Raw genomic sequence first — 143,475 nt, 5'->3', positions numbered from 1 at the left:
AGTGGTTGGCATTTCCAAACCTTGTGGGGCAAGTCCCTTGCTGAGGTCCCCACAGTCTTTCAGGTGCCACTGTCTGGTGGAGCTTGAGGGAAGTCCCTCTGTTGCATTTCTAGTAAATGCCAATCCAGGACGTGCTAATGACAGCAGAGAGGATGTGCTCCATCTGCCTGACAAATGACGCTTACAGGAGATCTGGAAACAGGATGGGGATGTTTTATCGACCAGCTGATAAAAGAAAATGCCAGAGAAATTCCCATGTGGGAACGCACAGCAGAGTTTCACCCCATGCCTCAGCATTGAATTACAGTGCTCATTTAGCAACCCTTGGCTGCCTGTCCCAGTGCTGCCCACAGTGTCCTGCCAGTACAGCTGCCTGTTTGTAGAGCGATGAGCTGGGAACGGATCAAGCTGAAAATAAACTTTTTTATTTACTTTTTAACTCCCCCAAGTCAAGATCAACTCCATGGTGCCTTTGCCAAGATGGCCTTGTGCTGGTAGAACTGAGACAAACCAGCACCTGCTGGCTTTGCACTGGAGCTGATGAGCCCCCTGTCCTGTGGCTGGAGGGAACATCTTCAGTGTCCCTTTTCTCTTCTCCCTGTGTCCCACTGTGGTCCAGACCATGCCAGGCTGGTTTTGCTGTTGGTTTTCACGTGCAATGCCAAATTTAAATTATTTGTGAAGTAGCAAAACAACCTTTGTGCTGGCTGCTAGAGTACTCCGTACACATCTGTGCCTGTAGGGTTTTTCTTCTAGGATAGTTGATATATTAATAGGAATGCCCTCATTTTGCCTTTTCTCTGTACCAAAGGAGTTTACAATGCAGGAATTAATTGAGCCTTAAGTCAGCACTGGGAGACTTCTGCAAAGTCTCCATAGATATTCGTCAATGTTTTGTCTTCTGTTTGCAGAAGCCTGGCTCTTTAGGAAGTAGCATGAAAAAGAGATGGAGAAAAACCCTCTCAAAATACACCCATGGCCAACAGAATAGGGAATGTCTGTCTGCCTCCTCCCCAGGCTGAAACCCTCTTATGTGCCCCTGGGAGCAGAGGGACAGGGACCACTCTGGATGGATCTCAAAGCCTATATTAAACCCAAACAGCTTGTTACTGGTCTTGCTTTTTCATTCACCTCCTTTCCCTTTTTCCCTGCTGAGAGGCAGAGCATGTGCGTGTACATCCCCAGAAACATTTACTATCATCAGTCGGCTTCATCATAAATGATGAATTTGGTCTTGCAGCTTTTTTTACCCAGGGAAGCTCATTTGCTTTCAGCTTGATTAGAGCCTGCTCCAGCGCAGCAAGGGTGGCTGGGAAATGCCACCCACGCCGGGGTGTCAAAATGCCTCAGAAACCATCCGGGAGCCAGGGAGCCAAGCAGAGCCGGGAAACCAAGCGGAGCCAGAGCAGCTTGCGTGTCTCCAGGCCATTAAAGCTCACCCCTGGGGCTGGGGAGGATGTGCAGAGCACGGATGAAACACTGCATCCTGCCTGTCCCATCCCTGCTGGATCCGGCCGTAGGAGCTGAGGAAGTTTTCCTGCTTAGCCAGGGTGGGGAGGCTTCACATCTCAGCCTTTATTTAATTTTCAGGTGATAAAAGCGTCGCTTCCTTGCCTGGCGCGTTCAGAGCAGCCAGCACCTTCAAACACTCCCTTTTCTCCGGGGAATTTGCATTTCCCTAAAGGCAGCACCAGATTTATGCAAAGATCTAGATGAAAGAAAGTCAAAGGCAAAGCATGCTCATGAGTAAGCTTTCCTGGGCATTTCCTGAACAGTCAGATGCTTTCCTTCCACCCTTTTGGCATTTTGGGGAGAAGTGATGCTTGACTACAGGTTCCTCCAGCCCCAAAACCACTTGGTGATGACCACTTCACCTCCACATTGTCCCAAGAGCGGTATCAATCTGGAAAGGTGCTTTGAGGTTGTGACATCCCGCTGTTGAATTTGCTTTTCCTGGGTGCACCATTCCATGGGAGGGGACATCCCCTCTTGTTGTGGTGTTTCCACTCTAGACAGAATGGATTTCTTCCTCATCCTGCCATTCCCCTGAGGATCCATCTCCTTCGGTGATCTCCAAAATCACCTGGGTGCGGTCCATCAAAGCCAGCTGGCTGTGCTGCATGACCTTCTCCTTGCTTTCCCTCACAGGATGGGAAGAGCACCAAGTATCATCATCCCTCAGTGGCTCTGACACAAGCTTCTTGCTCATGCAAATCATTACAATTTCCCTTCCTGAGATACCAGGGAGTTTACTGGCTTTTACAAAGCCACTGCTGGAAATCCTTCCTGTGAATGACAGGAACAGGATTGGATGACTGTTCATCTTCTGTATCGAAAGACAGTTCATTTAAGTTCAAGAAGCGCCAGGATCTGTATAGTTTGCCATCTTTTTTTAGCTGGTTTTGCCTCCAACAGTGGCTGGGAGCAGCCTTGGCATGCTAGAGCATCTCTGTGTGACAAGTGAGGATGTGATTTAAAATGTGTTCATCTGGGGCTGCAGCAGCTGCTCTCTGCTTCTAGTGTGCAGTCCAGAAAGGAACAGTCTTGATGGTAAATGGGGAGCTCATTTTTGCAGTCCAAGACCATGTCCCAAGCTGCAGCATTGTAGAGCTCCAGCCCAAAGGATTTTTCACCCCATTTACCTAATTCTCAGAGCATCCTGTTCGAGCAAGGCTTTTTTAATTCCTTGGTTAAACTTGAATCCAGTTTGAACCCCACTTGATGAAGAAGCAAGTGGGAAGCTGGGTGGGAGCTGATGTGGAGGACCCAGGGGAAGGATCATGGTGACACCCAACCACCCTGGCCATCAGGCACTCAGAGAATCATGCAATGGCTTGGGATGGAAAGGACCTTTAAAGATTATCTAGTTTCAACCGTGCTGCCATGGGCAGGGACACACCTTCCATTGCAACCAGGTTCCTCAAGGCCTCATCCAGCCTGGCCTTGAACACTTCCAGGGATGGAGCAGCCACAGCTTCTGGGGACAACTTACTTCAGTGTGTCACCACTACCATCATAACAAATTTCCTCCTAATGCTCAAGATGAACCGGCCTTCTTTCAGTTTAAAGCTGTTGCTTTTTGTACTATCACTACAGGCCTGTGTAAAAGTCTTTTTCCATCTCCTTTTTTCAACCTCCCTTTAATACATTGAAAACCTGCAACAAGGTCTCCCTGGCCACCAATTCCTGAGCTGTAGAAAGAGCCACGGCCACATCCTCACCTTTTCATGTCTATCTGAGCCCAGCTGCAAGGTGCATTTCCAAGGGGCTTTGAGTTCTGTTAGTTGGAAAAGTTCTGAATTTGGGAAAAGTTCTGTAGTTGGGAAAAGGCCTCAAGTTGCACCAGGGGAGGTTCAGGCTGGATATCAGGAAGTTTCTTCACTGAAGGAGTTACTCAGCACTAGAATGGGCTACTCAGGGAAGTGGTGCAAACCATCCCTAAAGTGTTCAAAAATGGGTAGACACGGTTCTCGGGAATATGGTTTGGTGGGCAGGATGGTACTTGATAGAAGGATGGGCTTGATGAGCTTGGAGAGCCTTTCCAACCTGAATGATTCTACAGTTCTGTGATTCTGGTTTGCAGACCCTGAGCAATCTGAGCTTTGCACTGGCTTAATCTCCTTCCTCCAAAGTGATGCTTGATCCTCCCTCCTTCCAGTTTAGTCCCCCATCTCCCATGTGGACAAGGTGCAAATTAAGCTGAAGACATGAGGCAGTGCTTTACACACAAGGCAAGCTTTGCAGAGCAAGTGGAGACATTTATGTCCCTGCAGCAAGAACAGCTGTGACTTTCAGCATTTCATGCCCTTTGATCTTTTATTTGAAAGAAAACCACCTTTGTTGGCTCTGCGAGCTCCCACGGGTGGGGGACAACTCTTGGCACAGCTCTGGGGTTTTGCGCAAGGGCGGCAGAACCAAAGGGTTTTGTCCCTGTTGCTGAGGATGGCTGGGTCCAGGAGGGTAGGAGAGGGTGCAGGGGAGCAAGAGAGGGTGCAGGATCAGGCCATGCTGTAGCCATGCATCCAAAACTTGCAGCTTGGAAGTACCCACCTTTGTCCCTAGAGCTTTGTGGACACGTTGCTTTTGCAGAGCACTTGTCCTGTGGCACCCATGGAGCTCTGCTGTGGCTTTTTGCTGGAGCTGAGGAGTTTACCAGAAGAGGGTTTTAGGGGAAATCATCTCTGCAGGACCTGGGCTTAATGGGAGAAGCCAGGAGCATGACATGCTGGGGTGTCTTGATAATATTGCCAGACCTTGCCACATCCCACCTAGGAGCAGCCTATTTTCCCATCTCCCTTCACTTGCTCCATGGCTTTTAATTATCCTGGCTAACACTCAGTCATGTTTCTCCCAGGATCTCTGTATTGTTTATAGTCCTGAGGGACACCTCTCACCTACATGCAGCATCTCTGTCCCATGCTGCTGGAAAAGGGACATCCCTGGAGGGGCTATTTCAAGGAGCACCTTCTGCTGTTAAAGTGACAATAGCCATAGCTGAGGAGGATAAGAAGGATACAACCCAGGGGTTGTCTGCTGTCCCCATGGGCTTGGTGGCTGCCTTCAGAAGTGCTTTGGTGTCCACCACAAAAAGGAGAGGGCTGGTAGTGCTGCCACCTCTCATCAGCCTGTCATGATATGTGTGACCCTGTCTCCATGGAGTGAAATGTGTAAACTAAATAATGCAGAGCAAGAACGAGATGGTTTGGGAGGACAATCCGAGGCAGCACAGGGTCTGGATGGTGGAGGAAGCTCAGAGACCCATAAACACCATCTAAACCTGGTGCCATTGACTTGGAAGAGATGCCTTTCTCCAGAGCTTGGCTTCTCAGGGCAATCCTGACCATAGCTTGATGCCACCAGAGATCTTTCCATGGGACACATCACAGGCAGAGCATGTTCTGTCCTGTATTGCATCCCCAGCATGTCACAGAGCACTATTTCAACATCATCTGCAGGTCAAAATCCACCCTTTGGGTAGATTTGAGTCCCCTGGAGCCCCCTTCATCATCAGCAAACTTCCATCAAAGCTGCCGCAGCCTGTCTGGGTTGGGGGTTGTGCAAGAGGCACCAGTGACGCAGACAGAGCTCTCTGGTGGCCTTGGGTCAGGGCTGCTGGTGGCTTGACAAGGTAAGACCAGGTAATGTAGGGACAACTTCCCATCAGGATCCCACCACCGAGGAGGGACATGGCAAATAGCAAAGGTCTGGTGGCACAGGCTCAAACTGACCTTAAAGGGGAGGTCATGGCAGCTCCTCCCTGCCCTTCCTAGGAGTGTGCTGCTGTTTCTCATGTTTCCCCCCAAAAAACTGCACCATTCTGCACCCCCACCCCCAAACGTTGCCACCTGCCACAAGTATTAAATTAGCTCAAAATACTTTGAGAAACCACAAGAAAAAAGCTCAGCTGCACCAGAGTTTCAGGGTGGGAGAGACACATGGCAGTGGCACTTGTTGGGGAGGACTACTGGGTCAGTTTGCCCCCAGTGTGTGTTTTGGGGTGAGGATGCTACATTTGGATTCTTTTCTTTACAAAGATAGTGTTGGACAAGGCTTGAAGCCTGGAAATGCCCAATCACACACAGAATTGCTTTTTTTCCCTGATACTTCTGGCCAAAAGAAATCCCTGGAGGATGGGGGGAGCTGGCTCCCAGTATTTGGGGTGCCTGACTTCCCTGTGCATCGGGCGCCAGAGCGTGGGGACCATCCATCCCCAAACAACCAAGCCTTTCACCCCTCCCCAAAAAAACACTCTAGGGCACACCCTTTGCAGATTTGGGAGGCAGCCAGCCCCAAGCCTGTTATTACTTTTCCCTTTGGAGTTGGCCTCTCTTCCTCCCCCCTTTCTTTTTTTTTCCTCCTTCCCCTTCAAATCCAAGCCAGGAAAAGCCTCTGACGTTGGCACCACAGCTGCAAGCTCCTTGTGGCTGCTGGGGGAAGGCAGTGGAGGGGATATCCCAGACCATAAAACCAGGATCTTGCTGTGAGCAGGGCCACCAGTGGCTGCCTGTGAGTTGTCCACTGCTGGGGACAGGGAGGGAGGGATGGATGGGGGACTGTGTTCAGCTGGGGGGGGTTCCTTTTCCCCACAGTGTGGAAGTTCTTGTGCTTTTCTGTGTTTTTTATTATCCTCTGATGGCTGAATCTCTTCTGATACCAGAAGGAATTAGATTAAAAAGCTGTACATGGAGACTTCAAATTCGAGTTGCCTGGGGAGGGAATTCGTGTGAAGGGAAAAGCAGAAATTCCAGCTAAAGAGCTGTTGAAGGGGTGCTTAAAGCATCATGTTTCCTTCAGGGCATTGTCCCATGAGCTCTGGAGAGGAGAGGCAGCCCTGACACTGCTGGCATCAAAGGAATCCCAATGTGGGCACAGGGTCCATGTCCAGGGGTTGTGAGTCTGGGTGAGAGGGAAAAACAACTCCAAAAAGAACCTTTATAGACACTTTCCACACTGCCTCAGCCTCTCTTCAAAGATAAAAGGTGCACATACAAGATAAGAAAGGGTTGATCATGTTACCAGTGCCTCTGGTGCATTCCCCAGCTTGCTCAGTACTGGGAGGATTGTGCTCTTTTTTTTTACCTGGCTGGCTGGCTTGCTGCCTCAGCTTCCCCATTCCTCTCTCTTTTCTGGTGTCCTGAGTCCCTCCTGCTTGCAAATGTCCACGCCAACATCATGCCGGTGTCTTTCCCTCCTCTCTAAATGCTACTAAACTCCTTAAGTCCAGCTGGATCTGTAAAATCAAGGGCTGCACAGCTCTCTTTGGTGAAATTTTGTGTTAGGTGGTATTTACTGCACACCAAAAAGGAGGTGGGGAAAGATGCATGACCTGGTTTATCTTGCAGGTGTGTTTTCATGGGCTGCCAAGAGCCCCCCGTCGCTCTCCCTCTGCACCTGTGCATTTTTATTCCTCCTTGTCACGTTTTGCTCAGAAAACATCACATGCAGTGAGAGAAACAACCTAAAAAATAACCCCACAATGCTTCCCTGGCAGATGGTGCCGGGCACTGCTTCACTCCTGGCAGCAGGTACCCCACAGCCACCACGGTACCCAGCATGGCTTTTCCAGGACATCCCATCTGCTTTGTCCAGCTCTGCACCTGGAGCAGGATGTGCCAGTGGCTGTTACACCTCTCCCCACAGATTCCGGCTCCTGCCGGGTGTTTTGTTTCCGTCGCTCTCCTCCTGGACCTTTCCTGTTTCCTTCCGTGCGGATGCAACTGGAGGAAATCTCAGCACATTGGCTGTGTCCCAGCTGCAGCCACAGGCTGAGGACACAGGAGCAGGACTGTGGCTCTCTGTGTCGTTGGACCTGTCCTCCCTGGCAGTGATGGCGATGGTGGCAGTGGTGATGCTGCTAGTGCTGGTGGAAGTGGTGGTGCTTCTCATGCTGGTGAAACCTGGTGGTGGCAGTGCTAGTGTTGCTCATAGTAGTGGCAGTGGTGACATTGTTGGCAATGGCTGGAATGGTGGCAGTGGTGGTGGTGCTGCTGATGTCTGTTGGAGTGGTGACGTGGTGTTGGTGGCAGTGGTGCTGCTTATGCTGGTGGTAGTGGTAATGATGCCAGTGGCGCTCCTCCTTTTGATAGCAGTGGTGACACTGGTGGCAGTGGTGATGCTCATGGCAGTGGTCATTGTGCTGGTTGTGGGTGGCAATGCTGTCAATGGTGGTGCTGCTGATTCTGGTTACAGTGATGATGGTGGCAGTGGTGACACTGGTGGTGTTGCTCATGCTGGTGGCAGCGGTGACAGTGGTGGTACCACTGGTACAGATCTTATGTGTGCAGCTGAGCCTTACAGACCTGCTCCCTGTGGTCACTCATGTCAGTGCCAATGGATGCATGCAGAAACTTCTGCATGGGGATAACTGGAAATACTCAGAAATTTGGAGTCAGTTTTTGGAAGTGCGTGTTGGGAGCAGGGAGAGCAGGACTTCATCAGCCTTAAGGGGAAAGAGCTGGTCAGTGTCTTGCTACGTGAGCTGAAAGCAGGAGAGAGGTCAAGAAAGCATGACACAGCTGGGTGTTTTGTTGGGTTTCTCTGAAGGTGAACTTTGAACAGGAGATGTGCTCACTCCAAGATTGCTATATTTATATACGGGTGACATACACATTGTTTGGGTAAGTAAGAGCCTTTGTTCCGAGTCCCACTGCTAAAGCCCATGTGGAGCGACACTTTGGCTCTGCAGAGCTTCCTTTTCCTTCTCTTGGGGATGTGCTGTGTTTAGGAAAACTTGACTCCACCATCTGTGTCCCACTAGCCGGGTACCAGCAGCACAGCTGGCGGGTCAAGCATCAGCTCACCGCTCCAACCAAGCTCTTGCATTCACTGGGTGAAGAAGATCTGACCTTTATTTTTTATCAAGTTGCTGTGAGGAAAATCAGCCTCATCCCTGTGTTGGAGGCTCAGTCTGTGGACATCTGGGAATAGGCCAAGACATTTGTAATGGTCTTGCCACACTGCAGAGGAATATTTTGGAGAGCCCTGTGATCTCCTCAGCTTTGGAGGTGTAAGACAAGGAGACGATGAGCTCAGTGGTCCCCATCCCCTAGAGCAGCATCGTTCACTCTCTCTTGCCACACTGGTGTGTGTTCATGTGGGATCCTCAGTGGGCTCTTGGCTGCAAAATTCTTGTGTAGGAAGCAGAAATTTTCACAGTCAGGGTGAAAAGAAAATCACAGAATCATTAAAGTTGGAAAAGATCTCTGAGGTCAGTTGTTAACCTAGCACCGCCATGTCTGCCACTAAACCATGTGCCATGTTCATGTTTCTTCTGAACACTTCCAGGGATACTGATTCTGCCACTTCCCTGGGCAGCTTGCTCCAATGTCTGAGCACCCTTTTAGTGAAGAAATGTTTCCTTATACCCAATCTAAACCTCCCCTGGCACAACTTAAGGCTGTTTCATCTTGTCTTGTTGCTTTGTTGCGTGGAAGAAGAGACCAGCCCCCACGTGGCTACAGCCTCCTTTCATTGGGCTTCTCCAAGATGGGTTTGAGCCTGACAGGCCAGTGCTGCATTTCTGAGCATCCTCATCCAGGGTTTGTTCACTGTGTCCTCACATGCTTCCTCTAGATCCCCCGGAGTGCTCAAATCAGAAGGATTTATATTCCACTTGGCAGGTTATTAATACTAGCTGAAATTCCCTTTTCCACATTGTTCTGCCATGCTTAATATGGAGATCAGCCTTGCAGCCTGAAACTCCGGGGATGATTTGTGATTGAATATCCATTAGGGATTTACGGGCTTCGGGGCTGAATTGCTGGGACGTGCGATTGCCAAAATACTTGAAACGCTTCCACTGGAGAGGAGACCTTGTGGGAAAGGAGCACTCGCTGTTCCCGTAGGCAGCCGGTTCCCACTGAGCCTCCGTTACTGGCAGCGAGCACACCCAAGCCAATAAAAAATTGTCCGGGATCCGGAGCGCCGATGGAGCATGAACTCAGATGATGACAGGGGGCAGTGCAGGCATTGGTGCTGGCAGCAGCTGCCAGTCCCATGGGGTTGCTCAGTGGGTGGGATTTAATCCAGGACATGGGTAAACATGGGCACAGCTCGTTTTAATGTCCCTGGCAGCCGGTTAGAACAAGGTATGAGGTTGTTTGGAGGGAGAAAAGTCGTTTTGTAATGCTTTCCCTTGTGCACTTCTGGTGCTGGTGCATCAAATCAGATTGATCATCAGGATCAGATCAAATCATTAGGACAGATGGCATTAAACACACTGGAAGCCTGCAGAGCAAAGGCATAAGAAGTAAAAGCAAAAGATCCTCAAGTCCTTTGCTTCAGAGAAACTGGGCTTTCAAGGTGATGTTTTGGGGCAATTTCTGTTTCACATCAGCTGTTCCCTTTATGCAAGCAACTGTGGCTGCCCATCTCTCACACCTCCCATCCCTTTGGAGGGTTTTAAGCACTCTTTTCCTTGGAATGAAAAAGATTAACTTTGCTGAGGGGACTGCCAGCAGGCTTTCTTTGGGAAACATTCACTCACTGGCTTGCTGGCTCTTTTTGTGGTTGTGCTGGCCAGCAGATGGGCAGCTGGACATGTAGGAGCCACTTGGCCAAAACCAGCCCAAAACTACCCTCCAGAAATACCAGATTGGTTTTTACCAGGCTGTGGTGAGATTGTCTTGGGGAGAAGCAGATCCCACAAACAAAGTAATGGGTGGGATCATCACTGAAAAAGCATGGTGTACACTGTGAGGAGAGCAGGTTTCTCAACCCATCTTGCAGGATCATTGCAAGCTTTGAGCAAAAATCCCAGCTGCTGTTGTCGGGGGGGGAGGGTCATCTATCCTGGGGGGGTTCAGCATCATCTGTGGGCTGAGCTGCTCTGAATCACACCTAAAATGCTGCAGGGACACAGCTCCCACCTCACTCCCATGCCTCAGCCAAGCTCCCAGCCTCCATCAACTGCTAAAATCTGATTTCTCAATGGAGACTGGAAAATCTTTCCCCCTGAGTGTCCCACTCATCCCCTGTAGCTCAGGCAGGGACTGAACTTTGCAGAACATCCTCACAGGGCTGTGGGATAGCATTATCCCCTTTTTTATGGGCAAAAAAAATGAGTCAGGTGTGATGCTTGTTTGGAAGAGTCCATGATTTTAGCAGCCAAACTGGGCACATTTAGCAGAGCATCTCTGCTTCCCTTCACCTCATCTGGCTTTTTTCCTGTTGCTATTTAACTTTTTAATTCTTGGGTACCACTGGCGAAGCATGAGCTGTTAAACATGTTGTAAATGATGCTCAGGCCTGGATGAACCCATTGTCAGTGCCCAGGTGCTGTGATGAGCTGCTCAAGGCTCAGCTTATCTCCCTGCTCCCACTTTGTCTCATTGCATAAGGGTGAAGCAATCCAGAGGGGAAAGTTTCTGGCTGCTGTGAGGAGAGGCAAGGGGGTGCCTGCTGGCCTGGCTCGGGTTACTTATGTGCTTATGGTCTATTTTGAGGCCCTGGCCACCCAGCACTAAGCAGCCGCTGACCTGGGGAAAGGACCAGCTTCAAAACAAGAGTCCAGTGGGGAACAACCTGGGGAGGCTCCAGCTGGGTTTTCCTCGGCTCTGAGTGGGGCTGGCAGAGCCCTTGCCTCCCTGCTGGGCCAAATATCTCACGGATTTGGGTGTTTCCACAGTGGGAACTGATTTTCTTTTTTAATTCTTCCCACTGCCATCCTTGAAAGCAAAGATGCCACGGGTTGAGGGGCCGGGCTCCGTTACTGGGAGCGATGCGCTGGCTGTGTGGGAATGTGGATGAGCAGGCTGGGAGACACATCCATCACTAACCCTGGCAAAACCACACACACACACACAACCCCCTCCTCGGCCCCCCCTCCCCAAGATAGCTCATTTGCAGGCGGCTTAATTCTCCTAAGAGCATTAGAGGTGCATTTGGTGGACATGAGCCCAGCACCAGGAGCATGTGGCCGATTAGCAGCAGCGGCAGCTGGTTTCAGACACAGCGTGCATTTGGGGTGGAGATACTCAGCCTGCTTTTTGGGGACACAAAGGTGAGGTCTGGGGGGTCTGGATGGGTGTCAGGGGGTCAGCTGGTGTGGATTGGGTGCTTAAATCCACCAGCAGGTGCAGATGTTGGGTGGCATATTGAAGCAAGGCCTTCCCTGCCATGTGCTTTTCAGTTCTGCGGGTGAAATGTGAGTTACCCTCTCTGGCTTTTTAGTGCCATTTCAGCTCTCCAGATGATATTTCAGCTTTAGCTTTAAATACCACCTCACTTTCTAATCTGTGGTCTCCTGTGAAGATGACAATGGTCAGGGATGCTCTGGTCAGGGATGCTCATACGGGATGTAGAAATGATGGTGCCTTCAGGGGCACCCACACCAGGCAGGGGCTTCCATGGGGAGGAGGACACTCTCACCACTGTGTTTCCCTTTCTCTCCTCTGCAGCCTCGCTCTCCGCTGGGATTTATGGAGGTGCTGAGGAGCAGCTGTGAGCCCCGCAGCCCCCGGCAGCCCGCCCTGTGAAGCAGCCCCCGGCCGCCTCTCCTCGTCTCGCCCAGCACCCCGACCCTCCGACTCAACCATTCAAGGCTCCCGTGCATGGATCGCCCCAGCGAGGCACCGCTGCCGGACGCCGCCGACGCCGCCCCGTAGGCTCCCGGCCCCCCGTGCCGCCCCCAAGTACTCCACATACCCCGATGGGGTAACGTGACGGGGGTCACCCTCCCGCCACCACCACCCCCCATATGCAGAGGCCTTTCTAGAGCGCCCGGGAGCGCGCGGCACCGGAGGCAGCAGCCGCTCACCGTCGCGCACACGCAGAGAACGCCAACACTACAGCAAAGGGATTTTTTTTTTTTTTTTAATTATTATTATCATTAATATTTTTATTTTTTTTTCCCCATCTGGCTTTTTTTGTGCCTGGGGGAGCTTGTGGTGTGTCAAGGAAGCCGGCGCGCTCCCAGGAGTTGGGATTATTTGCACAACGTCTGTATATTGAGTTCTCGATCCTGTTTTATTTTTATTTTTGAAGCGCAGAAGGGTTGTTGGGTTTTTGTTTGTTTTGGGGTTTTTTTGCCCCTCCACACCACACTTTTCTTGGGTTTTTCCCCCACCACTGTCAGCACCACCTCACCTTCCCACTGTCCCCACCATGGCCCGGATGAACCGCCCTGCACCCGTGGAGGTCTGCTACAAAAACATGAGGTTCCTCATCACCCACAACCCCACCAATGCCACACTCAGCACCTTCTTGGAGGTAAGGAGGGGAGACTGGAAAGTGGGGACCTGGGTCCAGTTGTATCTTTTGAGGCTAAAAGCTGATGTCAATGAAAGGACAGCACATCCCCTTTGGTGCCACAGCCCCAGGTGCCATCCTGGGGCAGTGGGTCTAATCATTGTCAGCTTTTTGGGATGGGATGTTTTTCAGGACCCCAAATGTCATGTTTGCACACATTAGAGATGGAGCAGAGTTTCCCCATTCCCATTTCATCTCCTGCCAGATCCAGTAGCACATCATGTCACAGGGCTTTGGAGCGATGCACATGGGTGCACGCAACCTGCCCTGTTCCTCCCAGCACCTTGATAGTCGCTTTTCATCCCAAATGTGCCAGCGTATTTCCAGTGCCTAGAGTGTGCTGGGTAGTGCTGGAGATCTTGGTGTTGAAGAGCCAGCACTGGTAGCAGCTGTGTGAGTGCCACTGCCTCAGGGTGACAGGCTGTGATTTGGGGACAGCCACCCCATACTCTGCATGCTGTCCACCAGGCAATGGGACCACACCAGTGGGAAGAGAGAAAAGTTTCCCTTTCCTCCAGTCTTTTAAACTTTTAGCTGGGCTGCTGAGCATGTGGGGCTCACCACGGTCTGGTGAGCGCACATGGGGAACAAAGGAGGTGGATCATTGGTAGGGATGATCTCATGGTGCCTGGAGAGGCCGGCGCACCGGGCACGTAATCCGGGGGCAATCCTCTCACCGGGCAATGAGCCATGCTGGAAACATCCCAAGTCCCACGCCTGAGCCTGCAGCATGTTAGAGTGATGATGGGATACAGCAGCGAGGTGGAGAAGGAGCCCCTGAGCCATCTGTGAGATGCTGAGCTCCGTTTGTGGGGCATGCTACGACTCCCCCCACAGCTGCCTCCATGCATTTCTGCATCAGGAGTGTGACCTCACCAGGCACAAATAATTTCTCCTTCAGAGGACTTGCACCCATGTCAGGGATGTTTCTTTGCCTGGGGTGTAAAATCCCTGCTGATGTGGCTGTGAGGGCTTAAAAATAAATGGCTCCATTGGTACTTATGAGTGAGGAGTCATGAAGATGCTGGTTAAAAATCCTACGAGGCCACGTGGCTTTGGTGTCCTGGGATTTCATGTTTCCTTGTGCCTGCCAGGCTGGGTGGACCACAGGTCAGAGGTTCAGAGAAGGGGCACAGCACTGTTTTAGGGTCCATACTGCTCTACATGGTCATAACAGGGCTTGGGTGTGTTGGGTTAACTGGGGTGCATCTGGCAGGATCTGTTCAGACCCCTCCTTCTCCTTCCCTCCCCAGGACCTGAAGAAATACGGTGCCACCACGGTCGTGCGAGTGTGTGAAGTGACCTATGACAAGACCCCCCTGGAGAAAGACGGCATCACTGTCATGGTAGGTGGGCAGCAGGATGGGGACTGGGGGGGCTGCCCCAACACCACCCTTAAATATCTCATCCCTTGGGGCTGTTCAACACCCCAGTAGCCCAATACAGCGTCACACTGAGGCAGCAGCAGAGTTGGAAGCCCAGCTGAGCTGAGCTGAGGCTGGTGCTTTAAAAAGAGAAGTGCTGCCCACGCAGCCGAAACTGTGACTCACCCGGCTGAGTCGGCAGCTGCCTTCCCTGCCTGTTGCTCAGGCTCTGAAACGTCCAGGGATGAGAGCGCCTGATCCCACGTGGAAGATGCGCGTGGTTCTCATTACCCGCGGCGTTATCTTATCCTGGGGGGTGCTGTGAGGGTTTTTTGCTCTTCCAGCAGCCGGCTGGTGCAGCTGGGAGGGATGAAAGGGAGCAGGCAGCAAGCTGGGAAAGGCAGAGCAGGCAGCTGCCTGGGCTGTATCTTGGCTGATAAGTAATTGGAGATGATGTCAGGCATGATAGCCCTGCCAGGGAGTTCAGCTCCAGCTGGGAAGTGAGGCTCTGCTCATTATTTAGGGAAGGGTTTGGAAGTGCCTGGTGTCTCCTGGGGTGGTCTCTGTGTGTAGGACCTCTTCATATAGCTCTGTCTGTACAACGTGTATCCTAGAGAGAGAGGAGGCTCTATCTTAGATCCTCAGGGATATAGGTGGATAATCCCATGGCTCTCTAGATACAGATCCTCCAGATGCAGATGTCTCTAGATATAGATGCAATCTGTGTCTCTACAGGATATATCTTGGAAAGATTGCTGTATCCTACATATATAGAATCCATATGTTGGAGATCATATCTGCTCACTTAGACACCAAAGTCTGCATTTTACCCCATTTCTAACTGGAGCCTCCAGTCTGGGTTTCTATATCTAGGATATATGTACCTCTTTACATCTCTTATATCTCTCTTATGTGGAGAGATACATATCTAGGATATGTTTTATATGGAGAGTTAGAGAAACTATACAAGACACTGAATAGAAATTAAATAGCTTCTATATCAAAGTTTCTATAACCACATAGAAAATATATAAAGTAAATCAAGAGATATCTATAACCCGGTTTTCTATAGATGTATCTCTGCAGATACAGAAATATCTCTATAATTATATAAAATCTCTGTATATTTTATATATATATATATATATCTCATGGTATATATTTTTATTTGGTATACACAGTTTGGTATTTTTTTTATCTGTATCCTGATATATATATATTTGACATATAAACATATATTGGTGCACAAGTCTGATGAGGAGCAGCTGAGGGTGTTTAGCTTGGAGAAAAGGAGGCTTGGGGAAGATGTTATCCTCTCTACAACTCCCTGAAAGGAGGTTATAGCCAGGTGGGGGTTGGTCACTTCTCACAGGTTACAAGCAACAGGACAGGAGGGAATGACCTCCAGTTGCTCCAGGGGAGGTTTAGATTGGTTATTAGGAAAAACTTCTTCACTGAAAGGGTTGTCAAGCATTGAAACAGCCTTCTCAGAGAAGTGGTGGAGCCACCATCCTTGGAGGGGTTTAAAAGACCTGTAGATGTGGCACTTGGAGACCACATCTACATGGTTTACTGGTGGCCTGGGCAGTGCAGGGTTAACAGTAGGATTTGATGATTTTAGAGGGCTTTTCCAACCTAAACAATTCTATGCTTCTATATATAGGTCTCTATATGGAGAAGAGAAGGTTCTGGGGGGACCTTAAAGCCTCTAAAGGGGCTGCAGGAGAGCTGGACTATTTACACAGGCATGTAGTGATAGAACAAGGGGGAATGTCTTTAAACTGACAGAGGGCAGATTTAGATAAGACATAAGGAAGAAGGTTTTTATCGTGAGAGGGGTGAGGCACAGGTTGCCCAGAGAAGCTGTTGGCTGCCCCATCTCTGGAAGGGTTCATTGCCAGGTTGCAAAAACCTGGGACAGTGGAAGGTGACCCTGCCATGGCATGGGGCTGGGTTAGATGATATTTGAAGGTGCCTTCCATCTCAGCCATTCCATCACAAGATGATGCTGTGGTGTGCTGTATCATCCCTGGTGTGAGCCCCTGACCTGCACTCATGGTTGCAGGGAGGCCATGGCCTTGCAGGAGGAGATGGCCTTGCAGGACAGGCACAGGCCAGGCAGGTGGCTGGCTCAAGCACTACAAAGATCCTGAAGCCCAGTATGCTCCTTTACTATCAAATCCCAGCAGAAGTCACACCACCTGTCCAAACGCTGCAGTGAAGCAGCTTATTTTGCCATCTCACACCAAGGATGACTCCAGCACAGCAGCTTAATGACTCACACCTCAAAATCTAGGATTAGGGCCTGCTACCCCCCACCCTTTGGGGCTCACCAAGCCACATCCTCTCCAAGTGATGCTGCCCTTCCTGACTCTCTCTTCCACTGCTGCATAGCCAGTGGCCAGGCTCCTCCTGACAAATCTGTTTTGGGAAAGAAATTACCATTTTACAACACCCCTCATAACTGAGCCCATGGCTGAGAGGTATCAAATGCAGAACCCATTTGACCAGCTTCCTCATCATGTTCCAATTTTGAAGCCCTGCAACTTGAAAATAAAGCTCAGAAAATGGTAATTTTTTTTTCTTTGTCCTTTCCTGAAGGATGGTATTTAAATGGCCCCATTTGGAGTGATCTCCCTCCCTTTGACTCTCTCTAGGGCTGTGCTAGTAGGTTGCAGGAAGCTGAATTTCAGCACTGCATCAAGCAAGCTCTGAGATTTCAACCATCCTCAAGCCACCTTCGTTCAAATCCCCCACAATGTGCTATGAAGTGCTGGAATTAGGAGCTGTCAGGGGGGGAGGATGGGAACTGCCTCACCCCAAAGCTCAGTGAGGTCATCTGGATGGGGAATGGAGCATGGGGTGGCCATCCTGGTCTGCAGAGGCAGGAGGTCATGGGGACCATGTTGCAGATCCTACAAGTGCTCCTAAAGGCTGAACCTGCCATAGAAGGTGGAAAGACTCCAGACCTGGATTTGTGTGGCTTCAAACCATGAGCCAAAGCAGTCAGGTCCAGATGATGCCACAAAACAGCCTACACAGAGCTATGCCAGTTCTGGCACTCTTCTTCCTCCCTGCAGCTGAGACCCCAAACACCATCACCCTGAGTGAAAAACAAGCCCTTAAAGGTTTCCCCCAAAGACTTGACAGAGTTTCTCTCTTCCCTACCTTGCAGGATTGGCCATTTGATGATGGAGCGCCTCCTCCCAGCAAGATTGTGGAAGATTGGCTCAACTTGTTGAAGACCAAGTTCTGCGAGGACCCTGGTTGCTGCGTGGCCGTGCACTGCGTGGCTGGCCTGGGGCGGTGAGTCTGAGCCCAGCACCCCAGCTGCCACCCCTCATGAATGCAGGAGAGGGAAAACCATGCCAGCTCTCCTCCTTCCCTTCCCCATTCCCCCTTTGAGCAGGTTTTTATCCCAACCTCTTCACAAGGACAGGAGAGGGACAACCATGGCAGTGCTCCTCCTTCCTTTTCCCAGTCCCTCTTTGAGCAGGGTTTTGTGAAACCCTAGTGAGAATAAGTGTTCATGGGGGGGATCTGCTGCCTGGCCTTCTGCTTGACCTTTAAATGATGGATATCAGCCTCTGGGCTGTGTGACTGGGGAGTGACAGCCACTGCTTTTGCCTTTCAGCGCTCCTGTCCTTGTTGCACTGGCGTTGATCGAGAGTGGGATGAAGTATGAAGATGCCATCCAGTTCATCCGACAGTAAGTGAAGCAGTGTTGTGATGTTAGGGCAGAAAGTCCATCTCTGAGGGAATGGAGAGATCTGGCATGTCCTCCCAGGGTTTAGTTTTTTTGGTGACACCTGGGTTGCTTTTCTTTTATTTGGGGACGGGTGAACAAGATGTTGGCATGGAGTATCCTGTGCCTTTGCAGGAGGCTGGGGCAGCTGCTGGCAGCATCCCTGAGGGACTTTAAGCAGTCACCTCAGCTCTGTCCCACGTTTCCTCTCCAGCTCTCCTTGTCCTGGGACTTGCTCCTGGGTGAGTGAGGAATGCTGCTGGGGTCAGTGCCTGTCTCCGTCCTTGGAGGGTGCACCTGGCTTCAGCCTCCAAAATCCCCTCCTGCTTCAGGCAGGGGAGCTCAGCATCCTAACAGGGGTGGTTTGGGGTTGGGGGGATCTTGTGCCACACCTCTGACTCTTCTGGCATTTCTCTGTCCCTACAGGAAGCGCAGAGGAGCCATCAACAGCAAGCAGCTGACGTACTTGGAAAAATACCGACCAAAGCAGAGACTCCGATTTAAGGACCCTCATAACCACAAGAACAAATGCTGCATCATGTAACCTCAATGACCTCTTGCCAAAATCCGTGCACAGACCCCCAGGCACTCGCACACATCCCACCCCCTCACCTCTTCACCCAGCCCTGCGCTCCCCACGCGCCGCCCCTCTGCCAGGGCTGGGCTGGGGACATGGAACATCTCCATTGTGTTCCAGCACTCACAGCACACTCGTCTTGCTGGATCCCCAAAAAAGGCTGCTGTCTCCAGCTGCAGCCCTGAGGAGGGAAGGCAGCACTGCCCTTTGACTCTCGGTGTTAGCAGGCAATGAGCTCATGTGACGGTTCTTCATCACCATCCTCCTCCCTCCTTTCCCCTCCCGTTGCACTGAGAGGGGTGGACAAAGGGTGCTTGGTTTGGGGTGATGCAGGCAGGGCTGCGCCAGCTGAGAAGGGATGGGGTGCATAAGGGCCAGAGCACCCCCAGAAAAACTTTTCCCCACCTCTTCCCCATAAATAAGGGCTGCAGCAGCAGGGATGGAGGTGGGGATGGCACAGTGGCCTCGGGGGGGAAAGTGATGATAGCAGGGAGAGGTGATGGGCTCTTAGCTCAGTGACCCTTGTGACCCAGGGGAAGGGCTGAGCTAAGACCTCCAGCACCATTCCCTTTCTCCTGGCCCCTCTGTCACCTCACCACCTCCCTGTTGCCTCAATGCCAGCCAGGATGCTGCAGATGGGGCTCGCTAGGAACTTGCTCCAGTGAAGGCAGAACTGCTGGGAACCTCGGGGATGCCAGCAGGGCTTTGAGGCACTCAGCTCTGCTGGGATGCTGGATCAGTACTGAGTCCCCCAAAGTGTGGGGTACTCTTATTTATAGCTTCCAAATTCAGTGCCCAGGGTGGTGGGTTCTCTGCTGTCGTGTCCCCATCCCTGAGCTGTGGCACAAATCCCAATTCTGGCTGCAGTGCCCTGGGGACACAGTGTGCCTTTCATGGCACATCCATGTCCACCATCACCACTGCATTTGCTGGCAGAGGGGCTCGGCTGCAGCTTTCCTAGGGGATTTTGGGTGTTCCTGGCAAGAGCACATCACCTAATTTTGCACCTGCCTTTTCCATATCTGTACCAAGGCACCTGGCACCCCTGGCACACACCCAGGTGGGGTGGGCTCAGAGCTGCCCCTGAGCTGGGACATTAAACATCTCTCAACTTTCTGCCTTTGAATGCTTGCAGCAGTTGGAGCAGTGGGCACATAGGGGGTGTGGGGATGTTTTTTTTCTTTTAATGAGGATAAAAAGAAATTTGCTAATTAAAGGAAAAAAAAAAAAACAACTTTAAAAATACCCTGTTTGTCTTCTGCACATCCTCTGGCATTTCTTTCTCCAATCACTGCCCAGTAGAGCCCAAGAGGTGACCCATGGTCCCCCAGACTTGATCCCCAGCACCGTCACAGCTGGCTGCCATCCACTATCACCAGGACATACATGTGGCCCAGGGCATGCTCCAGGTGGCCTTTGGGCTCGCTGCTGCTCACCCCTCAGCTGCAGAGCATCACAGTTGTTGGGACAAGGAGGGCTGGTCGTCCACCTCGTTGGGTTTTAGGCTGACCTGCTTGAGATGCCCTCAGTGCCCTGTGTTGGATCTCTCCAAAAGGTTTGTGTGCCTTCCAGAATGTAGATATCCAGAGACATTTGCTTCAGGGTGTTCATCCTTTGGGACAGGTGGTGAGGAAGGCTGGTTAGACACCTTCAGTACCTGCAGAGGCTGGAGACTGCTTTGTACCACCACATGGGTGGGCAGCAGAGGTGTTTGGAGCTGTTTCCAGCACCACTTCACCTGTTCTGATGGGGCCAGCCCCACTGCAATGCAGGGAAGGCCATCCTTTGGGATAAGCTGTGGTGCTGAGTGAGGGGGACCTTCTGCACATGGCCCTGGAGTTGTCAAACCACACACCTTGGACCTGTCCAACACTGTGGGACAGCTCTCAGTCCCTTAAAGTCCCTTGGAGTCCCCTGCTCTATCCCAGGCTGTTGGTCCCCATGGCTCATGGAGAAGGCAGCAATGGCCAAAGGGTCTGGGTTGATTTGGAATAGTGAATTGGGCTGATAAAAAGGCCTTACCCTCTATTACAGCACCCTGCTGGGTGGGTCACCATCCCCTTCCTGCTTGGGTCTGTCCTCCTGCTGCTAAAATAGGTGCTGCTTCTTCCCCAGGGACATAGGAGGTGGTTTGGCGTTGTGGTGGTGACAGCCCCAATCTCTGCTAGCCAGGAATCCTCCTGATCCCATGCCCTTCCTTGTGGGACCTGTTGATTTATGGGCTTGGAGATGTTTCTCTCCTGGCAAGATGAGTTTTCCTCACCTGTGCTCGTGGCAGCATCACCTGGAACATGGACCAGGGCAAGAGGTCCTGGGATTCAGCCACGATGCCTTTGAGTTGGAGTCAGGCTGGGGACAGAGGGATTTGAATTCAGCCTCTTTTGGCCACTCTTGAGTGAAACTTCACTCAGGCCTCAACTTGGGCTGGCTTGGAGGGAACATGAGGGGGACAGGCTTTGCTTTATGTAGCATCAACCCAATCACCTTAAAATGAGGGAGCTTCTGGTATAAAAGCAGTCCTTGACCTGGCCGTGTGGCCAAATCCTGAGGGTATCTGGCTAGCAGAGTGGCATCCTGATCCTCCTCAGTTTATGAGTCACTGCAAAAAATATCAAAAACAACCACCAAACCAAATCATGCTGATTTAATTGTACTAGGTATTTTTTTCCTTTTCTCATGGATATCTCCCCTTTAACCCTAAAATGTGCTGCTTCCGTGGAAAGGACACCTTGGCAGCCCAGGAGCTGCTGTTTTGCATGGAGGGCTGAATTCAAAAGTTTCTCTGGGTTGGACGGGCAAATATTTGGGTTTTTTTTATATGGACTTGGACTCCTTCCTCTGAAATACCAGCTCCTCAATGTTTCAGCCTAGAGAGGGTTACAGAAGCAACAGGTTGGGGAAATTGAGAGGACATCCAAGGGGAACTTGGGTTAGAAAACTCAAGAGCTCAAAAGTCTTGAGACAGTTAAGCAGGAGGGATGGTTGAAGCTCAGTAGACAACACCACAGCAAGGCTTAAGCAGCCAAGGACTCATGGTTTGGGCTGGTCTTGGGTTCTCTCCTTGTACACTAATCCTCATTTCACCTCAAATGCCAAGATGCTGAAAGGAGAGCCTTAAAAATCTGATGTATTGGCCAATGCTGTCACTGCTCTGATGGTTTCCATTGAGTCTTGGCAGATATCAGGGAACAGACACCCCCATGGCTTTGACTACAAACCAGTCACCTCATCCTGCCCTTTTCACCAGAAGAAAAGGCTCAAACTGACTTTTAAAATTTCTCACCCCTATCCACCTGCTCACCCTCCATGGAAAGCCACCACAATTTGCAGGGACAAGGGTCCAAACTGGTGTAAGAACTTTGGAGACCCAAGGGATGGCAAAGCAGAAATGCCGTCAAACCAAGAGCCTGTAGCCTTTACCCAGGAGTCAGTCATGGGTGAGCCTCATGTGAGGGAATAAATCTGAGCAAGAACTTGTAGCTGTGTCCTCCCACCACTGGCACACAGCACACATATGCCCTCAAATATCCCTTCTGTTGTTTGTTTTCCAGTCAGATGCAGCACGTGGAGGGGGTGGGATGGTGGGAAGGCAGGAAATGTGGCTATCACAAATGTCCAGCTCTTCATTTCAGAAATTTCTGGTGACACACATTTAAAGACTTTGCATTTGTAAACTCATGAGTCTTGCAGTAAGGCTGACACTGGTGCTTGGACTGGGAGCTTCAGAGGTTTATGAGGAACAGATTTCCCGAGAAAGCAGAGTCTGGCTCTACCCACAATAGAACGAGTCGTTTCCTTTTTTATTTTTTTCATTGGGTTTGTTTGGTTTTTATTAGTCCCAGTGGGAAAGCACACAGGGAGATTCGTGACTTCCATGCAGTTTCCAAGGTCTTGTGTCTTATTTGCTGCCAGCACGCTGGGTAGGTGCAGCTTGGCGGGTGGGTTTGGATGGGATTCTGTCTGGTGGGAGACAAATGTGGCTGGTTTCTTGGCACAGAGGGGGGGTCCTGGGCCAGGCTCTTGCAGACATTCCCGGGGAGGGGGCGTTCCACCGCTTCCCTTCAGACGATGATCTCCCAATGAACTCTCCACTTCCCTGCTGTTCCTTTCTGTGCAACAAAGAACTGCATATTTTCCTTTTTAACCCCCTGGGCGACCATAGTAGTGTGTAGATTAAGCCCAGATGACTTTTTTTTTGTTTTGTTGGGTTTTTTTGGTTTTGGTTTTTTGTTTTGTTTTGGTTGGTTGGTTTTTTTTTTGGTCTGAGCCATAGCTAAATTATTGTACCCAAATGCTTTTTGTATCAGATGGCATCACTTTGAATATGCAGATGAGGTATAGGATCTTGACACTTTATAACCTTTTTAAAAAGAAACTTGTCTGTTTACTTAAAGTCTTGTGTAAAAAGGAAAAAAAAAAAATGTATGCCTTCGGTAATCACTTTTTTTTTGTTGTTTTTTTGAGTTTTATGAAATTACAGTGGTTACACTCCAGCAGCGAAATAAAAAGCATTCACTGTTTTGTACATCCCTGTGTGCCTGCTAATGGGAATTATCAGGATGTGGGAGGCAAAGGCAGAGCTGAACTCTGGCCAAGGGGGGAAGTGTATGGGGGAGTTTGTTCCGGCTGGAGAAAAGAGAGCTTCAGGAAGACCTTAGAGCACCTTCCAGTGCTACAAGAGAACTGGAGAGAGAATCTGCAAGGGCTTGGAGTGACAGGAAAACAGGGAATGGCTTCAAACTGGCAGAGGGGAGCTTTAGATTAGGTACAAAGAAGAAATTCTTGCCTGTGAGAGTGGTGAGGTCCTGGCACAGAGAAGCTGTGGCTGCCACATCCCTGGAAGTGTTTAAGGCCAGGTTGGATGGGGCTTGGAACAACAGCCTGATCTAGGAGAAGGTTTCCCTGGCCATGGTGGGGCACTTGGAACTCTGTGATCTTGAAGGCCCCTTCCAACCCAAACCATTCTGTGATTTTATATCCAGTACAGTATGGCCTAACCTTGATTGGACACCCTGGAATACACCCAGAGGAGACACTACACACACTCCCCCTGATCTTCTCATGAAATCAGTTGTGTTTTAAACTTTGCTCCCATAACCAAGGAAGGCAAAGACCAGAGTCTGCATGGAGGCTGAGGAGTTGGATCTTGCATAAACAGGCTGGTAAGCAAGGAAAGCTGACACAAAATTTGCGAGCTCACAAGTAATTACATGGGGTTGCATGGAAGAGTGGGGAGGAAACTCCCCTTGTGCTGCTCTAGGCTCAGGAAGGCTTTTAAGCCAGGTGCCAGGTGGGAAGAAGATAGAGGTGAAGCAGTGTGGCGTGGCCAGAGCTGTCCTTGGATTCCCCCAGCACTTCCCAAATGCTTGGCACAGCAGATCCTTATCTCCTGCAGGCTTTGAACCACAGCTGCAAGGGGCACTGCCTCCTCCTTGTGCAAGAAGCAACTGGGCCTTCAATCAGCCTAATTGCTGCCTCTCCTCTCAAGCAGGAGGGCCAGGGGGACTGCTGAACACGGCTTGTGTGCTGGAGAAACACCCACCCACACTCCTGCCTGTACATGCTGTCTCCTACCTGCTGCATTCCTCCTTGCTCTCCGTCACCCAAAAACGTGCACCCCTTTGCAGGCCAGATCCCAACTCTCCATGCTAGGCTGCTGCCACTCCATGCACAAATCCCTGCCTTCCCTAAGAGGAGTACTATGAAAGTTCATTAAATAGGGGGGTTCTGGAAAAAGCAAAGCTGGCCACTTGCAGGGATCAGCCCAGAAAAGCTGTGGATGCCCCATCCCTGGAAGTGTTCAAGGCCAGGTTGGATGGGGTTTGGAGCAACCTGGTCTGGTGGAAGATGTCCCTGCCCATGGTGGAGGCAGGGGTAGAACTGGATGATCTGTAAGTTCCTTTCCAACTCAAACCATTCTATGCTTCTATTCTATGATTCTCTGATCTCTTCCAATGGGTGCCATGGTCTACAGTGCCTTAAATTGTTCTCAGCAGAGGATGTTGGTACCTGCAAGGCCCATCACAGCCCCCCTGCAGTGTGTTCAGTACTGCCAACAACAAAATCAATGAGATCTGCCCCCACCTCAAGGCAGACATCCACAGTTTGGGTTATCCCTGACCCCCTTTCCAGTCATCAGATCAAGGGACACCACAGATTCAGGAGGGACTGATCTCAGATGGTTATGGATACTCCTTTCAGAGCTCCACCACCACAGAGGAACCCCCAGAATTCTCAGCTCACGCAGATACATCCATACTGGAGACCTCAAAGCCTTAGGAGATGACCCATGGTTCACAGCTTTCCCTGTCCATGCTCCTAACCCACCTCAGCAAGCCAGGACTCCACAGAGCAAGGAGACAAAGACTGCAGGATCTCCAGTAAAGTCTAAACCAGCCACAGTCCAGCCTCTTAAGACTGGATTAAAAAATGTTTTCCAAGGGGTGCCTTGGTACATTCTGAACCATGATGAAACCTTCCTTTGATTATTTTGGACTGCTGCTGGCTGCCATGGCAAACACTGGCTCTTCCTGGGGACAGCACAGCTCTCATCACTGATCCCACCTACCTGCTGGGGATCAGCCCTTTTGCAACACCTCCACCTGAGGACATCCTGCTGCCTGAAAGGGTCTCCCCACTTCCCCCTGTGCCCAGGGAGTCTTGAACCATCAGCTGTGCAGGGCAAAGGTCTCACCTTCCCCCAGGACCTGGCAGACCCACTGGCTCTGGGCACATGGTGCTGGAAGGTGGGAAGCACTGCCCTGCTTGTGCTGCAGTACCTGGAAACTCCCATGCTCATAGAGATGAAAATGTAGGGCAGCTCTTGGGTTGGAAAGAAAATTAAAATGTTTGCAACAAATATAGCTGAAAAGTCAAGTGGGGAATTAGGCACTGCTTGGCAAAGGTACAGGAATGCAGATCACCAGGGGTGGGTTTTGCCCTGGGAGCTTTCCCTGGGAAACAGAACAAGGAGGGGAAGGAGAAACTCTTTGCCCAGGCTCACACAACAACCCCCACGGTTCAGAAAGGGAATCCTGCAAATCCCTGCTCCATGCCATGACCACAGCAAGGAGCCGTGCTGCCCTGTCTGAGCCGCTCGCTGGACAGAACCTCGAGGCAGAATTTGTTTTAACCATCGGAGAGAAGGAACATTTGAGTGGCAGGAGGAGAAGAGGCTTGCAGGGAGCTTGGAAAGGGCTGAGTCACTCGCTGTCGGCGTCAGCAACCGAGAAAAGCGTGACTGCCAAGCAGCCACCTGGAGCTTTGTCAGCTCATCGTTACAAAAAAAAAAAAAAAAAAACAAAAACTCAACTGATAGCCTCTCCCGCATCCCACCGGAGAGCTGAATGTGCCGCACGCAGCCGGGGAGCTCCGTGCAGAAGCAGTGGCTGTGAAAAATGCCCTTCCCTGGCTGCAGGTGCTGGTTGCTGTTGCAACATCTCCCTTGGGGCTCGCAGAGCAGAGGCAGCGCTGCTCTCCCACAGCAGCCGGGCAGCCTCCAGGGACGTGCCACGGCCAAGCCGGGCTCGGTCCAAGGACCGGGGGCGGAGGTGATTAGAGAGACCTGGCGGGTCGGCGCTGGCAGAAGGACGCAAGAGCTGCCTCCGCCTCGCAGAGATAACTGCGGCTGACTTCAGCCAGGGGCTGACTCACCTAAGCCAGGGCATCTTGTCTGGATATCAGGTGGAGACAGGGAGAAGCAATGCATTTAAATGAGCTTTGATCTCTAAAACAAACAACGCCGCCTTGTTTTGCAGCGCTCAGGCAGCCGTGGGTGACAGGCAAGGACGGCCAGGCTGGTTTTGGGGGGCCCAGTCCAAGGCACTCGGTTTTCATGGCTGGGTGCTCAGCACTCAAAACAAGGGCTGTGATAAAGGGCTTATCATGAAAACTCACCTGGAGCTGCCAAATACTATCTCGTGTCTCTGTCTGCGTTGCAAATCTGCTAGGCTGAGTGAGACAACACAGCTGGGTAATGCAGAGGCACGACTGTGACTACCCCAGCTGCAGAAGAGACACATCTGGGAAGAGAAGTCTAGTCCTTCTGTTTGCAGTTCCTCAATTTGTTCCATCCAGTCTCCACTTTGGGAATATCTCAGGGTAAAGCTGTGAGGAGCTGGGCTGACCCCCATAACTGCCCTGCTTTGAGCAGGACACCTCCTTCCAGCCTGAATCATCATATAGTCCTATGAAGATCCTGGAGAAGAAAGGACATCTTATAGCTCACAGAGTGCAAAACTGGGTTAGTGAAGGAGATTCCAGACAGACACTCCCCTTGGGGCATGTACTTCTCCTGACACTGCACCTGTCTCCTCCAGCTCCGTCTGTTATGGCTAAAATGTCCATGGCTGCAGAGGGAATTATGTCCAGGCTTCCTGCTCACCCCACAGACAGCTCAGTATCCTCTCTAAAGTGTGATTGTACTGAGTGTCACAGAATCCTGGGATCACAGAATGGTCTGACTTGGAAAGGGTCTCAAAGATAATCTGATTCCAGCTCCCTGCACATGACACATTCCACTATCCCAAGTTGCTCCAAGCCCAGTCCAACCTGGCCCTGAACACTTCCAGGGACGGGGCATCCACAGATTGTCAAAGGATTTTAACATCCACAACTCATCAGATGTGGATTTCAGGCTCATCTAAAGCAGTTAAATCACTTCCCTACACGCACCCTCAACTCAACCTGTCTTATGTTTTCTCTTGAGAGTGTTCCTATCATGAGATGCAGATTTACCACACTCAAAGCCCTGCAAAGGGATGTCTCTGTCTCCATCAGCTGTTGCCATGTGATCCATCATGTCCTGAAGAGGCTGAGCTGGGGCCCCTCACATTTTGATCCCTCAACCCACCATTGGAGTCCTTTCCAGATGGATGGACTGAAGTCTGCAGGGAAATGCAGGTGCCAAAGCATATCCAGAAAAGGGCAGTGGGGCTGGGGAGGGTCTGGAGAGCAACTCTGATGAGGAGTGGCTGAGGGAGCTGAGGCCTGGAGGAAAGGAGGAGGCTGGACACAGGTGGAGTTGGTCCCTTCTCCCAGGTTACAAATAACAGGACAAGAGGATTTGGCCTCCAGTTGTACCTGGGGAGGTTTTGATTGGACGTTAGGAAAAATTTCTTTTCAGAAGTTTCTTTTCAGAAAGGGTGATCAAGCACTGGAACAGGTCAGCCAGGGAAGCTGAGGAGTCACCATCCCTGGAGTGGGGATTTGAGGTATTTAAAAGGATTGTAGATGTGGCACTTAGGGACACAGTTTAGTGGAGAACATGGTGGTTCGAGGTTAATGGTTGGACCTGATGCACTTAGAGGTCTTTTCCAACCTTAATGATTCTATGATTCTTAGCTTCATACTATGAAGGCCTGACCAGTCCCTGTGGGTGTTTGTCCTTTTCCACCCCATTCTTCTCCCATCACAGCTTCATCAGGAGCAATTTCACATTTCTAGCTCACTGGGGAAAAGGCTACACAGCTTTGGGCCAAGGATTTTCCACTGAAGAAACAGATCCAGGCCCTGGTGATTGCCCACTGATCACCACTTTTTGAGATCTGTCAGACAGCCAACTCTTAGCTCATTCAACACGTGCTCTACTGATGTGTGGAGCTTTTTACCCCCACTGGAACACTACACTGTACAAATCTAATATTTTACAAGCATGTTGCATACACAGTTATGTTTATGGGCCAACCTTATGATCTAAAGTAATGACAAGACTCCTGTTCCAGAAAACCACGTTGACTGGCATTTTTTTTATATTTCTGTTCTTTATGCTTTCGTGAATCAGATTCTAGATCAGACTGTTTTTATTAACAATCAGCCTGTTGTTATTACTAGCCTGACATCACCCCTAGACATGTCTGGCCCACAAAGGCAGTTTTGCTGCTCAGCAGGCTCCTGGGGCTTAGTACCATGTTAGCATTGCTACCAGAGACCAGGAGAAGATGTTGGCCCATGCATCAAGGACTTTGCATCTTTCAAGGATCTGAGCTCCAGGCTTGCTTGGGTTGAGCCTGAGGCAGCTGTTCTACATCCAAAAACCGGTTTCCTTTGTCCTGAAGTTTGTATGAAACTCAGATAGAAGACAGATATTATGGCAGCCTCTAAGCTTATGAGGGTTCATTGTGTCTCTTTTCACAGTGGCCAGGGAGAGGAGATGGCTGTGGGGAGCCTGGCAGGATACACCAGGTGAGACCTGAACTCACCTCCCTGAGCTGGAGGAGGGGCACAGCCACAGTGACCCTGCAAACCCCTTTGTATACGATAGCAGAGTGCTCTGGTCTTTGACCCTTGGGCTGTGGATCAGGCTGGGTGTGATTACAGAATCACAGAATTATTAAGGTTGGAAAAAACCTCTAAGATCATTAACCCAGCACCATTTTGTTCACCACTAAACCATGTCCCCATGTGTCTTTTGAACACTTCCAGGGACAGTGATTCAGCGGAAGGTGCACAGCTTTAGGATGCACAGCTTTAGGAGACTGTCCCTGCCCCAAAAAGATTAGGAAGCAGCAGCACCATTTCAAATACGTCAAATCCTACCCAAAATCAAAGGTGAAGCAGCTGATCTGCTGAGACCACTGCAGCACACTGTCAAACCCTTTGTGACCATTTCCATACAGACCCTCCTGTTGCCTCATCTCAGGCTCTGCCTGGGGCTGTTTGCCCTCATTTTATTCCACATATGCAGCTTCCTCCCCAGCATGTGCTTCAATTCCTAATCTTCTGGGTCCCCTGGAAACCTCTAAAAAACTTCACTGTGAAAAAGAAGATACTTCAGATATTGAACCAAACCAAATCCTGCTGCAGAGTTTCATCTCCTTGCCCTGAGCTCACACCCAGCCCAGCCTCCTCCTCTCGCAGCCTGTGCTCCAGCAAAATCATTTGCACACTAAAAGCCCCGCCAGACAAAGACCCAGCCGCCCACCCGGGCTCTCAGCCTGCCACCAGCGTAGAGAATCCCCGTCCTTAAGGACACAGCCTTGAATAAGAGCCAGGGAAATAAAACAAAATAAAATAAAAACCAACAACAAAACAAGCTTCTCTGCAGCCTGACCTTTTATTGTCTGAACGGGGCTGCCAAACCAAACCCGTGCTGCGGGTCCTTGCCGCTCCTCGCATCCTGTCCGAGATTCCTCCCCTCCCTCCTGAGGCTCAGTCGCAGCCCTGGCTCTGTCACCGGGGCTTCCCAGGAGTGAGGAAGACAATGTGGGGATTCTCGGGGTGGTGTGGGCGGCTTCCTCTTCCTCCAGCCAAGAAGGGCCTGGGGGTTGGCTCAGTGGAGGGTGGGATCCGCAGCTCCTGGCAGATGGAACATTGAGCGAAGGTGGAAAAGCATCCGCAGTGGGGTTGGCAACATTAGAAGGACCAGAGGGGACACGTCAGATTTAAATAATCTTCTCCCCTGAAGGGCCCATACAAGACACTTGAGGAGGAAAATAGATAGATAGATAGATAGATAGATAGATAGATAGATAGATAGATAGATAGACAGATAGATAGATAGATAGATAAATAAAAGGAGGAAAGAAAGAAAGAAAGAAAGAAAATATAATCCCCTGAATGCCTGGTGCCAGCTGCCAGAAGGAAAGCTTGGCTCAGGGCTGTGCTTGCCCCAGCAGAGCCTGTCTCGCTTTTGCTGCCCTTCACATTTCCCCACCACCCCCGGCTCAGCCCGAGAACTCCTGAGGACACGAGCTGAGCTGGAGCATCCGAGAGCCCTTTGCCAGATCGTGGCAAACCCTGCCCTCCCTGCCTGCGAGCGCCGAGCCGGGGCTCGTCCACATCACACAGCGCTGGCTGCCTCTCATTAGCCATGGGTGATAAATCCAGGGGGGAGATGACAACCCAGAGCGATGAATCCAAGCGTCCTACCCTTTCAGTTCTCCTCCTCCCATTGCACATGGCCAGGCTTGCCTGGTCCCATCATCTACTGATGGCTGTAAGCCATCGGCCCTGGATGGGGAATGAGCCCTAACGAATGGAGCATTTCCTCTGCATCCTCCTGTTGGGAAGCAGAGGTTGTCCCGGCCTCCCTGTCCTGCTGAAGGTGAAAGGAGATGCCATGAGGTCTCCTCTGTTAAACCATGGAGAGGTTCAGACACACTGTCCAGAACAGACTTGCAGTGACAACTGGCCTGGAACACCAATTTGGTTTGAGAGACAGCTTGGGTGAAAAACCACCTGGTCTTGTGGTTTACTCCAGTGTCACTGTCCCCTCCTGAAAAATAGCTGCAAATGGGATTTATGGAAGTCAGTGTTCTGTGGACAGCAAAGAGAGGCGGTGCCCAGCATCCAGCCCTCCACAAGCCTTGATCCAGCCTGGCACAGGAGACCAGGAGGGGCTTTAAAAGCCAGTGTGGCATGGATGAGAATAGCTGCATGGAGGCTGGGTAGAGGCAGGTGGTAGAGTAGCTTCCATGGATCATTGAATCATAAAATGGTTTGGGTTGGAAGGGACCTTAAAAAGTAATCTAGTCCAGACTCCACTAAACCACATTGATCAGAGCCCAATCCAACCTGGTCTTGAATGTTTCCAAGAATGAGGCATCCACCAATTCTCTGGGCAGCTGGGTGCTGGTGTTTTACCACCCTCACTGTAAAAAAAAAACAACTCCTTACTAAAATTGAATCTAAATTGACCATCTTTCAATTTAAAGCCATTGCCCCTTGAACCATCACTACAGACCCTGCTAAAAAGTCTGTTCTCATCTTTCCTATATGCCCTTTTTAGGCACTGGAAAGGTCTTCCTGGAGCCTTCTCATCTCCAGGCTGGACAGCCCCAGCTGTCCTAGGCTGCCTCCAGAGCAGAGCTGCTAGAGGAGCCCTCTGATCTTTTTCATGGCCCTTCTCTAGACCCATTTCTACAGGTTCATGTCTGTCTTGTACCTGGATTGATAACAGGCATTGCCCCCACCCAGGTGCAGCACCTGGCTTTGTTGAACCTCATGAGATTCCCATGGCCCACTTTCCAAGCTTGTCCAGGTCCCTCTGGATGGCCCCAGGACCCTCAGGCACATCCTTCAGGGTGGAGAGGCACAACTCAGGCCATTTTTGCACCAGTGATTCTCTGTCCTGCATCCTGCCAAGCACAGGGAGGGGCCCCTCAGTGCCACAGTCCCAAGGGCAGGGGTAGTTTTTCCCCTGCAAATCTGGAGGGAATAAAATCTCCTCGAGGGCTCTTCTACTCAGCGTCATTTGGGTTTAAACTGGCTGGATTACTCACATAAATCTCCCTTCTTTAGGAAAACAAGGAAAAAAAAAAACTGGGCTGTGGTGTCAAAGCACTTTGCTGTGCCAAGAGCATCCCTGCTGGGTTTGCAAAGCTTTCCCTGGGGCCTTGGAACCCCTCTCTGTCACTGGCACTTTGGGGAGACCATAAACCATCACTGGTCTGTCTTGTTTTTGGGAACCACCAGCCCCAGGGGTGTTGGAGAACAATGTTCTCTCTACACAAACTGCTCTGAGCCCAGCCCAGCCCTGCTGCTGTCCAGGGTGGACAAGCTGTGGATTCATCCCCTTCTGAGGAAAAAAAAGAGCTCATGACCATTTCTCAGCTCTGACCCCTGAAAAGAAAGGGGGCACTTCACTGTGGAGTTTCTGCAAGCCCTGTACCGTTGTACTTTGGTTTATGTTGCATTTTCCATCGCACCAGACTTGTCTGTAATAAAAAGTGAGAGAGGATGTAGGAAGGTGGAAGTCTCAGGTTTGGAGTTAAGTCAGGGTGGGACACATGCTGGATTGGGAAGGAGGAGCTGTAGGATGTGCCTTGACACTCAGTTACATTTGGGAACACCTAGTTCCTTCTGGAGGCATCTCAAGACCCTGCCACCAGTCTGGGGAGGAAAACACCACTGTGGGTTGGACAAGAGGCATCAGATGAGGGCATGGATGTAGGGACAGAGAAGGCTGGAGGCTTGAGGTGCGGCCTCAAACAGCCACTGATCTGCTGGTAAATCAATCCTCTTTTGGAGCAGCCTGACTCCTTTTTGGAGCACAGTTTCACCTGGCTGTGGTGGGCAGTGGGACAGTGGGGCTGGCTGGGACAAGTGGCTGGGCTGGGAGAGCTGCAGGCCCAGCTGCTCTCAGCCCAGCACTGGCCCAGGCACATGTGGGGTATCACTGACCTCTCCAGGAGCCCTGCAGCACCATCACCCTGGGCTTCCCCACATGGGACAGCCAGGAAAGGGTCCTAAGGAAAACTCCATGGTCTTAGAAGAGGAGGCAGAAGAAAAGTAATTCATGACAAGTCAAACTCACTTCTTCTTTCCTCCCCACTAACCTTCCTGGAGAAAACATCAAGGACAAATAAAAGGCTAAATAGAATAAAACAGATTAAATAGAACAAAAGAGAACACCTGGGAACAGGTCTTTGTAACTCCAGCTGGCGTGGACTGTTCCTGAGCCAAGCCTAAAACACTTGAACAAGGCCAACTTGGCTATCTCCCAGGCAGGCCATGTGAATAAGTGCATCAGCCATGCTGGCAGCTCTCTTTCATGAGTTTATAAAGAAATATTATATAATTAACTGCAGGCTAATTAAACACATCAAACAATCATCGTTGATAACCTTCACCACCCTGTGCTGGTAGGAAATGTGAGAGCTGTAAAACAGGTCTGGCCCTCAGAGAGGGAGTAACAACTCACGTGGCTTGTGGATGTCAGGGATGGGCCATGGCTGGTCACCTGGGCACTGGAATGTCACAAGGCTCCTCCACATCTCCTGCCTTCCTGGCTCAGGTGGATGCCCCCAGTGTGGTTAACCAAACCTCCAGGCACCACAGCTCTGGGACACAAGAGAAGGAAGACACATAAAGTGAAACCAAGAGCCCTCCACAGGCTCCCATCTGGATAGCCAAGGCCTTTTCCAGTCCCTGACACTCCAGAGCTCTCAGCTTGCTGCTGTAGCACCCACAGCAAGTTTGCAATGAATTTTCTTTAGTGTTTCTCCCCTGCTGCTCCAGGCTCTGCTAAAATTGCAGCCACTCACAGCAAACTGGTGCTGGAAAACCTACTGGTGTCAGAAAAACAGCCCCAGGATGTCATTGTTCCAGACAGTGCCATGCACAAGGGTAGAAAGCCTCTGTAGGCATAGGTCTGCTGCTCCCTGGGCTCTGCTCTGCAGAAGGGTCTTTTGCAGCCTGGATGAGAGCAGATTCCCTAGGGCTGGTGGGCAGACCCTGTGCACAGCAAGGGATGTTTCTGTCACAATTATTACAGAAGATTATTCATTAAATAACTTCACTGCTTGCAGCAGCTGGACCCAACCCTTCTTCAATGGACTCTGTCAGGGCCAGCCCAAGAAATTACTCCTGGAGCCTGGTTTTCAGAAGCCTAACAATCTCCAGAGCAGTGGTCCTAGGAAGGTTCACCAGGGAAAGTGCTCTTCCAGAAGTTTTCCAAGAGGAGAACCACAGCATCTTGAGAACACTTTGCTTTTACTGAAGCCACATGCCTCACCTTGGACATTCAGTGTTCCCAGTTAAAGTGTTCCTCAGGAGTGCAGAGGCTGGGGAGTTAGGAGCTGTCTCCTGGTGGGCATTTCTCAGTGGTATTGTACAGAAAACAGCTTCCCCAGCCTGGGATCAGACACAGGATAGGCTGGGTGCAACTCAAATTCAGCAAAATATCTAAGCACCCTTTCAGCTGACAGGTGGGGCTGGATGTTCATGGTGCCTACATCAAACTGGGTAAGGGGACCTGAAACCCCTGAGATCCCTTGTGAGTGTTGGCTTAGGTGTTTTTCTCCTTTAGGTCGTTTGTAGTCATAACTATTGTGCCATATTTGGGGAACTGACACTGAAAAAATGGTCCCATCACATGGTGAGGCAAATAGATGTGAGAAAAGGCCTTTGATGTTTTGGGCTTTATCTTAATGACACAGTTTAAATGCTTTGGGGAGATATATTTCTGCTTTTTTTCCAGTGCAAATGGAATGGGCAATAATACCTTGTGCTTATAGGTAGCCATGTGATGTTCTTGCTTATTGGGCTAATAATTCCTGGGAAAAGATTAATAAAGGGCAGATATTTGAAGAGCTAAGTACTTTATATTTTTTCTGTTTTTGTTAAATGAGAGAAAGAGTCGAGTGCCTTGACTGCTACACCAGCCACTCGTTGGATCCATAAGATTTGTGTTCCCTGTGTTCTTGGGCTAAGTTAACAAATATTTACAGGCTGGGGCTGTGGTTCAGCAGAGCACTCTCAGCTGTGTGCCCAAATCTCCTTGGCCTCAGTGGCGCTTAAATGCAACCTTGTGCAATGTGCTAGATGTGAGGACCTTGGATTTTCTGGATAACAAAGACAACATTTGTCATTGCCAAACCAAGGGTCACCGAGTCACTTTGCTGAACAAAGCCCTTCATCCCCTTTGTTCTCTCTGAAATGGTGAAATAGTAGCTGACTAGGTGATTTTCACAAGTTTCTACATTTTTTCTGTGTGTTTGTGTGTGAATGTTGTTGATTTCTAAATTATCTGTTTGAAAATCTTTTAACTTGGATCCTAACTTCACACTTACTTGATTTGCTTTTTTGTGCTGCTGCTGTAATGTAATCAGGAGATTTTCTCATATCCACCAGGAGAAGAAAGATTACTGAGAATGTCTGATGTCCCTTTTTTGTGCGAAAATGAGGAAAGACTCACTCAGCAGAAGGATCTCTTTTCCAGAGGGCTCATTCATCCCTGAGCCAGGCTCATGGAGCACCTCAGATCAAACCCCGGCACATTCAGCGTGTGCATTTCTCTTTTCCTTGCTCTTGCACTCCCTCTGCTGATCCCAGAGATCTGTTAGAAGAAAAATGCTGGTGTGAGAGACGAGCAAAGTACAGGGGCAAAACAGCTGTATAGCAAAAAATGAACCAACTCATCCCAGATGGAGAATACCTGAAGTTCAGAGGGCAGAAGAGAAAAAAAATCAGTGATAAATGAAGAAGTAGCAAATATAGTTTCTCCTATCGGCTGATTTCTTCCTTTTGGTGACCGGTGACATGACCCAAGGGAAGGGCTGGAGCTGTGTCAGGGGAGGTTTAGGTTGGATATTAGGAGAAGGAACAGGTGGGATTTACCCTCCTACCAAAGTCACCTGTCTGCCTCTCACCCACCCTCCTCTGTAGATTCCTCTTGATCCTTTGGGGTCAACTTGAGCTCTACTTGCATGTTGAGTGCCTACCCCTCAGAGAAACTAAACCCAGGATTAGAAAACTTGCTCAGAAAAGCTGTGGATGTCCCATCCCTGAAAGTGTTCAAGGCTGGGCTGGATGGGGCTTGGAGCAGCCTGGGATGGTGGAAGGTGTCTCTGCCCATGGAAGGGAACTAGATGGTCTTTAAGGTCCCTTCCAACCCAAACCTTTCTGTGTTTCTATGATCTTTATAATTCCACTTTGAAAGCTTGAAGAAACCACAGCCCACAGGGGCTCAGTTAACCTTTCCCCAGGCCTTGCCTTTCATAAGCCAAAGAGATAAAAACTAATGGGACTGCTGGAAAGCAGGGAAGAAGCACAGAATTGCTCTCTGCTGTATGTGTCCTTTGGAAGGTCCCAAAAGGAAAAGGTCCTTGACAAGGAGTTTATTTTCATTAAAAATTACAGGCCCAGCTCAACCAGTCAAATAAACAAAGCAAGTCTGTAAAACAGCAAGTGCAAAAGGTCCTGGGTTATTTATAAAGGGCTCCTAAGTATATTAGGCCTAACACCAAGATAAATCAACCCTGCTAGGATTCCAGAGGCATATCACATGTGGCCCTAGCTGTTGTCAGCTTTGTGCTGGAATATGTTTAGTGGCCTGTTTCACTACAAACCTTCATGGCTTTTTCCCTAGTGACTCCCCCTTGAAAATGAATACACTGGGACCAGACACAGGTTTCTGTCTTCAGAAATTCAGAAACGTATTGACTTGACCAAATCTTCATGGAATCATGGAATATTCTGGGCTGGGAAATATGTGGAAGATCATCTTGTTGCAACCCCAGCCATGGGCAGGGACACCTCCCACTACACCAGGCTTCCCCAAGCCCCATCCAACCTGACCTTGAACACTTCCAGGGAAAAATTATCCAGGGTTTCTCTGGACAACCAATTCCTGTGCCTCACCACTCTCACATGGAAGAATTTCTCCCTCATACCTAGTCTAAATCTACCCTCCTTCAGCCTAAAGCCACTCCCCTTGTACTCTCTCTCTGTATGTTCTTGTCAAAAATCCCTCTTCACAACCATTCAAATTATGCCACTGCATTCAACAGATATTTTGACACTCAGTGTGTTATAAAATGTTGAAGGATCCTGTTCAAGACCAGCTTATTGGATCCAACAGGATTGGATTTTTTTTTTTTCCCAAAACAGGATATCCTGTACAGAGGGTCACCAACATCTGCCACTGCACACTTCAGTTCAAATAAACCTCAGTGATTACGTCTCAGCTGATCAGAAGGAAGATGAGGATGTTTGGGATCTTGTAGGATTTGTTCACATGTCATTTGAAAACCCTGGGCAAAGTCAGAGTTGGGAAGCAGCCATGTGCTTGTCTGCAGTTCCAGCTCAACCACCCTGCATTTCAGACCACTCCTTACAGTGACCAGGCACAAACCAGAACTTCTTTTTGGCTGCTTTCTTCTCCAGTCCCACCAGAACAACTCTGCACCTTCCCAGGGTCCAGACCAAGTCCAGCACAACATCAGGTGTCCAGGAGTGCACAAAGCAGAAGAGGGTTTGACTGGGGATTCATGGTGTGATTGTTGGGGCTGTCCTGTGAAGGGCCAGGAGTTGGACTCGAGGATCCTTATGGGGCCATTCCAACTCAGGATATCCTAGGATTGGCTATGGAATTGTCTACATGGGTTTTACTTCGTGCTGAGGGTGCAATTTGGTGTCCTAATTCAGGTTTTTCAGGGTGTGGCGACCTCCAGCTGCCACAAGAGGATATGAGTGTCTTAAGGGTTTAGTGGCCTTCCATAAATATCTGTAGGGTATCCTGAAGTATTTTCAACAGTACCAGATTTTAGGTAACTTCATAATTCTCTGTAAACCCCCAGAAACTTGGAAAAAACTTATGCCATTTAGCACCTTGCACTGCAAAGTTAGGGATGGCTCCATTTCCAAGTCTCATTTCTACCTTTTATTGCTCCAGCTCCTGTTTGGAAAGAATGCCACATGAGGGAAGGGAACATTTTAGAGGGAAAATATTCTTAGACCAACATTCAGATGGGTGTCCATCATTGGGATCCCAATCTACTCCCCAAATAATCTGGCTGGTTTTGCATCCCTGCTGGAGCAATCTGGACAACTGATCCACTCTCCCAGAGAGGATTCAGGAAAGGCTTTTCTGCCTCATTCTGTGATGAAGTCACACACTTCTGTGATCCCCTGCCCAGGAAGGTGATTATGTTCTTTCACTGTCACAAGGCCAAGGCATCATCACAGGTAAGTTTTCTGAAAGGGAATACAGAGGGAAGTACCTGGCTTGGGAAATCCTTTGGATTTGCTTTTTTGATTCCAAATTCCTCAGCTGTTTCCAATTTGTTGAAATTAACTCCGGTTTAGTAACACCCAATAATTGCCTAATTGGTTTGAACTAATTGACTACATACAGCCCAGAAGATGCCAGCTGGTGATCCCCTGCCTTTCTGAAAGGGATGTAGGAATTGTCTGCAGGAACAATTGCTCAGCAGGAAAGGCAAGTTTTGCAAAATCATGTTTTGCTGTGAGAAAAAGCTGTGGTTTTGCTCAAATAATGCCATTTTTTTTGTTTGTTTTTCTTCCCGGAAAACTCAAATAAAATATCATCATTTGAATAAGGTTAGTGCCAAACATTTGCTTTTAACTTTGTGCCATGACACATGCAGAGCCCCAGATCCTTATTTCAGCTGAGCTGTGTTGGTAGTGCCTATGAACACAGTTTTTCTTCTCCTTAGATAGAAAAGAAGCAGATGAAAACACTGAGACTGAGGAAAATAAAAATTTGGCTATTTGGCTACTGAGTTATATTATATAGCAACTTCTGTAGTTATTTGACCCCATGACTAGAAAATAAAACTGGATTTTTTGTGGTATGATCTTAGCTCTCCATCTTAAATAGAAAATATTACCTGTCTTAAAGATAAATTAGAAAACTTTTAGTAACCTCAGAGACTCAGATGCTCCCTATGAAAAACACGGGTCCAGCCTCCACTGCCCATTTCTTTTCTTTCTTCTATCCCAGCACTCATCAATTTGCTCTTTGATGCCCCAAATATTTTTGAGGGGAGAATCAGGCTGAAAATGGTGAGGGTCAAGGTCATGTCTCCTTGAGCCGTTCAGTCCAGCAGTGCTGGTCTGGGACCAGCAACACCAGCGTTGTTCTGGTCAGTTTTTCAGTCCCAGGCAGGTATTTCCATGCTGGAGCTGCTCGGTAAATTCTGGGAACTTTCACCAGATGGCGATGCCAGCCCATTTCCAGCTTCATTTCTGAAAAGGCAAACTCTGAGGCATCTCTGGATTGTTTGGTTTGGGGGGGTTTGTGTGTTGATGACTGATGCCTGCTGATATCCCTGAGCAAGGCAGGTGTCCCACTGTTTCCTGCTATGGTGTGCCCCCAGGAACTCACTGCTGTATCTTGCCATTATCCTGTGAGGAACAGACAGGCAGGAGAGAAAACAGCCTTCAGTGTGTTCAGGACAAGGAAACATTGACAGGGTTTAAAGCATGGCAGGGTCAGAGCAGAGGGGGATGGAAGCTGTCAAGAGCAAGGTCAGGGTTGAGCAGCACGACCCATCAAGAAACTGTCCTGACCACTGGCCCAGTGGAATCAGAATCATAGAATATCCTGAGTTGGAAAGGACACACAAGGATCACAAAGTCCAGCTCCTGGCCCTGTATGGGTCAGCCCCAAGAACCCCACCATGTGCCTAAGAGCGTTGTCCAGATGCTCCTTGAGTTCTTGTCAGGCCATGACCACCCTGACCTTATAGAGATATGTAGGTATTCCCACCTCAGTGGGTTAAAAGCAGTTTGGACAGAACCCTGATAAATGCACATCTCTGATCACTGATCCCCCACATGCTGCAGCACTGACTTTGCAGTGATGTTAAGCAGATTTTGTAGTTCCTGAGTTTGTTGGGGCTCCCCTCCAGCAGCTCCCAGGGGCCCACTCTCAAAGGCAGATTGCAGCCATCCCAGCATTTTCACCACCCTGATGTATGTACCCAGTGCTCCCAGAATCTGTCAGGGAGCTCAGCAAAGAGCAATTGGATTTACAAAGCTCATTCTCAGATGGGAGGTGCTGGCAGGGTGACAGGACAGATCCTGCACGTGCCATCTTATCTCTGTCTGGGTGGGAACACAGCCCTGCAACCCAAGGCTCATGCCACAAATCTGTAACTCATCTCCTGCCAGCACTTTGGCTTGGTTTGGGATGCAGCACAAACTGTGGGCTGCACACAGAAACACCTGCATGGACACAAAACAGCGTGATGAGCAGAGCTGGACACAAAACACACCTGTCAAGACATTCTCTGGGAAAACTGAGCTGTTTCTGCACAGACCTCTGAGATGTTCTTCTGAAAAGAGGGGACTGGCTCCATTATCACGCTGGGATGCACAGGCTGAAAGCTGGTTGAAAGATGCAACTTCCCAGTCTGGCCCATCTCTGTCCAGCATTTTTTATGAATTATTTCTACCTGAACAAGACTGTGAGTGTGATTTACCTGTTCAGATGGGAGCCTGGTCTCCCTCCTGTGCAGAGGTGAAGGAAGGCTGTGGGGGGAAGCAGGGAGAAGATGGCAGGGTTGAGGAAACCAGTCTGGCCTCACTGGGACAAGACATTTGCCATTGCTACTGCAATAATAATTACCTGCTCTACACTACCATGGTTTAAAAGCCTGGGTCACAGCCAGTAAAAATTTCCATCCCCCAATTGCCCCTGCAAGCACAGCCTGATCCTAGGGGAATTCTGCATCACAACTAAAATATGTCCTAACATTAACATGTGCAAAGGTTTAGACCACGGCTGTCAAACAAACCCTGATCAGTCATTGTTTAGCAGCAATGGATCCAAGCTACATAAATTGATGACAGAGCTCACTGGGAATTCATCCACCTTTCTCTTCTGGAAGTTCTCAAGGAATTCAGCCATGACCCAGCTGATCTCTTTAGTCAGGCAGATGTGTTTGCAGGTGGTGTCAATCCCCTGTGTGACAGGATAAGCAAAATCTGAACACGGGAAGAGCTCAGGGAAGAGAGATGAAGGCAGCTGGGAGACAGATACTGCACAGAGTTCTCTCTTCCCCTCTATTCTATGGAGAGGTTAATACCATGATCTCCTTGTTCTCAGAAATTCTGACTGAGAAAAAAAGCTAAATAATCATTTTTATCCCCAGAAAATCAGAGGGAATGGGACAGATGTGGTTACTTTGGCTCACCCAGGCCACAGATAGGTCTCTTGCCAGAGTTCACATCTCTATTCCACCCTCATCCAACCCAGCTACCCAGCTTCCAACCACTGCTACCAGTGAAACTGTATTTACCTCTGTTATTCCAGAATCCCATGGTCTGGAACACTCCCAACCTTTCTCAAAGCTGGAATCAGCCTTGCCCAGTCAAGGTAACAGAGCCCAGTATATGGTTAATCATCACTGCAAAGAATCTCTACTGTCAGGTCTGTATTGCTCCACTTTCTAGAAGCTGATATTCACAGCAGCAGGAATTTCAATCACTTTGATCCCTGTGGGATTTCCACATCCTCCAGGCTCAGATAAAATGGCACACAAACTCCCTGCCTCTCTGGTTTTGGCCCCAAATTCAGAGCAGGACTTGAGAAATTTGTCTCAACTGAGGTTTCATTGAAATGGGTATGTTCCCATGGAACATTTCAGTTTCAATTATATTAGCACTTTTTATGGGGAAGAAAAATTAATCAGAAAACATTCCAGTCAGATTTAGACAAATTTGCTGATATTTACCCCCAAAAGACACTCATAGCAGACTTGTGTCTCATTATCAAGATGTTTGGGCTTTCAGGTTATACCCAGAAATTTTTCTGATGTAGAAACAAGGCATGAAAGGCTTTGGATTGATGGCTTTAATATGTCTGTCTTTCCTTGATTAGGAGTGTTAGTGTTGGCCTGCCTTTGTTCTGCTGAAAAGCCTTTTCTGGATTCAAAGGCATATTTGAGCAATCTCTAAATTCTTCAACTGAACAGGGAAAGGAGGCTGAATCCTTAATAAAGACTTCCTTCCTCCCAGTGTTATTTATTCATTGGATAAAGATAGGCTAAAATAAACACAAATTACTCGTAGACTTAAAACTTCAGTGATTAAAACATCGTTCTCCTGTGAACACTCCACATAAATTTCTTGATTTCTAGGACACTATTTCTCAGTTTCTTCCATTCAGCCTAAATTATCTCAGGTGGCAGACAAAGTCAGTCTTTATCATGAATGAAGGTTACAGATTTCTGGAAATAAAGCCCTATGGGTTTTTGTGCTTTCTGAGGTGGAATTCCTTAAACTGGGAACTCTTAGGGAAAAATATGGCCAAAAAAAATGTTTTCTGACTGCTGATCATGCTAGAACCCAAACAGTATCCAGAGTCAGGCAGACAAAGGGTTTGATAGCAGTAAATAGAAAGGGCTTTCCTTCTACACAATGCATGTAATTAATTTGTGGGACTCATTTCCAAAGGAGGTTGAGAAGATCAATATTATGCTTGAGATGAAAAAGGATTTATTAAAATTCTGGAGGATTTTGTTGAGATAACTTAGCATAATGATCTGGCTGTGACTTCTAGATCAAGAAATCCCTAAAATACTGAAAAACAAAGGCAGGGTCTGCCTTGGTCTGGGCATCTGTGTTTCAGATCCACTGAAGGGGTAGCAGACTGAGGTGCACTGGCAGAGTTTAGCAGTTATTTATTGACCAGGGTGACAAGGAAAGATTGGGGGTTAAGGACATAATTCTATATTTAATAGGATGTGGAGAACAGGTTTTCAACTGCTGTAAATCAGTTTGTGTTCCTGGTTTTCCACGAGGCTCTGGAGGTTTTCCTTTCCCAGGGATCTGGTTCTTTTTGTCTTTTCCTGGCTGTGAGGACATCAATTTCCATCACGCCCAGAGCATTGCAAAGGGTCCTGGCAAAGCTCTTGAGACTTGCTGGGGTTTTCCTTGTGTCCCTTCAATCTCTGGATGTCCACAGGACCCTGACTGAAGTGTTGTGCCCCCACAGCCCGTGCAGGTGTCTGATGGAGTTCAGGCACTTCAGCACCATCCAAATGCAGGGGAGCAAGCCAAGGAGCCTTTCTCCAGTGCCAAGCCATGCATCTTCCTCTCTTCTCACTTGATCTTAAGCCTTTTTCTCTCCCTTCACAACTGCCTTCAGCAGGGAGGGGAGGATTTCTTAGGAGAAGTTCCCCAAGAGCAGCTAAGAGCTGGTTTGGGAGGGTTTTAATACAGTGTGGACTTCACTCAGCAATGAGCAATATGCACCTCTTGGGATCCACCAGCCATTTGGGCTTTGAGAGGCTAGAGAAAGGTATAAATCAAGTCCTCTAAATTAACCATGATAAGAAAAGCCAGTCCTCACAAATAAAGGCAGAAACCCTCTCTTGACAGCAGAAAGATACTGTGCATACTAAGCACAGAGTGGGCACCTACTTGGCAGGCCCCAACCCTTCCCACAGGACAGCTTTATCACTTCTTACAGGATTTACCACCAGCTCAAAACATCTTGAGGTTTCTTTCCCTGTCATTCCCTAAATAAACTTTTCTAATATCCATAACATGAACTGATCCCAGGTTCTCCAAAGACAGATGGCTCTATCACAGATCAGTATCAGATACTGATGTAACACTCCAGAACTTTGTCTTCTTCGCTTCCCACCCCTTGTGATACCCTATTTCACCACAGGAATTCTCAGCCAGCAGCCCAGAAGCTGTAAATTATACATAGAGAGGAGATCTGCTCCAGCTCTGAAGGATTTATGCCAGCTGACTCAGTTTCTGGAGGCAACTAGGGAGAAAGGTTGCCTCCAAACAGAAACAATTTGTCTGGCAAGTTTTGTGGTTCCTGCTGGTTGACACAGACAGCCTGGGATGGTGGCAGCCCATGGAAAACAGGAGATTTCAGACCTTTCTCTGCTGGTTTGATTAGCATAGATCCCCCACAGAACTGACATCATATGCCAAGCTATTTGGGATGAGAGGCAACACCTACCTCTGAGCCAGTGGTTTTCCCTGTGTGAGTCAGTGGGGTTCAGGGCATGGACCAGCTTCACCCAGAGAGCAGAAATGTGGCCCTGGGGCAAGCTCAGAGGTGCACCAAGGCCTGGTGCATGCCCAGAACTCATCACACTTGTTTTTGCCAGGAGTCTGATGTCTAGGAGGTCTTCTGATTGTCTTGCCTGCCTGGAGGTGATGCTGGGCATCCCTCTGGGTGCATGGGGAAGGCTCAGCCTGAGCTGGCCCATCCACACCATGGAGTAATGGCTGCAGGAGGGTGCCCTAAAGCACCACAGCTACATGAGTCAAAGTGGGAAACATCAGCCTCAGAGGCTTGATCCTTACTGTGCTGCATTTCAGCTTTCCTTCTGCCTCCAGACTAGTGAATCCCATCCCCATGGCCACAGCCTGCAGAGCCCAAATGATGACAGAGATGCCACAGACAGCTCCTGTCCCACATATGCTCCCATCACCCAGCCAAAGCTACTCCATGTGAGTGTAACAAAGACATATTTCAGAGTTAAACATCCTGCAGTTCAGAAGGGGCTGCCAAAGGAAAAAAAATTAGTTTCCTTCCTGTCTTTACATTTTTCTGGCTGGATACACCTCAGGGTCTTCTCTGTGTTCATTAGTTTTCTCTCCCCTGTCCCCACTGGATGGATGCATCTCCAATCCAGCACAGGCCAGGAGCACAAGTCAAAACACTGCAAACCCCATGCTTGATACCAGGAATCACTATCATTTTCCCCAGTGCCAGCTCTAATGTGTTTGATAATGGAAGCTCTCACTCCTATTCTGACATCTCAAGACAGCATCACTGTGCCCTCTGAGAGCACTTCCCTCCTAGGCATGCTTTGGAGCCCTCTCCCATCTCTCAAATAAAAGAGTAGGGCACTGGGTCAAGCCTAGGGAGAGATCTCAGATGTCCTCACACTCAGTTTTGTTTTCAGCATCAATTTCCAAAGAACTGCACCAAAGAAACCTCACCAGGAGGTTGTTGTCTAATGCCACCCAGCTTGACCTTTGATGTATGTGAAAAAGCACTTCACCTCCTTTTGGGCTGGCATCTCTTCTGCTCCTTCTCTTCATCCCAGCTCTTCATCCCATCCTTGTCCCCAAACAGAACTGGACAAAACAACACCTTCTCCCAAGCCTTACACCCTGAAAAGGGCTCAGAGTAACCCCAAAATCTGGGCCACTTCAAAAATGCACTTGTTTTATCCATTTAACCAACTCAGCTTTTTCTTGCTGATTTGCTTTTGCTCACCCTGCAGCACAATTTGCTGCCCTGCTCTGCAGCACAGACCATCTTCCCAATCCCAAATCCCTGCAGCAATCCTGCTCATCATCAGAGGAAAGACCCTTTGTAGCAGATAGATATCAACAGAGGGGTTTGCTGGTTCTGCCCATGACCCTGGGAGGCTCCAAGCCCATTCTTTCACCCCATGGCATCCTGTCATCCCTGTGGGGTCCCATGGTAGACACTGGCATGGACATGAGGTCCCTTGAGGAAAAGGAGACCAAGGTGCCACTGAATATTATAACCCCGACAGCTGCATTTGCACTTTGTTCCTCTGTCTTCACAACTTGTTGCTCTGCTTTCTGTCCAGCACTGTTTCTAATCCCCCCTCCCTCCTCTCCCTTTATGTATGGATATTTTATTGCAAACACTCTGGCTTTTACGACCGGATTTTTCATGCTCTGGACCACTTCCCCCATCAATTCTTTCGTTGCTTTTACTGTCAGCTGCTCCTGGATAAAAATAACAAGAAGAGCCAGGTTTTGTGAGCTGGCCTGTTCTCTGGGGGGAACCTATTAGAATAACCTGCCAGGAAAAGCAGTTGCTAATAATAATATGCAGAGTGAAGAGTCCAGTGTATTGTAACTCACTATTTAATTGAAATTATGACCTCCTTTGGGATCTTCACCTGACCAAAGTGTTCATAAGTCAGTCTCTCACAGTCTACCCCAGCCTGAGCTGGAAGCACAGAGATGCTGCTGTAACTCCCCAGTGAGACCCTGTTGCCATCAGAGCTGAGCTTTGTCCTGTTCCCACCCAACCATGGGACCCACCAGCCCCTCTCCCAGGCCATTCTTAGTGACTGATTTAAAAGGCATCATGCATTAAGTTAATTCCAGAGGAAAACCCATCCGTTTCCACACCCCTGCACCTTGCTTCACAGTCCCAAACCAGCAGTGTCTCACTAGGAATGGGAAAAGCTCCAGAGCCAGGGAAGGCTGCTGGCTCTCCTTGCTTGCACCCTGTGAGCTTTGCAGCTAAGAAAGCAGAATAATCCCTAACTTCACACTGATGTAACTAATGCTGGTTTTCTACCACCTTTGAATAACTAGAAAGGGACTGTTAGAGAGGAATCTTCATAAAACCCACAAGAGCTCAGCCAAGCAGAGCTGATCCTGCTTCTGTTCTTAACCCAAGCCCAACAGTCCCTATTTCTGTGTCAGCAGGAAAACACTCCTGGGACCACACTGGAATGTCATTTTTTTATAGTGTCAAACCACTGGCACAGCCAGTACTCTCCTACATGATTCCCTAACACAAAAATCAGGAGTTAAAGCCAGGCTTTCCCACCAGACAACTTGCACACAGCCACCTTGTCTTGGATGTAAGGAGTATTCAGCCGTGCCCTGGTCATTCCCACAGAGCTCAGGATAGTAGGAAATTCCCTGACTCAGGAGAATTTCCTGTTGCAGGCATCAGTGGCCTGTGCAGATGAGTTGGCATTGGATCTGCTGTCCTTCTTGCCTGAGCATGGCTCAAACTGCAGAGCTCTGTAGGACTATTCCTAAAGGGACCAGGAGTCAGTGTGACAGCCAGGGACTTTGCTCCATGTTTGCCTACAAACCCAGCATCTGGAACTCACCCTTGACAGCAGCTCCCAGCTGCTGTGACCAGCAGACCTGTTCTCTGCTGGCCTCTGTGATCAGAGAAGTTCCATCTCTCTGCTTCTTCTCCTCCAAAGTTGTTCTCCTGGCTTCCCACCCACCAATACTCAGCCCTGGTTTTAGAAACTCCGAGACACCTCTCTGCCTGCGCTGTTCTGTACCTCCACCTTCTGCTCCTTGTGCTGTTTGTATTCCCTAAATTATCTTTCTTTTAATATTTCCAAAAAAAAGACCTTCCTTGGCTGGTTCTCAGACATGAGAGAGAGGGCACAAACAGGCATTTTTCTTCTCCACAGCACAAATCTATGGGCTGCAATTTTAGCTCTTTCCCTTTCCTTCCCAAAGCAGTGTTGACTGCACTCCTCATGGCAGATCACAAGAGCCTCCCAAAGTTTTGTAGAATCCTTAATAGTTTAAGTTGGATAGGACCTTAAAAATCAGCCAGTTTTGAACCCTCTGCTATGGGCAGGGACATCTTCCACTATCCCAGGTTGTTCCAAGCCCCATCCAACCTGGCCTTGGACACGTCCAGGGATGGGGAAAGCCACAGCTTCTCTGGGCAACCTGTGCCAGGGCCTCACCACCCTCACAGTAAAGAATGTTTTGCTCATATCTAATCTAAACCTGCCCTCCTTCAGTTTACTCCTTGTTCTATCACTCCATGCCCTTCTCTTTCAGCAGATTGCCATTTTCTGGTAGAATAAAAGCCAACTCTGAAAAACAAACCAGGCACTGCTGCACTAACAAAAGACAGCAAAATTCATTTCACTTTACAACAGGCCTCCAACAGTTAAGCATTGAAGATGAATCCATCATTTAAATTTTTCTTTTATTACTATCTGAACAGACCATCCCATGTGTATTGTAGCCACATTTCAGATGTTAATTATTTCTGATAAAAACACCTTCCTATAAAGATGGAAGTTTCTCCTTTAAGTGTTTGCATATCTGCCATATAGCAAGGGTTACAGTAAATGAGGGGTGGCTTTAGCATAGGGTTCAATTCCTCTATTTAGAGTCTAATAATTTTCTTCTGAAAATGATGCTGAAAAAATAATTTCTCTGTGTTTTTTTTTTCACAAGCATGGAAGGGAATGTGGTACAGGAGCTCATAAACACCTGGAAAATTAAGCAGCTCATACCCAGAGGTATGAATTTCATTTGTATTACAAACTAAACAAAGATAATAAAGTTGCAGAGTTTTTTTCATTTGCATTCGTGAGACTGAGTTCCACAGACAAAATGACACAATTGTGACTGTAATTGGCAGGAGAGTGCAGTTCCCAAGTTGACAGGAAAAAAATTTCCTGTCCAAATTGGATTCATATCAGTAAATGCCTCGTTTTTAGTTTCCTACGAACTGGAAAGTTTCCAGCCATGAAGCACACCCACCAGAGTTGGCATTTTATCAGTTCCACATCAGAAATTGATACCAACTGCGCCACAGTGCCATGGGCAGTGCCTACGTTCCCCTGCTCCTGAGTTTAATCCCTCTGTGAACTCACCCAGGGCTCCAAAACTGGCAAGTTCCAGCATTCCTGGCCCATAATCCTGGCCAGTTTCCACTGAAGCCTAACCTTGGACTCAGTGGTAAAATCACTTTTAACCCAGGTTTTTTTTGAAATGAAGAATTTTGTGTTTGCTGAATTGGTATTTTCCCATGACTCTTTAGCACAAGAGAAAAAAAAAAGTATTTCCAGTTGCTACAGTAGGTCTTTTATGTGCCTGTCCTTGATTTTACACGGACATCTGTGCAACCTCTCCTACCCAACCAAGGGCCAGGCATGCATAATATAACCACATAGCTAATGAAAGTGGTTATTTCAGACAGCCTGGAAACAGGAGATAAAAACCACAGATTAAAAATAACTTAAACCCAGATGAAGTCAAGGTTGAAAACTTATCAACAACTTTCAGGTAAGCAAGTTACAGAGTGCAGGTGCCAAAAAGAAAAGAAAAAAAAAGAAAAGCATGGCAAACATTGGGAAATTAAGTTTAAATTTAAAGAAATCCAACCACTTTAATGTAAAGAAACACAGAGGTAATATAGTCAAAAAATATTAACTCTATCCATAGCAAGTCCACATTTCACTGTGATGTCTGGTCTAATTCCATTTTAAGTCATCATATAGATTGAGCTGCCCAAGGTCACATTCAGTACTCTCACTTTTCTCCTTCGTGATGCAATTCAGACAAAATTAACAAAACGGACGTCAAGAGCCTTAAAAAAGTGGTTTTGCAGAAGGACATGTAGGCAGTGGGATTTTCTGGCAATAACAGTCTTCTTGCTGGAGTAGTTTAAATCTGGATGAGGCACTTGAGAAGGAAGCAAAGAGACAATCTCGTCCCACTCCTGCCGGGGCATGTGGACAGGATGACCTAACAAGTCTTTCCCATCTGCCATCCCTGTGGTTCTCTGAGAAATGAAATCCCACGAGACCCAGGGCCTGATCCTGAGAGGTGAACCCAGAGGACTTCACTCTGCTTAAGCTTTGCTATAAATAAATTTGTGTCAGGGCCAATTACTGGCATTTGCCTCTTTCTCAATCCTTTCAGTCAGAACCTCTTGGCATTTAACGATGTGATTTTCCAGCAATATGTGAATTGCTTTCACTTCTATGTTTTTCCCAGCTGCCTGACTCAGAAATGTGGGCTGACTTGGTTAAACCAAGGGTGCGAATGCTAAAGAGATGGGCAAAGATATAAAAAACCCACCAAAAAAAACCTCAAAAATAAAAAAAAACAAACAAAAAACCCCAAAACAAAACAAAAAAACCCCAATGAACCAAAAAAAATCCTGACACCCTTATTTTGCAAATATTTTTGCAAAGGAAGAAGTGAATCTGCCTCTTGTGTGTCTCTCCTTTGCTGAGTTCATAGTGAGAATGCCAGTGGATGGCTTTTCTGGCATGAAAACTGGTGTATAAAGCACACATTAAGTGAACATATAAAAATAATTCAAGTGGCTTCGTTTTCACAGTGCAGCCTCATCCTAAATGTTATTAATCTCAACAAAGATCAAAAATTTTGCTGTTTAATCTATGTTCTCTGCAAAAAGTTAACCACACATGAAATTGTCACTAACTGAGAAATGTTTACTATCACAAGATGAAAAATAATATCCTATAATATGACAATCCTATTATATCCTATAATCAAGAAAGCCTTGGTCCCTCAGAGGACAAATTAAAAACAGAAAAGGAGGCTAAATTTTTGACATGTGTTATTTAACTGAATTGTATTCTCAGCCTTCATTTCATTTGTTTCATATGTGCCTTCCAATCTGGGGAAAGCATTTGACAACATTTTAGGACTATTCAATTTTTTTTGGTGAGAAACTATTTATTTGCATGAAATCCACCATTTTCTGGCCAAGTGGTAATTTACACAAGAAGTTTCCAATTTTCCTGCAATAATTTTGGCCTTCAAAAATGCCCTGAGACAGACATCTCAGTCCATCTAGTGGATGTTATCAATTTAGTCACAGAATCACAGAATGGCTGAGTTTGGAAGGAACCACTGGTGGGATTATGTGGTTCAACCTCTGCTCTCCAAAGTTGCCAAGAACCTGAAAATTATTTTCACTCATCTTTCAAACATGGAAAAACTGGAACTTTAAATATGCTAAAAATCATATGAAGTCACAGAAAATTGTCCTTTTTTCACATGTCCTTTTTTATCATGCCCATCTGGCCTCCTAGCACATCCAAAGTTCTTCCCCACATGCTGGCCCCACTAACAAGATCAGCAGCAGTTTTGATGCCAACCTTCTGTGTCCTGTGCCTGGCAGCTCCAAGAATTTGTCATCTCCAGGGTTGCCCCTCAGTTCTTGACAGAGGACTTCTTCCCCTTCATGCCCCACTGGGCCAGTGGCCCAGGAACCAATGGTGGAAAATGCTGATGAAAAAAGATGGCATCTGATAGTGATAAGAGCTTCCAAGTTACATTAAGCAGCACACACACATTGTAATTTCTGCAGCAAGAAAGCTTTTCCAGCCTTTTCTTACCCACAGAGAGTCCTGAATCCTGGACAGGACTTACTACATCTTTTCTATAACAGTCCTCCATGATTTAATAATGAAACTTCCATCCAGTCCAACTTCAGACCAGAAAACTGTTCCTTGACATTCCAGAATGAGATATAAAGGCATCTTTTGGTGTACAAATGGGTGATTTTCTCCTGATTCATTCCCTGGTTTTCATCTGCCATTTCCTGTTCACCCTTCACAGAATCACTGTCCATGGTGAAGGTGAAGGATGGATCCAGGGCAGGGCTGCCTCAAAAGGCCACTGAGCAACAAGATCAGAGGTGAAGATGTCCAAGGTGAATGAAGACAATATCTTGGTAGACATTGGTGCCTTGACAGATGGTAAGGACCTGGGGCTGGGCAGGAGGATTTTTCAGGTCCCTTCCAACCCAAACCATTCTGTGATTCTGTGGCATTCCTGTCTCTCTTTTTCAATGCAGACTGATCTGTGTCCATCTTGGGCAGAACCACATCATGCACCTGAAAAAAAGGCAACAAGGAGAATGTCCTCCATGCCCTGCTGTGCTTATATTCATTGTCCCTACCCTTCCACAAAAGGCCTGTGCCTGGAAGGTGCTGAGTCCTTCCTGGTGGAAAAAACCAGGCATTTTCTTCCCATCTACACAATCTCAGCGCTTGACAGCTGGATTGTGTCCTGAGCTTCCACCCACCCTGACTGGACTTTGGAAGTTGACAACCCTTCAGCAACACAGTCAATCTGTAATAATCAGATCAGTTATCAGTGCTAATGTGAAATGCATTTTTGGGGAAGGCTGGGGCCACACTGGGGAATGACTCCACATAAGGAAAAGACAACTGCATGCTCCTTCTCCCAGGATTTTCCCCACCCTGAGCTGGATGACAGGCTGACCAGCAGGTCATTAGGCAGGCAGTGAGCTCAGGGAGGACTGCACCTACTGCCAGTGGTGGAGATGACTGTGCTGTACCTCTCCAAAGGATCTGGCTGTAAGAAGCTCCCACCAGCATAGATTTCTCAACACAGTCCCAGAAAAGCTATCCCAGGAAATCCACAATGCTGCCTGGTCTGCCCAAGCCAAGGCATAAACTGTCCACAGCAGTCAAGTCTTCAGACTACGCAATGCCTTGCCCTTACCAAAATGACTGGTACCAAGGGGAAGAAACTGAGACCTGTTTATCTGAGCCCTGAGAAGAATAGAGGCAGCAAAGGTAGAAGGAATTAGGGCTGCTCTGTGCCTGGTAGGTTTGTGCTTCTGTACCTCTAGCCACAAATGAAAGCTACCCCTCTTCAAAGGAAGATCATGTTCCTATCAGCTGACAGCAAAACATCCAGTGGTTTCAGTGGCAGCAGAAAACAGCCTTGGGGGAAAAGGGGCAGAGAAAGGCAATAAATTCAGTGTTGCCATAAATGTACCTGCACATCAGCTTCCTATCTGCAAAGGTCTTGTGTGAGCCAACCTCCTCCCCATCACCACGAGCCGTCAGCCTGGTGGGCAGGGTCAGGCTCATGGCAGGGTGGACGTACACCAAGGAGCTGCTGAGCATCAGAACTCTGCCCTGCCCAGAGAGAAGGCCCCACACGTTGACATGGCCCACATTAGGTAGTGCAAGTGGATTTTGCTAATCCATCATGCCAGACCAAGGAGACATGAGGGAAATCAGGTGTGGGTCTGGGAGCTTCCCAGCGTTGCCACACAGCATTGTCATCTAGTGGTTCCTCATTTCCTGTTGATTTCAGAGGCTACCCTCATCACCCCATGCTGCTGACACTGTGCAAATGAAGGTGATAGTACTGGGAAGGGTCTTTGGGGTGCTGTTTCAAAATACAGATTTCTTCAGGATTCTTTTTTTCCCTGGAAAGGGAAAGAGGCCACGTTCCAAGGCAGATTGCCAGGCAAGCATTCTGGAATTTCCAGCTCTGGGCATTTCACCTGTGAAGCATCCTGAAGGAACACAGAAAGCCCAGGCTGCCCTGGACCCGCACATTAAGCAGCAGATAACCATGGCAGGAGCCAGACAGACGTGCACTACAGTCCATTTTGCTTGGAGCTTTATCAAGCCAACTGGATTTGCTGGCATGTCAGTGCCATGCAATGCTCCAAGGTATGGGAGGGTCTGGACTATACTCCCACCATAAGAGTGATTATTCTTTATTTGTCTAGTTCATCAGTTGGGCAGGTTGTCTGGTGGGACAGAAATGAATTCTCATTTCATCTGTTCACAACACCTCCCTTTTGGAAGTCCACAGAGGAAATTAGAACATGATAGACTTGGAGATGCAACTTTTCTCTTGGAGATGTTACTACTCTCTTGGAGATATGCCAATTTCCTTTTATTTTCTCTTCCTTTTTTTTTTTTTTTTAAGGGAGAGAAGTGTTGACAACCTTTATGGGGGAAGGAAGAATAAATATTTTATAAGATGAAAGAAGGAGGCAGGTGTGACATGAGCTCTCATCTTACAGAGCTGTGGCCGTAAGAAGGATTAGGGCATGGGTTTTTCAGGCATTCATCTCCAGCTCTTGTATAAACAAAACTCTTATCCATCAAGTGAAGGCTTTATGTCCCAGGGAATGTAACATTTTTTTTCCTGAGAGCTCTTCAAAGGAAAAAAGAGAACATAGTTTGAGAGCTGCACAACTTTCTGTAAGCTATCGTCACAGTTGATGTCACCATAAATAAACAAAGGAATGCTGGGGCCAACCATGGCAAAAATGTCAAATTCTTCCTAGAACAGTTACCTTGCCTGCTCTGAGAGCAAAGCAAGCTCTTGTCCTGCTGGACAGAGGGATCTTTGGAAAATGGAACAGAGACTGGAAAGGCCACAGAGACCTAATTGTTGACCCATATTGTCACAAGTACCACCATTTTCGTCAGTGGACAGAAAAGCCCCAAGAAAATTGTACTCCAGGCCAGTCCTTCCTCATCATCCCTCATTTGTGTGGCCAAGGCTTTACCTATGGAGGATGGGGGCATTATCCTGTAACAAAACAAATGCTTATTGTCTCCTCCCAAGTTGCCTGAGAGGAATGAAAACAGGATGAAATTATTTGCATGAATGGCATCTGGAAGGCAGTGAAGGTTGAGATTCCCTCCAAGTGAGGACACCCATGTTTAGGTGCTCCCATGTAAATTTGGTGTCTGACTTTCCACTACAGGCACTGAAGTTATAGTCAACAACCCTAGGACTCGATCCAGCTCAACCTCCAGTAGATACCCAGCTTGGGGTGGATTTACTTGTCTGAAAGGAGACACCTAGAGAGGTGTTCAAGGGTATCTAAGTCACCCACATCAGACTCTTTAGATAAGACACAGGGTCTACTTCAAATGAGGAGTATTTCAGCAACTGAATCCTATTCACCACTGCTCCATGGGGGTCAATAACAGTGACAAATCAGGTACAGATCTGTCCCCCAGGAATCGTAAATGCTGTGTTTGCCTAAATGATTCCAGAAAGTTTGGAGACAGTGTTGAGCAATTGTGCCATCTTTCCTGTGAGGTCTGAGAAAAACAAAGGTTTCAGCTCCCAAGGTGCCAGAGCAGCATTTCCTCTGAAAGCTCTGAGGACACCATTAAAACAATCACCATTCTCCAGATCAATGTCATGCTGTTTTAATGCAAACTTTTGATTTTCAGAAACATTCATTAGGTTTTGGGCTTCCTACTATTTATGCACCATTTCTCACCTAGTCCTTGCAGTGGCTTCACCAGTGATGGTGGAAACCCTGTGCAAATTGTGATCATCCTGTTTGATATGAGTTTCTTCATCCTACAAGGCTACATTTGAATGTCAGTCATGTCACCCTTTTTCCACTAGCTCAAAAATAAGGATTCAGAAGAAAACCCTGAGTCACCAGGCTGTGTCTGAACCCAAGGGGGTTCAGACCTGAGGCCTGAGCCATGCTCAGGGCTATTTCAGTGTTTCCATTTGGTGTAGATGTCTTCACACCATCAGTTCCTTCAGCATGGAGACAACAACAAAACATAACAGCATCCATTTTCCCACTAAAATAAGGATTTCTTTAACTCCATCCTAGACATTTTCATTCCCTGGCTCCAATGCACCAAGCTGTACATACATCACCTCTCCTGGACCCTTCAGCCATCCCCTGGGACCAGCAGGAGAACAGCTTGTGTGAGTCAGCATCCTGCCTCCAACAAGGGACGCCCAAGAAAGAACATAGGCTTAGAACAAATACATGGCAATATTTCTTTGAAACACTTCCCAGCATTCAGCAGCTTGTGGGTTGGGAATTTCCCAGGTAAGAAAAGGGATCTTTGCATTTCGTAGTCATCAGTAAACTTTTGTCCCAGACTTTTCAGTCTGGAATGCTTTTGGAGCATACACAAACTTTACATATCCACAGCCTGCTGCAGCAAAGCACTCTATAGGTTTTCTAACACAGTGTGTGAACCACCTCATTTTTCTCAAATGTGACTCTCAGTAATTTCTCTTGGTGTTGTCTAGTTCTTGAATTGGCAGGGGCTGTGGAGAGTCATCCCTGAGTCCCCACCTTTGTGCTGCTGGAGTAATATTGCCCTATGTCCTTTCAGTCCTCACTTTTCCTGAAATGCCAAAATTTGTCTGCTCTGCTTCTCTCCACTGCAGGTCAGCAGAGGGAGCTGATGGTCTGAGCCCTTCCAGCAGCTGCTGTCGTTTTTCTTGTTCCAGCTTTTAACACTCAGCCTAAATATAAAACAATACCCGTTGTTTCTCCCAGCTGTGTGGCTAAAAGTTTCAGAGGAATGAAATCAAATAGCCAAGAAAGGCAATGTGCTCAAAAGGAAGAATACTGGTAAATAAGATAATGTTTTATTCTGAACTAAGATAAATTTCGGGCTTATCCTAAGACAGCAGCCAAGAAAAAAAGACAAGTAAGAAAAAACAATCCTGATTCAGACTCCTCAGCAAGACTGACAATTCGACTTTGGCTTGTTTTTAACCAGTTGCCCTCTTATGTATTAACAGAATATGAAAAATCTTGCCTTGAATGTCATGTACAGTGGGGTCTACAGCTTGACTTTTGTAGGAAACCCACTTTAATTCTCAGAGATGTCATCTGAAGTGTCTGTGTCTCAGTTTCTCCACTCCTCTATGCTTTATCCATTTTATTATAGTTGCATTAGGACAAAGAGCATGTCCTAGAATCAGAGTAGAGAATTATTTGGGTTGGAAAGCAACATAAAAATCAACAAGTTCCAAACCCCTGCTATGGCCATAAACACCTTTCACTAGACCAGGTTGCTCAGAGTTCCACCCAGCCCAATCCTGAAAACTTCCAGGGATGGGGCAGCCACAGATTCACTGGGGAACCTGTGCCATGGCCTCACCACCCCCATCACCCTTGTCACATGTTCAGCTTGGAGGAACTGATTCTCTGAAACTGTCTGAAAAAGCTCTGTTTCCAGAGTCTTTCCCCAAATCCTTGAGCATGGATTGTTTATGTTATCCATATTCCCCTGGTTGCTTTCTGCACTGTGCCTGAGCATAGAGGAAACCAGGAGCTGGGGGAATGTTGCCCAAGAGGAGGTGAGGTCTGTCATGAGATTCAGGGTGTGGGAAGCCCTATCTGTAAATCCTGAACTCCCCGTGTGTCCCTAACCCAAGCCCTGGACCCACCAGCTGAAATGATCTCTCTGGGAAGCCAGCTGCATCAGAACAACCAGGAGCCTGATGCCTTCCAGTCTTCCAGAAGCTTCAAGGGGAAACAAATCTGGTTTTGGTCTGATTTGGAACCAAACCAGCTCATAAAAAAAAAAAATACAACCCAACACTTGATGAGATTTCCTGCCAAGAGGAAAGCCAGTGAGCTCTCACTCCCCTCCATCACCCCTGGTTTTGGCATCCTCCAGGGCCCACGTGCTTTGGCCAAGTTTTGTTTGATCCGCAGCGCAAAGGAGCCCTGTGTCTCCGCTTCTGGCAGCTGGATTGCACCACCGGGTAATTCTGTGGCTAAACTGTTTAAATAATGTTAATGGCTTTACAAATTCACTTTCAAAACAGCCTGAAGTGTAAAGCCAGAGGAGCTGAGGCAGCATGCTGGGGCTTAGGCATGTTTAGATAAGAATGGGTGCAGAGTAAGCTTTCCACATGAGCTACAGGAACCAGAGATAGCTGTCTCTTAACCATCTCTCCTGCACTGCAGAGGGGTAGATGTTTGCTGCAGCAGGGCAAGGATGGAAAGGCAGCACAGCTAGAGGCTTTGGCATCAGTATTTTTGTTCTTCTTGGCAGCCAATTCCCTCTGTGGCAGGTGCTGTTGGAGAAAACCACAGCAGAACCATGGGTAGTCTCAGGTTTTCAAAACAGCAATAAATAAAATAAGAAATAAAAAATAAAAATATTAGCTGATGGTGCTGAATGTACGATGGAAAATCAAGATTTAACACAGGGCAAGTCTGGCTCATACCCACCTACTTGAGGCAAAATTGCAAATCTCTGGTAGGTGTCCTCCTCTTAGCTTTTATTCAGGATGTTCCCTGGCTCCTCAGCTGATAAAGAGGAGTTTGAGGAATGAACACAGCTTGCTGAAGGGCAAAACTGAGCTACATGGACCTGGGGAGAGCACAAGGTACAGGGATACAAGTCCAAAAGCAGAGGAACAAACGTGTCAGTGTGGACAGTGACTCTATTTCCCCATCCAAACCTTTTCTGGGCTCAGCACAGAAAGCTGGGAATACCAGAGCTCCCTGTGCTCATGTGCATTTGCACACTGACCCTGCCTGGTGCCTGCACTGGCTTTGTGCCCACCATGGGTCATGCTGTGCTGGTGACAGTCCTAACAGCATCATGCAGGATTATCTGTGCCTCTCAGCAGCCCAGATTTCACACGGGTCACCCACTGCATTCCCGTAATCACAGTCGTACTCAATAATCTCTCTTGGCCAAATAAAAATAGGCTGGGGCTATGTTTGTGCTTTGATTTACATCAGGATAAATCAGCTGTTCCGCCCCAGTGGTCGGCTGTCTGCAGGCAAAGGAAGAGTGAGGTAAGGTCAGCACGGACCTCTGGAGTGTCTGCAGGAAAGATTTAATGTCTGACAGCATGGCTCAAACTTGTGTTTAGGAAACCAAACAAGTTCAAAAGAAAAATTAAGCTCATGCTTAAACAATACGGATAATAAAACACTAAAACAAGACAGTAACGGGAAGGGGTGGATTTGCCAGTTCTTGATCCTTCAAATCAAAACCAAAGACTTTTCCAGTGAAACATAACTTATGGCAAGTGAGATGCTCTCCGAAAGCCCCTTTGCCACAAACTGTGGAAGACTTGGGGGTTTTACCAAGCAGGAAAAATGGGTATGCAGCCAGTGCAGAGCCATCCTCACATTGATCCTGCCACCAGCTAAGAGGAAAACCAGATATGACCAAGTAAAACCCAAAGCCCAAGCACAGCCCACAGCCCCAAATCAGCATTCGTCCTGTGTCCCAACACAAACCAGCAGCTGCTGCTTCCCCCTGGATCCAACCCTTTGGTTGTACAGTGCCCCTGCCAAGAACATCCCACTATCCCCCAATGCAAATCCAAGGTCCCAAGAGAAGAGGAGGCTCAGGGGGAACCTTATCACCCTCTGAAAGGAGACTGAAGACAGTCTCTTCTTCCAGGTGACAAGTGACAGAATGAAAGGAAATGGCCTCAAGTTGTGCCAGGGGAGGTTTAGATTGGATATAGGAAAAGTTTCTTCACTGAAAGGGTGGTCAGGAACTGGAAGAAGCTGCCCCAAGAAGTGGTAGAATCACCATCCCTGGAAATGTTAAAAAAAAGATGGATGTGGCATTTAAGGATATGATTTAATGCTGGACTTGGCAGTGCTGGGTTGATAGACTTGAGGTTCTTAGAGATCTTCCCCAGCCTTAATGATTCTATGATTTATGAAGCCAGTGTCCCCAGACACGCTCTGCACAGAGCTGTTGGTGGCACAGACCTTGTGCAGTCCCAGGGCTGGGTCTGGTGTCACAGTCCCATGCTCAGAGCTGGGTTTAGGTACTGGGTAGGACATGGTCCATGCTGCCATGCCATTCCCATGTCACACAGTGCTGGCACACCTTCCATTGCACTGGATGGGGACTGCCAAGAGTCCCTGCTCTCTCATGAGCTTCTGCCCTCAAAGTGGTGAGAGTGATTTTTCCAGTCAGCTGCACTCTGGAATAGAAGAAAGTGCTAATACACAGCATTCCATCAAGCTTCCCCCTGTCTCCTCCCTTCCAACTGCAATCCCACATGTTCTGCTACTAAGGAGCAGAAAGATAGGAACAAATAATTTCAAATGGGAAGTCTGGGGAAAATTATTTCACTTTGTCAGGTCAGTAGATGTCCCCCAAATATATTTTTCAATCTGTGCACATCTGGAGTTAATACAGATGGTGAACAAGAGCATCCAGAGACTCATATGTGATGGCTGGCCACTGTCATCTACTGGATCATTTTCCTTTATACTTCCTCCCAAACTTGTTTTGGGCAAAGTACCCAACAATGATGCAAAATCCTGAAGCTGCTGAAGTCAGAAGGAGAGCTGCCAGTGACTGAAGATTTGCACTCTGGTTTTAGTCCTGATAGGAAGAGAGAGATCAAACCATGGAATCATTGAATATCCTGAGTTGGAAGTGACCCACAGGGGTCATCAAGTCCAACCCCTGGCCCTGCACAGGACAATCACAAGAATCCCAAGCTCCTGAAATTGCTGTTCAAACATTTATTGAACTCTGTCAGGCTTGGTGCTGTGACCACTTTCCTGGGGATCCTGTTCCAAAGTCCTTGTAACCTGTTCATCCCTCATCTTGGCTTGGCTGGGGTCAGGTCCCCTCCACAGGCTCAGGTGTATCAGAGTAACCCTGTTCAAAGCATCCACAAAGGAGGCAGCCCAGGAAGGAGGCACAAGTCCATGTTTGCTGAGGCTGGACACAGCCCAGAAGGTTTCCTTGGTTCTTCCCCAGGAGAAAAACAACCTGTGGTCCCACCCAAATGGGCTCAAGGGCCTTTTCTCTCCTCACACCCTCAGTCCCCATGTCCTTGGGGCCTCCCTCAGGCTGCAGGAGGAGAAAGGCACCTCAAGCACTCCAGCTTTGCTGTGGGTCTGCCCAGCTCAACCTCCCCAGCTTGTGTGGCCTGCAGTCCTTCCCCAGCTCATGTCCTGCAGCCCTTCCCCAGCTCATGTCCTGCAGCCCTTCCCCAGCTCATGTCCTGCAGCCCTTCCCCAGCTCATGTCCTGCAGCCCTTCCCCAGTTCATGTCCTGCAGCCCTTCCCCAGCTCATGTCCTGCAGTCCTTCCCCAGCTCATGTCCTGCAGTCCTTCCCCAGTTCATGTCCTGCAGCCCTTCTCCAGCTCATGTCCTGCCATGATTCACGGCTCATCTCCTGCTCTTCCTTATATGGGGACTTGGAACTTCACATTTCCTGCACTTTGAAAGCCAATGCCAAAAAGTGCCTTTTTCTCTGCTCTGCCACCTGCCACGTTTGTTCCCCTGGTCCCCTGCCCATGCTGGGCACAGACCCAGCCTACCCCACAGTGCTCCCCACACAGCAGTTCCTTGGGGTGTCCCTGTCCCACACCATCCCCTACCCCACAGATGCCATCCACATCCACAGGCGTGGATCCCTTCCCCACAGGGCAACCCCTGGTCATTCCCATGTCCCCAAATTATGGTGCATGTGCAGCAGGGCAGACTGTACAGGGAACACATCCCTGCCGACCCACACATGGGAACTGGCTGTGGTGCAGCAACCTCTCTCTGTTTAATCCTGACTAAGATTTTAATTTTCGTCTAATTGCAGCCAAATCAGGATTCTTGCTTTTATGTTTTCAGGTGAGATTTTTTTTTCTCTTTGAAAAAAAAAAGAAAAAGAAAAAGGCTGAGGATTCTTTTAGGCAGCAAAAATGCAATAAAATTAAAGTAAGTAATAAAATAAATATAACACAATAAAATGCAATAAAATGAAATAAAAGCACAGGAGTGCAGTCATTAATTCTTTGAGCCATTAAACAACATGTTTTTAACTGCCAAAGTCTTTAATGGGAATATTTTGGTCTGTAATGACAATCTGCCTTCTCAGAAACCCTTTCTTTCCAGACAAGGGTTTGTCAATCCTTACTATGGTAACCAGCTAGAAAATTCTCTTTTTGCAGCCAGGGAATACAGCAGATATGGCAAAAAGGGATTGGCAGATTCAGGAAGGCAATTCCCAGAAAAAAATCTGGCTGGTGAGAAGAGAATGGAAAAGAAAACTCTCCTGAGACAGAAAATCCTTTGGAGGTGAGATGATGCAGCACTTCAGACGCACCAGCTCTCTCTCCAAACATCTGCTTCTCCAGAATATAAAAATAAAACAAGGGTCCACAAAGGGACAAACAAGTGTGGAGTAGGAATGAGCTGGTCAGAAATTCTGGAAGAGGAAAAACTCGTTTTTCCAAACATGGGAGAAAAGCATCCAGCAAGTGAGTACCCAAGCCCAGCAGGATAGAGGATCACTGAACAGTTGCTTCTCATCCACTCCCTCCCACCTGGTGACAGGCACAACACCCACATCCCTCCAGAACCATCGCAAAGAGAACTCTGAGGAACAGGCAGAATTGATCCTGCTGGGTCTTATCCAAAGGGTAGAATGAGTTTTCTGCAATTTCCTCCTCCAATGTTTCTCACTGCTGTGTCTCAGGGTAGCTTTGGTCTGTGCTCATTCCAGCTGCTTTCCAGTAGGATAACCCTTCCTCCCTTTCCAGGCAAAGCCAGCTTGCCCAGTTCTCCAAAGGACTTCAGATGGATGGAAGACACTGCACAAGTCCCCAGGGCCCTGGCTGCAGTTGTGCTCCAGGAAGGAGTGGGGATGTGTGGCCAGGTTTGCAGCTCTCACTGTTTGCAGCTCTCACACACTCAGCTGGAGTTTGCAGTCACAGAGATTTGGCTCCATGACTCCGGGTATGATTTCAAATCCCACAGTCCGTGCTGCCTCCCTGAATTGCAGCTGCTTTTCCACATCCCTGGCAGGTGAACAAGGAGGAGGTGGCACGCACTCTCATGAGCCTTGGGCGACTACTGCTTTTGCTGCTCACATTTAGCAGCCACATGTTCCACTGACATTTATCTCAGCTGCCTTCTGTCTCTCCATGAAATGATCACAGCTCTCTGTGTGGAAAATTCAGTTCCTCTGAGGATCAAGCTGTGCTGCTGGTTCCATGTGGGAAGGATCGGAAGTGGATTAAGCGGGGTTTCAAAACACAGATTGAAATGATGGGCTGGAACAAGATCTTGGTTTAGGAGCACCATGAAAATATCATCTCAGATTTCGGCACACTGAAAGTTAGGAGTGAATTGCATGCCAAGATTTTTCAGACTGAGAAAATAAAAAGAGCAATAGGAAGGGTGACAGAGAATTATAAAACCACAAAAGGAACATAAATGGTAGTGATTTTTTCACTTTTAATGCAAAAGTTCGGAAAATTAAACTAAAACAAGTACTCTTCAAGGCAATATGCAAGTCAGTTCTTCATGTCATGTGTGGTCATACTATGAAAATCCTCATCACAAGATTTTGTGGTGCTAGAAGAGGTTAGGCTGACAGGTCAGTCATTCCCAGGGACCTCCTGGTCACTCTTTTTATTGTCATTAAAAATAAATTCAATGGTTTCCTTTTTCCAGTCCCTGGAGACCTCACTGACTGCCATGACTTCTTAAATATCTTAGAGAGCAGCTTGGCAACTGCCTCAGCCAATTCCCCCAGGACTTTGGGATGCCTCTTGTCAGGTCTCACAGACTTATACATGTTCAAAATCCTCAGGTTGTCACAAACCTGATCTCATACAGTGTGAGGGATTTGCTCAGCCAGCCCCTGCCTTGTAGCCCATTCAGTTTAACTGTACAGATCATATTTATGTTCCTGGGATGCTCCTGAGTAATTTACTGCTGTAGGCACAACCTGTGCATCCCCTCAGCTTCAGCCATGGTGGAACACATGAAGACAAAACAGTGCAAAGGCTGAGCTGCAGTGACATTGAGGTGTTGGACAAGGTGAGTTCAGCTGTGACTTAAATTCCCAGTATTCTTCATGGCTTACAGCTGTCTAGACACCTGTGGAAAACCTGATCCAAAACTGGTGCTGATGTTCCCAAACATCAACAATCACTCAGCATTGATTAAGCACTCAGTCTCCCCACAAGCTAGTCTCTCTCCTGCTCTCTGCTCTCAAGTTCAGTCTTCCCTCGGGGGAATTGCTGCACAACTCGGCTTTAACCAAAATAAACTGTCCTGGCACAAGTTCCTGTTTTTCAAGATACAGCTTTAAAATAACAAGGAGCAGATTTTCCCCTTCCTTGCTCTTACAGGCTCCATTGTGAAAGCTTCAAAGATTGTCACCTACAACACCATGGTGACCCCAGAGCACCCATATATTTATTCTCTCCTGAGAGGCATTTCTGTAGCCAATGGAGAATTATAGGTTGAAAACAGACAAGATTTTCCATTACTTGTAAACTTGTGGAAAAATCAGAGGGACAAAGACAGCTTGGGGCTTCCAGGCTGTAAAACAACATTCAGCCCATCTGATTTTAAGTGTTTTAGACTTTATATCAATATTGTTCTTCCATGGGGGGGGTAGGAAGAGGGACTCAGTGGGAAGAGGGACTCATCTACCCCAACAGCAGGAGAAATCTCTTGGAAACAACAACAAAACCACAAGCCTGGGTAATCCCTGTTAACAAAACAAAGCTGCAGTTCAGATTGTATGCACAAACTGGAATCAGGAAGATTTATTGCTGTGGTGATATGAGACCAAAGAGATATCAAAGTGGTCACAAAAGTATTTTGGAAACTCACCAAGTGCATCCTTTTGTCATCCTCTCTTTTCTACTTCGATTTGAAGGAATCGAGCCCCAAGTACTCTAATCCAGTTTGGATCTCCCACTCTGTTCCTCCTGTTATTTTAACTTTAGGCACAGCAGTCCTTTGAAAAAGTGCCCTGTTCCCACTGCCTGGGAGCTATGGGAAAAAGCTATCTTGGTCCTATCAGGAATGTGCCTCGCCTCTGCCCTGCGGTTGTGTTGCCTTCAGAGAAACTGGTGTCACGAAGCACTGCAGAAGGACAGGCCACAGAGTTCCCTTGGAAAAGCTGGGGAAAGGAGGGGGACAAGTGGGTCAGGCTGTGCTGTTCCTTTGCTTCTGAGAAACTGGAGGAAAGTGGGAGATACCTGGGTTGTTTTCCTGGTTCTTTGGAGATGTTTTAGAGAAGTGGAAAGTTTAGGACAACAAGCAGCCAGGATATGAAAAACCCAGTCCCTATGAGCAGCTGGAGGCTGTGATAGATTTGATGATCTTTTCCAATCTTAATGATTCTTTCATCCCAAGATTCTAAGGGAGATGCTGGGAAAGCATCTCACACAGTGCTAGGAGCCCAGACATCTGCAAGTGAATCAAGACTTTTCTGGCTGTTCTCTGTCCACATGGTATAATGGGAGTTCAGACACCTAGTACATATGGACATGGACATGAAGACTCCCACACATCTGTGTCTCCATCCAGAGCTGAATCCCACCCTGGAGACAGTGAGATGAATTTCCACTCACCTGGCCAAAGGGTTTTATGTGTGTAGGTACCATGAGAATTTCTCAGCAAGGGCTGAGTGGGGAAGAACACACTTTGTAGCTTGGGTTTGCTGTATGTCCTACCTGACACAGCTCCTGGGAATTCCTCTTTCAACCTTTGAACCCAAAGGTTCAGCTCCTTGGAAGGTGGAAGAGCTTAAGTGAGAAAGAAGGAGTCCAATGAGCAGGTACTGACCCTCCATGTGAGGCCCTGTACTTGCCTTCTAGCCAGGAGAGGTGTTAAGCTGGAATACATCGCATGCTGAAGAGACACATCTTCTATTTCCCAAACAGAACCATTATCCATGTACAGTTAGAGTATCCTGTCCCAAATTTCCTAAGAGAGCTGCAAGGTGTAACCAGAAGAGGCAAGCTGAGAAACTGGGACACCCAGCCTCAGAAGGATGAGTGCCACTGCCCTCCATCCCACAGCCTGTGCAATCTCCAAGCTCCAAAAGTGTCTCATGCCAGTGTCTTGGAAATCCACCTGGGGATGGAAGATTTGTCCCCTCAGGAACTACAAGAGATCCATGACCTTCTCAACCAACTGATCAGCCAGTATTTCCAAGGGTAGCTCAAATACCACCAAATGCCCCTGTTGAGGTAACTGAAGCCTGACCATTCCTTACCATGTGACTCGAACAGTTTGATTTCAGGGAGCATTTGGACAATATTCCCAGGAACATGGTGTGATCTTTGGAGTGACCTGTGCACAGCCAGGAGTTGGACTTAATGATCCTGGTGGGTCCCTTCAAACTTAGCATATTCTATTATCTTCTTATACACCCAAACCCAGTACCTCTACCAGATCTGGAGGTTTAGCTTGTGACTCTTGATCAGAGTCCTGAAATGGGCAGGTATTTCTTCCCTTTATGTCCGTAGCAAAATTCTCACTGAACTCAGTGAGAAGAACCAGAAGTCACAGCCCTCAGTGGTGGGAAGTGCACAGACAAGTGATGAGGAGGGAAATCACAGAAAACAGCTTGGCTAAAGCTCTCCCAGACCACTGTCATTGCCCCCTTCACCTCAGCCTACTCCTCAAGCACATGGACCCCATCTGTGTTCCCAGCTGCCAGGAACATTGCGCTTGGCACCTGATGTGCCTCCTCCAAAAACCCTCAGCTATGCAGAGCATGGTGGACTCCAGTCTGGAAACACAAGCCACTCCAAGAAGAGCTCTTCCCCCAGTTGCTGTGATGGGACAGAATAGGTTAATCCTTTTGCAAGGGTGTTAGGCCAGCTGCCAAGCCTGCCTGTGGGGAATTCATCCAAACTTGACTCATCCTCAAGTGATTCAGATTGTTCCCTTTAGTACTTTGAAAAAGGTTATCAGTCTTCTTGCATCAGGACAGAGCAGGATTGATGGGTGAGGCAGAAGGCAACATGCAACACACTTGGCCTCCTTCAGAGTGATTTGGGACTGGCTATTCACTCACCTTCACAGAAATCCACTTTCCACCTGTGAAATGAAGGGGTTTGCATTTCTCTGCAGTATCTGAGTACCTCAGGAGATTACTCTGGGCTAGCCAAGCATCTTGGCTCTGCTGGACTGAGAGCCCATAAAAAGCAAAGCAAGGGCTGAGTCAAGCCCTTGGTATGCCGCCCTTGTAGCTGCACTCTGCAGTAAAGGCACTGGCCAGAGCACAAAGCCCAGCCAGAGAAACACCATGTCCAGTGCCAGCAGAACTGGAAACAACACACTCTCCACAGACATCCCCAAGATCACACTATTTTCCAGGCTCTGGAGAAACCTGTGAGAAAATGTCTCACCTTTGCTGGACCACCAAAGCCAGGAGAGGATATGATCAGCATCAAGCCACAGGTAGTCACTGCTTCTGTCTTTCCTCCCTTGGAGCAAACAAACTCCTCATCCTCATGCTCACAGCTGGGTAGGATCTCCCTCACTGGACATGTCAGAGTGTTTTCTGGTAAATAACTATTATGAGCCTATAAGAGTGGGATAGGAAGAGCAGGTGGGAGATGGAAAGAGAAGCAGGGATACCTGGAAAGGATGAGGGTAAGCTGGTTCTGCAGCAACACACTCAGCACCACCAGCTTCTACACTTGGTCTTGGAGACTGTCTCTTCTACTGAGCCCACATCTGCCCCTGCAGGCACGCCAGGGAACTTTTAAGACCCAGGATAATTTAGGTGGAGATTTAGGAGTTCTTTTGACTCAGTAGTCAAAAGTTTCAGTAGTGCTAAAAGTGAAAGAACATAACTGAAACTAAGAACAAAGAATGTCATTTACAAATACATACTCTTTACAAAAATAGGACATCACAATAGCCCTAATTAGATCAAAGACTTAAAAGGCAGGTCATAACAAATATAATCTAGATTGGAGGTCATGCTTATGTCGTTGTGACCCATCCAAAGCAGTCAGAAGCGACCTTGGAAGACCTCAGAAGCAGAGGTCAATTCTGGCAAGAGCACAGAGCAGCCACACAGCCCCCATTTGTTTCTCAGTGCTTGATATAGGTTTGTCTTAGAGCTGTGTTGGCAGACAAAGATAAGTAACATCAGTTTCCCATTAATCTATGGCCACAATGTCATTGGGTACATGGAATCAAAACAATATTGCTGAGATCTACTTATTTCTCCCATTTTTATACCTATGGTCTTTTGCCAAAAGCTCCCAAAGCCATCAATAGAAACAAATCAATAACAGGACTAAAATAATTTCCAGGAATGAAATGCATACCTGTTTCTGGTAAATTCTTAAAGGAAAGAGCTTGGATTCACGCAGAAAAGCTTTATAGTGCAAACTAAAAATATATAAAATCTTTTGTGTCAATGCATCTTCTTGATGGGCTTCTGGCTGAAGGCAGTTTGATGGGTACCACCAGTTGTGTAAGCAGATGGAGGGAGCTCGATGCCTCAGTGCACATTGGCCAAGCTTGCACAGCACATCCCCTCCAACAGGCTGGTTCATCAGCGCAGGGGGTGATGTCAGAGGCCAAGAGCACATCAGAAAAGAAGCATTTTCTGAGCTCAGAAGGTTAATGACCCATGGCACTGTGTCCTTACCAGCATCTGCCCAAGTGTAGCCTTGCAGTCATCTCCAAACTGCTGCAGCAAAGGCCAATCCTGCTTCACCTGCCACGACCTCCGGAGCACACATGAGCTCCCACGCTCCTTTTCTGAGGAAAGGCTGGTTGAGGAACTGGTCCAGCATGGGATTAAGCAATGTTAGCAATGTTTCATTTTTCCAAGACCCTTTCACATCCAATTCTCTTTAGTCAGTTCCTAGGAACTGACTCCAGCATTTTCCCAGTGCAAATGGGGCAGGAGAAATGTACAGTTGGGTGGAAGGGGAGGGTGCAAACACTGCAGAGCTCTGACCAAAGCAGAGGAAACAAACAGAACCTCAGGCATGACTCCTGTCCACCCACAGACAAGGAGGCAACTTCAGAATGTGGCCTCCAGCCCTAGAGAACAGTCCCCTGAGAGTGGTAACTTTGTCACTATTACCCTTTATAGACCCTTTTTACCTTCTCTGTTACTATCTTTATTTCCTCCATGCCAGAGCAGACATAAAAAAAAATAAAAAAATAAAAATAAAAAAAAATACTACTTTTGCATCCTTTTAGGGCTCCTTTGCATCATCAGAGGAACTGCATGTTTCAGACTCAGGCTCACAATTGAATTTGTCTATGGAACATATCCCTGCATATACCGCAGAGCACATTGATGGATTGCCATATTCACACAAGAGCTTGACCACTTTAAATTGTAGTTCAAGGACAATCCAGAGAGCTTCCCTCCCAAGGCAGGTTGCTGTCACCCCCTTCTCTGGGTGTAGAGAGGCTACTTAGTAGATACACATAGGAAGAGGAGCACTCAGCCATGAGCAACCTAGAGTTTAAACAGAAGAGGAACTAAAATAATTTCAGCTCCATTTCAAGTTTTGATTAGTTGTTTTTTAACAAATTTCTTTGGGGAACTCTTTTATCAGAAATGACTGTTCTGAAGAAGACAAGGAACAGCTAATACATCTCAAGTAAAGACACATAAAATTCTGTGACAGCCCTTGCAGTCATGTCACAGTGCATGACACATGGCCTACCATAATTCGTGTGGAAGATCCTGCCTAGAAGACAAAGGACAGAAAGAAAAACTCATACTGATTTCACAGAGTCATAGAATCATGGAATGGTCTGGGTTGGAAGAAACCTTTAAGATCATCTTGTTCCAACCTTGCTGCCAGGGGCAGGGACAAGTCCCATTAGACCAGATTTCTCAGAGCCCTGCTCAGCCTGGCCTTGAAAACTTTCAGGGATGGGACATCCACAGCTTCTCTGGGCAACCTGTGCCAGGGCCTCACCACCCTCACTGAAAACAATTTCTTCCCAATATCCAATCTAAACCTGCCCTCTGTCAGCCATTCCCTTTTGGTCTATCACTACATGCCCTGGTCAAAAGTCCCTATCCACCTTTTTCAACAGGAGACTTAGCTGCTAAAGATTAACCCACTTGATTGCATCAGTAATGTTCAGATTCTTGACACTTACTCATCAACCTAACTGGATTGCCAAGGAGTCCACCTAATTCCTGCCAGCTGACTTTGGCACAATAAAGTTCTGGCAATTCCCCCACTGGCTGTGCTGATCTACATAAAACAAGAGTGTTATTTCCTTTCCAAACATCTCACCTCATCCCTGCCACAGATCTTTGAGTTTGCTACACATTTACAGCAAACTGGCTGAGAGACAGCAGGGACACACTTAACAAGAGTAGGGCAGGAAGAATATGAGTCCATGAAGGAAATTAAAGGGAAAGGATTTTTCCCTCCTTTTTTCTACTCTAGGATAGATCAATTCCTCTAAAATCCAAGCTCATGTATTATCAGAGATGGTCACTGATTACATACCCATATATGAAATTAAACCACAGAATCAGAGAATCATCAAGTATAAAAAGACCTCCAAGATCATTGGGACCACCAAGATCATTGGGACCACCAAGATCATGGATCAAACAACACCACATCAAAGTCACTTAAAATAGCCAAGATGCAAGAGCACAAAGGGGCATCTTTGCACTGAACAAGCATTTTTCTGATACCCAGCTCGTAGTAGCCCTTGTCAATGCTGGGAACCAACCCAGCTGGTGCTGGCATTGCTGCTATGCTGCAGGGCACCATTGCACAGCAGGGATGGGAGCAAGTGGTTCCACCCAACCTCCTCCATCAAAAGTTAAACTGTGTAAAATTCCCATGTGCCAGATGATCTGCCATTAACAAATCAGTTTTGCATGTCCTTCTCTGACCAGCTGAACTAGGACCCATGTGAGCTGTGCTGTTGACTAATGGAAAGTCAAGCCTTAAGGTCTCTGAAGGTTGGGCCACTGAGCCTCAAAATCACTGTGCTTTGCCAGTTTGTCTGAAACACTTTGGGCTGTCCAGAACATCGCTGTTGGGCTTTTATTTTTATTTTTAATCTTAATTTTAGCCAGAATAGCAGAGCAAGAGGATGGAAGAAATGTAGTAAGTGTATTTGAAATGGGCATGGAATTTTACACAGGGCAGAGCTCCCAAAAATAGCTACAAAACAGACTGCTTTAAAAAATTTGAAATGACAGATTTTATTGGTGTTAGAAGAATGATTTCTCAGGGCTGTATTTACTGTGGCAAGCCTAGAAGGAAGGGAACATGTGTTCCTACACAACAGAAAGGAGAAGATGTGCCATCACACAGCCAGACAGCTCATGGGACCAGGCTGCTCCACCACATATGCTTATCACAGTGGCACTGCAGTACTGTATGTTCAAATGTTTTTGTAGATATTGACTAAAGACTCTTGAAGATTTGCTCACGTCACAGGAGAGGAAGAGGAAAAGAGAAGACGCAGATTGGTTTCAATCTGTTTCTTCACTTGGTCACTGTGGGAAAAAATATCTACATGTCCATGTGGTAAGGAAAGTCCTTGGATAGAGTTTCATGTTTCCCTGGGTCTGGTCTCATACCTAAGTTTGTGTAATATGGGAAAGTAATAAAAGGAAAAGTCCATAGCAAAATGAGCCCAGCCAAGTTCCCAGAATCCTCACACTGAAGCTCCTTTTACAGAGCAGCAAAACAAGGAAACTGCAGGTTCTGAATGCAACCTCCAGCTCAGGCAAAAGCTCACTGGGAGAAACAATAACCCCTGGCAGGACTCCAAATGAATCATTATGTCTTTATGAGCCATTGTTTCCCATTGATGGACCTTCTCTCATTCACAAAAAGCTGCTTTTGTGAGGCAAGAGGAAGAAACACATTAGGAAACACAGAAGCAAGTCCCTGAGTGGTCAGGGTAGCATGGGAGCACTATGAGAATCCAGCTGTTATTTACCCCAGACAGAGTTGAAATGCCTTCATGGACAAACCTTCTTGCTGTCTGCTTCTGTCCCTTATGCCTGTAAACTTTGCAGTGGAGTTTTCCCTTTGGAGCTAAAGTCTGGCTACAGCACCTCTAGCAGTTCCTCTTGCTTTCCATCCCACCAACACAGCCCATGTTGATCACATGGCTCAAGCACTTCTCAAGGGTTTAAATGAAGACAAAATAAGCTGAAATCTGTTCTTTTTCATCCCTCAATTGATCAGTTGGCCAAGTGACAAGACCACTGCCCACTAAGCTTGGGAGAGGATGTTGGGGCTCAATTTGGTTTTGTACCTGGTGGCACCTTGAGTCCTTGGAGTTGTCCCTTGCAGTCAGTTATGGCAGGTGGAAACAAATGCAATTAGAGCAGAGCAAACACAGGTAAAGTTAGCACCTCTAAAATGGCATCTACATGTAGGCAACAGACTGGGGACCCTCCTGGCTTGTGCCTGAGTATCTGTCTAGACTACCAGACTGTGTTGACTGGATGTCCAGTGACTGGAGCAGGAATCTGGACACCCAGAGGACAGGAAAACACCAACACTTAGGATTCTTCACACCAGACTGAATCCAGCTCTCTGTGCTCTGATGTCTGGTGATGCCTGAGGTCTTTTACTAAAACCTACACTCCTCACAGGGCTACGAAACAAGGTACAAATCCTGCTGAAGACCTGTGGCTTTCCAGCATCTCAGGTGGGACCAGGTACCTCCACACAGACAGAGTCCAGCCCCAAGCCTGTCTCCTTTGCTTCTTCCTCTAAGCCAAGCCATGCTGGCAGATGCCATGAAATGCACAGACATGCAGAGCTCAGGATGCCAGGCTGGGCTGGCTGCTGACATGCAGCCCTGGGAACCAGCCACGGGGATGTGGCCACGGGTCCTGTGTGCCACTGACAGCTCTGGTGCCTCTCACAGCCCAGCCTGGCTCTGAAGAAGGACACAGCAGGATGGCTGGGAAAGGGATGCTTTTTCCAAATGCTACTGAAGCAAAGAGTTCCCACTGTGCTCACAAGGATTCCAGGAGTGGTGTGCTGTCCTCTACTGGGTGAGAAGCTTTTTTTTGGCAGCATGAAGGGCTGATCTCTTGTTTTACTCCACCTCTGCATGTTCACTTTTGGAGAAGCCTCTACTCTTTCTGGAATGATGCAGATTTGATGCAGTAGTGGTTTGGAAGCCGCTGTTGGAGCAGACAGAGCCCATTCTCTGCTCTCCCCAGGATACCTTGGATTTTCACGTCTTCAAAGTACAGAGCCAAGCTCCTGCAGGCTCCAAGGGCCACCTTTGCTCCCAGCATTAGGAACTGCAGGAAATATTTTCTTCCATCCTCAAAAACTCCTCAGATATGTGCCAGGCTAAATCTACACTCTCCCTCTCTTGCTATATGGTACTTTGTTTTCAATCTAATACCTACATGACCATAAGATCTCCCTGAACAACCCTTCACACTCAGTAAAATGTGTGAAAGACTGTAAATATCCCTGTCAGGTAAATGAAGAGTTAATATTCCTGGGAGGTTATCACTAAAATGGGACTCCTGCCCAGGAATGATGGCTTTATGGGCACAGCTCCACCGTGATGCTTTCTTCAGACCTAGCTGATCTGCCTTCCTCTGTTCAGGAGGTCCATTTGTAGTAAAAACCTATAAATAGTCTGATAGGTTGAAAGAAGAGATGAAAAACTGCCAGTGCTGGGTCATTTAATGTATAGACAAAGACATGTTCACTTCATCTGTCATGTAAACCTCAACTGCTCAAGTTTATCATTCACTGCCAAAAATGCTATTACAGCAGTTTGAGATTAGAAAGACAGTTTTATTCCTTCTTCTGACTGACCTTTGGATGGATTTTTCAACTCGGAAAAAGAAAAAAAAAACACTTTATATGCTCTGAACTGGAGCATAGAAAAGTCTAACACATTTCTAAGTATAGATGTGGTGATTTACAAGGAACTCTTTTTCTGGTTTTTATAAGACTCTGTCTTTCTTCAGCCATGAACAGTGTATTGGTTCTGACAAGGACACCAGGAACCTTTGAGAGCAGAATTATTTATGACTGGGAGTGTGTGATCCAATGGATAAGAAACTAGACTTATTACTTGGCTCTGCCATGGATGTACTGAACAAGAGCTTTCCCTTTCTATGTGTCTTCTTCTCTGCAGTGATGGTACATCAGAGTAAAAATCTATTTTCTCAGTAAATAAACCAGTACAGCCAAATCATCCTGGAAGCAGCAGATGATGCCTCCTTGTTCATAATCCCTGCTCCCTGCAGGATGTTTTTGACAAAGCCAAGTGTCCTCCAAACCAAATACATCCATGTCATCAGGTCGTTGGTGTTCTTTATGAGTCTGGTACCTGAGACCAATCTCAGTTCCTGGTCCTAAAAGTTCACAATAAATTATTTGTATCAAGGTACAGATGGTCTAATAATGAATGATAGACCAGTTGTGTTAAGAGCTGGAAAAGTGATCCATGATCCAAAGAGAGCACAGGTTTCATTGTTTCATTACAGTTGGTCAGCAGCACTGGGGCAAATTCTGTATTTGACTTACCTGAGGCTCTAAGATCCAAGTGCTCAATGGTTCACATCACGCTACTCAACTCAAAAATCTAAAAAACCCCCAGTATTTAGGGCATGAAACCCCGAGTCTGGAATTCCTGGAAGAATTATGTTATGTAGTCATGCAAAGGCATCTGGCTTTGCTCATGGCCAAAAGAAACCTTAAACATAGGTGTGATTAATCTGCTGTGAATAATTTGGCATTAGTGATAGCACTTGCAGGTTCCACTTCCTGATGGTGTTGTCCAAATCTCCCCCAGCCCTTTCCACACCTGCCAAAAATGTCCATGCATACTTTAGCTGCACAGTGGATGCACAGGGGAAGGAAATTCTTTATGTAGAAGGTAGTGAGGTACTGAACCAGGCTGCCCAGAGAAGCTGTGGCTGCCCCATCCCTGGAAGTGTTCAAGACTAGGTTGGATGGGACTCTGAGCCTCCTGGTCTTGTGGAAGGTGTCCCTGCCCATGGTAGGGGGTTAAAACTAGATAGTCTTTAAGGTTCCTTCCAACCCAATCCACTCTAAGATTTAATTTCTGTGTGAGGGTGAGGTCTCCATAAGCACCTCTTCTTTCAGCATGAGCCCCTAAAACCTCCCACCACTGCCTGCTCACATCATAAAAGTTATCTACAGCTCATCCTCACTCCTCTCCCTTCCCGACCCCTCCCCTCTCCCCTGAAGACATCCTTTTTACCAAAACGAGCCGTGGAGGCTCGAAAAAACACTGACGTCAACGTAAAAGTAAACCAAAGAGGTCTGGTTCCTGTATCATCCCCGCGCTGAGCGCCGGGGAACGAGCCCACGGCCACTCGCTCGAGGAATCTGGAGCGGGCTCAGAGCGCAGCAGCTGAGCTTTCTCATTCCGGCCGTGTGAGTACTGGCGTGTTTCGGGCTGGGAGCGAGGGGGGAGAGAGGGAGGGAGATTCACTGGCTGCAGCTTGGGAAAGCAGCGTGTTCCGATCCCGGCTGGGCTGAGAGTTTGGAGGCATCCAGATGGGGATGGGAGTCCTTGCAGGGTCGGGAGCGGAGCACGTGGGTTTGGGTGCGGGTTGGCTTCACGTGGGTGGGAGCAGCACTGAAGAGGATGGAGAGTGTTCTACACCGGGTGCTGGAGGGATACAGGAGGGTTGGGGAGTTCAGAGCTGGTGCAAAGGAAAAGAGCATCTCATCGAGGGAAACGTTCAGTTTTCTATAAACTGAACTGATCTATTTGGATGGTAAAGAGCCTTGTGAAGGATTCTGCATGAAAATATGAGTATTTCTGGTAAACTTCCATATACAGATTATTTGTGTCAAGTCCAGCTACACACACACACACCTGTGCATCCTACAAGTGTCCGTGTATAGAGGTGCAGAGCTAGACACAGGAGTTTTAGGCTCAAGCCATGAAAAAGTGATCTGAGAAGGGTCAAAATGAACTTTATAGTTTAAGGTTAGGTAGCAGAAAACTTTCCCCAGGGAAATGATACGGAAATGTCCTTACTCTGATTGCTGTGTGGGTGGGGGAAGTGGCTGGGCCAGAGCTGGGATGGCTGAAAGGGATGAATGGCCTCACTAGGTCCATCAGCAAGTCTCTGCCAACTGGGACATGTCTGGCCACAGTACAGCATGGAGAGAGCATCTCCCAGTGTTTACACAACCCACACTCAGTGGCAGTGTGATGAATTGGCAACGTGGCTCTTCAGACTCATTTCAGCTGTGTTTTGGTGACAGGAGGCGCCTTTTCCTCTAACATTTCTCACATGCCAGGGACAATTGGTCTTCTTCAGCAAAAAGCCAGCCCTTTCCCTGAAATGACATCTCCTTCTGCAAAGCTAAAACTCCCCCATTCAGAAATAAAACAGTGGGCATACAAGTTTAATCCCTATTACTTGCGCGTGACGGTCCCAATTGAAAACCACCAGGGCAAATACCTCTGTCACACACAATTAGATGCAATGCTGCATCTCAGCTCACCCTGTAAATCTCTCCCTGAGCAGGGGAAAGCTGAGCAGCCATGGAAAAAGAGGTAGAAATGCCCACCTCCTTCCTGTTGTAGCACAAGCAAGGGCAGAAGCTCCCCTTTGGCAGAAACCTCTTTACTAAGAAATTTTCCATTTCCTTTGTGCACAGATATCTTTGCCAACCCACAGTTAGAAGGAAAATCCCCATCTTCCCCCCATCCTTTCTTACAAGGACATATGGCAACTTAGCAATGCAATTGAGCAGCTACTTTATTAATTTATTTCAGAGCATTTTCCCTCACCCTGCTCAAGCCTCCTTCCCCACGTCTCCAGTGCTCTGAGATAAAACACAGACACAAAGCCATTTCTTCCCTCCCCATAGAGCCTAAAGGTGTCAAAAGCACCTAAAAGTCTTTCTTCCCCCATTTTGAAGCAGAAGCCAAAGTCCAAGGCGGAATTGCACATAAAACATCTCTCACAGCACGTTCCCCCTGAGGCAGAGCAAGCAGAACAGAGGAGACTGCTGAACACAGCAATAAATCCCACCAGATGCACGTACAACACCACCACAGCTCTGCTCCCCCTTAAGTGCATCATTCCCTTGGGATGATGTGATTCTCACAGGGAACCTGCAGGCTGTTCAGGCCCTACATCCCCCTTCAGAGGGGGAAAACCAAACCCTGCATTCCAACTTGTCAGAAGGGCTGCAGGATTTTGGCAGTCCACATTTTAAGGGGCTGGAGACAAGTAAAAGGGAATGTTTAGCAGGCAGGTGGTCATCACATTCAGAGAAACCTCACCCATTTAGGAGATGTGAATTTTGATGCCTAAAATCAGGAGCATACAAGTCCCTGAGCTCTTTTTAAAATATGAGACAAAAATTCCTCATGGGAGGAACATTCAAAGTGCACATTTTTTGAACTTCAAATCCAGGTTGGATGGAGCTTTGAACAACCTGGTCTAGTGGAAGATATCCCTGCCACGGCAGGGGCCTTGGAACTAGATGATCTCTAAGGTTTCTTGCAACCACCCAAGCCATGCTGTGGTTCGATGATTCTGTGATTTCCCTTTCCACCCTCACTGTTATAGCAGGTTTCTATAAATGTCCAGTGACCAGGTTTAGGAGGAGGTGAGATTACTTATTACATAAAGGTACATGCTAGTGATCATCCCATGACATCTATGGTAAAATCCACAGTCCCTTCTGAGGAATGTCTGCTACTTCTCAGCCAGCTCATCTGTAAAGGCTGTAAGGACTCTTCCTGCTCTCTTTTGCCTTTCATCCATTTTTCCTCCTTGCATTTTAATTTGTTTCTTTTAGCTGTACATTTTTTTGCAGATCACAAATAACTGAGCAAATCCTACTGATGGCTTTGCAGGGAAACACTTCCCATCCAGTAAATCCCAGAGAGGCACAGCAGAGTCCAGCTGAGCATGACAAAGTCCAGAGACAGAAGTAGTTGTGCTGAGGTGAAGGATGAATCAGGGGAATAGAAAAGTGAAGCCCAGAGCCAGAGCAACGAATCAGTAAAGCTGTGGGGGTCAGATAGGATTAGGCTGAGTTGGCTGTGACAGCCAAAGAAATGATGTCACCCAGCAGGATGACACTAACCAGGGATGCTGCTCTTCAGTCTCAGCATGATATTTACTGGGATCGATACACCATTAGTGTATAGACACAGAAGAACTGAATTCTTTATTACCTCTTACACATAATCCATAAAAGATGTACATGTCATCTATCACAGCCTGAAAAGCACCACTACAGCCATTATCACAAAACAGAAAGGATGGCTTCTTCCACATTGATGTAAAAAAGATTTACTGTCAAATGTCCCTTCCTCTTCATGGCTCCAGCCACCTTCTCTACAAATATCTGCCAAAAAGATGAGGCTCTGGGAAATGCCCCTAAAGATAAAAATGTAGGGTATGGTTTTCAGTGTGGTGGTCCAGCAGATAGCTTCCCATTTTTGAATGTTCTGAATTTGTCACCCTGTCTGTGGCACACCTGGAGAGATGGATTTGGGCCACTTTTGGGGGCTGCCCTATTGTGAGGCTATCACAAGTAATCTTTGGCCTCCTGGATGAGGGCAGGGATGCCTGTGGAGGCTTGCCAAAATTTTGTTTCATTCAGAGCTCCCAATAACTGCAAAGACCTACATCAGAGTAGGTTGTTTGCTGCAGGTAGGCATTAGCAAAGTGAAATGGCACTGAGCACTGAGCACACTGACTCACACAAAGAGCAGCACAGGCATTTAAACCCACCAGGGTCTTCTCAGAGTGATAACTCAAATGGATGCAGTAAAGTGAGTACCTGGGCACAGCAGGGACAGGGCACTGAGACAGACACAGGAGGAAAACCATCTTCTTGCATGACATGGAGGAGGTTTCTAGCACACAAGTGCAGAGGACAGGAGATTGCTGGAGGTCACCACACCACACAGAGCCACTAGCACCTAGCCTCTCCTCCTAGTGGGATGTATGGTCACTCTCTCGCTGGTCTGACCATGCTCCAGCAGCTGATCCAGAGAAGAGGAAAGTGAATAGGCAGAGAAAACCTTTTCCTGCACCCATCTCAACAGAAAGGTTAATGCATTATTAGGCTTATCAGGATCACAAAAACACAGAATAATCTGGGTTGGGAGGAACCTTAATGACCATTTACTTCCAACCCTGTTGCCATGACAGGGACACCTCCCACTATCCCAGGCTGCTCCAAGCCCTGTCCAACCTGGCCTTCAACACTTCCAGGGAGATGGTCCAGACTCTCCTCACCTTCACAGTGAATTTCTTCCTCATATCTAATCTAAATCTCTTCCAGTTTAGAACCATTCCCCTTTGTTCTATCAATATCTCTGTGTTCAAAAGGTATAGAATTATAGAGCAGCTCAGATTGGAAGGGACTTTAAGCGAGACATTCAGCCAGGTGCAATTTCACCTTTATCCCCAAAGTCTTTTTCTGGCAGGATGGAGAGAGAAAGCTGAGTTGTCATGCTGGGTTTCACCTGCTTGGCACTCACAGAGCTGCAGTTCCCCGGCAGCCAGGCTGGCTCCTTTTGCCTGGGTTGAATATGCCAAGCAATAGATCTCTGAGAAAAATCCAGCCTGCCAAGCTGTGTTATGCTGTCTCCAGCTACCAATTATGTGGATAAATTGATTGTTGTTAGAGTGATAAAGTAGCACAACAAATGCACTTTCAGGAACCAGGCATTTTTCACACACTGACTTTGAGGCTTCCCGCTGCTTTGATCAAACACACAGAAAATTGTCTGCAGGCTGCAGTGATGTTAGAGACACAGACTTGTGGAGGCTGAGGCAAACCAGCAAGAGGTTTAAAATACACTAATTACTCCACATTTGTGCACTATTGTGCAAAGCAGGTTGCTCAGATGCTTTTTGAAGGGGCCATCATAAAGCTCACTCCGACCAGCAGCCGCCTCGGAGGATACCCAGGACTGAAATAGCAAGGGGCAGACGTCAGGAATCAGAGTCACTGGCAGGAGAGGGAAAGGAAGAGGAGTCGTGCTGCCTCTGTCCCCTGCCTAGTTTAGATCTGTCTCATACCAGGGCTGTTCCTCTCTCACTCCCAACAGTATCAAGTTCACCCAGAGAATCAGAACTGCTAAGACGCTGGCATTAGCAATTCCCAACTGTATTATTCTTTGTGAGCAGCTTACCTAAGGAAGTGTAAGATTATTTTAAACACTCTGATTTATTAATACACCCAGAATGGCTCAAGCCACTAGTTCTTTCCCAAGGGAGTCCAGCAGTGGAGCTCAACATCTTCCCTCACAGTATTGGGACTGATATATGACTAGCTCTGATCAGATAGCATATCTAAAAATACAGAGCCTGCAGTTTATTTTTCTTGGAAAATGGAAAGACACCCAAAGAAGCAGAGCCCAGTTTAGCAGTCACAGCAAGCTGGATATTTGTTTTAAAGAAGCCAGCAGAATTTGCCCAAAAGAAGGTGCAATCTGAGGTTGTGTTACAGCCATGGGATTAACCTGTGGCTCCAGCACCATGGGGGGAACCTCTGGCTACTGCTGTGGCTCTGAGTCTGAATTACACAGGACAGGGATGCTGATTGCACATCCTGCCCTAGGAGACACAAGCAATAGGACTCCTCTCACCCAAATGAAGCCTCTATGCTGATACAATCATAAACTGGGCTGGTCATCTGGTCCAGACTGGTGTTAATGAACTAAACCATGTGAGACAAACCCACCTTGCACCATTCCCAGGGAAGCTGCCACAGACATCTCCAGCTGTTATCAATTTGCCTTCTGTTGTCTCTTCTGTAGATTAAACAAGCCCAGTTCTGCTGGTCTGCCCTGATGGGTCATGTTTGCTGGCCCTCAGGTCATTCCAATTGGTTTGGTTTGGATGTTTTCCAAGGCAGAAACACATCTCCCTTTCATTAGTCAATTTAACACTATTTATTACATGTAAGAATGCTTTTGTAGAAATTAATCCCTCCAGGTGACATGAAAGGCACATCAAACAGCACCTTGAGGTACTCCCAACATAACAAAGATTGAAGCTTTCAGTACTAAGATGAAGTTATGGAAAGGAATGATTCAGCAGTGACAGGTTGAGCTTTTGCACCTGATAAAAAATGTGCTTTGAGATCTTAAACACAAACTGGAGTAGGGCCTTGGTCTTCCCTCCATCATGCCATCCACTGCCCACACCTCAGTGAGTTGAAGACCTCACCAGCAGGGACAATCTGGTGCTATCTATAATAACATCCCAGACAGAGAAAATATCCCCTTGGATTTCTGAACTGTCATGTTTCCACCTGGCTCAGGTCTCAGCAGGTTTTCTCTGCTCCAAGTGGGAGACAAAAGGGTCCATGACCCCATGGCAAAACATACCACCACCTCAAGTACCAGCTGGATTCTGCTGCCCAGCACCCTGTTCCGTTTGTTTTTAGGAGAAAACTGATTGTTTTAGCATTGCAGTTTCCAGTAAATCACACATGTGATTCCCTCCTTCCCTTCCTGAAATTTTCCCAGAGCACTTCTGCACATTGTGCTTAGAGGGATGGTTTCAACCATAAGGAAACTGAAGCATCTCCCCAGAAAATGTGAGTTTTTTTGTTTTTTGTCTCCAGTGAGGCCCCTCACACAGAACTTGCTGCAAGGACAGGATCTGTAATTCTAAACAGCTGAGAACACAAAGGAACACACCCCTTCCAAAATAAAAGGAGAAAAACAAGAAAATAAAATCAGCAAATGTACCAGCTTCTTCCAGAGGCAACAGTTTTAGGAATCACTTGTAAGCAAGCAGCAGGGTGGTTGTTGGGGTTTTTTTCTTCCCAAATGGGGCCCTTTCTTTTCTTCCCGTTCCTATAGGGCTTTTCATCACTGTGGCATTTCCTATGATAATCCCCCAGATTTATGCTGCCCTGTTCCAGATCAGAGCATTGCTGAGCTCTGTGCACATCTAACAAAAGACAGCCCTGCCCTGAGCCCTTCGAAATCTCTCCAAACCAGGCAAACAAAGGGAATGGGAGAGGAGGATTAACATGTTTGCAGGGAGCAAGCAGGGAGAGGATGTCTTTCTCTAAACCCCTTTTTAGGTTTGTGGGTCAAAGTATCAGATTTTCCAAGTTGCAGGTGTCCTTCCTCCTGGGCTAGGTTATTCACATAGCAAAAAACCCCAAAAGTTGAACAGATGGCCCTGGGAGCCTCCTGCTGCTCCTTTCCAAGTTTGTGGTCACTGCTAAATCAGAGCAGGTGGAGATACCAGACTGGGTCTCAAAGCTTCCCACCATTTCCTTGCCATGGATTTTCAAATTCTCCTCTGGCCTCTCCATACTTGCAGGGCACAGCACATCTTGAGTTCAAGGTTTTCTGGCTCAGCCCTGCCACACAGCGCTTCCCACTGCCACAAACACAGGAGCAGAGTGCTGAGAGCTCTCTGGGGGATCTTCAACAATCCAGGACCAACAATCCTACCAATTCCTGCTCTGCAGCCTTCAAACCAGAGCTGGGCAAGAGCCACTCCACCCAGCACTGACCTCTCAGGGCAATGTGCCCAAGTAATGCCAAAGTCCAAAGCTTATGCAGCTTTCCCCTTCAAGCACCAGTATTCCTGTGTGCCCAGTGACAAACAAAACCAACAGGAAATACTTTGCTGCAAATAGGGGGAGTTCTGCAGTGAGGTTATGACACTGGACATTGAGTTCTTGGCAATTAGCTTCTGAATCTTTAAAAAAAATAGGAAAAAAGAAAAAGTACAAGAGGTGACTGGCTGGACCTGGATTGGGGGCCAGAAAGGTCACAGTGGGACCCTGCAAAGGATCCCAGTGAGGTTTGGATCAGTAGGGGAAGCTGAGACATGACATTTGTTGAGTGGCCAAAGACTCTTGGTAGCTCACTTTGCTGGTGCCTTGAACTGAGGAGCCTCGTCAGAACCCTCACATCTATGAGACCTAAGGTAAACTGGGCAGATTGGGATGGAGAGAGGGATCCTGGCTCACCCTCACAGGGTGCATTTATAACAGGTGAGGGACTTCATACCCCTTGTCATGCAAGAACTGGAGATAGGCAGGACCAAGCACTCTTTGTGCACTGCAGACACCTTAATTTTTCTTTCAGCTCAACAACAAATTTTCTTTTGCTCAACATCAGCAAAAATGCCACAGTCTAGGGAGAAAAATGGAGGGGAAACCAGTGGTCAGCAAAGCCAACTCCCAAATATGCAGCAGGCAGGCAGGAAACTAGCTCCTGCTTCCTCCCCCATGCCTGACTCACCCAACAGGAGCCATGACCATTATTTTAGGGCATCACTTGTCTTTCCCTGTCCCTCATCAAACAGATGAATCACAGCTGGATTCCATCAGCAGAAGCCTCATATGGTGAGAGTCTGATCTCCCTCCTTGAACAAACACATGGGGAGTCAGTTCAGAGGCAAGGATACAAAATTGTGATGGCCTCCAGCCCTTGCAGTCCTCTGAGGACAGCAAGTGACAGCTCAGTGAGTGTTGGGAAGTGCCTGTGATCCTGAGCAGTTGGCAGAGGACACAGACTGTGCCCTGCAGAGCTGCTGATATCAGGTAGGTACCGCAGCCTCTAGACCCTGCTGAGATGCCATCAAAAGAGACAGCTTGACCATCTTTTGTGGCTACCCACAGTCTCTGTTGCCCATGCTGACAGGTAAAATGCCCTGGGGGTACTGAATATCACTTGGGGAGCAATCCTAGCCCTCCTTCTCCAGAGATAAGTAGTTGAAATTTCTTTGTCTATTTGATATTTCTATCCCAGCATTGCAGGGAAGGAACGAAAGTCATCCCTTAAAACAAATTCTAAGAATTAATAGAGAGAGCGTTGATCTTTTCCTCCAATCCTTCCAGCTACACCTGAAACATAACCAGCATGAATGTCTCAGGGTTCAGATGCCAAAGCAGTCCCAGGATCTCCCAGATGTCCCAGCATGGCACACCTGGATCACCAAAAGAACAGTGAAGAATGACCTCTCAATAGCCCAGCAGATGAAGCCACATGTTGCTGTCTTTGGCTCCAAATGAGCAAGGGCCACAAGCTGAAAGCCAGGCTGGAGACAGCCAGCCTCAATCTTCAAGGTTCTTTCAACTGGACTTCCCTTGGGTTCTATCAAAAGCACCAGAAAAACCCTGGATCTGCCCACTTCCACAAAATACCAGCTCAGGAGTCACCAAAGAGGAGTGTTCCCACACTGCTCTCCAAGGGAATACATGTCACTTCTTTATGACAAGGAAGTGTGGTGGGGTTGAAGAACACCTGACCTAGGTGGAAAGTTCCTACATATTTGGGGAGAGCCCTGTTGCCCACATATTTTCCCCTAAATCAAAGGTGTCTCCTGGAGGGTGGTCCAGTGCAGAAATTTCTCTGCCCCTGGTCCACATGTGAGAACCTACATGGTTCTCTGGGTCAGTTCTGATTCACAGCATCCCATAATAGCCTTGGAGACCACAGGCAATCAAGATTTTATGGCTCATGGGCAGAGCATATCATTGAGACATACACTAATGTTTTCCAGCACTTTTTAAACTCTGAGGATCTTCTACGGTAGATTTACCCGAAGGAAGAATAATTGGAGAGGGTAAAATGGATGTAAACTCTCCTGAATGTCATTAAATTTATCTGCCATGGTAAAGGTTTACTCACCTGGCAAGCTCACATTATTGCCTCTCTTAAAAAGAGGTTTTCCAGACAAGACAGTGAAGATCCCACCCTTCAGTGTCTTCCATGTAGTGAGGATCCCACTCTTTGGTGACCTCCATACAGCCATGACCTTGGGTATGGACCTCAGTTTTCTGAACTCTGTTTTGTCAATATCCAACATCTTCTTGGGTAAGAATTCTCCTCCACTGCTGAAGAATATAAGTCATTTGTGAGGGTCTGTTCAGTGTAACAGAGCCTACATTCAGCTTCCTAAAAATACCCAGGTATGTTTGGACACTGGATTTGGGTCCTTGCAGAGCTGGTCAACAGAGACACCTTGAAAACTGATCTGGCCACGTGCCTTGAGCCCATCTCAGGGCTTTAACTTTTTAACAGCCCATCTGTTAAAGCTCATTATGCAGTGCCCAATCTTAATCTCTTCTCCCACAGCAGGGGATCAAAGGATGCTCAATTCCCCTTTTTGAATAGGACTGGAAGAGTATACCCTTCTCCTGGCAAAAACAGGACACACCTCCCCAGAAGGATGTGTGGTATCAGCTTTCTCTCCAGCTTCCTCAAGAGCTGTCTGGCCTCCTGCTTTTCTGCACTGTGCCACAGAAGACTATTAACCAGAACCCTATTCTACATGGCAAGGTTAAGGGATTGCTAGGAATTACCATGGGCTAGTAGCATCCTTCCCTGTCATAATTATTAGTCCTTCTACATGATGATTTTGACTGAGCCAATACCTTCTTCCATCTACAATCTCACTCCAATATTTAATACTGTTGTATATTCAATGAACAAGCTTGAAAATTTTCCACTTACTAAAGCTTTACTATTTTTTTTTCTGCCTCTTTTGCTCCCTCTGGGAGGGTAAGAAATGACTGAAAATCAAGAGATGATAGAAGCTCTTCATTTATCAGCTATGGTTGCAACTCCTCCTGAGGTTGAGTGTGGGAACCGGGTCTGGGACAAAGCATGGCCCAAAGCCCGGATGCGCCTTCTCCACCTTAACAGCAGCATCTGCTTCCCAATATGGCATGTTCTGCGCTATCTCAGGCACAACTTGAAACTTTGCAGCTGTTGCCACTCAAAGCCTAGCTCTAAATCCAGCTAGGAGGGAGAGGCTGGGATAGTGGGGGAGTGCAGGGCACTGATTATCCCATGCACAGGGATGGGAACACAGCTCTCATGTATCATGTGGAAGCATAAAACCAAACCAGTCCTCACACAGGAAAGACCAGACAGTCCCAGAGAAGGTGGATAGAGTGCAGGTACCAACAGCTCATCCTGGAGAGAAGTATTTTCTTTCTTACAGTCTCACAATTCTAACTCCAGAGAGTGATTCCCTAAATATAAAAATTTGCATTTGCCACCATAGGCACTGAGATTGATAGTTGTAGAAGTCTATAATGATCTGGGTTGGAAGAGACATTAAAGACCATCTAGCTCCAAGCCCCTGCCATGGCAGGGACACTTTCCACTAGACCAGGTTGCTCCAGGTCCTATCCAGACTGGCCTTGAACCCTTCCAGGGATGGGGCAGCCACAGCTTCTCCAGGCAACCTGTGCCAGAGCCTCAGTAGGGTCCATCTTCACCCACCCTGCCCAACATTAGACCATGGGTTGGTTTCTTCTCTTTGTTCTTACCCCTGTTGAACTTCCAGGATGGAGGGAACTGAAGGCACAATAATCACCCAAACAGTGGTGCTCATGAAGACTTTCCTACCACACTTGCCTCTCAAGCATAAGGAAGTGAGAAACAAATGAAAGTTCAGTCATATGCCTGAGATAGAGAGCAGTTGTGGAAGGCTGGATGCCTGGATTAAGGGGCTCATACAACCAAGAAGGATGTTCCTGAAACAGAGGAACAATCTGCTCCTCAATGTGAGGAAACTCAAAATAGAAAATCAATAAAATAACCAGACAAAAAGGATCAGCTCAGTCTTCCTGGGAAAGATCCAAGGGTGAAAAAGTAATTCCAGAAAATGAGGTCAACCTTCTCTAATAACCATAGCTACTGTTTGTGCTCCAGTGAGACATGCATGTGTGGAGTTTACCTCTCCTCTATTTATGGATTTGACCTCTTGACCTGGAATTCAATGCCTCTCAGTTGATCCTGTCATGTTGTGACAGGCCATATCCCGCGTGTTTATTGCATTGGCACCAGTGTTGTCTTTATCTAAAGTGTGATGCAGGCCAGGGCTGATACTAAAATCCAGCGTCCATCCTCTCCGTATTTCTAAACAACTAAATTTGATGTAAGCTCTCACATTTTTTCTGCCTTTTCTCCCAAAATAAATCTCTAAAGCTACTGAAAAGTTCCTAGGGAGAACATCTCTGCAAACCCCAAAAAAGATTGGGTTTTGGTACCCAGTTTAGAGCAAGAAGTGGGACTTGAGATGGAACTTGGGGGATTTTGAGTCCTTAGGGCATCAATCAGCAGAGATGTCTTGAAAGCTTCTCTTTGGCTATGTGATTTGAACTCATCTGAATAATGGGATAATTCATTATGCTTTTTCCAATGTCAGTTTCTTCTCATGTAGCCAAGGGTGTAGAGATACTTAAATCCCCACTCTAAGAGAGACCTGACACCCACAGTGACTCTACCACCAGTAGGGAAGGGCTGTATGAGGATGGAGGAACATGTTGGAGGGCCCCCTGGACAGATCTCATTATCTCTTCTCCCAAATGACTGCAGGCAGCACTAACAAAGTGTGCAGGGTCATCCTTTGATTCCCTGTGCCAGGGGTTTTCTCAGGGTCTGGACAGCTGGGTTGATTCAAAGTATATCACAGGCTTTGTGGCATTTGGTTCAGCACCTTCCTACAGCTGCCAGGGATGCTTCTCTCTAATCCAAATTCACATCAGGAAGATGAAAAGAGGGGTCTTTTCCTCATGTCACATGTGGTGGTGACATTGCAGTAGCCCTGATCTGGCAAGTTCCCAGCAAGGAGATTTTGTTCCCACAGAGACACAGGGAAATTGACCTGGGGGTCGCAACATCAATTTTAGTTTACTAGAGAAGTTCAGGCATTAGCACCGTGAGTACGGCTGGAGCCCTCTTCAGCGTTTACAGCACTTCATAAATTTCAGAGAGACTTAGGGCAAGGAGCCAGATGTTTGGGGAGAAATTCTGAACACTACAGACAAGTGGAAATATTTTTTTTTTTTGGTAGTGTATATTTTTTCCCATTAGTTGCAAGGCTATATTTAGAAGAGGCGGGGGGGGGAGAGAGAGAGAACGCAAGAGAGAGATTAGGCATTTCTTCATATTCTGTAGTCACTCCAGTTGTTCTGCTTGTAGGAACAGATGTCTCTTTCCTGGGCTGATAGCAGTCAGGTCCACAAGGAAACTTTCTTACCGGCAGCTTCGCTAACATAGAAGGGAGATCGGGACAGAGGTAAGTCAGTCCATCATGCAGGAATACTCTGCAGGGACCATTGCAGGGAATGCTTTGGGATATTGGTCAGAGACAAAGAGGGGGGCATGGGATTGGAGACAAGAGGGGGCCAGGAAAGATTTGCTGGATATAGGACTCCAAGTCCTGGCTATGGCACCACAGAGCCCTGGATGGGGTGGGAGAGGAAAGGGTCCTGCACTGAACACGTGGATGAGCAGCTCAGGAAGTCTCTGGATCTGCCCATGCACCAGGTGTGGAAATCCCTTGTGAAGTGCCTGACCTGAAAAGCCAGGCTGTGCCAGCAGCTAGCAGAGGCTGCAAGGAGCTTCTCCCTTGTGACTTTCTTTGCTCTTGGGATGTGGAGCACTATAAGGACATTTCGTTGCTCTTCAAGGAGATGGAGGGTTATGGGAAGTGTGCAGACTTGCAGGCTTTCCCTTCTTGAAAAGTACTGTGACAGCTCTTGTGAAGAGGGGAGTGATGTCGTTTGTACATGTGTACTCCCAGGCATAATTAAATTTTGGTGAAATGCATTCAGGAAGGTTTTGGAAGCGAGAATGCATTCAGGAAGGTTTTGGAAGCGAGAAGAGATGATGCACTACCTGGAATGGAGTCAGCTGCAAGTGGGGGTGTTTTACCTGTCTGGCTCGCCAGCAGGGTGCAAGCTCAGCTCTAGGAAAGATGCTGTCTTCCCTTTCTAAACCCACTTGTTGGCTCAGTAGAAGGAGAAAGCAGACCCTTTCAGAAATGCTCCCTGTTTTCACAGCAACACATTCACTGACAGCACAAAGTTTTTCTAATTTAACCCTGTGAATTCAAAATCTGCGTAACCCTGAAGGCACTGTGGGGTCTGCAGAGCACTGTCATGTGTCTTGCTAAGGAAACTACAGAAACCGGCCTTCCAAAGGGTTAAGACATGGTTGTCCATCCTGGGACGCCTCAAAAAGAGGACATCTACTCCCTAACTGGGTCTCCTATCTCTCTGCATTCCCCGGGCCAAGACCACACATGGCTCTGTGCCTCAGTTTCTTCCTGCAGCCAAGACAGCTTGGAGTGAGTGCTGAGAGGCAGAGCTGGTACACCTGACCCCTCTGCATCACCCCTGCATCCCTACCTGCACTGGTGCCCTGTGCTCCCTGGCGTGTGAGCATTGTTTCACTAGTTCTGCATTCCCTGGCTGTGCAGAAGCCCAGGTATTTCGCCAACAATAGAACTCTGCTGTTGTTCTTCTTTTACTGCCCTTCTTGCCAAAGGACAGAGCAAGCAGGCAGCTGAAGGCAGAAAGAGGAGAAAGTGCTCAAAGTGTGCTAAATTTGCAATTAAAAATTTCCTTCTCCAAAGCAAGCAGCAGTACACACGCCAGATACTGTTTTTGCACTTGCCTGTGAAGTTCCTGCATGTGCCTATATGGTAATTTTCACTGCACGGTTCTCCTTGCACACAGCCACAATAGCTGTTATTCCAAACTGACATTTCTAGCACTTTGTCTCAGGCACCCTGGAAACGCTCGATGGATTACTGTAATCCCTATAAAATCAAACACATTTTTCTTTTACTGTTACAACCTCCCAAGAAGACAGGCTCAAATCCATCTTTACTGGCTGGACCCATAAGAGTCCAAATCTATATGTTTTGTTTAAGATGTAAGATTTTTTTTTTTAAGAAAGTTAATCATACTGGAAAAAAAAATCAGCCAAAAATATGTTTTCCCCTCACATATAATGGTCCACAAGGGACAGAGAGGGGCACACTCAGGAAGTCATGCTCTGATTTCTCTGAAAGTAACAGAGCTGGAAACACACAGCACCTACTGCAGAGATGTCCCTCCATGCTCCCTTGTGACAGATGGCACTTGGTACGAGCCCTGACAGGATATGAGATATTGGTCTTTTAAATGCTAGAAGCATGATTGATAAAGCATTCACCAAGACATTTAGCATTTCTACTCCAAGGCCAAGATCTGATAACACAGAAAAAAGGGACATGAAAGATAGTGGTATTGATAAGGCCTCATAGACATCCAAGTGTTTCAGGTGTGGTAAAAACAAGCAAAAGGAGGCAAACCCCCTTTATTATTACCTTTATTATAGGTGATCAGTACTAGCAAGCCTCATCAGAAATGTGCTGGGGACCTCTAGGTGCCCACCACTGCTGGTGGATATTTGTAGATCTGGAGAGGCAAAGTGTACAATCCCACTTCTCTTTTTTCTTGCACATTTCTCTTTCTTTCAAAGGCTGAGGCATTGCTGCTGCAAATGGCCATAGGGGAGGTATAAATTCATAAGAAATCTGCCAGTATGTGAATTTCCTCCTCTGTATATCTGGGAGCTTCATTTCAGTTCTTTTCATGCATGCTCAGGACAAGGGCTGAGGGAAAAACCATGCAGACCTTTCCAATTTTTAAACAGATTGTCTCTGGGGTGTCCAGGACTGTGATCTGTCACCTGGTTGTAAGCAGCAGGTTCAAGCCTGGATGCAGAGAGTTGGCATTTGGTCCAAGCCAAGTGGAATCAGTCCCATCTGGGTCACTTTGCTCTGTGGAGAAGAGGAATGCACTTTGGAGAGTTGTGCTCTCCCTTGTCTAACTGGCAGTGATCCCTCATGGCCCAGGGTGACCTGCTGGACTAAATCATTGCTTGGGCACCCACAGACTATTTTTTGTCCCAAAATGAGTTAGGGATGCTTTGAAGATGAGGTTCCTCACCTTCAAAGGACGTGATTTTGGCCTTGGGCCCATGGGAAGCACAGGATCCACCCATGTGTACACACAGCGTTGAACTCGGTGTGGTAGGTGGAGCTCAGATCACAGCACAGAGCAACATCCATTGTTCAGCCACAGCAGGGCCTTGGAGATGAAGGAGCACACAGAGGCAAACTGGGAATCTCAGGCAGGAAACAGCTCAACAACACATCAGCAACACCAGCCCAACAACCAGCATTGCATCAGCCTCCACACATCCTCAGCCTGTGATTGCTTACAGGTCATGAAGGATTACCCCTATGCCTGAGACGAGACATACAAGTTTCCCCTCTTGCCAGACGGGAAATCCGATTCTCATGGCCAACATTACAGATTCACAAGTCAGTGTGGGGGTTTAATCTCTCTCGGCCTTGAGAGGAAGCTGTATGAGGAGCAGGTGAGGTCACTTGGTGACCAGTTCCGCCTGCAGGAGACTGAGAGGAAACCTGATTGAAGTTACAACTTCTTTGTGAGAGAAGGGGCAGGCACGGATCTCTTCTCGGTGGTGACGCAAACTAATGGCCTGAAGTGGTGTCCAGGTGGGCTTAGATTGAATATTAGGAAAAGGTTTTCACCCAGAGGGTGGTTGGGCACTGGAACAGGCTCCCCAGGGAAGTGGTCACAGCACCAAGCCTGATAAAGCTCAAGGAGCATTTGGACAACTCTAGGGCACATGGTGTGACTCCTGGGGATGGTCCAGTGGCAGTGGCAGGAGTGATGATCATAGGAGTGGCCCCTATGATCTTTCTGGGTCCTCTCCAACTCAGGATATTCTATGATTCTGTGATTCCAGACCAAAGCTGTAATTCAGCACATGACCATTCAAACCGCCAGACCAAGTAGGAACTGCTGGCCATCACACTCTTCATGACACATGGGCAAGCAGGCCATGGCTGAATAGTGCCAACACACAGTGATTAGCTATCATCTGTACCAGTCAGGCTGGTTTCTCCCATGGTTTGGCATAAATTATTTCTCTTCAGGAAAACAACAAGAAGCAGGCAATACTCCTTTTTTCACAGAAAGCATCCAGCCCTGTTTGCTGTGTTTCAATGCCAAAGCAATTGTGAATTTGCAGAGAACAAGATCTAAATGAAAGGATGTGTGGTGGAGAGTGTTAACAAATGCATTGCAGGTTCCCATTAGAGGAAACAAGGATCACTCTCAGTGCCTGTTTGTGTGGTTGTCAGCTCTGATTTCCTCCATCCTCCTAATGTTTTTCAATCTGCTGCCTAATTTCAACTAGAATTTGGCAGAAGGGAAAGATCACCTCAATTTTCAGGAAATTAGGCAGCAAAGAAAGGAGAAACTCAAACAAGTGTCAGAGCCAAGGGAAGATCTGGAATGTGAGTGCTCATTAAGGCAGCCAAGTGTCCACATGGGAAAAAGTTATAATAAGCATCTCAAGCAGGGCAAAGCATTCCCTCAGCCCTGCAAGCCACTGTGAGACATGAGACTGCAAGAAATCAGGTGTCATTTAATCTAGCACTCATAAAACTATGTGTTTTGTGTCTCCAAAGCCCCTTTTATGTCCACAGCATTGGAGGGAAAGGAATAATCCAGCTCTGCTCTGGATTTGGCTATTTCCTACTGCAATTCTCCAGAAGGTGAATGTTTCACACACTTGTTCCAGCCACCCTCAGACTTGAAGGTTTAAAGGAGACCTCAATGCCCAGGAATCAATTGAGAGCAGAGATCTGATGCCCACAAAAATGGGATCTTACCTGCCCTGAGAATGGGATCTTACCTAGCCCCATTGCTGCCTCAGAGTAGAATCTGTCTCCCCCACAACTATCTCCCTCCTCAAGGGCCAGATGGGCACCAGTTTTTCCTTTCAGCAGCTGGATTCACTCCCTTTCTCTCTCTTTCTCTCTCTGTTCCCCCTGTCAGCAAACCCACCCTCCCCAGGCTGAGCAAGAGACACACAGAACAAGCCCTACCATGTATAGGGCAAGGTCGACATGCACAAAAACACCATATTTGGCCAGTTTGAGCCAGAGTTGAGTGAGAGCTTGCCAGAAGGAGAATCATACAATTTAAATTGAGAGTGAGTTTAACCCTTCATTTATAAATATGATGATAAATCACCCAGGGAACTTTAAACACGGGAAGGCTGCAAAGCTAAACACGCACTGTTGCCACCCCAGGCAGCAGAATAACACCGGCAGGCAGGACAGGGTGAGTGGAACAGAGAGGATGATAGAGGAGCCAGGTTGCCATATCAGATGTTCCAGTTCAGGACAGGGAGATGAGAAAATCTGAAGCTGTTTATACTAAATTACACTCGTGCTTGTTAACATCCTTTTCAGCTTTCCAATCCCAGTGTGTGGCTCTGGTGTTCTCTGGGTCTGCACACAGAGATCCCTTCTGCACACCAATAAATATTCCTTTTGGAATGCAGTTAGGACAAAGCTCAGTTGTCTGACCTGCCTTTTCTTTTGTATCCCATTACTTGAATTGCTGAGCCAGATACAAAAGTCCCCTGGGCTAAGGAAGTGAAACCCACTGATTTCAGCAAGGTGAGGGTGAGGCTAAAGGCTGTCACCAAGCACACAGCTCGGTGCAGTGGAATACAGGATGATCAGGGATCTCTTCCTGGAGCAGACATAGCACTGAGCTGCCCATGCTAAGTTAACAAGTGTGATGCCAAGCAGTGAGTGAGAGAGGGAAGAATCCACAGGGCCTGTTTTCAGTGACCATCTGTTTCCTATTTGGCCCAAGAATGATGGAACTGATTGCGTCACACAACAATGGGAAAGTCTTTCAGAGCAGGTTCCCCTCTCCCAGTGCTGAGCAGGGACCTTTATCAGAACAAGGGAAAGCAGGTCAACTTCCATTCTCTGTCCCTCCCTTTATCCCATTTCTATCCAGATGCCTGCTGTACTTTTAAGGAAATTCTACCCACAGTCTCCCATCCAGACAGACAAAATCCAGCCTGAGAGGTATAATATAACAGCATAGACCAACTGGCACGGTCAGACAGCACTCAGAAGGATGTGTGTTTACCCATCCTGGGCTTTGCAGACTGCCAGCTCCAAGAAACAGGGATTGCTTGGAAATCTGGGGGGCTGAGAGCTCAGTTAGGTATGAAGTAGGCTAAGCTCCAAGCTCTTTGAAGATATTAGGAAGGGGGTTAACCCGAAGTTTATTTGCTCTGTAAGTAAAGGTGGTTCTTGCAGTTCTGCATGAGCTCATGCCATAGCCACAAGTAATAAATAGTGCAAAACACAGCAGAATAAAGGTTTGCAGAGGCTGCAGAGCTTCTCTTTAATTTAACTATGCCCCTCACTGACTTCCATATACCATCACGTCATGGTGATGGGTAGCTGAATAGACTCACTTTAACACCTGCATGAGTATGTCTGATGGTAGAGAAAGAGAACTGGTTGAGATAATATTTGGACTCGGAGAGAGGAAGAATTCAAAATCTTTGGAAATGTTTAGCTTTGCTCAGACACAAGGTCAGGTTGCCTTTCTGTGCTGCAAAATGGGGCAGTGTACCCTTCTCACCGGCTTGGAGTCCCACAATGGAAAAATCCTTAGCAGCTGTAAACTGGGGGTTTGGTCCAGCTCCATCTCATTAAAAGCACGAAGACAAATTCTGTTGCATTGCTAGTCCAGTTCTCCGTCCTTTCTGCTTGTGAGCCATGAGATGAGAGCAGTCCCACAAAGAAAGGAAGAGGCCATTCACCCAAACATCCATCAGTAACAATTTGATTAGAGGAAGATTTTTCCCACCACAGCCCAAGAGGCAGCTTTTCCACAGACTGTCAGGGAGGAAATCTTCAGGATTAATTGAATTTGCCAGGACTTCTCTCATGTAGTTGTTTGGATTTTGAGTTCAGATAGGGCAGCAACAGACTGAGAAAGCTCTAATGCAGCACTTCTTTGCATATTCAATTTGGCAAACACAATGTTACCTGTTGTTTTTCAGCAGTTTACAATATCTGGAGTTTATTTCCTTGCACATGGGGCTTAGTGGAAAAGGTGACTATGGTAAGCCAGAACATTGTATATGCTGATTATTTTAATTTTCTATTTGTCTGTAACATGCTCTACATCCCTCAAAAGCATTGTGAGGATGAGGAACATTTGAATGTGTTTGAAATTGCTGATTTCATTGAGACAAGAAAGGCAAAATAAGATGAATATCAGGTGTTTGTGATAAGGGATCTCAGACTGAAGAAAAATCTCCCAGAGGAGGCAAGCTACAAACAAGATGCAAAATCATAGCAAACAGCCAGTGCCAAGGAATTACAATGAGAAGACAAATGCAGGTGCAATTAATACAGTTTAGTGCAAGCTCAAGGATGGGATGGGTGATTTTGTCTTCTCCCCTTGCTCAGCTATGCGTCTGAACACAGATATACAAGCTCACACTGCACTCCAGAGGCACCAAAGTCTTTCTTTATTTCTTGGCTTCCACAGCGCTCCTCTTGATAGCATCTGCAAAGAGAAAGCTGGGAGCAGATCCAGGCATCTGTTCATTTCAGTTTGTTTTCGTAATTAAAGAGTGAAACAAACAAACAGAGAAGATGGTGAGAATTTTAGGAAATCAGCAGAAATCAGGCCAGGGTTCAGCATTCTCCCCATGCATATTTCTTAGGTGCCAGACTTTGCAACTCCACTACCTTCAGCCTATTTTGGGGCCAGTTTTTCCTGGTTTTCTCTGACAGTGTGCTTGGCACAAAATGTAAAGAGACAAGACTCTCCCTCAGGAGTCTGCAGGCTCAGTCAGACCCAGACAAAATGCCATGAACATGTGTGCTACTTTGGCTGCCACCAGAGCTCAGTGCACGGTGAGGTAATCTGGTCATTCCCAAAACAGATGATGTTCCAATGTCTGGTTTCTGCTCTGGATGGTCTAGAGGTAAAAGGAGATAGAAATTAGCATTGTTCCTCTTTGCCCAGTAGTTCTTTGGGGCATTACAGGTGGCCTGACCCTAGGCTTCAGTATTTCGGTCCTGCAGTGTATTCTGGCACTGGGTGGGATATCAGGAGGGCTTTATGTTTGAGCACCAGCCATTCCAATGGACAATTCAACTCCTTGGGCTTCAGTGGCTACCTAAATAAAAAAAATTGCCATTTGATTGGAAATAGCCTTCTGAGCTCAAGGACATTTAAAACCAGCTTTTTCCTTCAAATCACTTCCACAGACTGAGAGGCAAGAAGAAACTAGAGCAATCCCCAGATTCCAGGCCAACAAACCCAAGATCCATCATGATGGCAAAGTCACTTCCCCAAGAATTTTTACACCTGGTCTTCTAAATTCTCAGTCCTAATCTGCTTTTTCTCAACAAATGTTCTGCTTCACTCTCACCTGGCTTGAATGAACCAAGCAGAGTAATCACAACTAGTCTGATCATCCCACGAGAACTCTTGTTCTTGAATATTGACTATTGGCCAAACACTGGTGAGACACATTAGGAGTGTTGCAGGAAATGCAGAGACATGGTGGGCAGGCAGAGGAAGTCTGGCACTCATGAGGCAGGCTCAGAGCTGCTGTGATGTTCTCTGGACCCAGTTAGTATTCTCCCTGCAAAACATTTTCTTTTGGCCAGCAGGGACTCTCCTCAGAATCCACTTTTCACTTTTGTCCTAAGTAGCTTCCTCCTCCATTTTGTATACAGCCACCAACAGCTTGAAGCATCTCACAGGTCCCTCTTCCTGATCCCCATAAGCAAAAAGGATTAGAGGAGAGGAAAAAGAAGCTGACAGAGGATGGGGTATGCTTGGAGCTGGACATCCAGACTCCCTCAGCAATTCCAGACTTCCCAGCCCAGGCATACTGCAGTTCTGTGAGCACTGGGAGATGTGTTTGCCGCTCCTTGTCTCCCACTCCTTCTGCATTTGGCTCATTGGTAGCAGGGATTTCAAACCCTCATAAATCAAGTCTTTCAGCATCATTCTCTGCTGATCCAAGCTGATTTTTTTTAACCTCAAAGCCCTGCCCAGCCACTTTGAGATATTCCAGACGTTTTTCAACCATTTATTTTTATTGAAACCAGCCAAGTCTCTGTATATACTGGGTCTTTTTTTAAAAATCATTTTAATATACAAATCAGTTTAAAATAGTGTATAAGTCAGGAATGATTTGCAAATTAAACTGTCAGACCCTGGCAGGACTAGTGGCTGACGCTCTTAGTTTGAAATCTTCCGGCTGCTGTTGCTGTGAACACAGATCTCTAGAAGATGCCACACAACCTGCTTCTGCTTTCTCCGAAAATTCAGCCTTTCTCTGATTTCATGGAAATCTTACAGCTTCTGAAAACTGCTGCATGTAACTCTAGTGAGATCACCTGCCTAAGGCAAGGGATATTATATTTTAGGAATAAAATTCTGGGGTTATAGTTATGCAAAAGTCTTCTGGCCTTAAAACCATTTTTGTACAAGGAAGAGGAAGAGAAACTTGAAGTGTGTGTCTTCCCTAAAACATGCATCTGGAACCACAGGAATACACCAATTATAAGCCCAGGTATTTTCCTTGTGAATATTAGTAATCCCATATTGGTAGACAGGGATCTACAACTCAGGATGTGCAAATATCTTGGTTAAAATGTTTTTAAGTGACAAGATTTGGAGCCCTAAGGAATTCATCACTATACCTCTGTTTCTTTTCTTTCAGATTGTTGGAAGTCAGTGACCATGCCGACCTCCTCCACTCAACTGCCAGCCCTTGACTCTATCAACTCCACTGAGCAACCTAACTCCAACATCAACTTGTTCTCCAAGTTCATCCACTCAGACGAACAGCTATTCACAGATTTTTATAGCCTGTGGATTGTCCTGATGGTAGTCAATGCCATCATTTTCCTGGTGGGTGTTGTGCTGAACAGCTTGGCACTGTACGTCTTCTGCTTCCGTACCAAGACAAAAACCACCTCTGTTATTTACACCATTAACTTGATCGTAACTGATCTCCTGGTGGGCTTTTCCTTGCCTGTCCGGATCATCATGTTCTACAGTGCAGGGGATTGCAAGAATTGTTCCTTGGTTCACATCTTTGGCTACTTTGTCAATATGTACTGCAGCATCCTTTTCCTGACGTGCATCTGTGTTGACCGCTACCTGGCAATAGTGCAGGTGGAAGCCTCACGTAAATGGAGGAACCCCACCTGTGCCAAGGGGATCTGCATCTTCATTTGGATCTTTGCCACTGTGGTGACTTTCTCCATCCTGACCATGGCGTTAAGGTTTGCTGAGTGCTGCCTCTCCAAGATCCTGGTCCTGATGGTCTGCGAGTACTTCTTCCCCCTCATCATAATCATCTTCTTCACCACCAGGATTATGTGTGCCCTGTCCAAACCCAGCCTCATGCACCAGAGTCGGGAGAGGAGAATGAGGGCTGTGCAGCTCCTTATCACCGTCCTCATCATCTTCATGATCTGCTTCACTCCTTTCCACGTGTTACAGGTCGCAATCTCCATCAACCCAGACATGCCCCACAACATCAGCCTCCTCGTCTACCACGTGACAGTGACTCTGAGTAGCCTCAATAGTTGCATGGACCCCATTGTCTATTGCTTTGTCACCAATAACTTCCAGTCAACCATGAAAAACATCTTCAGGAAAACCGAGCCAGAGCAAACTAATGCAGACATCCTGGGTATGAACAAGAACTCCAAGGGCTCCAACGCAATCATCGCCTTTTCAAACACAATAGCAAGCCCTCTGAGCTTGCCATCACCAAGCAGTGTCCAGATATAACCCACATCTGATGGGACACATTGCAGTAAGCCAGTGATGCTGGAATATTGATAGGATGCACAATACTGTAGTTATTGAACTCTTTGTGGTTTAGACTGAGGTTCAGACTGACAGTGGTGGAATTTATCCCTCAAGAACATTGTGATCTGTTTGGAGATGGAACCTACAATGCTGTTAGTACCATACAAAAGAGAGTCTATTAATTACTGTTCCCAGCGGGGAAGTTTTCTTTGTATTTTAATACAGACATTTTGCTAGCAACAAACTCTTTACTGTGGTTTTCTTTTCATGTTTGTCATCATAATGCAATACTTCTAGAATGACTTAGAAAGCAGGATAGCTCTGGTTTGTACTGAAAGTTTTTTGTGCCTTGGGCATATGCTTAAGAATAAAGGACAAGAAGGATGTTTCCAGAGCTATCCATTACAAAGATTTTACATGCCGATGGAATGGGAAAGAAAGCATTCTAACCCACATGTCACTAGTGCCTACTTATTTGTTCCTGAGAAAGTCTGAACCTTCTCAGGGAAGAGATGAAGTCAAGCAGTGAAGTCTACTCTTGGCTGTAAGCAAAAATACGTGTCAATGTATATATTTTCATACACATTGTCTGTGTTGGGGAGAGGTTAAGGATATGTTCCATTCTGTATTTGGATCACTAAATCCCCTGAATTGCAGATGAGTATACAAAAATCTCTGAAAATGAACATGAATCCCAGCAAACTCTGCTGTTCTGCTCTGTCTCCCTGAGGAACAGCCAAGATGAAAACCAGAACCAGATTATGATGCTATACTACTCTGGTTTGGTTTTTCTTCCTGGCATGCTGTAACATCAGGGCTTGCTGTTCTAATTCCACCAGCAGTCCATCCACTCAGTCACTCAAAGCCAATACTTCCAAGCACAGAAAAAGAATGGATCTCAGGCATCTAGGTTGAAATCCACCCAGGACAAACTCACTAGGATGTTTTAAAGACCCATGTTTAAAGGCTCTTAAAGGCTAAAAGAGGCAAAGGATGCTGCAAAATTCTAGCCCTAATGGTGGGGAAATGTTTTAGATGACATTTTATCAGTGAAACAATGCAAATGCAAAACAAACAAAAAAATTATCCTAGGAAAACTTCAAAACCTGTGGCATGAACAGCAATAACTCTTATTATTACTCCACATTTCCTCAGTCACATCTATGGCCACTCCATCTGGAAAGCTACTATGAATTCATCAAGTCTAGTGATCAGCTTTTCCTAGCACTCACTGGTGTTACGTGTCAGAAGAGCAGGCATTGATCCAAGCTAGAGCATCCTGGAATACTCTGCTTTCCTGAGATCTGACTGTGGTACAGCCATCTCCATTTCACAGGAACACAACATAAACAATGCCTCATACTGCCTCTTGCAACAGGGTTTGCAAGAGTTTGTCTCTTGCAACACATATATGTTTCACCTAACCTGTTTCCCTGACCAACCCAATGGGTATAAAATTTAAACCATTAATATCACTGCAGTACAGGGAACTGGGTGTTCCAGTACCTGTTCCAGACAGTGGAGTCTGTAATTGCCAGTAATTGCCATTTCCAGGCATGTGAGCTCTTTCCCAAGCAATGCAGCTGAGTCAATGCCTTTCTGCTGGGACCTCTACTCCTTTAAAGAGAATTTTCCCTCCAGGAGGTGGTGATGAGGGCCACCAGCATTATGGCACTATCTCACAGGAGGTAAGACTGTTGTCCTGTTCATGGTTTCACTTCCCAGGGCCCAATTGTACCATGGTTTCCTTCTGCCTCATCTGTTTCTTTATTCTTGTCAATCACTGACACTGGCACCTCACAGCCAACATTTGTCAAGTGATGCATCAGCACACATGAGTCAGGCTCTAACTTCTCAGCTAGGCCAGCCACTTCAAATTTCTGCCACCATTTTCTACTAGTCCCTCCCTTGGAGAACGAAATTTTGTGGCTTAGAGGTCTGTACTTCCCTGCAAACTCCCAAAAACTCAAGCCCACCAACCCACCGCACATTTCCATGCCTCTCAAGCTGCTTGTAATGAAAACGTGTGTCACATATACAGAGCTGTTAACTGCACTGTTTTGCCAAGGTTACTCAGAGTAATAGGAGGAAATGTTCAGGCCCTGTGCATTGCTTATTTTAGCTTCTTTGTTCCAACAACCCACAGATTCACACCTCCCATTCTCTTGCTATCAACAGTATTTTTGCCATATACAGAAATGTCTTAACATCTTTCTCACTTCAGCTGTTCATTTGAGGTCAGTATAAAATTTCTATGATTTGCTTAGATTTTTTTCAAGTTCCTAAGCAGCATCTCAGTCAAAGCTCTGTCTGTCTGCTGTAAACTTCACTTGTGGTAGTCTGAATTCTCCTTACTGTCAGTGTATTATTCACTCCCCATAAAAGCCTCCTGAGACTGGATAAATTATCTTTATTTTTATGCCTATTGCCTTATCCAGAGCTTTCAGTGGTTCTTCTTAATTTTATACCAGCTCCAAAACAGGGTCTGGTCCCTTATCAAGGACACAGTCTCTGAAAACTGGAAAAAGATCAATTTTTTCACAAACAAACCTACTTTTTTGTTACTTTTTGAGCTTTCTATTTAATCCATACTGTTTACACATCTTGCTTTTCCTCAGGGTGCAGTACTTGCTAAACTTCTGTCCTATTTAAAATCACCCATATGTGCTCAGGGCACAAAGCTGAAAACCAGAAACAAAAATTCAGCTATCATCAGAAATATTTTCCCAAACAGCAGGGTTTTGGGGGGCATCTTCCACCTGCCAATTCCCATTGCTGCTGAAGCATCCCTCAGTGTTTCTGGAGACTGGGGCAAGGTCTCTCACCCCCTGATCTACACCATCCCTCAGCTCAGGGTGTCTCCTTGGATTGCCTCTTACTGATCAGGGATTGGAATTGTCCTGTTCCTACTCCAACCTGCCCTTTCTCTAATGAGAACAGCCACACACGACAAGATAGGGACACTTCCAAGGACAATGTGAGTGATTCCATGCATCACTAAATACATGCAGAGACTGCCAAGGTAAAGCATACACAAGTCAGCTTTTGCAGGGCAGTCCTTTATGCAGAGTATTTAAAGATTTAGATGCCGAATTCCTGATGATTTTGAATTAAATCCAGTACTTAGCAGTCTTTGAGGATCTGGATCATTCCCTAGAGGCTGAAATAGTAATTGGGATGGATGGGCATTGCATGTCATACTACCACCACTGACTCTGTGGTAGACAGAATGCATTCCCTAAAGAGCTTAACAGCAATAAAGAGCTCTGTAAAAAGCCCTGACATTTCAGGGAATTACAGCATTCATTCCTCTTTGATGTGCTGTGCTTCTCTTGTGCATCTAAAATCCTATAAAGAGAATTAGAAATATCCTCTTCTACCAGTTGCCCAGAGGCCAGCAAAGAAAGATGGTGAAAAATCTCTCATGTATTTCATGGGATCTCGGTCATTCCTGGGACACAAAATCTCTGATAACCATAAACCTTAGTCACAACACACAGATATCTGCAGTCTGTTGACATGCCAAGGCATGGATATCCAGAAACAGCGTTTTTCTTTCCTTACTGTGTGTCTCACCTGCATTGTGTCAGCACAGCCCACAGTTCAAATAGCTTCTGTCTTTGCAAGGATTTTGCTGCTACAGCCCAGAAACCTGTAGTAAGGCAAAGCTGCACAATAGCCAACCCTCAGTCACACTGCAAACATATCAGGGCCCAGCAAAGCTGAAGATCTTGAATTCTTCACCACAAAGTGAGACCCTGACCCCCCAAGTGGGTTTATCTGCCAGCCTAGCTTCCTCCTGGGCTCTGAGCAAGCACTGCCCTCCCTCCACAACCTCTTGGTAACTGCCAAGAGGAAACAACACAGCCACGTGAAAGGGCAATTTCTTCCTTCCTTGTCCCACTGGGGTTTGGTCTCTCTAAGATGTGTGCACAAGAGTCTCATTAGTCAGGCTAATCAACATTAGTAAGCATTGCTAGCAGGTGTGGGCTCTGTGGGCAGAAAGGCTGAGGAAAGTGGAATTGCCATGTTAGGAATATGAGCAGAGGTCACTCTGCCTCTTCTGTACCTGTCTTCCAAGTGTAAGAGCAGGAGTGGCTCTGGGCAAGGATTTGTGACAAGACAGATCTGAGCTTCACAGCTATTCTGAAACAGAGGAAGATGAGGAAGACATTGCAGAGGAGCCCAAGCCACAAAGTAATAAAGGAGGAAGGGAAGGAGAGGGACCCAACAAGTTAAACAACAAGTTGAGTTCCATGAAGGGCAGCACTAGTAAGAACAAGAACGAGGAAGGTAGGACAAGGGAAAACAGACAGGGAACACAGGGACATCCCACAAGAGATGACATAGGAAAACAAGTGAGAGATGGCTTGCTTTTCCCCTTCTGCACACAATTAGTCCCAGAACAGGAGCTCTGGGGAGGGTGCCAGTGCTTGGATCAGAGCTGGAAGACTCCCATTTTAGGAAGAAAAAGCTTTAAAACAGAGCACTTTATGGCATTCCCATGGTGAGGCCCAAGAAAGGGACAAGGGTGATCTCCCCACATTCATCTGAACTTTTGTGGTCCTGCAGTAGAAGACAGGAAGGTCTCCAGTGTTCTGAGAAAGAGGAAGAGGGTCTTTATCCCTACACCCTTGGGAAGAGGGTGCTGGGGATACAGGAGGGGATCTGGTATGGTGTGGGTGTTCATGGACTTATATCAGCATCCATTGTAAATGCTGGCTACATGATGAGCAGGATTGTCATGGGAAGTGCTGGGTGAGGCTTATGCTGATGTTGCCTCCTGAAATGTCACATCATGACATTGATGTCACACCACAGCACATGTCCCATGCTCTGCAGGGCATCCCAGGCAGGGCAAACTAGGATTGCAGCATGTCCCCTAGCACAAGAAATAATTGATCACTTCACTGTAATATTTCAGTGCTTTGTGTTGGGCCCTCTTCGGCAATTGGAGCCTATTGGGAATGCCAAGGAGAATATCCACTGCAACTGCAGAACCACAGGATCATTTGATTGGAAAGGACCTATAAAGTCATCAAGTCCAACCCTTCCCCTGGCTATGTCAAAGCCACCACTATGTCCCTATGTGTCACATCTACACATCTTTCAAATATGTCATGGGATGATGACTCACACACTTCCCATCTTTCAGATTCCTTCTTCTCCAAATGAGTCAAAAAGCACCCAAACTTCCCTGGCAGAGATGTGAGTTTCTCTAAGCATTCTTATAAGCAGCCAATGCTGGCAGGATATCAAGGTCTTCATTCATGAAACTATTCTTCTTCATGATTCTTGCCAATAGTATCAGAGATCAGATTAATTTAGGTATGGAGGTATGGGTCTGAATTCTAACACAAGGGATTTTGCTTTTTCTTCATGGCTATATGCAGAGCTAACAGCCCAGATCAGGACTGAGGTTCCTCTTTCCAGCTGCTATGCAACAAGAAAGAGCCTGTCAGATGAAATAAAGCCAAGCTTACATGGAGAAGAAAGTCCTTGTTTACTCCACAGCAATCTCAGGGAAAGCTCACAGAGAGGAGCTTCTGCCATCCGAATGAGAAAATAAGTAGAATAAAGGAATCATAAAATACCCTGAGTTGGAACTGACCCACTAGAATCACTGAACCTAGCTCCTGGCCCTGCACAGGGCCATCCCTGCACATCCCCAAGAGTAACACACCATGTGCCAAGAACTCTGATCCAAATATATCTCGTCCAAGCACATCACCTGTGATTTTCTCAGTAGGAAAAGCCAAGAAAGCAAGGACTAGTCTGAACTCCAGCCCCAAAAGATGCATTCTTGGGATGTCTTGAAGGCCTTGCAGGAGACCCCTTGGCTTCTCTTTGATCCCTCACTAGACCTTAATAAGACCTTCCTGACTTGACCTTAAAGCAAATTTCCTTCTATGTGGTTCAAGTACCCAGGAGCAAAATAGCAGTTTTTGTTTAGACCTCAAAATAGAAGGTTTTTGTTTAGAGCAGTTTTACTTCTATCTCCTCCAAAAGAGGACTCTAAAACAGGCCTAGAAGTGCTTGTTTGTCTCTACAGATGGAGAAAAGTGGAAATTGCTGCAGATCAGTTAAGTATATTCCCCCAAGAGACTTGCCATGGGGAAGTCCATATGGGAGCAGGGCATGGCATGAAAGTCTTGGGCCAGAGCCCAGCCGTTGGCTCATCCGTCCTTTGATCCCACAGTCAGCATCTCTCCAGAGAAGGATCCTTATAAATTCATTCCTGAAGTTCATTAGACAGGAGCTTAGACCAAAGCCCAGTATCCAGCCCCTTGATGTTTTGGATAGCTTGGAGACTGCCCAAATCCTGTCTTCCCAGGGAAGGCCTCTCTTGATTGATTGTATTTAGAGCTGGAAATGCCGCCCTGCCCGCATTGCTTGGAAAACACGGTGCGCTCAAGACGCCGGTTCAGACGGACTTCTCTGCACAGCTGCCCATTTGCAGAGCATGTGGTGGGAATCTGTTGATAGGTTCTTGACAGAAGTTATGGCTTGTTTATTTGGTAGCTTTACTTTGTGCCTCCTACCCAATCCGGAAACCCTTCCTCTTATAACCTCTTGGCCTGCTATTATACACAGTATAATAATTTTGGTAACCATGATTCATCTTAGGACAAACACTGCATAAAGCAAACAGATTTGTATTGTCATAATTAAAGCAAACGATTTGATGGTTTATCCATATAATCCTAACAGTTCTGCCAGTGCTAATACTATACCTGACCTGCAGAGGTTTCACTAAGTCACTGTAGGGTGTATTAACCAATGGAATATGAAAACAGGCATGACCTTGCTGTTTCTCAAGGCGGAAAGGACTTGGAAGCCAGCAGGACTTCTTTCTAAGGTTACTGGTTGCCTTATGGAGGTGAGAAAGCCTCTCCCAGTCATCCCAGCATCAACCCATTTAAACTGGAGCCCCTTTTTCAGAAAGCCTGCCGTTCTGCTCTAATTTCTCTGAGGTTTAGAGAAGATACATCTCCTTCTTTGTCTTTGCAATGTTACATTCCAAAGCCACATTTTCTCTTTGTCTAACAGATAACTACACCCTGAGATGCCAGACTTTTTTTTTTTTTTTTTCCCCAGCAAAGGTATTTGTAAACAACTCTCTATTCCTGCATTCCAAAAAAAATTAAATTACTCTGTCTCTTCCTATGAGGCGTGTTTCCAGGGTCAGGCTTTCTGGTGGTTATTTGTTGAGCTTCTTCAGATGTTTCAGCTGCCTTTTCCAGGTCGAGGCATGAGAGAAAGATGGGAATGGGGAACAGAGGGGAGTTCGTCCACCAGTTGATTTAAACTAGGTTAAACCTCTTCTTTGTACTGGAGCAGAAGTGGGGTCATATAAATGGACTGAGGAACACAGCTAATGTTCCAGGACGCAGGAGCACAGTGCTTCCATACCCACCACCCCAAGCTCCAGATCTGCCAGCATCAATGAGCATCGTTAACATTTTTGGCTTCCTTTGACAGACCTACCCAGCAAAGCCCATATACTCTGCACTTGGCAGCCACGTGTGAAAGCCCTCCCAAGCCCAGAGAGACTGGAGAAGTGGGCAGGAGGGTGCTCTCTCTATGCTGTCTCTACAGCTGCCTTGTCTAATGCCATCAGCAGCAGCTGCCAGTACACTGGACATGGATGTGCCATTTGTAACTTAACTTTCATGAACAATAGCGCAGCTGTTTGTGCTGCAAGATGCTGAGAGGCAAGAAAAATCAATTGGTTCTGCCATGAGTATCCTGCAGGGTTATTTGTCAGCAATGCTGAGCAAGGGAGCAGCAGAATCCCAAAACAGGGATGCACAGAGGAGGGTAGGACACCTGCACAGAACACAGCTGTGCAGGTATGGGTGGCAAATATGTGTGTTTGCAGTAGTAACTGTGTGATGGACAAACAGGGAAAGGAGCTGGCAGAGGCAGTTGCAGAGAGGTCCTTTCTTCTGTGGCAGGCAGCAGGGGCCTGTGGGTTGTTTAATATAGCTTCAAATTCCTGCTATGTGGTGCAGATAAGACATCACCCAGACCGCAATCCAGCACCCACTAGCAGCCAGGGAAGATTTCAAAGGAGTGTCTACTGTCTGTTTGGGCTATTCCTGGAAGTCCTTCTCACTTGTAGTTCCAGTGGCATGATGCAGTTGGGGACTTTGCAAAATGCCCTGCCTGAGGACCCCAGCACCAGCCTGAACACCTGAGGACACAAACACCTAAAAAAGCAGGAAAACAAATTCACAGTAAATCCAAAAGGAACAAGTTTGTGCAACAATGTACGTGTGCATGTAGTGAGAGAAAGAAATTATTCAATGTGACTGGGGAGAGGATTCACAGACACTCACCATGAAGGCACAAACCCTGAAGAGACCAAGGAGATGAGAGGCAGGACATAGGTATGTTGAAGTGTGGGGTGAAAGCGAGAAGGAAATTAAGGCAAAGTCTTTGCATTCAGATTCTAGTGAAAGATGTCAGGGGTCTCTCTACACCACAGCCAAAGGTGTCCTAAAGGGGTCTGGGGAGTTTCCCCCTTGCCAGGAGTGTCTGTGGTGTAAGAACAGACAGCAGCAAGGGCACCAGCAGATGATACGAGCAGGTCAAAACCACAAGATATCTTTTGTGTGGGAAGGAGAGTCTTAATGCGACCTCAGTGGGGAAGGAGAGTCTTAATGCGACCTCAGTGGGGAAGGAGAGCCCTTCATTCTCCCTCCAGTTCCCCTCAAGGACAAAATTTCTTTCCCGTACATGGCAAGGTACATTTTTTTCCCTGCCATCAGCAAAAATCTTTCACAGATGAAGTATGTTCTAATAGCTCTCCAGGGGATCCTCTTTGTCCAGCTCAAAGTGCATAAAATCACAGGAAACAGCCTGCCTGAGGCCTTTCCTCGGCAACTGGAGAAAAGATAAAGCTGCTGGGACACAGGTGTAAATATTCCATTGGTTCTTTTTAGACTTGGGCTTCATGCTGTGAAGTCTCATCCCTTTCACCTGCAGCAGGACCAGAACTAGTATTACAGCTGTCCTGGGTATTGCACCAGAACTCATGTTCCATTTGGCCCAGGTCCTTTCATCTTTCAATGCTTTTCAGCTGGAACCTATAGAATACATTGATTTTGATTAACATGTAAAGTTAATTTTTCCTGAACAGGATTTTGACCTAGGTTTCACTTTTAAAACCCCCATACACCTGTGTGGGGAGGGGCACAGGACTATGGCAGGCATACAGAGGGATAAAGGGCTCCAGGTGGGCAAGCAACTCATGGCTAAGTGCTTGCTTTTTTTTTTTTGAACTTCACTTCCAGTGCTCCCATTCTCAGATTCCTCACAAGCTGTGCTCTGCACTTATACCCGTGTTACAGTCATCCCCTCCTCTCACTCATCCTCATTCACACAAGTGCATCCAGTCAACTGGAACCCTACTCTTCCTGTACAGAGGTGGGATCCTAAAACTGGGCTACTCCAGCAACTCCAAGGATGCTCTGCAGCAGTAAGTTCAATATCATGTCAGCTGCTCCTAGCCCTGTACACAGCAACCAGCCATGAATCCCCACCCCTGGCTTCCCTCCTGCAGCAGCATCTGCTATGCCAGCTTCCACAGGGAGACCATCACAGATGTCCCTCAGCCTCCCCTCCCCTGGCTTTCTGGAGCAGCTCAGAGCACCTCTACACCAATTTTGCTGTGTTTAAGTAACTTTCCCAGGACTACTTAGGACACATTGCTTGGTCCAGGTGGCTGGTATCCCTGTGTTGAAGGAATATTTTCTTTTTCCCGCATCTCTTCCCTTCCCATGGGAACAGGATGCCCCAATGACAAGGCACTGCATTGTATCCTTCACTCATATGAACATTGGTGGTTACAATTACTGTTTAGGGAAATTTTATAAACACATACAGCAAGTTTAAGCTTTCTTTTTATTTATTTTAATTAAGTACTTGTAGATAACAAAATGCCAAACTTCCCAAAAAACAAAATATAAAGATTTAAACAAGGTCAAGGAATCATAATCTATTTCCTTCAAAACCCTCTTTTAGATTTGTAAACTCATACAAGATAGGAAGAGGGAAGTTTGATGAATTTCCCCAAGAGACTTCAGTGACGCACCATTACCTCTGCATTACACCGATGCAAGGCAGGGAGGATCTGCTTGCACCATTCTTTTCTACAGTTTTTTTGGATATTCTGCAGCAGAATTATTTCCACAAATAGCATGGCAGTGCTTTAAGAGGTCTGATGCTGCCAGCCAAGTTGTGACCAAACCAACCACTGCCCTCTGCTGAATGCAGCCTGGAATCCCCACGGAGCTCCCAGTGGTCCAGAAAATTATGGTCAAAATCCTATTTTGCTGTGAGGATGGGAAAAACTCAAGCTATTTCTTTAGATCATGGATCTTTCCTTCAGGTCAGCTGCCAAAATCCTGTATTTAATGGCTTCCATGTTGTATTCCTGCTGCAGTGATGCATCTTTACAGTTCATTTAAGGATCTCCTTCAACCTCAGAATATTGATCACTCTGTTAACTAACGCAGTTTGGGTTCAGTTTCCCTCACTACAAGAGCTCAAGGACCCCTGGGTGTTTCCTCAAGCACACCTTGGTATTCTGGACCCCACAGAAATCCCTGGTAGGGTCTCCAGCTCACTGTTGGCAACAGACAGCATTGTTTGTTCATAGACAATAAACACTGTGTAACCCACAGCTACTGGACAGTAAGTACTGGGGAGACTGTACCTCAAATTCTCTGCTTGGTTTTGGGTGCCTCATGATGTGAAAGACATTGAGGTGCTGGAGCAAGTCCAGAGAAGGGCAATGGAGCTGAGGCAGGGGCTGGAGCACAAGTCCCTGGAGGAGTGGCTGAGGGAGCCAGGGGGCTCAGCCTGGAGAAAAGGATGTTCAGAGGGGACTTTATCACTCTCTACAACTCCGACAGAAAGTTGTAGCCAGGTAAAGGTCAATATCTTCTCCCAAGTAACAAGAGACTGAACAAGAAGAAATGGGCTCAAGTTGTGCTAGAATAGGTTTGGGTTGGATACTAGGAAAAATGTCTTCATGTAAAGGATGGTCAAGCATTGGAACAAACTGCCCAGGGAAGTGAAGGATTCACAAACTTGGAAGCATTTAAAAGACATGTAAATGTGGCACTTAAGGACATGGTTTAATGGGGGACTTGGTAGTGCTGGGTTAATGGTTGAACTTAATGATCTTAAAGGTCTTTTTCCACATAAATGATTCTATGATTCTGTGATTTCTTGTCCCCCTCAGAGCTTATCCCCCTCAGAGCTGTCCCCAAATACTCGAGGGTCAGTCACCACTATCCCAGAGCAGTCTCTGCTTCGGGACCTCTGACATGGCTGGAAATGGTCACCAGAACTGCATTTAGGTGAAGACAGAGAGGGGGCGGGCCTGGAATAGATTGCCCAGAGAATCTGTGGCTGCCCCATCCGAGAAAGTGTTCCAGGCCAAGCTGGACAGGGCTTGGGGCAGCGTGGTGTTGGACAAACAAATATCTTTCGGGCACAGCAGTGGGAGGGGGTTGATACTCAGCTTTGTAAGGGACGGGGGCAGCTGCAGGGCATGTCCCCCCTGGGGTCCCTCCGCAGTCTGACAGGTCCCACACACGGGCTGGGCCGTCCTCGCTCCTCGTTCTCCTCCGCTCAGCCCCAGCCGGAGCTCGGCGCTGGCTCCCAGCTGCACCCGGGGCCTGGCCGGGCGGAGGAGAGCGAAGCGGGACGGGCCCGGCGGCCCCCGCGAGATGGCGCTGAGGGAGAGGCCGAGGCGGGAGAGCAGCGGCCCCTCAGGGACGGGACCCTCTAGGGCGCGCCCAGACCTCGTCCTCGAGAGACAGGATCTCCTCTATCCTGTCCCCTCTGTAACAGGACCCCCGGTCCCTTGGTGTGGGGCACAACGTTCTCTCAGTGACCGTATCCTCCTCATTCCCTCAGCGGTGAGGATCAGACCTCGTCCCCTCAGTGATTGGACCCCCATCTCTTTAGTGGCAGTACTTTCCTTCACTGTAGGGGCTCAGACTAGTCCTCTGAGGCAGAACACTCACTCTGTCCCTTGGCTGGGGGGGCTCAGATCATGTGCCCTCAGAGACAGGATACCTCTGCTCTGCAGCGGGGCTCAAGACACACATTAGGTAGGACCTCTGTGGTGGAGCTCAGACCTTGACCCCCCAAAACCAGAACCCACAGGCCCTCAGTGGAGTACTCAGACTGTGTCCCCTAAGAAACAGGAGCACCCTGCCCTGTGGTGGACCTCAGATCACATCCCCTCAGGGGCAGGACCCCTGCTCCATCCCTCGCTGGAGTGCTCAGACCTCTCCCCACCAGAGGTAAGGCCCCAACTCTGTCCCCTCGATGACCAGACACAGGGTGTTGGAGCTCTCTGGACATTCCTCCACCTGCCTGAGGTCAGAAGCAGGACCCAGACCAGGTATTGACAGCTCTGGCCAAGGCAAAAACCACTGTTACCATGGCCATAGTAAGAAGCACAGGCTCAGCAACAGAGGGAGCCCATAGATGCTCTGGGCAACCCTGCTTCCATGAAACAAGAAAGAGGACATTCTCCTTTCTTTGCCCACCCCCATATGTAACACAGCTGAGTTGTGGCCCTATCACTCAGCTGCTCTGGGTGTAGAACAGCCTATGTGTTCCCAAAACCAGCAGCAGTCAGGCATGGGACATAGTCAGGGCTAGGAATTGTCTTTGGTCATGGCCACAGCTGGGAGTTGGCTTTGGATGATGCTTTGCAGGGGTATCTCCTGTGGCCAAGCACTGGAAGGGATGTCAGGCAGCTACAGACCCTTCTCCTGTATGGGTGACTTTACAAGAAGAGTTCCTCCATTCTTGTCTTGGTAAATGCTTGTGTAAATGCCACAGGATAGCCCTGGGATAACCTTTCCCACTACAAATCTTTCCTCTGTATTTGCTGAAGCCCTGGGTTGGTCTAAATGACCCCTTTCATCCTGTAGCCACCTGAGGAGGTCACTATCTATGTCTTGACTTCTTTGCTGAGCTGTGTTCAGTGTCCCAGAAACACCCAGCTAGAACTGCTGTCATGGCCTGGAACACGTCCACTCCAGGGACAACTGGTTCAAGCCCAGGCCTCCAAGAGAACTGTGGTTATCCAGCATGGATGTGCTGCTGGATCCATGACTGAGAAAACCTCTGGGTCAGTCACATCACTGGAGTATGTATGGGAATATTTTTTCATCTCAAATACAATTACACACTGCACTAGACTCTGACAGTTTCCTGTCTGAAACTGTTTCATCTGTCATCTTCTTGAGTTGCTAGCAAATCAGAGGGGGGGAAAATGCTATGACTTATCATTTCCATTCTCAAACACAAAGTGCTCCCAGTTAGGCAATGCCTGCATCAGAAATTTCCTTTGGGTTACCAAGTCACTACGGAAGGAAAAGGTTCTGATGGAAATAAGTCACCACACACCAATCCTGGAAACCACTTGCCTTAGAGGACAGAGCTCCAAAACAGATCACCATGGTCACCTTGTGCAGTCCCCAGGCAGTAACTGCATATCTGAAAAAGCTCCCAAAAAGCTCTGTTCAGGGTCTCGCTCAAGTACAGACCTTCATGGGCATCCCCAGCAGTTCACAGTCAAAAAAATACTTGAAATGTAAAGAACTTAAAAGCCTCCAAGCACAATGTGCCATTGCAAAAAAGGCAAGAGACAGCAAGTATGTTGCCAAGGTCATGGATCCATGTCAAATGATGTCACCCACCCTCTGCATTACAGAGAAGGAAGGACCCAGCCCAGTTCCTATCTGACGTTAGGTCTGACTCTGGGACCATTTCTGGGTGTGAGAATGAGCTGGACATTCAAAACATTTCTTTCTTCTTCTAAAAGCACAAGTGCTCAACTTTGCCTCAAGCTAACTTTGACGTGGGTCCATCCAATGCTAACTAGTAAAGGAGAGAAAAAAATCCCAGGAACAAACTGAACCTGAAGCAAAGTTCTACATTCACCCTGGCAGAAACCCTGAAACATGGAAATAATTCAACCCAGTCAAAATGGCACATAACAAACTGAGAATAGCAATGATTATCTCCTTCCAACGCCTTCCTCAGAATATAGATAAATTCTACACCCTCACTCTGGCAGACCCTGTGCAGTCCTTTCCTCAACTTTGCCTCTTGCACACTGAAAGAGGCTTGATACCTTTCTTTGGAAAGGTCTCCTAAAAGTCTCAGAAGCTTAGAAACACTATTCTCCTTCCCAAGCTGAAGATGTCCATGTCCAATTTATTCCCACTTGATCCTCTACTGTTTCTACCTTTTAACATAAATACCTCTTTTACCACAGAATACTTAATATAGATACTTCTTTTTCATCATGACTTCTTTTGCTTTTCTTACAAACAGCATCTTTCAGCTTTGGTTGACTAAGTGATTCAGATTCTGGTACAAAAAAATACATCTTGTTTTCCCTTATCCAAGCATAGTCTGAATTTCCTGAGACTGTCCTGCACTCTGTGGACCTGCTTGTAACCCTCGGTGCTTAATTCCTCCTTGTTTTTCCTTAAGAGTGGAAGCGTCTATGGTTCAAAATTCATCAAGGGAGACAACATCTCCCTTATCCCACTTCTGTCCCTCATTGCACATAGCTCTGTCCGTGACACACAGCCTTGCTGCAAAGCCATGAGACATCCATATGCTGGGAACATTTTTTGACGTTCCTTTCCTAATCCATTTGAACCCCTTACAATTTGACAGGTCAGGCAGACCTAACAGTTTTTTCTCCCAGCTGGCAGAGCAGAACAGAAGAGCTCATCCCCCTTTAAGCAGGACCCAAAGGACCAGGAGGCCACATCAGCCTCCAGCCCTGTGAAATGCATAAATTGGTGGGGTGCTCAGGGAGACAATCACCAGTAATCCCGGAGCCTTTCCCTCTAAATCACACTCACGAGGACAGGGCATGTAACCTGCCTGTGACTCATCTCGTTCTCAGGCAAAGTGCCACAAAGGAAGAACACTGAAAACGGCTCAGGACAACATTCAGCTGCTTCGCTCCAAGTAAAACAGGAGGAGAGGCAGCTGCAGAGTTGTTTCCACACAGATCCACAGTGAAATGGTGACACAGCGATTCACACAAATCCAAAACAGCACCCATCTGACATAAGCAACCTCTTTTACAACCCAGCCTAAGGATGGGGGGTAGCTCACCTGGCTGGGGATTTGATCTGTTTCAGAGTAACGAGTCAATGCAGAAGAATATGGCAATGCATCAGTCAGACTTGTGTGCAGCAGCCAGGCAACTCCAAAACCTGCCCCTTCCCCTTTTTTCTGCTGAGTTGTGTCCCATGGGTCAACATAGGCTGTTATTTCAGAGGCAGAGGGGTCCCCAGCCTTGCAGATGAAATGTAGAAACCATGGAGGAAGTTCAGTGAGAGGGTAGATCTGGCTAAATATCCATGTGGAGAAATTTAATCTTTACCACTCTGGCACTGTTGTCCATAGAGCTCTGAGGTCTTCTATACCCTCTACCCTAAAACATTAACCTACCCTGGTAGATATTATGGCTTTCTCAGTATACTGACAGTGAATCTATACACATTAAGTTTCTGTGTCTGCACTGTGAGAGCTAAAGTAACTTTATTTCTAAACAGTTTCATTCACTTTGTCCTGGTTTAATGCATGCTCTTTCAATTCACCCCCTGGGCAGTCAATTTAAAATGCAAAGATGTCTCTCCAGAGATGACCTCACACCTAACTGCTCTGTGCTACTGCCTTGGCACACATCACAAGCTTCTTTCCCTGTGCTTTAGTTTAGCCTGGTTCTGGAAGTGGAAGCTCTGGAAACCTGGCTAGTATTTTTAGGGTGCTATCTACATCCTAGCTGAGACAATTTCAACATACATGTTGACTGTATTTATTCGCCCCTGCATTTGCTCACACAGGACCCACCTAATCCTCTTACCACTCACATCCATCTGGTGAGCTGAACCCAACCCTTTAGATCTGAGTTGATACCAAAGCTGTAGTGTGGGAAGGCAGAGAGACATGGAGAGCAGGGCAAATACAGCTACAGCCATCCAGGGAGAGGAGCTGGCACAAGCCAGCAGGAGCAGAATGAATGGAGCAGGGGTGTTGGGTAGAGCAGGTGTCCCTCTGAAACTAGGGGGCTGCTGTCAAGTCAGAAGCCATGGTTGTTGAAGGGAAGAGGAGAGTGCTAACAGCTTAGAGAGCAATAGATAGAGTGCTCTGGTCAGACTCACCCAAAACTCTGAGTCCATCCTTTGCACGTAGGGAAATATGGTGGGAAGGGCTCCTCCTTCCCTCCCTGAGGACACAACACCCGAGTCACACTCACCAGTAGAGGGTGGTCCCAGCCAGAGACAAGGAAGAAGAAAAGGCATTAGTGACTTTCATGAAGAAGCCCTGCTGCATCCCAAATAATCTTCCTTTCTGAGAGTACAGGAGCCAGCAAAGCTTAGATTCACAGAATCATAGAATATCCTGAGTTGGCCTCATGTAATTCCCTTGAATGCTGTAACTGGTCGCCAGAAGAAATACACTGGTGCTGTACCTCCATTTCCCCTTTTGAGAAAGCTGTAGTTTGTGATGAGGACTATCCTCAGTCTCCTCTTCTCCAAGCTGAATAAGCCAAGTGACTTCAACTAGTCCTAGTTAATACTTCCCCTACAGATGCTTCACCATCCTTTGAATGCTCTCTAACAGCTTAATATCCTTCTTGAATTGTGGTGCCTAAAAAACAAGTGCACACATTATTCAAGGTGAGGCTGCCCCAGTACTGAGCAGAGTAGAACAATCCCCTCCCTTGCCCGGTTGGTGATGCTGTACCTGATGGCCCCAGGACAGGGATGACCTTCCTAGGGCTGCCAGGGCACTGCTGACTCACATTCAACTTTCCATCAATCAGGACCCATAGGTCCCTTTCTGGAGCACTGGTCCCAGGCTGTCCATACATCCAGGGTTCTCCCATCCCATGTGCAGAACCCATCACTTGCTGTTGTTGAACTTCATATGATTGGTGTTTTTCCAGCCCTCTATTTCATCAAAATCTCTCTGGTTTTGAGGGAATCAACAGCTCCTCCTGAGTTTGTTATTAGGGTCATTCCTCTTGCTCTTCTTGAAAACTGGGACAACATTTGCCAGCTTCCAGCATGTGTTGTATGTAGATCCTACCAAGATAGAGAACATGATGGGTGTCTTCATGAGGGCTATTAAGCATGCAGAGGAAAACTCACAGTGAGATGAGATGAAGTACTGGATTTTTAAAAGTTTAAAATATGCCTCTGCTTGTACATCATATTCTCTACAGATTAGAAATTGCATTCTCATGAATGTCCAAACTGATCTGTATCTTCATAAAAGCTTAGTCTTCCTCAAACCAAGGAAATGTATCATTTGAAGGAAGCCTTTGTGCACTCCAGACACAAACTTCTCCAAAATCACCCCCAGCTGAGACAAACTGCTCCAAGACTTCACCCTTCTTCTGCAGTACAGGCAGCCACAGTGTTTCAGCTGACATTCTGGTTCTGGGACAAGGTTCAAGTCTGCCCAGGGTTATAACCAATATGTGAAATTAGCAGTGGCTTCATCTCAGTTAACCTCAAATTGCCTCTGTCTACACAGACATGCCTTGAAGCAATTGAACTCAAGCTTTCCTTTGGCACCGGATCAAGCACCATGGATTTGCATTTGAGTTTTAGCTCATACTTCACATAACATTTATGCAGACAACAGGCATATATGAGCACTTACCATCAGCTTCCCTTCCTTCTTCCTATTTCCACAGCAAATTGGCAAGGAATGTTTCCAACAGGCTTTTAAAGCCCAAATGGTCAAAATAAATAGGCATGGTATTTATAGACTACTAAGGCTATAGGAATAAAAATAAGAACCTGCTATTGAGCTGTAAAGCTCAGATCCAGCCTACATTAAATAATGACCTTTAGAAGTCCCTTCTGACCCAAATTATTCTATGATTCTATGCAAGCCCCTCCACGCACTGCACAAGACTTCACTGTGCAGAGAGACTGTATTCACATATGACACGTGGTTACTACAGGTGAAGAACTAGAACACTTACAAATCATTCCCTTCATACCCATCATTCCCAACATTCTATGGCCAGAGGTCACTGGGACTGCCTTAAGAGATTTAGTTTCAGCCACTGAGTCTCACTGTGTTCCCCAGTGAGAGACATAGGCAGTTGGAAGAGTCAGTGGTGCTCTGGAGATCCTGGAAGTTCAGTTCATTGCAACCAGGTGCAGGAGTTGGTGATGCAGTTTGCTTATAACAATGTCAACAAATCTTCATTCTTGTGAAATAAAGCTATGGGTGTATCATGGCCACTAAAACTGGCAACAATACCTTGCTGAGATGTAAGAAGACACACTGAGAAAATTACTTGATGCAGACAAGAAAAGAGGTGTGCCCTGTGCCTTCCCAGATCTTCAGGATGTTGTTCAGCACAACACCCTGTGCTTCACCACAGCAATCAGCACGGATGTGCTACAAAACTTCTGCCAGTGACAAGTCTCCCTGGGATCTGGCTAAAGGAGTGCAGACACAGGCCAGAAGTAGACGGTGGCCTACATGGAACACAAGTTCTGCTGAGAGATACCAGCCTTCATTCTTCTCTTTTGGGGATAACACCCACTCAGCAAATTTGAGCAGTCCATAAAAGTGATACAAACTGAACGATGGCTGGAGGAGGTGGCAGAAATCTGTCTCAAAGGAGAGCACAGGCTGAGCTACAGCAGATGTCTGCTTAGACACCAGTTAGACAAAATCCTATTTGTCTCTTTCCTTACAAAACCACAGTCAGATAAACTCCAAGATATGTTGATGTTTCTGAAATATTGTAGGGTCTTGGTAAAAGACACAGATGCCTGGGACTTGTTTACCTAGTTCAACGGCATTTCTCAGATCAAAAGGAGAGGCTAGGCATTTTTTATTCCAAGTGCACAAGGTCTGAAATCCCCAGACTCTTTCATTTCTGTTTGTTTAGTACTTCCTTTGTGCTGATTTTTCATTTCCATCAGAAAAACTTCTCTTTTGGATTTAGGTGCTGCAATGTGAATCAGATGCTGTCAAGGAATAACAATCTGTCCTCTTGAAACGACAATATTTCCCTTGCTTTTAAAACAAGAAATGCTGGCATTGACATATTTGGCAGTTACAATATTACTGCCTGCTGACCCCATCCCACTTCAATCTGTCCCCTTTCCCACAGTTTTTCTGCACACATGAACACCTGCAAATTATAATCCTGTTTTCCTATTTTCTGATAAATCCCCCCAGAGTCAACCAGGTACCCATATGAATCATTGCAAGGAATGTTTTCTACCTCTTCTTTCCTTTCAAACCATTATGCCCTGGAAAAATATCTACATCCATCACTGCTGCTAAATTTCAGACCATTTTTCTCAGTACGCTCCAGAGACTGCAGGTTCTCACCAGCCCTTAGCCTGCCCTATGGCTCCACAGCCATAAGAGTGGCAGCTTCTGTTGTTTCAAAGATGCTTTTACAGTAGAGACAAAACAGGAGGAAGGAAGATGCTCACAGAAACTTCTAGAAACTCCTTTCCCTAACAGCTTCCATGCCATTAGGACCAAGCAGAGGCATCTGGAAGACACCTGTGCCTCCAAGCCCTTCAGAAACCCTGTGGAACATCTCTTCCTGGCTGAGCATTCTCATCACACCTTGGGCAATGAGGGACTGAATGGACATACTGCTCCTCTAGCAGACATAAAACACACATTGCATAACTCCAAATCTTTTTGCCTCAGCCTGTTTATAAGAAAGGATGTCAGTGTCAGGCACTCCTCACTCATTTGACTGCACTGCTCAGCACAGGGAAGGTGCTAGATCAGAGGCTGCCTGGTTTTTCCTCCTAAACCCCTGGTACTACACCTCATGGAAACTTTGTCCTGGACTCTGAGCTGGTATAAATGGCTATATCAAAGGTGCTATAAATCAGGAAGGATCTGGATCCTTTGCCTCTGGTGCATCCCTGCCTGTGCCATGACTTTATAAGCAATAATAAGAATAACATTTAGCCTCCCAGCCTGAGTGCTGTACATAATATCAAAGTAATTCACCAGGAGTGCAACAACATGACTTTATTCGGTCCTTCACGATCATAAAAATGTCCTTGCCTCCCACACCCAGGGAAACAGTGAAGGCGCTTATCCCCTAAATTATAAGGAAACCAACAGAAGCGGCAGAGTCCTTGTTTTACCTGATGTTCCACTTGAGAAGGAGCAGCGTGAGAGGCTCTGTCATGGCAACTGCTCGTCCCTTGCAGACGAGCTGTCTCCAGGCCTCTCTGATTACATCTTTGCCGTTATAATTCACATCCTGCACTTATTAGTGATAAGGTCAATGGGAGCAATTACAATGGGAGCCGCTGAAAACTCTGTTGTTGCACATGCTCCCAACGACACTCACTGTGCTACAGAAACCAAAAATAACTTCCTGGTCTCCCAGAGCGGCATGGAAAATATTTCCCTGTATTTTCTAGGTTATGGATAACTTCCCTTCTTTAGATTTACAGTGGCTATTTCTCCAGGAGAGCCAACTACAAATCTCCCTTGGGGCATGTACCATTTTCACCTGCTTTCACCCTGGAGATCTCCATGTCCTCCTTATGAGGGCAAGAAGTCACTCCCCCTCACTTCTCTGATTCCTATTTACATGTACACAGCTTTAACTCAATATTTTTCCCTTTCTTTTTTCCAACATCCTCAGACTTATCCTCTTACTTTAGGGCTTTTAATACTTGCATGAAGGTGGGAGCTATCAGTGCACACCCATGTAAGAGAGCAGTGACATAGCTTGTGTCCTATGTTTTTCCTCTAAATTAAACACCCTGAAAGTCCCAGAGGCTCTTTTTTACTTTCTTTGTAATGAAAAGGAAGTGTTTTGAGGAGCTGCATTTCTTCCCTTAGAGAAAACACATCTGCACTGCCTAGACAGCATGACAGCAATGGACCAGGAAAATTACTTCTGCTCAAGAGATCTAATTTTTCTGCTTTGTCCCACCATTTTTCCATGTCTTCTCATGCTGTCTGTCACTGCTTTCACCTGGTTCTAGTTCCAAGTGGCAAATGCAGAGATTGCCACTCTGCACTGGCTTAAAAGCTCATTAATTATTTCTGATAGTCTATAAATGTTATTTGGTTTTGACAAACAGTTGTAAATTACAGAACTACAGTAAGTATAAGAGTACACAGGAATGGGATATGAGAATCCTGCTGGGTTGAGAGTGAGAAAGAGGTATATCCATCGACCTTTTTGAAGGTCAGGTCCTGCAGATAAGTCACAATATCATAAAAGCCATTAGCACAAATTGTTTTTCTAGGAAGAATCTGAATCCCTTTTCCCCATGTGTTTGAAAATACAGCTCACACAACAATACAAAATACAACATGGGGTGACCCTAGAACTGCCATTGCAGTGACACTTGAAGACCTCAGATGCCAGCAAGGCCCTGCTGTACTGTCCTATGGAGATGAGGTAAATCCCTGACCACAGGTAGGATAAACTGGCAGTGCAGTGAGGGCACAGCAGGCACAGACAGTGCTGGGCGGGGGAAGAAGGGATTCAAAGCCCCTTCACTCTAAATTTAGTATTTCACTAGTCAAAGAGAGAGATTCCCTTCATGGGACTGATCTGTCTGGCTGATCCCAGGCTCCCTAAAAGCACATTAATTTCTGTAGACTGAAGTATGCTAAAGGCTTTGACTTTCCCTGATCCAGATGCAAAAAATACCAGCTTTCTTGACAGCTACAGCTGTGGTAATGACTTGTTGTCAGAGCAAATATCTGTGTCTCATCTAACATATGGGGCAACACAAAAAGGGACCAAGTTATTCCATAAAGAAACCTGACGATCAGGGCAAGACAAGGAAGGCTTTAAGCTTGTCTGCACTGCTCTGCAGTCTCCATAACACTATTAAAAGTATGAGGATGTGCAAGGCCTGGAATGGGGATCCCATGCCCTTTCCTCACCTCACATGCTGCATCCAGTTAAGATACTGAGCATCACCATTTGTAAGCAGCCAGCTGCTCAGGAAGGAAGCCTGGACTATGTAGGAAAGTTTGAATCCTGCAGGAGTAGGATCTTCTCTGAATGGCAAAATTCCAAGCAATCACTCTGATCCCCTCCAAACCTACGTCTTCCCACCTTCTTCTTCTCACTCACCTGAAACCAAGAATCCAACACTTGGACTCTACTCTCCACTTCCTTGACTCTGTTCTCCCTGATTCCTGGTCTTTTTCAAGAGCAGCCTTCCCTCCATCCATCCATCCCATAAACCTCACCAGTCTTCTTTTTCTTTCATGCCTTCTACATCTTCCATGGCCCAGACCTTGGGGGTTTTAGTGCCAGCCCATCCCAACCTAGGGAACAATTTGGTTTACTCCTGCTGTCTTATGGGATCAGATGTGACAGCAGTGAACACAACAGAAAAGCTCTTCACTGGAGGAAATACAGGGAGACTGGAGTTCAGATCTAATGACTGTGAGCCATTTCAAGTGTTAATCATTCTTTGTTGTTCTTTATCCAAGTTGAAGCTAAATCTTAATCTCCTTAATCCACTATTTCCATGTGAAAGGTTTGCAGGCAATGTGGGAGATAAACTCATTTATTTCTCTTAGAAGTTATGTCAAGGAGCACGATGGGAAGATCCGCATAGGCAGGAATTTTTAGGTACAGTCCCCCAGGGTGCGGGAGCCGTGATCTTTTTTCAAACCTGATTAATTCTGCATCAGCTGGGCACATTACAGACACCATTTTTCTGAAGTCTGCAGTGTATTCCCTGGGCCACAGCTGCTGCTTCTGCCACTACTTGCTATTTGTGGAGTGATTGCATCTGACAAATAGCAATGGGGAGACATTTCAAGAATGACTCAGAGGCAAAGGCAATTTCACATCCAATTTTATATCCAAGGACAGCTCTTCACTGGTTACAGAAATATGAATGGATGAGGCTTACTCCCACTGCAGCACCCTCTTGGGATCTTGTCACATCCTAAGCCATGAGTATCCATCACCCTTCAGCATTTCCCTGCTCCAGGCACCGGGGGCAATGACTGTCAAGCCCTCAGCACACTTCTTGGGTTTCTCCCGGGCTGGTGACAATGTGCTGGCTTTGGATGTACCTACTTATCCCTGAAGGAGCTGCCAGTGAATGATCTCTCCAACCTGAACTACCTTTGTGAGTCACCAGGATTTACTAACTGGCTTTTCTTTCCCAGTCTGGGTTTTCTGAGACATTGCATGTAGCTGTGCTGGGGTCTTGCTGATTTGCTCATCTAGTGGCCTTCTACACCTGCCATTTTTGCAGCCCTCTGCTGTTTGTCCCTTCTAGTGCTTCTACACCAATCCTCATCCAATTTCCATTCTTTCCACTCCCAGCATTTCCATTATAATTCCCCAACACACACAAAATGCCTTCTACTGCTGACAGCCTAACACCTTCATGATGGGACAAGCTGCTGCCACACAGGATCTATGCACACAGACTTCATCATCTGAGACATTTCAAACACAGTCCCAGGTTCTGTAGGAAATACTGCAGGATCAACAAATTCAGGCTACTGCTCTTCAAATCTCTTTGCTAGGAACAACTGTAAACTTTTAACCACTCTGGTGTAATCAGCCAAGAAACACTCTGAGCCAAGGGTTGCATGTTCACACCAAGTTGTCCCTAGAGGAACATTTCTCTTTGCTGGCAGAATGTGGGGTGAATTTATCCCAGAGATGGCTAAGACAACAGTAACCCAGCCTTCCTCCCTTCCAGCACCATTCCACAGAGCAGAAGCTCTCTCTGCCACATCCTGGGGAGGTCTGTAACATGCTCCATGTCCACCAGTTTCACAGCACATGGCACTGCTGGGCAATTTGTGGAGTGGGAGCATGGTCAAGGGCATCCTTATGCTGTAACAATAAATTATTCAGAGTGAGCAACCAGCCTGGCAGAACTGAGTGCTCAAGCTCCATCAGGGAGTTGAGAATTGAGGCTATTTCCCTTCACATCCAGCCCTTTCTGCAGCACTGTCCAAAGCCCATTCAGGAAACAAAGCAGCAAGCGGCAGATGTCAGTAGTGCAGCTTGCAAGCTGCAACATTGCTGAGCTTCAGATACAATCCCAGAGCTGGCACAATCCCCAAACAATTAAAAATGGATCTTCAGTTCTCAGTTTCCAAAGTACCCAGAATATGAATTACTGGTAACAGAACATCAGTCAGGGTGGGATATGGCCACAGAAGTGACTCTCCTGCACCTGCAGGACCCATCTGCTAATGGAGACCAAGAGAAGCCTTGCACCCCACTGTGGGTAAAGTTGTCCCTGTTACCACATCCCTGCTACCCCTGCACAGAGAATCATTGAATCACAGAATCATTTTGGTTGAAAATTACATCTGCGATCATTTACAGGAATTAACCCAGCACTGCCAAGTCCATCATTAAACCATGTCTCTAAATGCCACATCTACACATCTTTTAAATACTTCCAGGTATGATGACTTCACAATTTCAGGGGCAGCCTGGTCTGATGCCTGACCACCTTGGTCAGACCATGTTGTTCAAAACCCCATGCAGCCTGGCCTTGAACATTTCCAGGAATGAGCAGCCATAGATTCCCTGGGCAACCTGTGGCAGGGCCTCACCACCCTCACAGTAAATAATTTCTTCCTAATATATAATCTTTCATCTTAAAGCCATTCCCTCTTGTTTTATCACTGCCTTTGGCAAAGATCCCTCTCCAGCTCTCTAGCCCCTTTGGATACTGGCAGGCTGCTGTAAGGTCACCCTTCTCCAGGCTAAAAAACCCCAACTCTCTCAGCCTGTCTCCATATGAGAGATACTCCAGTCCTCTGAGCATCTTCATTTCTTCATGGCCTCCTCTGGACTCACTGCAACAGGTCCATATCCTTCTATTGTTGGGGACACCAGGGGTGGATGCAGCACTCCAGGTGGAATCTCACCAGAGCAAGAGCACAGGACAGAATCCCGTCCCCCACCTGCTGCCCTCTCTGTTTTTGTAGCTGTCTGGGACACAATTAGATTTCTGGGCCGCCAGTGCCCATTGACAGCTCATGTCCAGCTTCTCATCCACCAGCACCACCACCAAGGCTGCTCTCAATCCATCCTATGCCCAGTCTGTATTTGTGTTTGGGAATGCCCCAAGGATGTACAGAAGCGTGCACTTGGCCTTGTTGAACTTCATGAGTTCTCACAGTAATGGTAATTAACAGAAGATATTAACACCTAATTTTACTTCCATTATTATTAATATTAATTATAGAAATTGTTATTCCTCTGTCAATTAGAAGAATAAGAGTTATTGCAGATATTATATGCTGTTGTCATTGACCTGCAACCCTGTAGCACCTCAGACTGCTCATCATGGGTGAGGACACCCCTGTTCCAGGCTTTCTCTGAGCCAGCCATGGTGGCCTGAGCCTCAAAGCACAAGCCAAGAGGCTGCCTGGGGAGATGCTGGAGGGAGATGAAGAAGTGGGGACATGAGACATGTCAGCACCCTGGCATGGTGAAAGTGCGCAAGTCAAGTCAAGAGATCCAGAATTATTCCCCATCTCCACCACAACCTTCCTGCATGACCTCCAAGGAGGTATTTGGAAAGTCACCGGAGAGAGGAGGCAGATGCAACTTACAATGCTTAATTGCAGGTGTGTCCTTGTGTGTTAATGCCCAATCTCACATTACAGCCACCAAGGAGCTCATCAGCACTGTCAGCGCAGACTAATTAGCAATTTAACTGTGTGAATGTACAGCTAACCCATTTGCCTAAACATAAGCACCACACGTTATTTGAGATGCTTGGATGTATCTCTGACTGAAACCCACTGAATCTCTTCATGGTGCAGCTCCCCATCAGTTACCTGGAGATGTTACAGCTCACTTCTCTACAGCTGAATGTTCTGACATCCCACTCCCCAAAAGTAAGAGGAGCACAGGGCTCTGTGTTCAGCTGAGAGGTATCCATTATATCAGTAACAACGCAAGAGTTCTACTTTGTGGCAAGGCCACAATGCTCGGAACCTGATTAACTCAGTTTTGAGCTTCTATATGAAACTCACATCTGCATGGAAGTCTCAAGATGAGCCAAAAACTACATCTATATTTTGAATATATTTACATACTTCAACCCATCCTGGAAGCTTATAATATTTATGAATGAGAAGACAAGCCCAGCTACATATGCTGACCACATTGTTAACGGTGCTTCACTGTTCCAGTCAGGAATGTTGCAGAAACCAGCATTGGTCCTGCTGACCATCCTCTGCTCCCCTGGAGTGACACATGACAAATGAGAGTCCTTGTCCTTCCCCTAGATGTGCCACAGGTTGTAGTAGAGACCTTCCAGTGTCCACTCCAACCTGAATTATCCTGCAACCACAGACCCCTGCAACAAAGCATGGATGCACGATGTGAATGTTGCGCCCACCAGTGTGGCTTCATGTCAGGTAGGGTTTCTTAAGGCAGTTTTTTGTTGCTTCTGGAATAACACTAGCTGTACCATTTGTCCTTCTCTCATATCTCCTGTATGCCAGGAGGCCTGGGGAGCTCTGCCCTGACAGCAAACCTCAGGTTACCCTGCACAGACCTGGCTGTGGAGAGGCTGCCAAGGCAGCACGGCTGGGGCACATCCCTGCCTCCGTCCAGTGCTGAGCAGCAGCACAGCAAGGCCAGAGCATTGTTTTTGGCTCCCCTCCAGGAGGTGATTGACCTTCCTGCTTCTGAACAGGGTTTTTGGCAACAAGGCCAATGATCAGTATTTATTTGTGAGTCAGACAGATAAATAGCAGTTAACACATGCCCAGAGAAGGGCAACAGAGCTGGAGAAGGGTGTAGAGTATAAGTCTGAGGAACAGTTGAGGGAGCTGGAGGTGCTCAGTTTGGAGAAAAGGAGATTCAAGGGTGATCTTGGTCTCTACAGCTCCCTGAAAGGAGGATGTAGCCGGGTGGGAGTGGGTCTCTTCTCCCAAGTAACATGTGACAGAACAAGTGGAAATGGCCTCAAGATGCATCAGGGGAAATTTCAATTAGATATTATGCAAAAATTCTTCTGGAAGGGGTAGTCAGGCTTTGGAACAGGCCACTCAGGGAAGTGATGGAGTCACCATCCCTAAAGGGATTCAAAGGACACGTAGACATGGCACTTGGGGAGATGATTTAGTGGTGGAGTTGGCAGTGTTAGGTTAATGGTTGGACTCAATGATTTTAGAGTATTTTCCAATGTATATGACTCTATCAATTGTATTTCAGCTGTCTTTCTTTATGTTCTTCATTAAGCTGGTGACTTTGAGCCTTGAGCTATGGCTACACAACCAGTCTGGATCCCCATCCCAGGAATTAACATTGGTGATGGTTGTTGGACGGAGCTTGTGATTTCCTCCTCCTGGCCCAGGGCCATGGGAAGGACTCTGTTACTCAGCACCCTGTTTAATCATTTACAGCAGGGCAAAGGTGGGGCAGGCACGTTCCCAGTGCTCTCAGTGCCTGGGGAGGTGTCACACTGGAGAGTCTCCAAGCCTACCCGTCCTACTCCTGCAGCCCCACATGAGGCTGACCCAGGGACTCCTCCCCTGCTGTGGTTGAGCTCTCTGGGAAGGCTGAGTTATTTCAAGGGGGTTTCAAAACACTGTTTGCTCTACATCCAGTTGCAGATCTCCAAAGTAATGCCATTATTTTGCTTCACACTATGTGCCTACTTTACCCACACCCAGTTCTTCGCCCTCCCCACCCAAGGAGAAATTAACTTCTTTCCACCCACAGCAAGACTCCCTTTCACACCCAGGGATCCCTGGCCATTTCTGGTGACACAATCTCTGTCCACAATGCTGACTCTCACACTGAGCCCCAAAATGTGCCAGTGGGCATCCCGATACCTTCCTTAGAGTCAAGAGCATCTCTGCAATTCCCTTCTCCACTGTTGTGCATTGGGAGTATTCACATTCCTGGTGGGTAAGTGCCTTCAAGGATCTCTGTGCATGTCATTCCCTGAATTCTGCACTCACAGTCCCAGAGCCTCAAGCACTGCAAACACTGTGGGAACAAGAACATTGGTAAGACACAAACAAGAAGATTGTAAGAAACCTGTGTGTCACTGATGGGAGAGCCTTGTTTCCAAAGTAACTGGGTGGATTTCAAACCACTGAGAGTGGGATTGGGAAGGACATGAGGAGGTGACCTTGTCCTTCCCTCTGCCCCAAGGCAAGATCAAGAGTGCCTGAACCAGTTCTGAGAGCTCTCAGTTTAACCTGCCCACAACATTTGTTGCCTCCAGCTCTGCCAAGTCCCTGCCTCAGTTTCCCTACCTGTAAAAGGAGGAATGGTCAGAACTAGTGGATCCATTGCTGTGTTACTGGATAGGAAGGAAGCGGGGAGGGAAACCTTTGGCTGGTGATTGATGATTCACAAACATCTGGTGAAAAGCAGTAAATAAGCCTGGAGTATTGTGTACCTATGGGCAGGAACTTTGATCAGATTTCCAAAGGATACCAGGTATCTCCTTTTAACTTGTAGCAAGCCTTGCTTTTTTATTTTACTGGGCATGCAGAAGAGTGGGAATCACAGAGCTGGTCTTCCTAGGAAAGGTCAACATTTGGTAGATTAGGCCAGCATCCGACTGCAGCCAGGAATGGCAAGAGGATCATTATTTGTGTCCAACACTGTATCTGACACTTGTGTGAGCACATGATTCCAAGTACACACAAGAGGGTGTTTTTTAAAGGGTGTTTTTAAAAGTGCATTTCAATGGCACTTACAGCCTCAAGGTTTGAACTTTACTGCCTTAAAATACATCTTGAGCTGCCAAAACTGGTTTTTGTGGGTCCAGGTCTCTGGTCAAGAACAGTCTGAAGATGGGATGTGACAAAGGCTCCAACAAAGGCTGTGGGTATCAAAGTCCTTTTGCTGGGTTGCTGGGGCTCATGCAGAAGCAGAGGCAGGAAGCTATTTCAGCTGCCTGAAACCATGAATGGGCTGCATCTCTGCTGGAAAACATGAGGAGCCATGAACAAAAGGAGGCTGAAAACCAGGCTTTTAACACAGATGCTCTCCTATACTGTAATAGCATTACAACATACACCCCAGAAATATCCAATTTGCCAAAGGGGAAGGGAGAAAAAAACAAAATCAAAGAGAATTTTTTCGCAAATTTTAACAACAGTTTTGGTACCTGCCAGAGCAAACATAGCTGAGGTTGATTTGGTGTCCTATATCTTATTATATTCCTAATTTAGCTCTCAAGTCACTGCTTCAGAGAGTGACTTGATACACTAAACCTGTGTCATTAAATCATCTTGCAGCTCTCCGGGGAGCAGATAAGATTCAGGATGGCCTCTCAGCATTACTGTGCAATTTAGGTCTGTTTAATTCCCCTTAGCCATGAAATATGATGAAAATGTATCTAGGAGACCAGTAATCAGCCATTCAGCTTCTATTCTTGACAGATGCACAAGCCCAGCTTTTCGTTGATAGTAATTGCTGAGAACTAGGACCTCATGATTTATCCAAGGCTCTTAAGAGCTTGATATGTGCTGTTCTTCCAGCAAGGCAATGCAAAGTTTAAATATAAAACCTGCCTTGAGAAGTTCTGTGCAATCCAATCAGCCAGTATATTTCTTACAGATGATAGCACACTGATCCTGGCGTAATCCAATGTTTCATAAATGTCTTAGAAGATTAAGGCATCATTTTCTGCCCAAATGACAGAGGAGATTCACATGTCTGCAGAGTAAACACTGGCAACACTCTTGCATAAGAGCCAGCAATATTGTTAAAATTCTCCTCTGTGTTTCCTTACAAGGGCAATTACATAACCAGAAGCCTTCCATCTATCAAAATAAATCCTTTTCATTAAACAAGTTGCTGTAGTGTAAGTGCACAAACACACATCCATGGGAAGGAAGGGAAGGTGGCTGGATTGAAATGCCTGACTGACCTGGAAAGAGGATTTTAACCCTGCAGTGACTCATCCCTGCTGACTATGCTCTATGGTTGATTCCTAGCTCTGACTCATGAATCATAGACCCCAGCATGCCAGGCACTGTGCTTACAGTCACACATGTCCCATCCTTTACAACAGATAGGGGTTGTGCCTGCAAAGGAGGACGGGTCAGAGCAAGACTCTGGCTGAAAGACCTGCAGGTGCAGAACTGCCAAAGAAGCCTCACCAGATGCTTGCCAGAATGTATCCTGCTGAGCCAAGCCCCCTTAGGGACTAGTAGTTTTGCTGCTCCCTCTGCCAGAGGCTCCCTTAGTTCCCAGTTTATCCTAAACTGCAATGAGATCCGCAAGTTACAGCAATTCCTGTCTGAATCGTAAGGTGACAGCAGACAGGAGCAGGTGTCAGCACGTGACCTTTCATCCAGAATCTGTGACATCCATGTGGAGACATTCCCTAGGATGAGATGTCCTAGTCAAGCCTGTTTCCCTCTGACTATGGAGGGTGAATCTGTCACAATCTGCAACACCTCTGCATCACTTCCACAAACAGGTACAGCAATGGGCAGCTTTGTCACCACCTCCTGGTACTACACATAGTAGCTCTCCCAGGAAAAATGACATCAAGAGCCATTTATGTGTCATGGAAGAGCTATGTCTAGTTACAGAACCAGCAAATGTGCCAGCTAACCTGGAATAAAAGATCCCTGCTCCCTAACAAGAGACCCTGGAGAGCCTGGGCTTGCTCCCTCACAGGAAAATTGTGGCATCTCTTGCCCTCTTCCTGTTAAGCTGGTGGCTCAGATTAGGACAAATATATTGTCCTCAAGGAAGATAAGGCCAAGTTGTGCAGGGGCTCTGAGGATGCCCATCAGGAGTTGAGAGGAGCCTCATGTCTCTGTTCTTCTTATTGCCATCCCTGGTGCAGCTACAAGGGAAAAATTAGGGACAGAAACAACTGGATTTAATACACATGATCTCCTCTGAGTCAGCTGAGGAGGGATGTAACTTGATGAAATGCCTTCCTTTAGTGGGAGAAGCTTTCCTGACCACTGATAATGAAATAGTATAATGATAATGAAACAGTATTTTCCTGCTCAGACCTGGCAAGCACATAGCACAGAGGTTTTGACAGAGGTCATCTCAGAGAGCAGAAGGTAATATGATAATTGGATGAAGGCAAATGGGAAGCAAGGAGAAGGAGGCCATGATGGCAAGGTCAGAGTCTGCAAGACAGGTTAGGACAGTTGGGTGCTGGAGAGGGAAGGGAAGCAAACACAAGGAAAAAGATATGGAACAAGGAATAACTGGGACAGGGAACTAGGGGCAGGATATGGGTATCCCCAGAGAGTCCCCACCAGAAGCAGACATACAACAGACATACAGCACAGCTGTGACCTGCTGGTGTGTCTGGGACTCCTAAAGGCTCTTCCTTTTACAGAGCAAAAATATGAAACCAGAGGATTTTTTTTTTTTCTCTGAAAAGATCCTACCTCATATTTAGGTTCATCCACTTGTGATCTAAAAGTCCCACATTATCTTTCACTGTCATTTCTCTGGCTTCAATTCAGGCCCCTTGAGTTTTAAGGCTAAAACAATGCAATGTCATGAAACCACAGAATGGTTGGGTTGAAAAGGACCCTCAAGACCACCTCATTCTGACCCCCTGCCATAAGCAGGGCACTTTCCACTAGACCAGGTTCCCCAAAGCCCCATACAACCTGGCCTCGAACACCTCCAGGGATAGGGCAGCCACAACTTTTCTGGGCAACCTGTGCCAGGGCCTCACCACCCTCACATGAACACATTTCTTTTTAATATCTAACCTAAATCTGCCCTCTTTCAGTTTAAAGCCATTGCCCCCTAGTCCCCCTGTTCACCAACCACAACCCATCCAGCTTCAATACTTTCCTTGAGAAAATACATCCCTGCTTCTGAGCTACAGCTGGATCTCATGAGTGGCAAAAGAAGCTCATTTAACCAGCACAGAGATCAAGTCCGGAGGATGCTTCTCTGGTTGTCTCTCCCATCACCAGCATGACCCAGGCCACAGAACCATCCTCCCACAGTGGCATTTTTTGTGGCCTCTCAGCTCAAGTCCAGCTCCCAGACTGGAAAACTACAAGGGAAACAAGGTAAGGGAGAGGACCTAACAAACCCCTGCAAATCCTTCACAGCAATGAACAAGCTGTCATTGGAGAAGTAGATCAATGAAACCTGCTTTAAAGAGACTAGAAAGGTTTTTACAGACAGATTCTGGAGATTCTTAGAAACTTCTTCTCTGGGGTAATATGTAGTGTCCTCATAGCATTGTATTTCCACTAGTGGAGGCACTGAAAGAGACTTTTCCTTTATCCAGCAATTAATATTTGCTAAAGTGGTAGGAATTTTGATATCTACAATCTTTGGCATTTCACTAAACTTGGCTGAAATGGGAAAGGATTCAAAGGTATGGAAGAGTGAAGGGGGAAAAACACATCAAGAGAAAGCAAGTCAATATTAGTTTCTTATCTCCAGTATATCAGAAATCAAAATCCTGATCTACTGACTGTGGCATCCTGCTATTGCAGGAACTGGCCCTTGGAAGGTATGAAAAGATGGTTTGGTCACTTCAGAGGTTCAGGATGATTTTGCCACTTCCTGTTAACATTTTCAGGAAAAGCTGGGCACCCAGTGGGAGGAGGAGAGCAAACACAAGGCGATTGTCTGTGTAACTTTCAGATACGTTCACACAGGCAGCTGTGCAGTGAATGGTCCCATTGAAAGTGTTTCAAAGCTGGGCACGAGATTGGTCACAGAAAAAAAAAAGTTTTTGTTGGAAAGTATTAGCACTGGAACTAAATACCTGTTGTGCTCTGCCCATGGCGAGGTTGCAGCTTATCTCCCCAGCAGCAAGAAAGCAACACAAACCCTCCAGCAAAACAGCAAACAGCAGCAGGATTAATCAATAACACCCAAAAAGGAGACAGTGCAGGAGCAAGCTGTTACTACTGTACCCAGAGGCCAGATCTACTCTAGGAAGCCACTTTAAAGCATTCGAGGATGAGACAAATAAGGGCTTTTAAGATAAATTACTCTTTGCAAAAGATCCCTCGTGATAGAGTTTGCACGGGTCCAAACAAGGTAACACACAGGTTGTGGTGGGAACCAGGGCCACTGTTCATCCTCTTGAGTCCTAGCAGGGTAAACACAATTCTTGGGACAGTAGAAATGTCAGAGCCTGCACCAGGCAGAAATTAAATACACAAGGAAAACTGCTGATACTGCAGCCAAGGGGATTGAAAAGCTGAACTGACTTAGAGTGGGTCACTTCCACAGTGCTTGGAACTGCCTTCAAATTATCCGGTCAAATGAGTGTTAGATAAGCAGAGTCCTTCTGGGCCTTCAGGGGAATTCAGACAAGAGGGTTATTCAGCAGCTGGGTGATAACTAAAACTTTGTGAGGCAGGTGGGGGATAAATCCCTTCTGTGACCCAAGACAGCTGGTGCTGGAGGGCAGGCTGGGAGGGTGCCCAAGGAAACTGGGGTGGCTGAGCTGGGGCAAGGTCAAGGGTCCCTGTCTGTCCTGCCCAGTCACCACATCCCTGAGCTCTTTGAGGAACCTTAGTTCAATAAGGGATTTTTTTTTGCTCAGATTTTTATTTATGTCAGATTTCCTAAGTGGCCAGTAAATCCCCTAATGCAATTGCTGTGCATGACTGTAACTCTGCTCCTGACCAACAACTTTTACCTCACCAATGCAGGGCTCTCAGAAGTCCAAAGAAAGGTTTTTCCAACACATGATGTGAAAATGGTGGATGAGGAGAGTAAGGTGTTTGGGATCAAAGGGTTTAAGCAAAGCATGGGATCACAGTCTCTCTGTCCCCTCCATAACACCATAACAGGTGAGGAGAAATCCCTGTAGAAAAGCTGGAGGATGCCCACCCTCAGTCACACCTCAGACTGTAGAGATGGATAAGAGATAGAGAGCATTTCCATCTGGTGGAGACCATCTCTGCCTGCCTGCAGCCAGGGCTGGGCCTGCTCTGGGACCGTGGTGAGCACTCTGAGGCTCTGTGCAGAGGAGGGACCTGGAGAGAACCACATCTGCGGTCTGGCACAGGGCTATCCTTGGACATAGCCTGGAGATGGAGAGGGCTGGGAGACTGGAGTCTGGCTGCTGCCAGTGCGTCACTGCAGAGCTGGGCAAGCTGCCTGTTCCCTAATGCCTCCACTCCTGGCAGAAACTGGGATACAGCTCTGTCCCCACACTGAGCTCTGAAATCAACTGAAAGAAGCAGGGATTGTTCATTAGCCATCCCAAGCTTGTCCCTGTGATGCTTGTGAAGGGAAAGGGCTCCAGCAGGGCCACGTACACAGCTGCTAATAATTCAAAGTGTATCAGTAAGGTCAATGAAGGACACTAAAGTCATTGCTCCCCCTTCTCTGTCCTTTCCTCTTCTTGTCAAAACAAAAACCTTCTCTTTTGTGTGCTGAGAAGAATGGAATCATTTAGGGTAGAAAGGTCCTCTGGGCATCTCCAGTCCAATCTTCTACTTCAGATTTTGGTCAGGATCTTACCCCGGTGACTTGTGGTTATTTCCAGGTGTGGAGATAGCACAGTGTCCTGTGTACCTGTCCCCTCTCCAAGTGAAAAAAGTTTCCTTTGCTGTGCAGGGCTTCATAACAGAAATGTTCAGACTGGAGAGAATTTGAATGTTCTGTGTGGATGCACCAGAAGGAACAAATGGCAGAGAAGGGCTACACAAGCAGCACATTCTGGTGGCACCTGGCAGAACAATCCAGCAAGACCTCAGCACATCTCTGTACACCATCTCAGGACACTCAGGATAGGACACAAAGGCCAGTGAGTAGATCCTGGTGACTTTCAGACATGGGACAGAATAGAGAGGTTCAGCTGGCGACATCCCTTGTCCTCCATGGCTTTGCAGGAAACCCTGGACAGATGACTTGGCCTTGAGTGTTTTGGAGGCAGACTGGTTGGTACACATAACTGCTGTGGGCATGAAAGTCGGAATGCAATGAGTGACAACAACTTTTTTTTTTTTTTTATTTGGGTTTAAAATTTAATCAACTCCAAACAAATATCTCCTGTTATTTGTCAAATATCTGCATGAGCAGCAAGAACAAGCTTCTGCAACTTTGGCAGCAAATCTTTAAGTAGTTGCTGATGAGAATTAGCTTTCTCCATTGCAATCCACGTGTCTCTTCTGCCCTGCCTGATAAATTGGCTCCCACATCTCCATCTCTGCTGAGCAAAAAACTGATTAGGAGCAGACATTAGAGAAACAAACAATAGAAGGTTCCTGCCGGTTTGGAGATGAAAGGGTGCTTTTAAATCATTATGAAAATAACTGAGGGGGGTTTTCTTCCTCCAAAGCAGGAGCCCAGATCAGCTTTTAATTATTTCCTCAGCCCTACAGCCCCCTTGGGAAGTTATTGGCCTGGCTGGTTGAGCTCATTGTGGCCTAGAAGCAAGAGCAGGAGGCTGCAAGACAGGATGTCTGGGCTCCCCTCTGGTTCTGTCCCTGACCTGCTGTGGGAAACACAGCTCAGCTCTGCTCCTGATGGGCCAAGCCTGCCTGAGGGGTGGGTTTATGCAGCATATGTCACTGCAGCTCTGGTTTTCACTGAGTGACCACTATGGCACTTTAACGCTTCCTTGTCTTCTGGAAGTGTCAGGAAGATTAGTTGGTGCTTGCTCAGCACTGGACCGATGCAAGGGGAGGGGGAAGGTTCCCTGCCAGTTCTTCCTTCTCACTGAGCAGATGCAATTCTCCCTCAAGTTTTCAAGGCCTGCCAGGATCTCTGTGCTTGCCTTTGCCTCCTCCCCTCCTGTAGCCTTTGCAGACCAAGGTCCCAGATCTCCAACCAACATGACAGGAGCCTTCAATGGGAAAAATAAAGGCTCTTAAAAAGCCCTTTCTTTCATATCTCTTTGTTTTTGTGTCATCATAGAACCACAGAATAGTTTGGGTTGGAAGAGACCTTCAAGATCTTCTTGCTCTAAACCCCCTGCCATAGGCAAGGACAATTTCCACTACCACAGGTTGCTCAGGGCCCCATCCAGCCTGGCCTTGAACACCTCCAAGGATGGGGCAGCCACAGCTTCTCTGGAAAACCTGTGCCAGGGGCTCACCACCCTCACAGTAAAGAATTTTTTCCAAACATTTAATCTAAATCTGCCCTCTTTCAATTTGAAGCTATTCCGCCTTATTTGAAGTTTGAAGCATTCCATGTCCTATCACTGAAGGGCCTTGTCAAAACTCCCTTTCCAGCCCTCATGTAACCCTTTTAGGTCCTGGCAGGGGCTCTAAGGTTTTCCCAGAATCCCAGGTTATCATCTACAGGCAGCACAACCCCAGCCCTAACAGCCTCCCTCCCTAGCAGAAGTTCTCCATCCCTCAGAGCATGGCCCAAGCTCCACTCTGGACAAGCTGAGAAATACCCACAAAGCTGGCTTGACCATCAGCTCTGGGGTATAAAAAGTCCCCCTGACAGCTCTCTGTGCTTTCCTCAGCTTTCTGTGCTAATGCAAGCAGCACAATTCCCTTTGTCTGAGACACTGTCAGGAGGAACTGAAAGTGGTGACACAGCACCACAGGTGACACACACCCCAGTGCCACTGCACCAGGGTGCACAGCCTGGCTGCCTTGCTCTGAGCACACTCTGCAATGCAGGTGCCTTTCTCCCAGGGGTGACCAGCCAAGAGCTGCACCAGCTCAACAGCACAAAGCCAAGGCACGACCTGTCTCTGGCAGGGACATCCCATTTGTCTCATCTGTGGTCCTGCTGGCTTGTCATTCCCCATGCTGAGCACTGCCTGCATTCACTGAGCATCTCCTGATGCCTCCAGGTCTGGTCTGAGCTGGCAGAGAGTCTGCAGAGAGCCCTGCACATACCCCACAGGGCTGCTGTGTCCCACAGATCCCTTCTGCTGTGTGAGCACAGGTCAGGGTATAACACAGGCACAGCTTGTAGGAAGCACAGACAGACCATGTGCAGCCAAGCTGGTCAATCCCACAGCCCCGTGGGGTATGTCAGGAGCTCTGGTTTTGTGGCCATGGCCCATGCTTGGCAGACCTTCCCCTTCCACCACGTCCTGATCGCCCTTTCATGTTTCCCTTACTCCACCCTTTCTCCAGCCACTGAACTGAAGTGAGCACATGTGCTCTGCTCCACTCTGCAGAGAGCTGTGGCCATTTCTCCAAGCCAACAGTGCCATGGGAACAAACTACGCTTTTAATGATTTTAATTATTTTAATAAGAATTATTCCCATACGGGGAATAACCACGGAGAGCGCAGAAAAGAAAAACAGTGGCAAACCAGCACCACAGCTCTGCACGGCTAAACTACTCTTTGAGGAATGAAGAAATTCCATTTTCTGTGACCCTGCATTTGCCCTGCTCCACTCTCTCTTTGCTGCCTGTAGTTTAGACACTGCTATGATTCATCCCCAGGATACAAGAGACAGGTTAGCTCTCAGTTACCTTTGATCCCTCACACAGCCTGGTGCCTGCAAAATTCCACATTGCCACCAGCTGAACCAGCTGCTGCACTGAGCCAGACACTGAGGCTCCTCTGTGTTGCAGATCAGCAGGGCTATGGGGCAGGGATACAAAACCATTGCTTCAGGAGAGCAACACATATCTGGCTTCAGTGGGGAAATAAGTGGAATTGCTTCCAGCTAAAGGCTGACTTCAGTAAAGAGCATTTGACTTCATGCCAACCCCAGAGCCAGCAGATCTTGAGGGGGAAAAAAGCAACCCAACAACAGAAGTTCAAAGTGAAGCATCCTGTACTTGGAGGGAGGTTTCATGAGGCCTTCACTCAGGGGATTTTTTTAAACCTTATCCTTAGGATAACCAAAAGGAGGGCAGGAATCTCAGCAGTTGAGAGGACCTTCATCTAGCCAAACAGTCCTGAAAGCTTTCTGACAAGGAGGATTCTCAGGTGACCCAGCTGTGAGCAGTCTCTTACCATGCTGGAGCGTCTGCTGAGGCAAGACTCCTGCTGCTGCCAAACTTCCCAGTTTCAACAGAGGGAGTATGAGGCATCAAGGAGAACTTATGCATCCATCTCCTTGCCCTCCATCTCCATGCTTCTGATTGAGCACCATCTCCTTAAAGCCCAGGTTTCCCTCACCAAGCACCTCTCTGGTCCTCCATTCTGCTCTGCACGTGCACATTCCAGTGCCAAGGGAGCAGCTTGGGAAGAGGGCCAGCAAACAAGGGGGTGTGCAGGACCCCTGCAAGCTTTTCTTGCAGGGAAACTGGTCTGTTGCAGGCAGAGACACTGCACATCCACAGGTTTCCCTCATTTCAGGCACCTCTTTCACTCAGATGTTTGTGGTCAGCACAAAGACAAATCACAAGAATGGCTCCCTCAAAGTCTCCCCAGATTTATGTGCACAGGAAGCAGAGATTTTTTAAGCAAAGCTGCAGAGCATCTCCTGGCCATGTAACAGACTCACAAAGCTTCTCATGACTCTGGCTAAGAAGGACCAGTGACCAGCTGCTGGTACAGAGTCACAGGGTTTAAGGCACATGGAATGAACAGTGCTCAGCAATCCGCCCTCTTGCAAAACCCAGCATTGACCACTTCTGCCAAGCCCACAATTTCCTTTTGAGCAATAATTTTGCTGTGTTGATTTCCAGAAATGGAGAACCTACTGTGCATCAGCTACCCCAGGTGGCTGGTCACAATGGTCTGCAGCCTCCACCAGTTAAAGCCAGGAGGGCAACAGACTGACTGAACACATCTGGCCTCTGCTCCACATCTGGATGTAGTTTGGTTTTCCCTGTGGGGCTGTTGTTCACCCCTTGGAAAGTCTTTGCATCTGCCTCATCCAGACCAGCTCCTTCATTTCTGAACTTGATTGCTGCTTTGGGCACAGCTGTGTCTCATCATCCACAGTGACCAAAGAACAGCTGTGCTCTGTTCCCTGCTCTAATGCCCTTGATTCCCCTCAAGGCCACATTACACAAGGTCTTCTCAGATGTTCAAAAACCAAGAGCCACCTCAGGACCAGGAAAGGCCAAATAAACATCTGCTGGACACTTTTCTCTAAAGAAAACCACAGTGAGGGTGAAGGACAGACACACAGGACCTGTGGATGTTATTATCTGAGTGTACTTTTATTGAGACTGATGTTTCATGTGCTCTCATATTCTCACTGACCACCAGCACACACATTTTTGGTGATCCTGGTAGTGCCAGCAGCCTGGGATCTCAGTTCCAGTCATCCCGCCTTCTTGAAGGCCCACAGGTAGAGGCAGGTAAGCTGTCCCCAGATCATCTCATCTTCTCAACCAGAGGCTGCTTTAAACCCAGGGACAGCCACTTTCATGGCATTCAGGTCCAGTGTGCAACTTGTTCTCCCCAGGAGCATCAGATTCCTGGAGTCACTCTGGGCAACTGAGGTGCCCTATGGTGGAGGTGTAGGGGGTCTGGAAAGCCTGGAAATGCCTTGTTCTCAAGTCAAACCCCAGGCAAGCAGGTTGTTGAATATCTGTGAAAACCCACCACCAAGTGTTGATAAACCCAACCCCCTTTGGAGCCTTTTCCATGACCCCAGTGACCAAAAAACTGCTGACCTCACCCCCATTTCCATCTTGGACATCCCTGTGGCCACTCCATTTCTGCTCTGGTTAGCTCCCCAGTGTTTTCTGACTGAAGTCAAACCTCCTCCCCAGCATTCTATGTTGTCAGAGAAGCCACTTTGCCTTTCAGCTGCCAATTTCACGCGAATCTTTGATTTGCCAGCACCTGCCAGGTGGGACACGGCAGGATCCCTGAACAGTGCAAGAGCCGCAGGGATGATCCACGCAATGCCTGAGCTGCAACCGGATCTGGAGAGGGAACGCTAGTCTGTGAGATCTGACAGGCTCATAACAAACCCAGCTGGCTGGCACATGCACCAAGCCCAAAACACCCCAGGCCAGCCCCCTCCCACCCTTCTGATACCATCACACCCCTCAGCAGTTAATTAAAAAAGGATTAAAGCAAGGCTGTAAGGACGTGGGCGATGCTGAGGTCAAGGGGTGCTTTGCAAACCTACGCCAAGCCCCGCAGCTGGTGCTGGGACAGGGGGCTGCCTGCTGGTGACTCCAACTTCTCCAAGAATAAGGCAGGTCTAATCCAAGACCCAGGCAACCTATCCAGGCTGCTTGCTTATGACTGTGCTGCTCTGTACAGAGAGCTGCAAGGCAAGGAGTGGGATCAGGGATGTGGGAGCCTGCAGGGCAGTTATGGCTTGTTTGGCAGTGCTTCCATGCTGTCCTGCTGGCCCTTCCTGGGGCTTGTGTTAGGCTGCGTCTCCTTCCAGAGCTCACACCTTTATCCCACATGAGCCACGTGCACCCATCCCAACCCTGGCAGTGAGGTTCATCTCATGCAAGCAGCTCTGTCACAACAGTACAGGATGTTCCTACCCGCTCCCTGTTTCCGAAAATATGAATGTTTCGCCAGGGCAGCGCTCAGAGGCTTTTTCCAGCCAGAGTGATGCCAGGTAGATAGGTCCTTCCCACATCCAGCCCCATAGAAAGCCCTGGGAATATGTGTGTGGATGAGGCACAATGCCAAAGAGTCCCCCATTTTACCTGGCTGAGATGCCATGATCATGGATGGCTGGAAGTCACCTCTGCATGGGGACTAACCCTGGGGTTAAAGCCTCAGTATCAGTGAGTTACACATTCAACGGGGCACATTTTTTCACAAGGAGGTAGAGAACACCCTGGCGGACTCTAAGGACACTTCTACCCTATTCAAAGGTGTTTGGGAGCAGACTCCATGACATACTTGGGAAGATCCCACATGGAGAGAAGCAGAGGGCAAAGATCAGCAGGAAGGGTAGGGGCAAATAAAGACACTGTGGAAGATGCAATTTGCTGGCACAGAAACAAGGCAACAGATCGAGGTCTGAAACTCTCCCCTGAGTGACAGGACATGTTGTATGGTGGGGCAGAAGAGATGTCTCAGGCTGGTGATGGACTGCACGAACATTCCTGTTGTGAATCCTCTCAGCTTGTAATCACTGCATGGAGAACTGACCTGCAGGACACAAGGTGGCTCCTCAGCAGTAGCTTCATGTCCCACCCAAGCCTATAACATGGCACCAGTCCCTGCAGGGAAGACAGCTGAGTCTGTGGCACATTAAGTGCTCTGCACTTCACCCAAACCACTCTCACATCCCCCAAAGCATTTTGGTTCAGCCCCAAACCCACCTCTTTCAGACTGGGTTGGACATAACAAGCCTGAAGAGCTCAATAAAGTTTTTCGTGGTCTTTTTACCTCTTTCTTCTATGAAATCATTGCCTTTCCCTCCATCACCTAAAGGGCTCCTGCTCCCTAGGACTGGCAGCTCCATGCAGGACTTGAACACTTTTTTACATCTTAAGTGCTCCCAGTCATAGAATCACAGAATAGTTTGGGCTGGAGAGGACCTTCAAGATCATCTCATTCCAACTCCCTGCCATGGGCAGGGGCACCTTCCACCAGAACAGGTTGCTCATGGTTCCATTCAGTCAGACCTGGAACATTTCCAGGGATGGGGCATCCACAGTTTCTTTTGGCAACCTGTGTCTGTCCCAGTGACCTCAGTAATTGTTGCTATCCCCTAACCAATTCATCCTGCTGTCACCCAGCCTTGGAAAGTTTTCTCCCTCGTTACCTTGCACTTGCCAGAGAATGGCTGATTCATCCACTCTGCCTCAGGCATCCCACGCAGCCACTGATGATTGAGTTACTTAACAATTAAGCAGAACCTTAAATCTTTGCAGCACTTAACATGTATTGACTAATTAATCCAAGCCTTATCTGAGGTAGGTTAGTTCAGTCTTGTGTGTAGCTTCCAAACATGCCCACGGCCGCCTCATTGGTCAAAGGCAGAAGCAGCTCTACAGAGGTGATGGGAGGTCCACCATCCCCACTGCCCACCCTTCAAAGACAGACCCATGTAGCATTGCCCTTCTGTGCTGTGACTTCAGAGATCACTGGGCCCAGGGGACCATGTCCCCAGCCCAGGACTCTTGCCAAGCTTGCCCTTGAATGGCCTTTTCTCCATCTGCATCTTCCCTGGCCCTCCAGGATTGCTTCATTCCCTGCTCTCCCACCCAGTGGGGCTCTGGGCACATCCAGCAGCTGAAGCCAACTTGCTCAGACAAGAGACAGATTGCCCGAGGCTCTGCCAGACCTCGAGTGCAGGTGGGATAAACCTTCCCCTGGGGTCTGGCTGGCAGCCATCCATGAGTTCCTGCTGATGCAGGAAAACAAACCTGGCCTTAGGATGGTGACAGGTGAGCACTGCCCTACTGCATCCTGCTGAAGTGACACCTGGGGGAGCCAGGCTTCCCCCTCAGCCTAGTCACAGGGGCTGCCTCAGCCACATCAAACCCCACATTCCAGTCTCACTGTCAGCAGGGAACGAGGCAGGGAACCCATTCCTTGCATGGATGAGCTACACAGGAACTTTGTGCAGATGAGTGGGATGAGGAGGTGCAGGGACACACCCGGGGTTATGCAAAGAGTCTGTGGCAGAGGTCAGTGCCTCAGTCGCTCCTAGCCTTGAGCTTTGGGAGAGGGAAAGGGAGGAGGTTTGCAGTAGCTAAAGCCAGGGAGTTGGGGACCTGAGCTGGGTTCCCAGCCAAACAAACCTTGGGGCCTGATCCTGAGGAAATCAGCTCATTTTCCTCCAGTGTAGTCATTCTAGTTCCAAGACTAAAGGAAAATACATGTTCCTTGTGCTCCACAGATTCCCAAACATCCTAACCAAGGCAGACATCAAAACTCTTGCCATTCCATGAGCCTCTTGCACTGGAGCACAGGATCCCCCCAGCACAACAATAGAGACCCAGAGATACAAGATTCTCTTTGACATAACATTGACACCAAAATGTTTCAGCCCACCTGAGTCCTCTGAGCACCTCATGCCCTTTTTCTGTCTCCCTGTCACCCCAGGGTTCCAGCTCAGTAATAACCCCAGCCTGACAGGCAGGTGATGAGCCTTTAGAGACGCTTGATGTGAAGGACATGGCAGAAGAAAGGGACTTTGTCAATCTGGGGAGTCACAGAGCAGCCAGGTGGAATAGAGCTTAATCCAAACAACCTCAGGAAAGCCAGGACCAGTGGAGTCTGGATCTGCACAGCCCATGTGGAAGCTGTAACAGCAAGGTGCTGGTTTGAGTCAAAAGGCATCAGCCTGCAGGTTTTATAAAGGTATCTCTGCTGCTTGTAAGAGTGCCCTTCACATGCCCTCCACCTCATGTGGCTAAGGATGGGTTCCTGCCTACTCCATGGATATGACCACTATTTGCTTGCTTTTTAACACATCTAACAACACCAAATGCAGAGGAGAAACTCTTCTTCCTATGAAATTCACCTCAGAAAATCCTGAGTAGTAAAGCAGAGCAACTTGTGGACCAGCACTTTTCCCTCTGGGTCTTCAACCATCACATATATTTATTTTTTATTTTTTTTCCCCTTGACTGAATATGTGCTGATCTCATTCATCCTGGGAAAAGCACGGGGTGTTCTCATCCCGGCTATACCTGGCAAGCTGCACACACTGTGACAGAGGGAGCGAACTTCTGAGCAGGCTCTGCAGTGGCTGCTGCCCGGCTTCTTGTGCCTCTTTCCTGGAGCGAGAGGCCGGCTTCTTCACCTGGCATTCCTGGGAGAGATGAAGGGTAAGTCAGCAAATCAGCTTCATGCACTGCAGACATCCTCTGCTTTCAGCCACAGCAGAATTACCTCAGGTCGGGATTTGATGGTAGCTGGGCAGGAAAACATCAAGAGGGCTTTTTCCTCCTCTCTCCACCTCCTTTGGAGGGAGAAGGCAGGAAAATGTTTTTAACGTGCTGCGTGGAGGCAGGTTGCAGGAGCCCTGGTTCCCGGCATGGCTCAGCAAGCACTGCCGGAGAAATCAACAGGGAACGCTCCTGATGCTATTTTAGACACCGGCAGAAAACGCCAGATAGCAACACCGAATTCGACGGGGCTGCACAAACCCCGGAGCAGCGGCAGCGGCACGGAACGCAGGGACCCGCTCCCGCCGGTGTGTGGGTTGTCAGTCGATTTGTTGATGTGTTTGCTAACCACGACGTTGCTTTGACATGTCAGCTGGCGAGTCGGCGTCTGGATGCTTCGGTGTCATGCAGGCAGCTCCGTCTGAGCCCTGCGGAGAGCAGCTTAGATCCGCTGGCCGGGGTTAAAAATGAGCCGCAGTTAAGCTGTTGAAAGGGATCCGCGCTGCCGCCAACGTGAGTGCTCCGCGCTGCCAGCGCAGGTGGAAGTTGCATGCCTGTCACCAAGGGGGGATGCAGCTCTCGCCGGCTGACTGCCGGCTCCATTGGGAGCGTCCTGGCTTGCTTGCCTGGGAGAGGATGGAAAGGGCATCTTGCGGGACTGCTGCAGCCAGTGGTGCTGCTGAAGGCAGCGTGCGAGATTAAAGGAGGTAGCTGAGCATAAAGATACCACAACAACCCTTGTTTTAGGAATAATGAGTGTAGCAGGGCTGGCTGCTTCAGGAAATGTCTCCTTCGTAAGTCGGGCTGTTTGGTGTAAAAAAGAGCAATTATGCGGGTTCTGCTGCAGCTCATTGTGGTCGGGTTAATTTGGGAAGAGAATGCTTGCTGGCAGCTAAAGGAGGCAGCCTGGCAGAGGGGTTAAAATGCAGAATTACCAGACCAGGCTGGTGTTTTGAAAGGGAACAATAATCTCAAGGCAGGGAAACATTGCTTGGTATGATTTATCTTCTGAAATAGTCAGGAGCAGGGAGACCTTAGCTTAATAAAATTTTTAAAAATATTTTCAAAGACAGACCCTGTTTTGCAAAGTCCCAACGCCACAATGACAGGCACTGCTGATACCAGCTGTCCCACCTGCCATCTGAATGCCAGGCCTTCCCAGAAACACTGCTTGTGAAAGATCCATCACAGGGAAGTTTTTAACACCCCGGTTTTGTGTGTGGGTGCGAACACGCATCTGTGTTTGGGGAGAAGAGATGTGAACTGCTCATTGTACCCCAAACCTGGCTGTGCAGCCAAGGAATCACTGTAGCTGTGATGATGAGTATGAGGCAGGACTGTGCTTTTAAAAGGACAGCCTGGGTGGGTTTAACGTGGTGATACCTCCTGGAGCTTTCATGCTGGTCTTAGGTATCTCATAGGTTAAAATGCTGCCTGTTCCTCAAAAGCTGGTGTCAAATGCCCGGTGCTCCCTTAAGGACATCCTGCATGGACACAGCAAGGATGCGAGGTCCAAGTTGATTTGCAGCTCCAGCTGGGATGGCATAGTGAAAATGCCATGGAGGGCAACTTGACAGGGTTGATTTAGACAGGATGGGGATTGGAAAGGTTTGCAAATAGCAGTGAATCTTCCTGGAGAGAAGGTGACCAAAAGGGATCAAGTAGGAGAGATGGCATTGTGTGGCCCAGTGCACTGGGACAGGTCTGGGATGTGAAGGGGACAAGGAGTGCTCCCTATATAACCCATCACTGTCTGTACTTGTCAGCAATGCACAAAGCCACAAATTAGAGATACTGTGTGTTTGCAAGAAAAGGGGAATTTGCTCCTTCCTCATTTCTCTATTAAACTTTACATTGCAGACTCTGCCTCAGCTCTCCTTCCAGAGGGAAAAGAGCAGTGGCTGTGAAGGCTTATTTTTTAAAAGCAGTAGCACAAGGAACCTAAAGCACAACCTTCCTCTGACATAACCTTACTCTGGTCTCATTCCCAGTGGCTGCTTTGGGACTGACCAGAACCAAACCATTCAGCAGTGCAAGAGCACATCCTCTGCAGAAGCAGCAAGCCTGCACTGGAGGGCTACTTCATTTTCTTTCATTAAATTTACTGTTTGTATTATTTTGTTTAAGACTGTTGAGGAAAAAGGGCCTTCTCTACTGAGCAACCCTATTAAAACTTGCCTGTTAAACCTTACCCCATGAAATCACAGGGTCTGGCTGGTGCTAGTGGCAGTCCTACTGATGGTTCTACTCTTGAAGGTTACAGGAACCAAGCACAGACCAATGTTCCTATTGCCAAAGGCTGGGGATCTGCTGGTACAAGAGTAAGAATGGTGTGTGAGGGAGGGCTTACAGCTCTCTGGCTGGCAGGAGACCTTCCAGATGTCTTTTTCCTTCAGCCTTCACCCAAGGTGAAAAAGGAGATGGAGTGAAAGCTGTCCCTTTATGGCTTGTTGACAGATTGTCAAGCAGAAGTTGGGAGGAGACTCCAGTTAACACCTGGGCATTCCTGTAATTTAGTTCTTTCAACAACTAATGCTGGTTCATGATTTGTGTTCTCAGAAACCTCTTTATCCACCTCTGAAGCATGGCCAGTGCTTTGCTCAGCAGAGATCAGAATCCTGGTTATCACTTGCTATTGACATGGGCATAGCATTTTATCCCTCCCACCTTCCCACCATGAAAAGATGAAGCCCCACCAGCAAACTGATCCAGACTACTCTGTTCTCCTGTGCTGACATCCACAGAGTGCCTTTCTCTGCCATGGAGCCCTGTGTCAGTGCAAGCTGCTCTGAGAGCATG

General features: G+C 47.3%; 3 protein-coding genes and 1 long non-coding RNA gene across 9 annotated transcripts in view; 3 read left to right on the top strand and 1 right to left on the bottom strand.

Moving 5' to 3' along the window:
- PTP4A3 (protein tyrosine phosphatase 4A3) overlaps positions 1-22,958 on the top strand; it is a 42,331-nt gene extending 19,373 nt beyond the window's left edge. The window contains exons 2-6 of the mRNA XM_015618691.1: positions 11,898-12,708; positions 14,001-14,093; positions 17,287-17,417; positions 17,746-17,820; positions 18,283-22,958. Of these exons, the coding sequence (XP_015474177.1) occupies positions 12,604-12,708; positions 14,001-14,093; positions 17,287-17,417; positions 17,746-17,820; positions 18,283-18,400 (522 nt within the window). The 5' untranslated portion in view covers positions 11,898-12,603 and the 3' untranslated portion in view covers positions 18,401-22,958. The remainder of the gene's footprint in view (positions 1-11,897; positions 12,709-14,000; positions 14,094-17,286; positions 17,418-17,745; positions 17,821-18,282) is intronic.
- A 5,470-nt stretch (positions 22,959-28,428) lies between these two features.
- On the bottom strand, positions 28,429-114,961 carry LOC107200338. Of its 3 annotated transcripts, XR_001519596.3 has the most exons (6): positions 114,705-114,961; positions 113,781-114,121; positions 113,195-113,684; positions 34,945-35,210; positions 33,075-33,213; positions 28,429-31,023 (listed from the first exon to the last, which is right to left on the bottom strand). It is a non-coding gene; the product is annotated as an uncharacterized LOC107200338 (long non-coding RNA). The 3 variants fall into 3 exon arrangements; XR_004496268.1 differs by having other exon boundaries at positions 28,429-33,213; XR_004496269.1 differs by having other exon boundaries at positions 28,429-33,213; positions 35,070-35,210.
- On the top strand, positions 73,773-97,555 carry GPR20 (G protein-coupled receptor 20). Of its 3 annotated transcripts, XM_015618689.3 has the most exons (3): positions 73,773-73,868; positions 86,401-86,497; positions 95,863-97,554. In XM_015618689.3, exon 3 carries the CDS (start codon positions 95,883-95,885, stop codon positions 96,942-96,944), a length of 1,062 nt encoding a protein of 353 aa, XP_015474175.1. In that variant the 5' UTR covers positions 73,773-73,868; positions 86,401-86,497; positions 95,863-95,882; the 3' UTR covers positions 96,945-97,554. The 3 variants fall into 3 exon arrangements, with proteins under 3 accessions (XP_015474175.1, XP_015474176.1, XP_018861242.1); XM_015618690.3 differs by lacking the exon at positions 86,401-86,497 and having other exon boundaries at positions 73,774-73,868; positions 95,863-97,555; XM_019005697.2 differs by lacking the exon at positions 73,773-73,868 and having other exon boundaries at positions 85,914-86,497.
- Positions 114,962-140,524: 25,563 nt separating the features above from the next.
- The window catches only part of SLC45A4 (solute carrier family 45 member 4), an 85,035-nt gene continuing 82,084 nt past the window's right edge, over positions 140,525-143,475 (top strand). The window contains exon 1 of one of the 2 annotated variants that reach the window (XM_015618003.3): positions 140,525-140,616. The gene's annotated coding sequence lies outside the window, so the exon portion shown is untranslated. Of the gene's footprint in view, positions 140,617-140,942; positions 141,190-143,475 lie in introns of those variants that run through there. The other variant, XM_015618002.2, reaches the window with a different exon arrangement.

This window comes from Parus major, chromosome 2 (assembly GCF_001522545.3).
Source record: "Parus major isolate Abel chromosome 2, Parus_major1.1, whole genome shotgun sequence".
Lineage (NCBI taxonomy): Eukaryota > Metazoa > Chordata > Aves > Passeriformes > Paridae > Parus > Parus major.
Note: the sequence above shows the minus strand (reverse complement) of the source record. Positions and strands in the feature narration are given on the sequence as shown.

Bases quoted from the DNA above. Each gene is read 5' to 3' on its own strand.
- GPR20 (XM_015618690.3), top strand. From the start codon at position 95,883: ATGCCGACCTCCTCCACTCAACTGCCAGCCCTTGACTCTATCAACTCC.